At 36.9% G+C, this 144,179-nt stretch overlaps 2 protein-coding genes and 1 long non-coding RNA gene across 4 annotated transcripts; 2 read left to right on the top strand and 1 right to left on the bottom strand.

The window, feature by feature from the left end:
- Nucleotides 1-25,035: 25,035 nt before the first annotated feature.
- ATP6V0D2 (ATPase H+ transporting V0 subunit d2) lies at nucleotides 25,036-51,137 on the top strand. Its single transcript, XM_070940466.1, has 8 exons — nucleotides 25,036-25,165; nucleotides 30,891-31,062; nucleotides 37,334-37,512; nucleotides 39,233-39,312; nucleotides 41,314-41,391; nucleotides 48,370-48,546; nucleotides 49,094-49,171; nucleotides 50,976-51,137. Exons 1-8 carry the CDS (start codon nucleotides 25,036-25,038, stop codon nucleotides 51,135-51,137), a joined length of 1,056 nt encoding a protein of 351 aa, XP_070796567.1.
- Nucleotides 37,757-84,255, bottom strand: LOC139314689 (uncharacterized). Its single transcript, XR_011600206.1, has 2 exons — nucleotides 84,020-84,255; nucleotides 37,757-38,097 (listed from the first exon to the last, which is right to left on the bottom strand). It is a non-coding gene; the product is annotated as an uncharacterized lncRNA (long non-coding RNA).
- A 103-nt stretch (nucleotides 84,256-84,358) lies between these two features.
- WWP1 (WW domain containing E3 ubiquitin protein ligase 1) lies at nucleotides 84,359-142,751 on the top strand. Of its 2 annotated transcripts, none has more exons than XM_070940465.1 (24): nucleotides 84,359-84,545; nucleotides 106,628-106,718; nucleotides 111,613-111,754; nucleotides 112,374-112,498; nucleotides 117,307-117,444; nucleotides 117,532-117,598; nucleotides 119,546-119,709; nucleotides 124,037-124,385; nucleotides 124,839-124,934; nucleotides 125,759-125,933; nucleotides 126,290-126,344; nucleotides 126,422-126,506; nucleotides 126,600-126,728; nucleotides 128,975-129,047; nucleotides 129,139-129,210; nucleotides 131,285-131,373; nucleotides 133,441-133,600; nucleotides 136,202-136,335; nucleotides 136,427-136,567; nucleotides 137,360-137,480; nucleotides 137,666-137,770; nucleotides 139,575-139,671; nucleotides 139,792-139,864; nucleotides 140,780-142,751. In XM_070940465.1, exons 2-24 carry the CDS (start codon nucleotides 106,649-106,651, stop codon nucleotides 140,877-140,879), a joined length of 2,760 nt encoding a protein of 919 aa, XP_070796566.1. In that variant the 5' UTR covers nucleotides 84,359-84,545; nucleotides 106,628-106,648; the 3' UTR covers nucleotides 140,880-142,751. The 2 variants fall into 2 exon arrangements, with proteins under 2 accessions (XP_070796566.1, XP_070796565.1); XM_070940464.1 differs by having other exon boundaries at nucleotides 84,464-84,545; nucleotides 117,535-117,598.
- The last annotated feature ends 1,428 nt before the right edge of the window (nucleotides 142,752-144,179 follow it).

The following is a 144,179-nucleotide window of genomic DNA, read 5'->3' as shown; positions in this document are numbered from 1 at the left end:
AGATAAATACAATGAACAGTTTAGTAGTATTTGGATTCCATCAAGAAATAATGTTCATCTTCAAAATGAATTGACTTCATCATTCCCTTGTACTACACATCATTCTTTCAGTTATAAAACTGTGATTCAAATTTTTCTCCCAAATTGAACTTGGCTCATTCAACATCTTAAATCCAGTTTTCTTGGAACATTCCATTATTTTTGTATTTTAGTCATAGGCTTAATTTTGTTCATTTAATTACATTAATTTCCTTTTTCCATTTATATATTATTCATATCCTTCATGTTGAATCTGCATGTTTTAATTGTTTCATATCTATTTTTAATAACATTAATAAAATTTTCATATTTTTCTGATTCTGTTTCTTTATGGTGAACACATCTGACTCAAACAAGCAGGTGTCATAGAAATACAATTAATATTTATATTTACCTTGCCTTTATCTAATGTAGAACATCAGGTTAATCAGAGAGCAGGTTTCATCCAGTTTTCCCTGTGGATATTGGGGGTATTTGCTGCTCAGCGAGTAGTACATTTGTTTCCACTAAGACATTTCCAGAAACAGCTCAAAATTTGCCATAATAGGGGGAAAAAAACTACCACTCTGCATTTGTTGTCAAAATAATAAGGAACAGCATACATTAGATTTTAATTTACTAAACAACAAGTCAGGGAGCAGGGCTGTTTGTTATCAGTACCAGGTACTGCTGGTAGTTTCTTGTATGTTCACAGTTTAGTAGGTAGAAGATGTTAGAATTCAAGCATAATAGATCATTATGATTAAGCTGCTCCCTCTGTTCCCAATGGATAGGATCTACTGTAATTAATTATTCAGTTGGTAGCAGAAATCTGCTCAAGTACTGTCAAAAGTACTGTCATACTTCTAACAAGATAGAGCAGTGAAGTCTAATACTGCCATACTCTCTGAGACACACTTTCAGATGTCCAGTTCAGATAATGGAAACAAAAGTCTGACTTCCTTTTTCTAATCTTGCTGAAGCCACTTGTGAGCATTCATGAAAGAGAGTTGCACTAAATGGTATGTGGAGATGACTTTCGGACAAAGTGGGAAGGTATCCCAAGGTGATTCCCACATACCAGTCAGGGGAATGGTCAGATCACAGGCAGTTTAGCCCACAGGAGGAAATTGGGAATGACAACAATCTTAGAAAGGACATTTGCTAATTGGGGTGGAGGGAGGGGAGTGTAAAGGTGACAGAGAGAAATGTACTTTCAGATTTGCAAGATTCTATTAATATAATCTTACAATATATTGGTTCATCTGGGTATGCTTCCTGTCGGACCACCTTGCAAGGCTGACATGCACCCATACTATCACATGACTGGACAATTGCAATGCACTCTACATGGGCAAATATTTCAAAACTGCAGGTCCTGCATTTAGTGTGAAATGAGATAACCCAGCTATTGGGAGACGAGAGACACTACAGCCATGTGGCATCTGTGCTAGAAAAACCCATGAGTTTTCAAATGCAATTCAAATCTTAAGTTACGAAGCTGTCCGTGGCTTGGCTCCTAAACAAGTTTAAAGCTATTTTCTTTATATAGAACTAATCCACCCGTCAAAGAAGCCAGTTGAAGGTTACATTCAGATAATCCTGACAGTAAGGATCTATATGGGCAACATACAATTTTCTAAGTTAAAACAATGTATTATTTTTATATATCTATCCCCCTTGTTATATTTTAGTTTATTTTTATTTTCCTCTCTTTTGTCTCTTTGTATTTTTATGCTGTATTTCTTTCCTTTCTTTTCCTTTTTGCAGTTATATAAATACAATGCATGATCCCTAGGAAAAATCTGCTCACTTTTGAGAAGTTAAGGGGATAGCAGCTTATAGAGCATATCTTCTGTCTCTAGCCCCTATTCTATGAAAAAGATTCTCCTTTGCAGTCAGGTTAGCATCTGCCCTGATGACCTTCAAAAGGTAGCTGAGCTTTTCCAGAGGACAGAAAATCTAATTAGTCTACTGCTATGATACAAATTGCTTTATTGATGTGAACTCCTGGGAATTTATGTAAATTGTTGTGATATATTGGCTGTTTCAAGCTTTCAGCTATAGATGAATCTCTTTCACATAGATTTGAATTTCATTGAAACGTGAAAATTAAAGTTACTTCTGTATTTCTTTACAATGTATGCTGTATTACTTTTTCATGGGCCCCTTACATTATAATAGTTGAAAATGATGGAAGCCAATTATGACTTGTACCTTGGATTGGGAAGACCAAGCATCTCTTGAAACAAACAGCCAGCAAAACCCCATGAGGCTTATTGCAGGCAATAGTGCATTGAAAGGTCCAAAAATTCCAGACAGGATTTAAAAGGAATACTTTTCTGTAGCTTTCTTAAATACTTAAAATGTTAGAGCCACTTGTCCACCTGTGAAACTTTCCCTTGGTGTTCTACAATATGCAGAAAAGTTATGAAGATGGTTTTTGTTTTTGCCTGCTATAGAAAAACATAATAGAATCTAAAAATAGAAGAGTTGAACCTCATACTTCAATTTGTTCTGCCATCAGATGAATGAACGACAGAGCTAGAGAAAGACTGTAAATTGTTTGCTGTTCTGAAAGCTTCTGCTTGCTGTGAGCTGCTGTGAATTTTTCCAAATGTATTCTTTTTGTTTCAGAGGGAAGTTCTGAAAAAGTTAGAGAATGTGGTTGTTCTCAGTTCTTCCTTAGTTCTTTTCCCTCTTCCAAAGACAAATAACATCTTTCATGTCAGTTTTTTGACAAGCAGAGGCCAAGCTACCTCATAGAATTGATGCTATGGGGGGAAAAGGGGGAGCACTAGATATATTGCCTTGAGATCTTCCATTTAAAGTAGGAAAGTAATAAATGTAATAGGTTTGCTATACTTGAGCTGCACAAGGAATTAATTTTTTCTGCATCCCTTTCTATACTCTGCTGGTCACCTAGATTTATCCTGTTGAGAGGCTTTACCAAATGGCGAAGATAAAATCATTAGGACCTACATATGGATGCTAAAAGGTAGAAACAGGTGACGGGCAGTCATAACATGTCTTCTCTTTTCTCAGAAGGATCCTTCTTTCTTTTTCTACCTTATTCTTTGGGTGTTTTTCAATCTCCAAAATGCAGTAGCAGTGGTTCTGAGTTTATTTTATTGTTATAGGATAGCAAGATATCAATGGATGCTTGGGCTTTAATTGCAGAAATTGGCTAGAAGAATGATTACACAGTAGAAGGCGGGACACTCACACAAATACTTCATCATCACTGTGGGAAGTGCAAGGAGCTCACACAAACTCCATGAGAAGTTTACATTACATTTTCTTTTCTTTTTGGGGGTGAGGAAACAGAAATCAAGTTCTCATCTACTAATTTAAAGGAAGATAAATGGTCAAACAGGGCAAACTATATCTTATTTGCTTTAGTTATTTAATGGATGCTTATTCCATCTTTATTCCTTTATATAAGGCAGCGAACATTCCTAATACTCCTTCCTCCTATTTTCCCCACAATAAGAACCCTGTAAGGTGAGAGAGTGGTTGGGGGGGAGGGAGAGGGGTAGGGGTAGGGAGGGAGGGAGGGAGAGAGAGAGGGGGGGAGAGAGATTCAAAGTCACCCAGTTTTCATGCCATTTTTCATGACTACACTAAGCTAATCATAAAATATAGCTACACTTAAAAAAACAATTCACGGTCAAATTACATTAAGTACACAGTAATATGAGAAATGTAATTATTTAAATGTCAATTGTATGTGATGATTAATCTCATTAAACAGTTTTTCAAATTCCAAAGTGTCCAATTTCCATTCTACATTTAGCTATCATGTTTCAGTGGTGGCAGGAGGCTGCTTGCTGGAATCATATTAAAAGCTCATGTGGGTTACTTTTTCTTTAAGTTTAATTTATTCCAAATATTTAACATTAACCTGTTTATTTGGGTATTCTCTGATTATAGAGAGTGAATGTATATACGTACGTACATACATAAGTACGTACTTATGTATGTATATATGTGTATACAGTATATATGTACACACACACCCCTATCCAGTGCTATACAGCAAAAATTTCTTCACTGAATTAGAAACATGCCCAAAAGTTTTAATGACCTTTTGTTCATTATTTCACATTTTCTTCTTTTTATACCTCTTCCAAAGCATTTCTGCAACCAGTTAGCATTTTTGTTGCATTGGCAACAAATCAAGTTTCTCTTTCTTTGCTACCCCCACATATACACACAAATCTCCAGAACTGATAGATTCTTGGGTTAAAGGGTGGGATTTAAGCCAGCTGGAATACTGAACTTGATGTATAATAGCAACATAATGACTGGAGAACTTCAAGTTAGAGTCCTCCTGCTGCCTTTCTTCAAGAAATTACTAAATCCCTCAAGAGAGCTTGCCAGCCTGTTCCACTACCAGGTTGATGCAGCAATACAATTGCTGATGTTTTATAAATCTCAGCCACAAATGGGAAAAAAAGAAGTTTGGATTCTAAGGGGAAATCAGGAAGCCTATTGAGATCTTACTTTTACACACAAAAGCATCTAAGTGAGTGGATGGAATAGAACATCATGATGGAATTTTGCAACGCAGATATCAAATCTAGTTAGACTAATGAACTTCAAAGCTAATAAATGCTTCTGTTTGTTTATCTAGGTGAGGAGTGTTCAAAATTAATCTCCTAGGGAAATTATTTTATACCACGCCATTTCACACTGTTGGAATTTCAGCCTCTACTTGCATTTCTTTCTAATTAATTAGAAACTTTTATGTCTCATGCCCCTCAGTCTTAGGAATATGGTTTTCTGACTGACTACTTCAGTGCACAGAAATATTCTGTCCAGTTTGACTGATGATGATTACATCAGTTTAATCATGTCTTATTTTTGGCAATTCTATGGCCCCGTTCTCGCCACATTTTCCATTCTTGTATAGCTTCTTTCAGTTTTATGTTCTGGTTAGTGTTGGCTTTGATGGTGTCAGCTATCATGTTTTAGGGTGGCCTCATTTCCTTTCCAAGCTGACCATTCTGAGCATAATGATCTTTTCCAGTGAATTTGATCATATGAGATGGCCAAAATAATTAAGGTGAACTTTTAAGATTTTTGCCTTCCAGAGATATTGTCTGGTTTTATCAAGTTCAAGCTATTCTCCAAAGCATCTGAGGGTAGGACAAGAAGCAATGGGTGGAAACTAATCAAGGAAAGAAGCAATTTAGAACTAAGGAGAAATTTCCTGACAGTTAAAACAATCAATCAGTAGAACAACTTGCCTCCAGAAGTTGTAAATGCTCCAATGCTGGAAGTTTTTAAGAAGAGATTGGGTAACCATTTGTCTGAAATGGTATAAGGTTTCCTGTCTAAGCAGGGGGTTGGACTAGAAGACCTCCAAGGCCCCTTCCAACTCTGTTATTCTATTCTATTTATATATCCCAGTACCTGTCTGTCACCTTTACTGTCCAAGGAATGCCAGAAGTCTTCTCCAGCACCACAGCTCAAATGATGTCCATTTTCCTCTGGTCTAGTTTTTTCATGGTCCATCTTTCACAACCATAGGTAGCTATGGGATACAGGAGAGTGGGGATAATCTACAACTACTTGCATGGCTGATGACCTTATTTTTCCATACTCAATTCATGCTCATCATTGCTGTGCAAACCAGTAGAATTTGATGCTTTATTTCTGGACTGCATTCACTGCTTTGATCGAGCTACAATCCGAGAAATATTGCAAATGGACATAATCAGATTACTTCTAGAACTGTTAAGATATTAGAAAATAGAACAAAATAACTGAGAAAGGAGACAAAGCAAATTTAGAAGCTGCTATTATCTCAATTTATTTAAATGTATATGTATCATTTGTGGGAGAGTATCACAAAGTCTTTCTTTGAAAAATTATTGGGAATTTTTAAAGTCACTTTTTTAAACTAGGCAAGCTGCAGGTTGGGAGCTCCACAATGTTCTCCTTATATTAGGCAGAAGTTAGAACTCTACATCTAGGAAGCAAAGTGAACTAAAATGTGTCTGAAATATATAACAATGCTTTCAGTTGTTTTGAAGGTCTGTTTGAAATAAATTAAAGACATAATTAGCCAAACTGCACCATCTTGTGGCTGCATAGAAAATGTTTGAGACATAGAAGCATTCTAGAAACACCTTATATTATGCTGGTATATGATGTTAGTTTGCTCTGACAAATAATAATTTAGGTAAAATGTATAAATGCTAATATAAAAACCACATCTGCCTACAGTTTGAAAACACTAAAATTGTTGCATTGAAATAGAAGTCAACGACCAATGATCCTAAGCAATAACCAGAATGAATTATTTTACTTCTCAGTACAAATTTTTGAGATGTGCTGTCTAAGATGACTGTCTTTTTCCTCTAATGATAGAACCATAGTGGCTCTTCCTGGTGAGCTCCTGGAGGGGTTTTTGTGATGAATCACAGCCTTAAAGATGAAACTCCCAAGAGCAATTCTGCTTTGTTCAGACCCTAATTGCCCAGGTTCCTTAAACTCTTTGAAAAAGGCAACATATGGAAATGTGAATTCAAGTATCACATTTTTCACCCTTGGTTTAGGGAAAAAAAATCAAGCAAATAGGCTCCAGAAACTATTTGCGTCAGAAAGTATTCCTTCACAATGAAGACAATTTTTAAAGAATGGCTTCCAACTTCAGCTCAAGACAAAGAAAGGAGTGCTTCCTCTTCCCTAGCTGCCTATCTGCAGAAGTCAATCTAAAGAAGGACCAAGGCTGTAAAGAAGAAAATAGCATTCTTCAGGAACACTTCAATTTTCCTTCTTTCTGGTCTCTCTCTCTCTCCCCCCCCCATGTTATTATCTCCTTCTTTGATGGAGGTATGAGAGCTTAACTGCAAAGACAGGGATGAACACCAAATGGCAGCAAAGTCATAAGTACAATTCTTTGGCGCCATCTACTGATCACCCATATTTTTGCAACAAGTCTTGAAATCAAATCTTTTCACAAATCTCTATCTCTGTCTATAATTCTCAGGCACTTTACTTCAGTCTGCATTATTTGTATTAAAACAGATTTATATAAGTGTCCTTGTGATTCTGTTTTTCTTACTCCCCTTCCTTATGAAGTTTAGAATATTTCCCTGATTTTTATTGGAAGAAAAAATACCCAGCATTATTAATCACAACTGTAAGAAAGATAGTAAAAAGGTTCAGCTTTTAGGCATGGAGTTTACCAAAATGAGGAAGTTACTGTTCCCGAAATTGAGGAAGTTGGAGATAAATATAGGTTTCTGAAACTGTCACAGCATATTATACAGGCTATAAAATGAATGCTTTTATCAAAATAGTTATACCATCAGCTCATTTCAGCCAATAATAGCAGAAAAGGAAGAAAAATACAATAAGGAGATACAATCTAAAAAATTATGATAGGACATAAAATGGCTCCACAGAACAACTTTCCATTACCCGCGTCTCATTTATACAACTAAAATAACAGATTTTTCCATTGGCTTTCATTAACCTTGGCAACAAATGTTCATAATAATGCTTCATCCAGTAACTTAATAAGGTTAAAGCCATCCTCTGTTTCATAGGAGCTCAGTGGCTCCCATGAAACACAGCCTTTATTCAGTGGCTGTATATAGAGAAAGAATTAATTTAATGCTCTCAGTCCCTCCATGATTCCCCCCCCCCAACAGATTTAAAAACAAGCTAACAACCGTAAAGTATCATGAACAAAAGTTATTATGATGACTTGGTTCCAGATTTGCCATGAATAGAGCTCTACTTCACTTCTTGGAAGTGAAGTATGCATTGGGGGGGATTTCATTAATACTGTCTTCTATTTATGTTCCCCTATAAATCTGTTCTGGAGGGTTGGATTACCTTCTGGAACAACTTGAAAGGGGGTTGCTGGGGAACAGGTACTAGCAAAAGTCACCTGGAGCCACTAGACTGCAGTCCTTTCTGCAAATGGAAAGAGATCTTCCATTACAGAAGGGTAACCTGGAATCTGGCTCAATCTATTTTTGTCTAAAACAATCCAGCATTCTCATCTAGCAAATGAAAACTGGGGAAGATTTTTAAATAATGGCTGACAGCCTTTAACATTTATCTTATTTATTTATTTTTGCTTAATATATACTTCCCACTTTTCTTCCATGACAAAGCTTAAATTGGGAGGGTTAATCCTATCAATCAGCAGAGGGAGAAAAAGAATTCAGGTGAAAGATGTTTAAAGGGCAGATGCTCTGGCTAGATGTTCCTCCAGCTGTTCTTCATTGGCTAAAAGAACTATATATAATAATCCAGGCATCAACCTAGAAGACAAGAGCTTGTGAGTTCTAATCTCCACCTTAGGTACAAAGCCAGCTGTGTGATCTTGGGCCAGTTACTCTGTCTCAGCCCTAGGAAGTAGACAATGGCAAGCCACTTCTGAAATCTTGCCAAGAAAACTGCAGGGAGCAATCCAGGCAGTTGCCATGAGTCAATACTGGCTCAAAGGCACACACACAAAAAGTAATGCAGTACTGTCTTCTTGCCAGTGATGAGATAAGATTTAAATACCAATACCATTCCAGGGCATAGAATGAATTGTAAATGCTCCTTGTCATCTGCCATAAAAAATAAAGTGTCTTGAGCCAATTCCACAATATAGTTTACATAATATTTATTTCCATTTGTTTTGTTTTAGCGAATCTGCTTCAGCAAAGTCAATCCACCATATGCCTTTGGATATTTTTAGTACAATTCTTACCACTTCCAACCAACACAAACAACAGCAAGGGTCCATGATAGCTGTGAATTGTGGTGTTTTTTTGTTTTTTTGTTTTGGCCTGCCTTAGTTTATTTTTGGAAAGAAAAATAAGAATGGAGGCGAATATTTCTCTTTATTGGAGCCTGTAGGATGACAATAAAGGATGTAAAGATGGGTTTATACCAGTAAAGGTTCATATCTGTTTGAAAAAGAGGTGATTTCCAATAATTAAAAGTAACAAGTCAGATGATGGTAGAATCCTATCCCTAAATATGTTTCTATCTAGGAACAGAGAGTTTATGGATAAGCAAACAATCTTGGCATCTCTTCTCTATCAGTCTGAATTTTGTAGTATGGTCTTTAGAAAAAAAGTCTAAGCAAAGGAAGGAGAAAGGATAAGTAACAAGGGGAGGAGAATACCATGTCTCCCTGAAAATAAGACCCTGTCTTATTTTTTTTTGAACCCTGAAATAAGCGCTTGGCTTTATTGCCATACGCTCAAAAGCCCAATTGGGCTTATTATCAGGGGATATCTTATTTTGGGGGAAACAGGGTAATAATTATCAACTTGGCAGGGAATGGAAGGGTTGTACCATAACTCTGTTGAGCTGACTTTTAATTAGCCTACCAAATAACATTTAAATCCAAATAAGGCATAGGACATCATCATTGATGATTAGGCAACAACCAGATGGCCAATAACAATAAATATCGCATTGTATAGAGCAATTGCCTAGATACATGTGGTACCTATCCAGTTAATTGCTAGTTAAATTAACTCACTTGTGTCAGCCATCAGCTCCCTCGTTTCTTCTTGTGCCTATAGAAAGAAAATATGAACTCTTGGGACAAAATTATATTTGTGCCTTGATATCTAGTTTGTTTCATAAACTTCATTGTTACTTCAGTTAGGAAGTAAGACAAGAAGCCAAAGCTTTTGAAGGATCTTAATGAGATGTGCACAACAGTGCTTCTCTCATGTTGCTGATTTACAAAATCTAGTAGACCCAGATATTTACTATTGAAAACTCCGTCAATTCTTCAGTGATCCTTAATGTTCTTCAACCAACTTTAATTTTTCAGGCTTGGAGAAATTCTAAGTATGCAGTCCTTACACAAGTTCTAATATCTTTAAAAGGTAGTCACAAGACATTGTTGGCATTTGTTGCAATGCTTAATTTTGTTTGCAAATACAGGGTAAGTATGATAGAAGGACACAAGTTTCACAATAAGTAGTCCTGCATATAACTTGAATGTTGGTGTATAGCATATATGGACACCAGAAATTGAGTTCAGCTCAAGAAAGATTTTATACTTACTTTGATGGGCAATATGATATAGACATTTTAATGAAGTGATAAATAAACTGAAAGTTGTTCAATATCAAATTGCTTCTCATAAAAATATTGTAAAGTTTTTGTGATACAAATAAATGATGAATGGAGTTAGATATTGTTTTGGTGCCATTTATTATTCAGAGGTTACCTAGCCGACATATTTCTTGTCAAGTTCAGTTCTGGGATTTTGATTCTCTTGGGCATTGCTGATGCGTCACAATAACCTTGGCTACTGAGTAACTATTGATTCATAACACAAAGCATGTATGAGAGAATTTCTCCATACAGTTAAGTGATTTGTATACATTACATGAAGCAATGGTATAGTTCTTCGGTATAGTTTTAGATTCTTGGCAGATGCTCCTCCTATACCTGTCTTTGATATTCCTGTTCATTTGAAGAACAGCTTCCTGATTAGCAAGACTAAATCTTTTTAGCAGTGAGAGTCATCTTCTTTTAGTTTAATTAAAGTGCAATATAATCGTACATATATTTTTCCCAGGTGAAGACAAGTTAGAGAATGAAATTAGGTTGGAAAAAAAAGGACAGGTAGAGCAAACATCAGTAGGTATGCAATTATGGCAGAGCTTTTACAGAAGTTATGTCCTGTTATGATACAAGAAACAATATTGGAAGATATGGCTTCCATGCTCCTCTTCTACACAAGTCAATATATTACAGTAGACAACATACAGTATGTTGAACTAAGACCACACAATGCAAATTCAAGTGGCCTCCCAGCCATTATTACTCATTTGGCGACTATGTGCAGGGTACTATTTCTTAGGTTCCCAATGTTGTTCTAGGAATGGAATAGGTAGTACCAAGAATTCTACTAATAGATTAAGCAGAATGAATGAATGAATGAATGAACAAGTGAGTGAGTGAGTGCTTAATGAATGAATATATCAGTCCTAATTTATTGTGTGGCTGACTCCCTTCTTGCGTGGCCGTTTCCTACATCTGACTGGTCCCATTGCCAATGATAATGAAGCAGAAGATCTGGGTAAGAATAGAGGTCTAATACAAAGTTATCAGCCTGTGTGTCATATTAATACTTCTTTGACTTCTGCTTTAATTTACAATGAAAACAACAACAACCAAACAGCTGTTTCTACCTAGATATGTGCTGAATCTTCAGGAGATGATAAGCGGTACATACTGGTCTGCAGAGAGGCTTCTCTCTTGAGTTTAAACAAGAACTGCTTTAAAGCAGAGCCTTAAATATGCCCTGTTAGTAGTAACTTCATTGGAACACTTGACAATACTGCCATTTTTAGTCATCCCTGTTTTTATTTCTGCTTCATTTTTTGCCAGAATCCTAATTCTCAATGGTTTTGATTGCTGAAATCACAGTGACTGCCCTTCTCCATTTGCTTTATTTCTGTATTGCGTCTGCTCATTCCTCAAACATCTCTGCTGGTGTTTTAAAAAATAAAAATAAAAAGGTGGGAAATGGTGTAAATTTTTATTTTTCATTTCTGCAGGCCTTCCTCAACCTGAGGCTTCTCCAGATGGATAACACTTGATTTTCAGAAATCCCCCAACTTGCATGGGGGATTCTGGGAATTGGAACCTGACATCTTTAACTTCATGTTGGGGAAGACTACCCTATAGTTGTCCAAGTCTCCGGATTCTAACCACTTCTATGCAGGAGATGACAATTTGGCTACACATCAGTGGTGGGTTCCTCCCAGTTCGGTCCGGTTCGGCCGAGCCGGTAGTGGTGACGATATGACGTCACCGAACCGGTTCTCTCCCCCCCGCCCTCCCACCTCCCCACCCACCCACATTATTCTTACCTTTTATTTGGTCCCACCCCCAATCTATTGCTGCCTCCTGAGTCCCAACTGATGACTAGAGGGAAAAAAACTGTTTAAACTCTTGCCGCGGGGCTTCAAAGGGCCGTCCTACAGCTGATCAGTGTTAAAAGCAAACAAATGAGTCAGGTCGTAAGTGCGAGGACCTTCCAGAAATGACTGACCAGCTAGCAACGCCCACCTAGTCACATGACCTCCAAGCACACCCACAAAATAAGCCACGCCCACAGAACCGGTAGTAAAAAAATTTAGAACCCACCCCTGCTACACATGTAGGGAAACTCACCATCAGAACACTGGAAGTTGATTAATTTGGAACTGTACAATAAAGTGCCATAAGAAAAAATGCCATGGAAAAACATTAAGCACTGCATTTTCTACATGTATTTTGAGGGAGTAAGTGCTGCTAAATGCAATGTAATTTATTAACATGTTTAAAGAAATTTAAATACAATAGATAAAAATATGAATTTGTAACAATGTTGTGCGGTAGAGACCTTAATGTAAATTAAATGAAGTTTTCCACTATAAAGAAGATCTACTTCATGGGAAAATATAACAAACAACCTGAAATCATTTGATCTGCACAATGCTGGGAAATCTTTCCTAAAAATAGGAAGTGAGGGCATTGCCAAATTGCTCAGCTGTTTGTCTAAATCTTATTCGACAAATGAAGGTCACATCTATCATAGATTACATAAATAAACCACCCTAGAGACAATCTTTGGCATCTATTATGCTGTCTGGCTGTAGCCTTTAAAGTATGGAACATGAAATATCAAGTTAATGCACCCACATATATTTACCTATATTTAATTTTAGAGTTACCTTATGATAAGATGGGCCGCCAATAACTTTTATAAATAAATAAATATTGCTGTGTAAGGTGGTGATGCAAGTGCACCATGAAAAAAGAAACAGGAGATGGGATATCTATGTCTTTAAGAGAGTTCTGACCTTCTTATTTCAGATCACACAGTTAACAGAGATTATCTCAGAATATTACTTGTAGCAGTAGCTAAGGTGCAATGACATTACTGTATATTTTTAACACCAGAATATCAGTTCTATTTTTACATCTGCTTCTGAACCTCATTCTAAAAAGGTGTGTGTGTGTGTGTGTGTGTGTGTGTGTGTGTAAGTGTGTATGTTGGGGGTGGGGGGTGGGAGATTCTTGTGCTTATTGTTAGCACCTTCTAGCAATAATAGAAGAATACATTAAGTTTATTAAATTCTTTCTTCCCTTTTCAGGTCAAAATATCTGAAAGCATGAGAATTATAGCTGTACCATGCATAACGGTTCCACTAACTTTTATAACTTTGCAGGTTTATAAAATAGAGGTGATGTAATTAAAGGAGGGTCACATTTTTTGTCAGAAGATTAATTGACTCTGGGCAAGTATGTCCAGGGTCACCTTCTTTTCTTCAGTCTTCTGAAAAGGGAAAAAGCAGGAAGTATTCTCTGTCTAGAGCAGGGATATCCAAGCTTGGAAACTTTAGGACTGGTGGACTTCAATTCCCAGAATGACCGACTGGAGAATTTTGGGAGCTGAAGTTACCTGAAGTCCACAAGTTGCCAAGATTAGACACCTCTGATCTAAAGTCTACATGCTGCCAGACAGAATTAAGATTAAAAACTAGCACTCCTATTCACAGACAGATTGATTAGCATTGCCAAACACAGCTGTCATTTTACCCTATGATTCACAGCAAGAAATCATTCTGTTCTTCTCTGCTTGAGCTAGCATATTACAATCTGCCAAGGATACCTCACAGGAGACCTTGAGAGACAAGTAACAGCAAGTGGTAGTACCAAGGGACTGCAAATAAGAAAAAGGGATTGCTTCATTGGAAATGTTTTTCTGCAAGGATAATCTTTATACCAAGAGAAAATTGCTGCCTAAGTGACAAACATCTTCATATCATGCTGCTGGACAGGTGGTCAACAGCACAAAAGTTTTTTTAAAAAAGCTAAAAGAACATTTTTCCCTTTTGTACGCAATATACAAACTGAAGCATAATTTTATCCAGAAATAATGAAAAGAAGGCAATGAAGTAATCTGTCAAATTCAGTAATAACTGAACATCAATCTGCAGCAAGATGGATTTTTCTAGTCTTATGTTTTATAGAATGTAGGCATAGAGGAAGAAAATCACCATTATAAATAAAAACATGTGGTTCAGGTAGAACGTGTTGTTGTTGTTAGTTGTGAAGTCGTGTCCAACCCATTGTGACCCCATGGACAAGGTTCCTCTAGACCTTCCTGTCCTCTACCATCCCCCGGAGTCCATTTAAGTTCACACCGACTGCTTCAGTGACTCCATCTAGCACCTCATTCTCTGTCATCCCCTTCTTCTTTTGCCCTCAATCGTTCCCAGCATTAGGCTCTTCTCCAGTGAGTTCTTCTTTCTCATTAGGTGGCCAAAGTATTTGAGTTTCATCTTCAGAATCTGGGATTCCTCTAGGACTGACCGGTTTGATTGCCTTGCAGTCCAAAGGACTTGCAGGAGTCTTCTCCAGCACCATAGTTCAAAGGCCTCAATTCTTTGGCGCTCAGCCTACCTTAGGGTAGAAAGTACAAGGTAGAAGGTACAAATCACTAAAATGGACATTAAAGATTTATTTATGCCTGAGAGTTTGAATTGAACTGTGTGCCTTGGTTAGCCTGAGGAAGCCAATTTGAAGCCTTGGGAGCTTCACAGGACCTTCTCAACCTCAGTTTTGTAGACCACAGTGACCTTTTTGTAGAACACAATTTGACCCACAAATGCCATAAACCATGGGCCAAAATTTCCCACTATTTTATGTTAATAAACGTATAAATACATGTGCCACAATCTAAGCACAACTCAATTCCACTTGACTTCATTGGATAGGATAGTGCTTGAATGCTGATCTTCTTCCCTAGTCACTTTGACCTTCTTTATTAGGGTCTGAATTACCTGGTAAGCTGTATTGCCTTCAAACAAATGAGAATACCACTCTCCAGATTTGTTGGAGGAATGGATGGATGTTGGAGAGAATGGAAGGAAGATCATGTGTAGGGCTTCATTCTGTTAAGACCTTGGATACCTAGGCAAATCTTCAAGAAGTTTATAGTATAGACCATGGGTGTCAAACTCGCTGCATCATGTTGTCATCACGTGACATCACAACATTTTTTCCCTTCACGGAGCTGGGTTGGCATGGCCTTCACATGACACATCCGGCCCACGGGCCACCAGTTTGACACCCCTGGTATAGACTAAACTTTAAGCCCTGTTTGGCAAGCCTTGGCCCTGCAAAAAATTAACAAGTGAGCTATGGTTGCCCATCCCAGCATTAGTTTTCAAGCAGATATTCTGTAACAGAGGATGATCAATATGTGTGGTGGAGAGTTGAGATTGCATAGGTATTCATTTAGTATCCATCACTGAGACTGGCCACTCAATCATTAAATAGTAACTAAGTGAAACCCCAATTGTGCTTACGCTTACTTCAGATTTCCTATGCTTTACAGACCTACAGAAGTTGTAAAAGTGATGCTTAGTCCAAAGTTACTTTGCATCACTGTCATAACTGCAAATGGTCACTAAACAAGGCAGTCGCTAAATGAAAGACTACCTCTAGTCATAGGTCCTCTTATCCCAATCTCCTTCCAATCAAGGGTTCTTTTTCAACAGAGGTCCCCATACAAAGAAGTTGCAAACTGACTAACATTACCTGCTCAAGGGCATGGTGCATTTGGCTTCCTCTTTAACAAGTTTTTCTTTTTTTATGATAGGGAAAAAAAAGTCAAGAAGTGATAAGTAAACCTAGTATGTTATAAATGTTGTACCGTGAGACCGATTATATAGTTGAAACTGTATTGGGGATATTCCACAATTGAATGAATCATGAAAGAAAAATGTCTGAATACTTAAATTAAACTGCCTAATATTCAGTCTTTCATAGTAATGTCCAAAATATTTAAATAAGTGTTTCATTTAATATAATGTCTATCCTGAAGATAAATTCTACAAAATTTAATAACAATTTTGTAACTTCTGTTTTGAAAAATGTCGTAGAAAAACAGTGGCAAACCGACTTGTGTATCACAGTCAAGAAAACTACACTGATTTGTCTGTGAAGCCAGCAGTGCTAAATTCTAATTGGCAGTTCATAAACAGAGCAAGTAATTTCATTTTCCAGGTGCTGTTCATTCATTTGCTGATTACTTGTTTCTGTCAACAAAACAGCTCCCCAAAGACCATATCTTTTCCAACTTTGTACACAGTAAGCAAAATAGCTAGATAAACTTTGCTTCCTTTAATTGTTTTTCTATAATTTGCTTGAATTCCTGATTGCTTGCTTTGCATTTGCAGTCAACCAGAGCAATATGCTTACTTCACTTGTTTGTGTGGACAAGTGTACATGTGCATGAAAGTACACTAGGCATTTTCATGTGTGCCTTGTAAATTAACAACATTATGTCCCATTAAGTGATGCCTCTGATCAACCTTATTTCAACATGGATGTATAGCTACTTCTCTATTACTGAACCTCAGTTGTAGGCCTGGGTAAGCATTTGTACTCCCATCCAAGTCAACGGTCTGAAATATTAATTTTGCTTAGGCCCTTCCAACTTGGAAGATGGATTAACTTTGGTGGCAAAAAAATCCATGCGTGAACATCATTTATTGGTGAAAAGGCAGCTTATGAATTGAATCAGTCAATAAACCAACCAGCCAGGTATATTATGGGAGAGTTCAACTTGAATACATACATATGTGTTGTATCTTAATTGCAAAATGAAACTTTTGACTACATGGAATATTTTGAACCTACTTTAGAAAGTTCTTGGATTATAAATTAATCTGCTTGTGGATATCTGTTTGTACATGTATACATGTGCACATAAAAACATGTATGTGTTCTTTCTATAGTTGATTAGTATATATAAAACCTTTTTAATGTTATTTTCTAAGCTGGAATGTGGATGTTAATAACACGAATATGTAAACATAAAAGCTAGATGAGACTTTTTAATAGAAACATTATGTTGCTTCCTATCATTTTTTACCATTAAATATACAGCATTTGCCATTGGTATATATTTTCTATAATGTTTGCCTTGTGATTTGCTATGGCTCTATTATTAAATATACTTTCTTGCAAAAAGAATCACAGCTGAAAAAAATGCAAGTATAAATGCTTAACAGGCAATCCTTGGGTACAGTTTAACAAGAATAGTTTAAAGCTGCTAAAAATACTCTCAATTATATTCTTCTGGGAGTGTGGTGTAAAGGAGTATCCTCATGGGATATAGGTGATTTATTTGCTTGAATTACTGTGATGTGTTATATGGCTAACACTCTCAAAAGGTCTTCTTTTATACTTCTCCACCACTTTTATACATTTCCAGATGTGGGATTCTAAAGAGCAACTTGGAAAAAACTGCCAATTTTAAACTGTTCTTTTTGTGGTTACTCTTTCAGAGGGTTAGATAAATTCTGCTTTAGAAGCATCTGCAAAGGTGGAGTTGAGGGGGACAAGAAAAAACATTATGCCGATTTGTACATATACCTCATAACATATGAAAGAGGCAGAGTTTTCCTATAGAGGGAGACGTAATTAAGAAAATATTGGAATGTGCAGAAATGAATAGATTAACATTGGCAATTAAAGGAAAGGAAGAATCGGAGTATTACAGGATATGGGGCAATTTTATCAATGGATAGAGATGAGAATTAATATAAATGTAAGAAATTTGGAAAAAATGTAATAAATTAAATTAGAATGTAAAAGCAAGATAGAAATGTAGCAAGAAAATGATGGTAAAGGAGGAATACGATGGCACAAAAATTTGTACTCAGATGACACACTGAATAATTAATGATGAACTGTTTGTTTAAACATAAAAATAAAAAAACTTTTTTTTCAAAAAAGAAGAAAGAGGCAGAGCTTAAACTGAGATAGTACAAGCCTGTTTTTGTCATTTTGTGAAAAGTCTGGATTCTGTAGTATCTAAGATGACTGTTCAAGGTGCTAGACAGGTTGTTGGCTCTTTCAAGCTACCACCACATGAAAAGTTCCGTAATATTCCAGATAGTAATACAACTAGATCTTAGTGTGACAACCTGAGGCGACACTGTAACGCCAAGCTTTAATGAGTTTGAGGAAGCTCATCATTGAATCATTTCTTCTTTTCAAATATGTTTTAGAATTATCAAGCAGATGGATAGGCCTGTATATGTTTCCAGATGCTCAGTTTATTCTGTTTGTGGATATTACTCTTCTCTAAAGCAAAATGTTACTTATTCCCAAAGCAGTGGTGTTTTTTGTTTTTTTTTTACATTTGGACAAAAGAAATAAATCTTTAAAGTCCCATAGTCACAATAGTGCTGCAATTTAGAGTATGTGAAGTCAACTTTATAAATTGTCTTTTGCTTATGTAAAGCTTAAAAGGTTGGGGTGGGATGGTATGGGGTTATAGAGAGCAGATCAGTATTAACTGTTCTCCACACCACTAAAAATATCACAACGGAAGCCTCCAAATCACGATCACGCTCCTGAGAATATTAACACGGATAGTGTTTACATTTCCTAGCTCAACTAATGACTCCAGGACATAATATTTTGGAGACCCTTCAACAGCCTAGAGCTCCTCTAGATGTACTGGATTTCAATTATTATAATCCCCAACCATGCAAGAGAATGAGATTATAATTGTTCATTTGCTCACAGTTGATGGATTGGCTAAACAGGACTACATTTATTGCAAAGCATCAGCAAATAAATTGGATGAAATATTCTCTGCATACATGACAGGGAGAAGTAGGAAGACAGAGCTGTAGAAGAAGTTAGAAATGGAGAACAAACCAAGAAAGGGCTAAAAGTCAATAAGTGAATACTGGAGTTCAGAAAAGCTCACCTGGGCAGGTAAGCCTTTTCTGGTTAGCACAATCCTGGATTAATAGCGTCAGTACAGTGTTGGATGGTTCTTGATGAATGATAGAAGTGCCCTATCAAACCCTGCACCAGTTAACAGCGGTGTCCCCCAAGGCAGTGTTTTAGGACCCACTCCCTTTCTAATTTACATAAATGACTTTTGTGATCATATAAGCAACTGCATCCTCTTCGCTGATGAGGTAAAACTATTTAACACCACCGACAATACTGCTGCCCTACAAAGCGACCTTGACTGTATGTCAGAATGGTCGAACAATTGGCAATTTCAAATCTCAACCAACAAATGCTCTGTCTTACACATTGGCAACAAAAATCAGAACACCAAATACAAGCTGGGCAGATATGACCGCGTAGATGATCCTCACTCTGTCAAGGACCTAGAAGTGCTCATCTCAAACGAACTAAGCCCCAGAGCTCACTGTAACAGCATTGCCAAAAAGGCATTAAGAGTTGTTAACCTAATTTTGTGAAGCTTCTTCTCTGGTAACATTGTATTGCAAACTAGAGCATACAGAACCTTTGCCAAACCAATTCTCGAATACAGCTTGTCTTCCTGGAATCCACACTGTATATCGGACATTAATACAATTGAGCGAGTCCAGAGGTATTTCACGAGAAGAGTACTCCATTCCTCTGCTCACAATAGAATACCTTTGTCACCAGGCTTGAAATGTTGGGCTTGGACAACCTAGAACTGCGCCACCTACAGTCTGAACTAAGCGTACACAAAATTGTCTGCTACAACGTCCTACCTGTCAACGACTGTTTCAGCTTCAACCACAATAATACACGGGCAAACAATAGATACAACTCAAGGTAAACTGCGCCAAACTCGATTGCAGAAAATACGACTTCAGCAACAGAGTGGTCAATGCCTGGAATGCACTACTGACTCTGTTGTTACATCCTCAAACCCCCAAAACTTTAACCTTAAACTGTCTACCGTGGACCTCACCCCATTCCTAAGAGGTCTGTAGGGATGTGCATAAGCACACTAGCATGCCTACCATCCCTGTCCTACTGTCCCCATTTATTAGTACTCATTTCTTGTGTTCATGTCCATGTTTATATACGTTTTCTCGTACATGTTTGACAAACTAAATAAAATTTTTAAAAATGATAAAAAAATAAATGAAGGTTGTCATTTGCAGTATTATGGCATACAGGTAGTCCTCATCTTACAACCACAATTGGGACCAGAATTTCTACTGCTAAGCAAGGTGAGTGTTAAGTGAATCGTGCCCAATATTATGACCTTTTTCGCCATGGTTGCTTAGCCAGCCATGCAGTTGTTAAGTGAATCTGGCTTCCCTCCTCCATTGATTTTGCTTGATTACAGTTGGTGATCGCATAACTCCAGGATGTCACAACAGTCAAGGGCTACCTGTATGTGATGGGGCAGAAATCCAATAGTTTCTGAAAACCACCTCTGTTATATTTAATTACACTGCTTGTATTAAAAATGTTTTCTGCAAACTGGTGTCCTGCAAATTTATAGCAATAGCACTTAGACTTACATACGGCTTTACAGTGTTTTACAGCCCTCTCTAAGTGGTTTTACAGAGTCAGCATATTGCCCCCAACAATCTGGGTCCTCATTTTACCGAATTCAGAAGAATGGAAGGCTGAGTCAACCTTGGTCCATAATTTCATACAGCAAACAGCAAATACCTTTTGTGGCTGCTTTCTTTCTTTCTTTCTGGCTTTATCCTATTCTTTTTTTCACCATGTCTCATAGTTTATTGGCAGTGCTGCATGCTTTTGGAATAAGTGAAAGGGTGGACCAGTCAGCAAGTAGCGGTTTCATATTGCAGCGGCTACTTTGAAAGACTGCAGAACATCTCAACCCAACATGCTTTTTAATTATCCACTGCACATTTTAATAATATAGTTAAACTTCATTGTTATACCCACCTGCGTTCCTTCCTTAAGGTGCTGCCTGAAGCATTTTCATTATCCTGTTAGATGTCAGGGGATGAGTTTGCATATGAATGATTGCAGAGCTTAGAAAAATATTGGTGCAATCAGCAAGATCTTCCTTTAGCAAGGTCTTCTCTCCCTTATTTTGACTGAAAACATGCTAAGAAAAAAATATTAAAGCAGCCTATGCCAACACATGATGTAACCTTGTTTTTTTTTATTATTGAAAAAGTTTTACAAGTACAAATTTTCCCTTCCCCCCCTTTCCCTCCCTAACCCTCCCTAGCCCTCCCCTCCTCCCATGACTTCCACAAGGTGAAATCCAAATCCACATATTATATCATGCTTTACCACCCATCTATTCTGCCCACTGTGTACTATACATTTCTACACAACATTCAACTAAAAGCTATCTGGTACTTTCTAGTTTGATATTTGTTCTGCACATAATCTATCCATTTCTTCCACTCCCATGCATAGGTCTCTTGAGTCCGGTCTTTTAAGTATGCTGATATCTTCACCATTTCTGCAAAACTGGCCACCTTCAAAGTCCATTCTTCAATAGTAGGCATAACATCCCTTTTCCAATATTGACCAATCAGTAACCTAGCTGCTGTCACCATATACAATATCAATTTTGTTTCACCCCTTGAAAAATCCTTAACTATGCCCAATAAAAACAATTGAGGAGAAAATTGGAGTTTTTTCTTCAGAACATTTTGCATAACCCACCAAATTTTTATCCAGAATGCATGTAACCTTGTTCAATAACATCGAAGCTATTTATTTTATTGATTCCTTAAGGTAAAGGTAAAGGTTCCCCTTGCACATATGTGCTAGTCACTCCCAACTCTGGGGGGCAGTGTTCATCTCCGTTTCAAAGCTGAAGAGCCAGAGCTGTCTGAAGATGTTTCCGTGGTCATGTGGCCAGCATGACTAAACGCCAAAGGCGCACGGAATGCTGTTACCTTCACACCAAAGGTGGTCCCTATTTTTCTACTTGCATTTTTTATGTGCTTTTGAACTGCTAGGTTGGCACAAGCTGGGAGAAGTAACAGGAGCTCCCTCCATTATGCGGCACTAGGGATTCGAATGGCTGAACTGCCGACCTTTCGATCGATAAGCTCAACGTCTTAGCCACTGAGCCACCGTGTCCCCTTCATTGGATTCATTGATTCCTTAGAAGAATTCATAATCTGCTTTCTTTCAAGAAGAAATTAGCATAAGCATTTTTTCAGTTAAGATGAATAAGTAGGTCCTGTGGGCACATGCTTTTCCATTTGCTTCTCCTGATTCAAACCACATATATTTGTGTGGGAAATACCGATTACTCAGAGATCATTTTGTCACCTGCTCTTTGCCAACACCATTTTCCCCAGACAGAAAACAGTGTGATGGGGGGGGGGGGAGCAAAAAGAATACATTATAAGGAAACACAGAAATATATCGAAAATCAAAGCAAGTTGCTTCTTGACTAGAAACAACTCAGATTTTAAAATTCTTCCTCATTACTTCCACCTGAAGTGTTTTGTGGGTTTTTGTCACAGTGTTGGGGAGACCCCTACTGGTCACATGCAGAAAGTAAAATTCAGTTTATTTTACAGTAGTGATTTAACATGAGAAAAAACATTATCAGAGGATTACAGTGACAATCAAATTAGAATATATATATATATATATGTGTGTGTTTTGTGAGATATGTATATATACTGGAATAATTAGGTAAGTGGTATTTTTTTGGGGGGGGGGGGAAACAGTGTAAGAAGTACATCCAAAAAGTGAGAGTTAATACATTCTGTAAAACAGATGTTAATGTCATCGAGACTGATTTCCCTCGCCTATTTTGGACCATTTTGAATGTAATTCAATTGTCAGTGTTACAAACAAAAAATAAAATATTTTAAATAAAATAGGGCCTGGTGGCTCAGCAGACTGATAGCATTGTGATTAACAGCAGCTGTCTGTAATTACTGTAAGTTCGAATCTCACCAGGCTCAAGGTTGACTCAGCCTTCCATCCTTTCTAAGGTAGGTAAATTGAGGACCCAGTTTGTGCGGGCAATAAGCTGACTTTGTATAAATATATAAAAGTATAAAGGCTATTGCTTAACGCATTGTAAGCCGCCCTGAGTCTCCGGAGAAGGGCGGCATATAAATCAAATAAATAAATAAATAAATAAATAAGTAAATAAATAAATAAAATAAATTTAACTAAAAATCTGAAATCTGCTTATGAGTATACATTACATTAATTGTTAAAATTATGAAATCAAAGAATGCTTGTGAAGGTTCTGCTATATGTTAATTTTTTGAAACACAGTTGTAAGTGGATGGGTGTAAGACAGGAGTAGGTTCTACTTACCTTTATTACCAGTTCTCAATGGGATCGTGCTTCTGCACATGTGCAGATTGCCTATGACAACATCTGGGGCGGTGGGCGGAGCCTCCCGCCGGTTTTACTACTGGTTCTTACGAACTGGTCCAAACCGGGGGCAACCCACCACTGGTGTAAGACATGCAATCTGGTTTGAGGAGGTCATAAGAATGCTGGGAGTTTGTGAAAAATGCTGTGCAGGTCATGGATGGTGTACAAAGAGGCAGCATGTTTTGGGGAGGGGGCATGGGATGCACAAGAGGTGATGTACAGATGGGTGAAGGTGCGCAGGGGGAGCAAAGCACGTGCATGATGCAAACCAGGGGTGTTCTACTTACCTTTACTACCAGTTCGCAACAGGACCATGCACACACTCTTGCTTCGCTCCTGTGCGCATGCTTCTGTGCATGTGCAGATCACCCATGATGACATCATGGCGGGCGGGCGGAGCCTCCTGCCAGTTTTACTACTGGTTCTATAGAACCAGACTGAACTGGGAGCAACCCACCACTGATGCGAAATGGTGGTAACACCGGTTGAAACCCACCACTGGTGTATGGCGCTTCCTCCTTCCTCCTTGTTCTTTCTCTTCCTTCCCTCCTGATCAGTGGTGGGTCCCTCCCGGTTCGGCCCAGTTCAGCCGAGCTGGTAGCGGTGACGATGTGATATCACTGAACCGGTTCTCTTTGTTCAGGAGCTGGCCCGTTCCCCCCCCCCCCCGTGTTATTCTTACCTTTTATTTGGTCCTGCCCCCAATTTATTTGCTGTCTCCCGAGTCCCAGCTGATCAGCTAAAAGGAAAAAACTGTTTAAACTCTTGCTGTGGGGCTTCAAAGGGCAGCCCTACAGCTGATCAGTGTTAAAAGGCAGTGTGGTGGTAGACCAGTGCGCTCGAAAAACAAATGGGTAGACCGGTGCCTCCAAAAACAAATGGGTAGACCGGGGCCTCTAAAAACAAATGGGTAGGCCGGTGCCTCCAAAAACAAATGGGTAGACCGGTGTCTCTAAAAACAAATGGGTAGACCGGAATGCTCCAAGAACAAATGGGTAGACCGGTGCCTCCAAATACAAATGGGTAGACTGGAATGCTCCAAAAACAAATAGGTAGACCAGAATGCTCCAAGAACAAATGGGTAGACCGGTGCCTCCTAAAACAAATGGGTAGACCGGAATGCTCCAAGAACAAATGGGTAGACCGGTGCCTCCTAAAATAAATGGGTAGACCGGAATGCTCCAAGAACAAATAGGTAGACCGGTGCCTCCTAAAACAAATGGGTAGACTGGTACAGCTCTGCAAGCAGTTAAAAGCTTGGTAGACCAGTACCTCTGCTAAATCCTAAAGAATTGTCACATGACCATCAAACCACGCCCACAAAATAAGCCACCCTCACAGAACCGTTAGTAAAAAATTTTAGAACCCACCCCTGCTCCTGACATATTATAATTTAGCCCATTTGACGTACCTTTGTTGACAAGGTTTTCCCCTATGATACACCATTTCACCAATTAAAGGTTACAGACACAAAGAGTTTAAGTAGGAGAAGTAGTATACAGATTTAGTTATATTTTTAAGCACTACATTGCACACCATTTTTAGAACTCTTGTCAGATAAATCCAAACTGTACATTTGAAAAATGTACAACTTCCTTGCTTTGTTTCTACTTTTTGTTTGCCTTACACGGGTTTTCCTTATACAGGGAAGTGTCCAGTTCTTCTAGGAAAAAATTAGAGTTCTGTCTGGTAAATTCATGTTGTGTAAGCACTGAAAACCACAGCTAGTTTGTATTGGAAACAATGAAGCAGGAAGAAAGAATTCACTTTGAACCCAACCAGTTCTAACTCCTTCTGGTGATCATCTACTGAAGAGAAACACAAAACTCAGGAGTTTCTACACACGGGGAGATTTCCATTATGCCAGGCTACTCAGAATTTTATTTCAATGTGAATCATGGTTATCTAGAAGGACTGGTCCGAGGCTTTAAAGCTGGAATCTTGAGAGCTTCTGATTATGTTAACTTAGTCCAGTGCGAAACCCTGGAAGGTGAGTCAGGTTATGTTGAAGTTCAGTGTTATGGCTTTGGGAAAATCTATCTATCTATCTATCTATCTATCTATCTATCTATCTATCTATCTATCTATCTATCATCTATCTATATCTATCATCTATCTACATTGCCTTCTCACCCACAGCCATTCTGTGCGTAGTACATCTATCTATCTATCTATCTATCTATCTATCTATCTATCTATCTATCTATCCTCTATCTATCTATCTCTATCATCTATCTACATTGCCTTCTTGCTGGCAGCCATTCTGAGAGTAGTAGATCTATCTATCTATCTATCTATCTATCTATCTATCTATCCATCCATCCATCCATCCGTCATCCGTCATCCATCCATCATCCATCATCCATCATCCATCCATCCATCCATCCATCTATCTATCTATCTATCTATCTATCTATCTATCTATCTATCTATCTATCATCTATCTATCTATCTATCTATCTATCTATCTATCTATCTATCATCTATCTATCTATCTATCATCTAATTTTTGTAATGCCCACCTTTCTCAGAGAGGGATGCTGGGCTCTGTACAATAAAATGTTAAAATATGTAACAGTATATATAAAAGTTTAAAAGTAGGCAAGAGATTAAAATTAGCTAAAAGGCAAAGGAGGGCTTTTAGGGGACTAACCAGCCTGAAAGCAGCATGCTTCTTTGGGCTTCCCACAAAGGAGCCATGTCTCTTCCTTTTCGGAAGGCCAGGAGAGTGGGGGCCTGCCTCATCTCTGGGGAGAGAATATTCCATAGCGTGGGGGCAATGGCAGAGGAGGCCCTCTTCCTGGACCCCCACCAGTTGGAGTTCTTTAATTTATGGGATCTGTGACATAACTTTCCTGCCTGATTGGGTGGGATCCTGGGCTGATGTAATGGGACAAAGATGGTTCTGTAAATAACCTGACCCCATGCCATGCAAAATTATATTATCTCTCTTAAAGAGAGGAAAACATCCTTATCTTGGCATTAGATTAAACTTTGATAAAAGAATGTTGGATATATCACTGAAATTAGCAAAATTAAAACCTGGGATTATCTTTCAAAGAGATCTTTAGGTCTCAGCTAGGATGTAGGCAGACATCACCTTGAGAAAAAGGTTGGTAAACTTTTTGGGTTACATTATTTACTTATTTTATTTATTTATTTATTTTAATTTGTCAAGTACATATTAGATAATATATGTAAGTATAAGCATGAACTGAATACATAAAATGAATACAATTAAAGGGAACATTAGGACAGGGACGGTAGGCACGCTGGTGCTCGTATGCACACCCATTATTATTATTATTATTATTATTATTATTATTATTATTATTACTTCTACTAGAATTGTGCTGCTGTTATGCAGTTCTAATAATAATGAGGATATGTACTTCTATAGTCTAATATTTAATCATACTAGTAGCCAGGTCCATTAGTTACATTAAGACATTACCTGAAGCAAAAGTAGAATGTTAAGACTTTTTTTTTTTAATTCACAAGCAAAAACATTTCTCTGTTAACATTTTTGGCTACACTTTAGGATGTCTTGAAGCTGCAACAGATTTATAGAGTTAGGGTTAGATTTATAAGAGAAGCTGCAATAAATATGTACATATATCTAATATATGACTATATTGAACTATTGGTGGGCTGCATTCAATACTTCCAAAGGAAACTAGAATAGAGGTTCTGTATAATCCATAGATGAACCTAAAGTAATTCCAGAATAATTAATACAAATGTAACAACTTAAAACAAGAAGCCACAAATGCACAAATTCCTACTAATTTATTTCATGCGAACATGTGCATGACTAAAAATTACTCGAGATGCATTATGCATGTTATATTTATGGTATTTTAAATTTCCAACGCAATTAGAGTCACTTGAATACAGCAACGGGCTCATGTTTTGAGGTCATTATAGGTTATTTTTGGATCCTGATCTTTCTGAATTCTTCAGGGCAGTCTGAGAGGTGATTAACTCCAGGTCAATCATGCATTTAGAGTTTCATCTATGTACCGTTTCTATTTTAAAAAAGAAAAGAAGTAAAATAAATAACTTAGGGAGCAAATATGCAGGGCCAATGCCTCTGATTATTTCACCTCTCACCCTTTTACTGCAGGTAAGGCTATAATCTTCACAATGTTTTACCAACAGATCACTGTTTTTAATTCTGCAGCCCTTTGTTTAGCATACAATCCTGATTAGTTTATATTGGCAGGCTTTAGCCTAGTTGACATAAAGCAACTGCTAGATTTAACCTTGAAAGACTGCATGATGCTAGATATCAATAAAGACATACAGAAAATGTGTCACTGTCATTCACAGCTGTCTGGATATTTACAGCACCAATCTAGTAGCCCAATCTCTTCACACATTTCCAACACCACCTTTCTTCTGATTCATTCTGGTTCATTTTTCTGATTTATTTAGCAGACAATTATTCTCTCTCTCTTCCTCCCTATTAAAATGAACTTTGAAATGAAAAGTTTTGATTTTTCTTAGAAAAACTCAGCCACCCAAACAACCATCTTTATGAGAATGATACTACGGAACTGGAGCTTTCAACCTCATTGTAATGGAAAGAGGAAATTATTGCTTCTGGAATTGAAGAAGTTAGTTTCCAGAAATTATGTATCCTGTTTCCCCTAAAATAAGACATGCCCTGATAATAAGCCCTCCCTGAAAATATTTAAACACATGTGCAGCCGGTCCCCGCCATTTCCTCTGGTTTCCTCCATGCGCCCCAAAATAATAAGACCCTCCCAAAAATAAGGCCAAGCGCTTATTTCAGGGTTCAAAAAAAATATAAGACAGGGTCTTATTTTCGGGGAAACACAGTAGGAATTGATAGAAATAAAAGAAGGCATGTAAGATGATTATTGCCTACTGCGTTCCTGAAGCCTAAACATTTTGAAACATATTAATTAAGCTTGCATTCATAGTGTGCTCTGCAAGAAATCTTCACTTATAAACAATGGTGTGCTGCCATGATACAATAGGTTGCGTGACTCAACATGACAGCAGCTTTGCAGTACTTTGCTCTGGTCTTGTTACATCTACAGCTTGGATTGATGCATTTCTTTGAACTAGATTTCCCTACCTGGTTGGTTTTGATCTATACAGCTGCAATTTTTTTTTTAAAAAAAAAAAATCAAGATGTTCATAGTTTTCTTTTTGAAATGTTCCTATAAAAGCTGCTATAATTTTTTTACTGCTTAGGGAATAAATGAGTAGTGAAAGTGTAATAATAATAATAATAATAATAATAATAATAATAATAATAACAACAACAACAACAACAACAAGAATAAAAAGAATAAAAAGAACAAGCACTACAAACTAATGCCATGAAAGTGAAGATACAAAAATCCACTGACAATCCAAACTGCCAATTTTGCAACAACAAAGTCAAAAATGTTTCACATTTAATATGTGAATGCAGCAAAATTGCACAAAGTGATGAAAAAGCTAGAAATGACCGAGTTGCTAAATTAATCCACTGGTCATTATGTAAAAAATACGACTTACCTGTATCCAAAAAGTCATGGGAATATAAAGTGGAAAAAATTATCAAAAATGAGAAGGTGAAGATCTTGTGGGACTTTCAAATACAGATGGATCATCTTTTGGAACACAACATGCCAGATATCACAGTTGTCAAAAACCAAAACATACTATTTATTGATATCGTGGTACCAGGAGATGCCAGAGTCGAAGATAAAGAACTGGAAAAAATCATAAAATATTGCGACATGGCCATCAAAACTATGCAATTATGGATGAAACATGTAACAGTGATACCCATTGTCATCGGGGCACTTGGTACCATGTCCAAGAATTTTATAAAATACATCAAGAAATTGCAGCTTCCTGCAATAACACCAGCGGAATTGCAAAAAACTGTGCTACTTGGAACATTGTACATCTTAAGAAGGTACTTGGTTGATACCTAGGATGCTAATCAACCATTAGCACCAGTCAATGGTATTTGTGATGCATTTTTGAATGTTCAGTTGACTGAATTCATGTTTAATGAATAAAGTAAACAACAACAACAACAACAACACTGTGGGACTTCTGAATACAGTCTGATAAAGTTTTGGAACACAATACCCCGGATATCACAATTGTGGAGAAGAAAAAAGTGTGGATTGTCGACATTGCCATACCTGGTGACAGCAGAATCAACGAGAAACAACTTGAAAAATCACCAGATATCAGGACTTGAGAATCGAACTGCAGAGACTCTTGCATAAATCAGTGCAGGTGGTTCCAGTGGTACTCGGCACACTGGGTGCTGTTCCTAAAGACCTAAGCAAGCACTTAAAAAACGATTGGCGCTGACAAGATCACCATTGGTCAGTTGCAGAAGGCCACCTTACTGGGATCTGCTCGCATAACCCGCCAATACATCACTCAGTCCTAAACGCTTGGGAAGTATTCGACTAGTGATTTGTGATATGAAACCCAGCATGGTTATCTCGTTTGCTGTGTATACTGTCATAATAATAACAATAACAAAAACAACAACAACAATAATAATTTTATAAAACAAAACAATGGCTCTGTACCCAATATCTGGATTTATATTGGTTAGCATTTTAATGGCAAACGCAATCCCATATAATAATTCCAATTTGGAGTATTGAGAACAATTAAAGGATATAATCCCTGTAATCCAACCTCCAGGAGCAATCTAGAAATCTGAACTGGATCGTTTTGTGGCATGCAAGGGCTGCTATCCCAAAAGGGAGTTGAATTAAGGTAAGTAAGTGGATAGTATATAAATTGCAGTTAACTGAAATTGAAATTGAACTCAATGTCAACTATGATTAAATTCCTTAAACTCAGCCAGAATGATTGCTCCTAATACATTTAATCTGAGATACCAGATATGAGCTGCATAATTCCAGATAGCCATTAGCTGACACCTGAGTTAGACTTTATCATTGCTTCAATCTAGTGGCAGTTTAGATCTGATAGACCTATTTTGAGGAGAGATTGTGATTGCCATAGCAAGTAAATTTTGCTGTCTTATTCAAAGAATAACATTTCTATCTAGTTTTCTTCAGTTAGGATCCAGGCTTTGTAAACCAGGATTTGGGGCCAAGAGCACATTCTGCTTTCAGATTTTGGCTTCTTAGGAGAACAACATGCCTAATAAATTATTTATATATTTTGGTTTGGTTATGCATTCTCTAATTTCTTACTTACACTTTTATCTTTTGAATTCAACAGAAACTATTGTTTGCGCTGATTGTTATTTGGAAAATTGCTTCAGATATGATTTCAAATCCAGATTTATAATCTGTAAATAAATTATGATTTGTAGCCAGATTGGAGATTAAAACTAAACACAGGAACATTCACACTCTGGAATGCTCCCCTACCCCGAAATGCCTACTACAATATATGATCTTTAAAGTGTCTGTTGAAAATATATTCTTCACCAACGCCTTCCCAATATAAAATGTGAAGATATTCTTTTCCATTGTTATATTTGTTATTGAATAAGGTATTATAGTATTTTAGGGTATCATGATGATTATTGGTTTGAGATGCTTTGATCTAGGAAGTGTTTAAAAAATAAAATTAAAATTGTGTGCAACTGTATACATGTCATTGAAATGGGAAATCAGTATGATTTGTCACTTAATTTCTTTGAAAACAATAAATTTATTGTTACTATCTTTTCGATTCTGTTTTAGACCTGAAGTTACACTTACAAACCACAGATTATGGAAACTTCTTGGCCAATGAAACTGGTCCTCTTACCGTCTCTACAATTGATGACAAACTAAAGTTCAAACTGCTGACAGAATTTCAGTATTTTAGAAATCATGCCTTTGAACCACTTTCAACTTTTCTAAATTATGTTACGTAAGTGAAGTTACTTCCTGAAATGATTGTGCCAGTGAGCTATGAAGACGAGCTAAAATCTATATCTATATAATTTTGAAAATAATAACATTTTGTTAAAAACGTGATCAGATCTGGTGAATACATGGTGGGAGACAACTAGAAAATCTTGGTGTTGTAGATTAGAGTAGGACACTCAAAAAACATTGCAAAAGATCATGACAAAATCCTCCAGTCTGTTGCCAGAAACCAACACGGACAAGTTCATCTATTCATTGGAAGTTAAACTCAGCCCAAGAAAAATTATCTTAGAATTTATATATATATATATATATATATTATATATAAAACACCTAGCTATCTCATGCATACATATTCTTAAATAGGCTGTTGCTGTTTAAATATTAGTCATGAAAATCCCCATGTTATGCTTGCCAAATCGCTTCATAAACTGTGTATTCTTGGCTAGGTAGCTTCACACTGTTGGAATGCGCAAGCAAAATACAGAATGTTTCCATCCAGAAATATAAGTTTTACTCATACGCCAGTTTAATACATAGACTTACATTATCAACAAACATTTAGCAATAAAGCATTTTTATGCTGCCACACAACTGCTAGATAGTCTTCCATATCTCTTTGCCGTCATTTACTAGTCTTTGGGATATCTTGATACTAAGCTGGGTAACCTTCTTTAAAAATCAGAAACAGAAGTGCAACTTTTTTTCCCTAGAAATTTTTTTTCTGTTATTGCAGCAATATTTCACTCAGTAGGAAAGATGAGTCATAAAAATGGCAGAGAGTTTTTAACCTTGTTGACCTTTCTTTCTTTCTTTGTAAAAAACTGGTTGCAATTTCATAACATAGAAATCACAGAGGTAGAAGAAAGCTTAGCACTCATCCTGTTGTGCAGGATCTGCTAGAATATCTCTGAGACATGACCATCCAGTCTCTGTTGGAAAACTTTCAGCAAAAATAAATTTATCATTTCATGTGGCTTCATGTTCCACTGGCTGACAAATCATATAAACAGGAAGCCCTAGAATGATTCTCCCCTGCCCAGCATGAGTTAGTTTTCAGAAGTGATTAAAAATCAGTATGAAGTAGACTGAGCCCGAACCATGTCCAGAGAATGCTGAATGCAGATCATTGTAAAAATGTGGCATTGTTAAGCAGCACCCAGGCAATCCTGAATAGTGGAATGATGTCTGTTGTTATCGACAGCAGTCCTACCATCGCCCCCATCACCGTATTTATCATTATTTGCATTCTGAGTAGTATTAGGTGGTTGGGTCTCATTTTCATTTAAAGTTCTCCCAAAGCTCTTATCCAATGTTTGTGGGCAAATTCAAATGCAAGGACATCCAATACCCAATACCTCTTCGAGTTGTCACAATAACTGTCAGCGTTCCAGAAAGCCCCCCAACTCCAAGTAAAAACTCTGAAGCAAGCATTTTTCAAAATTCTATTTACTAGAATAGGTAAACTGGCACATCTGGGAAAACCCAAATCTGAGAGGTCCGGGTTTTCCCTCAGTAAATCAAAACCTCCAAAGCCATCCCCTCACTCTTCAGTCGATCACATGCTCCAATCACTATCCATCCCATCTCGAGACAGCACTCTGACCACTCCTTCTCCAGATGCAGGATCGGCCTGACTTTGACCGACAGGAAGAATTCTATTATGTCTAAAGACAATCCCTCTACTAAATCCCCCCTCCTACTTTCCCACACATGAGAAGGTGGCAGCATGGAAGCTTACGGCCAAATATGGCTTCCAAAGCTGACAATAACATTGAAGTGCTATTGTTCTCACTCTTTAGAACAGTGTTTCTCAACCTTAGCTATTTTAAGATGAGTAGGGACTTCAACTCCCAGAATTTGTCAGCCAGCATTCTGGGAGTTGGAGCCCACCCATCTTAAGTTGCTAAGGTTGAGAAACATCCTGTAGCAAGCAGGAAGCATTGTGAGCAAGTCTTACACTATGCCCTATAACCATTCACATGGTTGCCTTAGCCTTTGCCTTGGCAGTTGTAACAAGAACTCAAAAGGAGCTAAAGGCCAACAAATATCCTCTTTCATGCCAGGCATTGGCACCATGGATTGAAGTAGACATGCTAGGGATACTTGATCACTGCAATCCTGTAATTTTCTGGGTACCTGATATGGCACTTTTACATAATACAAGGTGATGATCCAATTAGGAAGTATAGCATTTAGCTAATCAAGTAGAACAGTATTCGGTATGTTTGGGCCCCAAGTAGGGATGGTGGTATTTGATTATTAATGTTTACTACTTGATGTTCCACTTTAAATTGAGTTAAATTGTTTTAACATGTCATTGTTGTTGTTGTTGTTGTGGTTATTAGTTAATCTTTAGTGAGATTCACAGCCTTTGAGGCTGGTTAATAGCTCAGCAGCTCGAGTCCTAACCAAGAACCTAGGAACTGTTAAGGTATCATCGGAGGATGTAAACTGTTCCGAGTAAGGTGGTTTTTTGGAGAGTCAAAATGTTCAAGTCCGGCAAATTTAGAATTTCTAAATAGCGGGGTAGGCCTTTGGGTATTGCTCCAAGGGCTCCAATTACAATCGGGACAACACACGATTTCTTTTTCCACAGTCGCTCAACTTCAATTTGCAAGTCCTGGTACTTTGTGATTTTTTCTTGCTGTTTATCTTCAATCCGTGCATCACCAGGTATTGCAATGTCAATGAACCATACTTTTTTCTTTTCAACTATTGTTATGTCAGGGGTGTTGTGGACCAAGTGCCTATCAGTCTGAATCCTAAAGTCCCACAAGACCTTGAGTTTCTCATTCTCTAAAACTTTCTCAACCTGATGTTGTTGTTGTTGTTGTTGTTGTTGTTGTTGTTGTTGTTGTTGTTGTTGTTATTCACATATTAATTTTTAGAACAATTAGTTACCATTGTTTTGTATTATTGTTGTAACCATTCTGAATACTTGGAGATAATGAAAGTATATTAATTAACATTTTGCATCTAAAAATTAAAGATGCAAATGTTAGGCCAAGAAACCTTGTTTATATTTCACTTGGCAAAGTTGCTTTGAGATGCTTGCATTCTGGAAACTAAGTAGAGTCAGCCTTGGTAAATTACTTGAATGGAGAACCATCTAGGAATTCCATGGCTGTTGGATAGACTGAAAGTAAATAAAAGCTATCACCCTGCTGAAGAAGGCAAAGGGAAGACATTTCCATAACATTGCCAAGAAATCTGCCTGGACGCAACCACCAAGTTCAGATTTTTATTATGAGTGATGCTTGGGATGATGCTATTCACCCACAAGAATTCTGGGAGATATGGCAATCTGGGAAGAAACTTCTGAAACCTCTGATTGTTTTCTTAGTTATTTATTTTAGTAACAGATCCAGAGGGGGATCTACAATTTCTTCTAAAGACCTTTCCTTGAAAAATAGTGTGACTGATTTAGCCTAAACACATTTCCCCTGGGCAGCTAATTTGGACTTTCATAAAAGAACAATTATGTGTTAGCTGTGTTCATTATTGCTACATCTTTACAGCACAGAAGGTTTTTTGTTCCCCTCAAATGTCAGAATAACTGACTGACTTTGAGTAACATGCACTTAGACTGGAGACTGGGAGTCATCTGTCATTATCTCTTAGACAACAACATGACTTAGTCTGTCTCCTGAATTGCCACCAACGTTTTGGGGTCTCTTTGTTGAGACTGCCTATTGAGGCAGAGTGACCTAGAACCTGTTTTAACCTCCTTCTGATTCTATCAAAGCAAAATCTGTCACAAGCCTAATATATGTATGGAAAAACAACATATTCTTGTTATTTCGTATGATAACATTTGCATATTTATTTTAAGGAAATAAATTTATAGCAAATAATTCCCATAGTTTCTGTTGCTGTTGTTATTGTGTGGTGAACAAATTCTATGAATGTTGAATAAATTTAAATAGAAATGGAGCATTTTTAAGTTCCATTGAAATAAATGACTGTTGTCCAAAAATATGTGTTTTGTGTGAAAGAGAATGATGTAATGCTCATTTAAAGAAAAACAATAGAAATTACTTGATAGGATAATTTAAGAAACTAATGTGGAGACTCAAAACATGCTGACAAGCTATTTGTTAGTAATTGATTTTTTTTCTGATTTGCAGTAAATATGTACATTTTTTTCTCCTTTGTTGACTTCTAGCAACTGTCTGGATTACTCCCTATAGTTTCCTTGGCAAAATTTTCGCAAGTGGTTTGTTATTGCTTGCTTCCTAGAGCTGAGAGAGATTGACTGGCCAAAGGTCAAACAGCTGGCTTTTGGCCTAAGGCAGGATTAGAACTGACAGGCTCGTTTCTAGCCTTAATGCCAACCTCACTCATACATTCAAATACTTACCTTTTAACTCTTTATAACACCATTGTAGGGGGTATAGTGGCTCAGCGGTTAAAGATGCTGAGCTTGTCCACTGGACAGCTGACAAGTCTGGGTTCAAGACCCAAGTGTTGTGCGATGGAGTGAGCTCCCCAGGTCCTGTCCACCTAGCAGTTCAAAAGCATGCAAATGCAAATAGATAAACAGGTACTACTTTGGTGGGAAGGTAACAGCATTCTGGTTCCCTTGGCTTATAGTCATGCTGGCCACATGACCACGGAAAAGTTTTAGTCATTATGGCTCCCTCAGCTAAGAAACAGAGATGAGCACTGCTCCCTAGAGTTAGACATGACTGGACAGAGGAAATCTTTACCTTTAACATCACCATAGTAATATTAATTTCTTTCTTTTGTTTGAAAGTTTCTTTTTTTACTCAACTATTAATTATGATTTTGTTCTTGAACCAATTGCTGTTTTATTATTCTGAATTAGAAACATAACCTATTGATTACTGAAGAGAGTTTTATAAGCAATTGCCTTGGAAGACAACCCAGAAGCCAGCTTTGGTATAACATGCAGTACAGTTCAACGATTATTTTTAATGTATAAAGCCCTTGATGGTTTGGAATATGGATAGGTAGTTATAGGTTTGCCTGGTTCAAATAGAACTGTTCCATCCAATGCATTTGCCCTGAGCTGTAATTCAGACAGACCTCTTCCCCACCTCCATCTCTCCCCCTCTGGGAAGAAATCAAGCGAAAGCAACACGGTGTTTCTTGGTACATGCTCCATTTCCGTAGAATATCCTAATCTTGGAGATTTGGGCGGTACTAACCCCAAAGGCCGATAAAGTGGAGAACCGATATTAAGATATCAGGTCAGAAAGTTGGAGGCTGTGAGTTCTAGTCCCACTTTCGCTGGGTGATAAAATTCAGCTGGGTGATCTTAGGCAAGTCATTTTCTCTCAGTCCAACCAACTCACAGGGTTGTTGTTATGAGGAAAATAGGAAGAGAAAGTTGTGTTGGATTTGTTCATCACTTTGAGTTAATATAATAAAAAGTAGGATGCATAAATTAAAATATTCTATGTGTTTTAATATTTGCTTACTGGGATGCCAATGTAACTTGGACTTGGTATTCAGCTTTAGTGGGAGTAGATTTTATGTGTATTTTTGTAACCTGCTGAGAGTCTGTTTGGGAGTCGGCAGTATATAATACTGCAATTAAATAAATGGATTTCAATTGATAATTCATTTCTTAGAATATTATATTAAGTTCCTGACATCACCAATCTTTGTCTTATGTAAAAATGGGAAAGTCTGCATACATCTCTCTATAAAATGTATTAATTAAATTTTAAGAGGAAAAAATAAATATTTAACCCAAATGACTTATCACCCAGAGAAGGGCAGAGATGTGTCTTCAAAAGCACTGCTATGTGACTTATTAATAAGAGTCAGTAGCATGTGTTTCCTATTTATCAATATAAAGTAACATTTTCTTCCCAGACCTGCTGCTTTCCAAGTACCATCAGTTCAGCTGCTATGGGCAGGATTGATAAAAGTTGTGGTCCAAAATATTTGGAGGTTGTAAGTTTCAGAATGGCTGATAGAGAGGTGAGAAAGAATGAGGATCACAAAATCCACATGCAGATAATGAAATGTAAAAAGAGTCTGACTTTCCCCACCTCTTAATGTGCTACGCTCTGCAAAATAGATTCCTTTTTGATGATATTGTCATTTTGTTTAATGTAGCGTGCGTTGTGAAGAAATTCTTATTTCCATTTTATCATATGATCCCCGCTTAGAGGAAAATTAGCGTTCTGCTACAAAGCCCAAGATATTAGATTTAACATTAACCTGATTCTTAGATTTTAAAACATTTTTCAGAGAATGCAACAAAACCTTTGACTGATGTTATCTTGTCATACTAGGTATAGCTACATGATTGATAATGTGATTCTCCTCATTACTGGTACCTTGCGCCAAAGACCCATAGATGAATTGGTTCTTAAGTGCCATCCTTTGGGCAACTTCGAGCAAATGGAAGCTGTCAGCATTGCTCCAAACCCTGCAGAGCTCTTCAATGCAATCTTGGTGGACACACCATTAGGTACGTCACTCAATCTTTTCATAGATTTCCAAGTATGTTCCCACAGAAGAGAACATTTCCTACTATAACTTCTTTCTTTAAAAAAGCATGTGGCCCATCAAAATGAACATAACTTATTATGCTCTAATTTACTTAGTGAATATTGCTCACATATCGTTGTAGTGCTGGGAAGGCATAAATATTAAACAGTTTTTATACATCCTTTAGCTAAGTAGATCACATGCTATACCCCTTAGTATGAATGTTTGCTTTTTATGCATTTCTTTTATTATAGTAAATCAGTTAACAGAAGAAATATACATACAATAGTGTTAACAATATAATATACCCTCAAAATTAATAATAATGAAAATAAAAGAAAATAAAAGAAAATTAGGGGTAAAGGGAAAAAAGGAAAAACAGTCTGGAAAAATGTTTTCAATCAAAATTTCCATGACATTATTGAGGAATGTCTTCTTTCTTGCCCCTTTGTCAAAATAATCAATTTAAAAAAATCACATGGGATTTTAAACCAGTCCATTGCTGCAAATCAGGTAGATTTTTCCTTTCCATGTTATATCATGATTCTTTTCACCAGTACCATATCTGAAAAATGAAAAAATATTAATAACAATTAATTCCAATTTTAAGAGTGACAGCCAAGAGAAATATATGTCCCTTTAATAAGACAGTAATTGATCCAGCATTAATAAAATGAATCCAAACCATATGAGTTAATAATATCTCTTGGGTTGTATTTCCAACAGGGAAGGGTACCTGCAAACAATCCTTACTGAACATTTTCTGGTACATCAAATATGTAGAAATCACTTTGGAAAATTGATTTACTGATCTTATTTTAAGATGATAAGAACCCAATTAACTTTATTTAAAGGGTGCAGATTTATTTACACAATAGAGTCAAACTCAGTATTGAGTATTTCCTATCCTCTTCTCCAGTCACGCAGGGTTTTTAGCACTTTCAGCATTTCCTACAACTGCATCATGATAATTTGGTTTACTGTGCAAAAGGGGTGGTGGTACATATTTGCAATCTAAACAGGTCTCTATGTGAGTTTGGTGACATATGAACCAAAGCTACCTTCAACTGAGTCAGATCACTACAGTCTTTTCCAATAAGGGTACCCTTCTGAAATCAGGCGCTTCTCCCAGTGTCTCAGCTCGCATGCCTATTGCTAAACATTCCCAGAATTAAAAGCCATATATCTGGATGTTGCAAATTGAGGTGCCCTAACAACAATAGTTCTCCAAGATTTCAAATCTGATATACCAATCACAGAACTTGAGAACTTTTCTATTACTTTACCTAACCCATTCTACAATAATAACCAACATTTGAGAATGGTCTAGGTTTCTTAAAGAGAACTATATTCACACCCTGTTTCTGGAATTGGCAATGTGCTGCCAACACCCTAGCCACTATAAAACTGATCACTTTCCTTATAACAATGTCATCAACAACAAGAAAAGCCAGCCATAGTGATGTGATATTTCAGATATTCAGCACCCCAGGAAGCTATGGCTATCATTTACCATTTTAATTCTGACACAATTCTTCTGGGGATTTAACATTAACATTGTTCCATAATCATGTCACTTTTCCTATTTTCTCTATTTTTTCATAATTAGAAAAACTGCATAGCATTTGAACGTGTTTTTTAAAAGTAATAAATGAACTTTTTTGAAATTTGGTCTATAGTTTAAATATTATTCTTTACAGCTGATTTTTTTCAAGATTGTATATCTGAAAACGATCTGGATGAAATGAATATTGAACTCATGCGCAACAAATTATACAAGGTAAACCCTACTTGAATTCTATTGAATTCTGTTGCATAGAGAAATCTATACAAATTAAGAGTACTAAAATAAGTGGCAGATTTGTCACTGGTATAATGTAAATATAGATAAAAGATTACAAATAAGATAGATGTATGTATAACTGGCAGTGGCAAAAAACCTGAAGGTTCTTTGTGACTTCTATTTTATGTTATTATCTGTCACACACAAAGCCATTCAGTTCAAGAATAGGATTCAACATATAGAGTTTAGGCAAGTTCAGATGCAAGAAAATGTGGAGAAAACAGAATGAGTATGTCTTCGGTCTACCCTGTAACATATTTTTCTGACTATATTTAAATGGAAACTTTCAAAACTCTCTGTTGCCAATAGACAAACAATAATTGTACATTAAAAGACATCTAACTACGTAGAAGGTATCAATAACTTTCTGGGGGCTAATCTATGCAGGTTTGCTCACTTCTAAGCCCTTCTGAGTTTAGTAAACATATTTTTGCACGATGTTGCAAAAGTCATCCCAAGAACTTTTTGCTGTGCATGACAGAGAACAAAGTAATTCTTCCTCTCTCTTCATCACTGCAACCAAGCTGATTCAACTGGCTGGATAACTGAGGAATTCTGGAGTTGAAGCCCACGCATCCTAAAGCTGCCAAGGTTCAAAAACACTGGACTACACATTCTTATTTTAAGACTAAATGATTCCTCCAGTGGACACAGCTTTAAAAATCAGAGGATAAGCTGTCTACATACAGCTTGTTTTCTAACATTTGACTGCCACTCCTATGCCCTGACATCACTGTATCTAATGGTAGGACTACCCCTTTAGGGTTGCTGTTACAAGAAGCACTGTCAGCTGATGTTGAAATCTATTCAGCAATGTTTCTACTTATTAAGTAGAAACCAAGACTTCCAAATTCAACTTTTATTTTAATATTGATCTTATGCAATATAGTTTGGAATGAAATTCAGGTGGGCTACAGGCAGTGGTGGGCTGCTACCAGTTCGGATGAACCGGTAGTTCTGACGATTAGCTGGCCCCGCCCACCCGCTCCTGCCCTATCCTGTTCTATATTTCCTTCTTTCCGGCTCAGCTGATTCATGTGGCACAGCTGATTTCCACGCCTCCATTGTTCTACTTACCAGGGCAGCCTTAGAAGGTAAGCAGCTGAGCTTCAAATTGCTGTATTTTGAACGCTGTGCGGAAGTGCATGCTATCACAACTGGTTGTTAAACCAGTTGCAGCCCACACTGGCTAGAGGAACAGGCAAAGAAAATATCTTCTAGACCCAAAGGTGCTTTTTCCAAAAGGCAACTGGACTTTCTTGGTTTTTTCGTTGGAAACATTTCATTTCTCATCCAAGAAGTGTTTCACTTCTCATCCAAGAAATATTTATCCTTTTTGGAAAAGAAGTGAAATATTTTCAAAGAAAAAAAACAAGATTGTCCAGTTATCTTTTGGGAAAAAAACACCTTTGGGATAACCATGACCTGGATGATTGAGAATCTCCATAGGCAAACATATTTCCTTAACTTACTGTAATACATTTTCTGAGAGCACATAAATATGCTCTCAAAATTTGCAGCATAGACACTGGCTTCAACAGTATTCCTAGTTTTCATATTGTTAATTCCAGTCTCCAACAGATAGGCAGAAATTTGCAAATTTGACAAATGGATGTGGAGGAAACTAACTTATTCTTATCCCTATGCCTTGCTTCTCAAAATCGTATCCAAGATTGCTAGTAGCAATCAAGTCAAATCAAATAGAAAGCAAACCAGAGAGATGGATCCAGTTCTTCTCTTGATTTACAAAAACCTACATGAGTTATAAGTTTAATGGTGGAAGTAACTTTAACCTTACTTTCATTCTGCAGTAAACAATATAATGTATTCATATTTTTCCTATTGTCCTGGACTCGCATCAAAATTAACAACTCAAGTTAAATTGTATTTGTGATCTTTCAAAGAGGGTTTTTCAAATAAATGTGTTCTATTTTTTAGTCCTATCTTGAGGCCTTTTATGCATTCTGCAAAAAAGAAGGTGGCACTACAGCAGATATAATGTGTCCTATTTTAGAGGTAAGAAATATGTAATATTTCTTCTTTAGATCTCATCTATCATAAGGTGACCAGATTTTAACATTGGTAAAGAGGGACATTGTGGGTGTGGCTTATTTTGTGGGTGTGGCTAGCTGGTCATGTGACTGGGTGGGCGTGGCTAGCTGGTCATGTGACCGGGTGGCCATGGCTATGTGTATAGGATAAGGTGAACAGATTTTAACATTGGTAAGAAGGACACCATTGTGGGCGTGACTTATTGTGTGGGCGTGGCTTGGAGGCCATGTGACTGGGTGGGCGTGGCTAGCTGGTCATGTGACCGGGTGGCCATGGCTATGTGTATAGGGACTACTCAGAGGGCTGAAAAGTCATTTCTGACAGGTCCTCACACTTTTGACTGGTCCTCACACTTATGACCATCCTCACATTTATGCCCGTGCAGTATTCTTAACAACCATGTCACTCATTTCACAACTGCTTCTCTTCACCATGATGACAAGATAGGACAAAAATGTAAAATGTGAGGACAGTCGTAAGTTCGAGGACTGGTCAAAAGTGTGAGGACCAGTCAAAAATAACTTTTTCAGCCCTCTGAGTAGTCCATATGCACAAAAGGACTAACCAGAGGGCTGAAAAAAGTCACTTCTAACAGGTCCTCGGACTTTTGACTGGTCCTCACACTTATGACCATCCTCACATTTATGCCCATGCAGCATTCTTAACAACCATGTCACTCATTTCACCACTGCTTCTCTTCACCATGATGACAAGATAGGGCAAAAATGTAAAATGTGAGGACAGTCGTAAGTTCGAGGACTGGTCAAAAGTGTGAGGACCAGTCAAAAATAACTTTTTCAGCCCTCTGAGTAGTCCATATGCACAAAAGGACTAACCAGAGGGCTGAAAAAAGTCATTTCTGACAGGTCCTCGCACTTTTGACTGGTCCTCACACTTATGACCATCCTCATATTTATGCCCATGCAGCATTCTTAACAACCATGTCACTCATTTCACAACTGCTTCTCTTCACCATGATGACAAGATAGGGCAAAAATGTAAAATGTGAGGACAGTCGTAAGTTCGAGGACTGGTCAAAAGTGCGAGGACCAGTCAAAAATAACTTTTTCAGCCCTCTGAGTAGTCCATATGCATAAAAGGATACAGCAATAGAGAAGGATGAAGGAAGGGAAGGGAAATTAGAGTAGGAGTGAAGGTAAGAGAGGGAGGAAGAGAGGAGGAGAAGGAGAAAGGAAGAGGAAGTAGGGAGGAGAAGAAGAGGGGGGGAAGAGAAAGTAAGAAGGAAAGAAAAGAGAGAGGTGGTAGGTTTGAGGAGAAAGATTGCTGTACAATAAAAAAGATGAAAGGGAAGAAAGCCAACCCCAAACAAATATAAAGATATTAAGATAAAGAATGAATGGTTAAACTTTAAAGAATAAAAGAGAACAAATATGAATAAATAGCAGTAATTAGAAACACACATACAAACATACAATTTATTTTCTTTGAACAGAGTATTGGCCGGTTCACAAATTTAAACAGTGTTTAGTCACTTCAATTAAATTTACAATTTCTATATTTCCTTTTTGCCATATTTATTCCTCATCTATTTTTTTAAGAAAAACCAATATTACCCTTCATCCTCATCTCTAATTTTAATCAAATTCAATTTTTCCCTTCTATTCTATATTATACCCCTTCCCATTGTCATCTATTTTTATATCCATCCTCACATTGTTTAATTATGTAATTATGTAATACAGTTGTTTAATACAAATTCAACATTTTAATATAAATCAATTAGTTATAAAACTATCTTTTTTGTATATTAATCAATATGAACATGAATATTCCTATTATTTCCATGCAATCCAATTTCTTACAAATCAATTAATTATATTTACCAATAATAATAAACCAAATAATTTCCCCCATATATTCCTCTGAACCACAACTTAACCATTTCTGCTTTCAACACAATATACAATTAATAGTATCTCAATTATTACAATTCCCTAGTTAAATACAGCTTTTTTTTCTTTTGTGTTTTAAAATCTTGAACTCTCCTCCTAAATTTCCCATTGTTTGCAGTTTTTCACCTACCTTTTTTGGGGAGGAAAAATAAAAATAAAAATAAATCTCTCTCTGCCTCATTTTGTCACGTTGCACCAAAGATCCTGGTTTCGGTTTCGGTTTCGTTTCTGCAGCTTAGCTAGGGGAAAAAAAGACTGCTTCAGGAACTCTTTACACTGATTGCCTGTAGGGCAGCCCTTTGAAACCCCGGGCAAGAGTTTAAACAGTTTTGTTTTCTTCTAGCCATCAGCTGGGGCTCAAGAGGCAGCGGGACTCAGGAGGCAGAATGAAAAATCGGGACTTTTTTGAAACGCCGCAGGACGCGGGACAAATTGCTAAAAATCGGGACTGTCCCGCCAAAAGTGGGACGTCTGGTCACCTTAATCTATCACCATAGCCATCCTAGAACATAGAATAATAGGGTTGGAAGCAACCTTAGAGGTCTTTTTGTCCAACTCTCTGCCCATGGCAGGAGAGCCTATACCTGTGATGGCGAACCTATGACATGTAGCCATATCGCTGGGCACATGAGCTCAGCTCAGGCGCACGCATCTGATTTTCGGGCCTTCTGGGCCCATCAGAAGTAGGGAAACAGGCTGTTTCCTGCCTCCAGAGGGCCTCGGGGGGTGGTGTGAAAGGCTTGTTTTTTCTCTCTCTCCAGGCTCCAGAGTCTTTCTAGGAGTTTGGGGAGGGCGAAAACGGCCTCCTCCCCCCTGAAGGCTCTCCGGAGGCCAGAAATGGCCCATTTGCCAACTTCGGAGTTGGCAAACAGGCCATTTTTGGCCTCTGGAGAGCCTCCAGGGGGGAGGCCGTTTTCGATCTCCCCAGACTTCTAGAAAGGCTCTGGAGGCTGGAGAGAGCAAAATACAGGCCTACCGTGCCATTGGGTGCCAGGAGCAGGGACAGCATTGGGGGGGGGGGGTCGCGCATACATGCGTGGGGGCAGGCGCATAGAATTATGGGTGTGGGCACACACACATGCAGCCCCCCTGCTCCTGGCACTTGATGATAAAAAGGTTAGCCATCACTGGCCTATACCATTCCAAACAAATAGCTGTCCAGTCTCTTTCTGAAACCTCCAGTTATGGAGCATCCACAACAGCCAGAGGAAAGCTGCTCCACTGATTAATTGTTCTCACTGTCAGGAAATTTCTCCTTAGTTTTAAGTTGAATCTCTCTTTAATGATTTTTCACCTGTAGCTTTTTGTAATGCCCTCAGACACCTTGGAGAATAAGTTGACTCTGTCTTCTTCTGTGACAATCTCTCAAGTATTGGAAGACTGTATCAGATTTCTCCTAAGCCTTCTCTTCGTTAGACTAGACATACCTACTTTCTCTCAATCATTCATGGTTTGGAGTCTAGATCCCTTATCACCTTTCTTGCTCTGCTCTACACTTTTTCTCAGCATTTTTCTTTCTTTCTTGGTGACCAGAACCATTTTTAAGCCACAGCATCCAGTACACTTTTTCATTAGTATATTCAATTATTTTAATAGCACACGTGGCAGAAATAAATTTCCTTTAAAATAGGATTGAAATACTTTAGATTTTTCTAGGTATCTTAACTAAATTAGATAAGGCAACAGATTATTGAGCACCCGGAGGCTCCAATTGGTCCAGAATGCGGCCGCGTGGGTGGTTATGGGAGTGTCATGGCGCTCCCATGTAACACCTCTCCTGCGCGAGCTGCACTGGCTTCTGGTGGTCCTTCAGGTGCGATTCAAGGTATTGGTTACCACCTTTAGAGTGCTCCATGGCTTAGGACCCGGGTATTTACAAGACCGCCTGCTGCTACCAATAGCCTCCCACTGGCCAACTCGCTCCCACAGAGAGGGGCTCCTCTGGGTGCCGTCGACCAAGCAATGTTGGCTGGTGACCCCCAGGGGGAGAGCCTTCTCTGTGGGGGCTCCTGCCCTCTGGAACGAATTGCCCCCCGAGATGCGGAGGATTCCCGACTTGCGCACCTTCTGCCGGGCCCTCAAGACGCTTTTATTTCAACAAGCTGAGCTGGCCTAATTTTTAAATTTTAATTGTTAATTCTTTTTTAAACATTTAAATTGGATTGTTTATTTTAATTATATGGGCCAAACTATTTAATATTTTTAAATTGTTTTTAAATTTTATATTTGTGGGTTTTATGCTGGCTGTAACTGCCCTGAGTCCCTTGGGAGAAGGGCAGTATATAAAATAAATAAATAAATAAATAAATAAATAAATAAATAAATAAATAAATAAATAAATAAATAAATAAATAAATAAATAAATATTACATTATTAAATACAGATATCCCAAATTTGTAATTACTCAACACACACAAACACAGCCCTGAGAAGAAATTTGAGGCTAGAAAAGTGATAAAATATATCTGTTACCTTTATTTTAATTAAAGATAAATGCATCTTCCTCCACTTTCTATCCCCCAATCTGTATTTAATTCATTTACATTAGCTGTCATCAATGGTTTCTTTGATGTTCTTTTTTGCATGTGAAAATGGATCAGGCAAAGCTATTTGTTACTTAAGTTTTTTCATGATCCTTTTAATTGCATTTTACTTAAACTGTCCTCTTGGGCTGGTAAAAATTAAAAAAAACTCACTTTGGTTGATATTTTTTATTCCACTGCATTATAGATAAAATAATAAGAACTGTCAATTATCTCACAATAGTTATGCACTAAAGTTCACTGCCATAAAAGCCAATTCTCCTTTTTTACTAGGAGTTTTTCCCCACCCTCTGCTAACCATGGCAGACATTTATTTCCTCCATCCATATTCTGAGAAAGCACCAGGTGCAATTTGGTGCAATTTCTATACTACAAAAGGACCTAAATCTGACCAGGAGAGTTCCAGATAATGTGTTTCTTCTAGGTTTCTCTGCAGTTGGGTCTCATCACTTTCTGAATAATCTTTAGGTCTCTTCAGAAGAAAGCCAACACTGTCTTTTTCAATGTGGTAACATAATCAACTTTCTCAAAGAGGCACTTATCACTTCCTAAATTGAATTGCATACATCCTATTCAACTGTCCAATGGAGCCAGAACATGGAACATAGATTTAATTAATAAATGATAGAGCTCATACTACTGTTGATCCTATAATTTAGTATCCTGTGAACATAGTCTATATGAATCCACATTAATGTATATCTATTGGACAGAAGAAGTTGGACAAAAATGTATTAACGAAATAAATGTACAAGAATGCACTGAACCAAAAGAATTGGATGAAATCCTACAAGGAGCAGATGTGAAGATGATTAGGAAATTATATAAATATTTACTGGATTACGATATGATAGACGAGCAAGTGAAAGAGACCATGCTCACCTGGAGTAAGAATTTGGGTATGGCATAGATCTAGATAGCTGACAAAAACTATGGGAGAGGAACAGAAAGCTTACCCTAGCCACTGCATATAAAGAAAATCAATACAAGATGTTTTACAGGTGGCATTTCCCACGCACAAGACTGGCCAAGATGTGCAAAAATTGCTCACCGAAATGTTGGAAATGTAAAGCAACACTAGGCATTTATTATCATATGTGGTGGGGGTGCCCGAAAGCCAAGGACTTTTGGCTCAAAATATAAAAGTGGCTAGAAGAGCTGTTAAACCAGATGATAGATATGATGCCAGAACTCTTTCTTCTGGGTATAGTAAGGGATAATTACAAAAAAGAAGAAATATATCTTATGGTACACATATTAACGGCAGCGAGGTTGATATTCGTACAAAATTGGAAAGGCAGAGAGAACCCACAGGAGGTAGAAATAATCAACAAAATATTGACCTGTGCAGAAATGGACAGGTTAACAATGGAGCTCAAAGATAAAGATGAATCGGAATTCTATGTAACCTGGAATACATTTTATAAATGGCTAGAGAAAAGGAGGAATGTAGGGATAGAGAATTAGAAACAGAGTGAAGAGAATAAATAAAATAATATAAGAAATATTAGATAGGAATAAATTGGAGTTGAATAGATACGAAGGGAATATGTATGTAACTGAAGTGTGATTGAATGTACAAAAAGTATATATGGAATATGCATGATGTTATATTGTAATATACACGAAAGAAAAAGTGTTAGAAAAATATGTACCAGACAAGTCGCACCAAGTTTTTAAATTGTATATTTAATAAAATTAACAAAAAAAAAAGAAGAAGAATGCATTACATTAAGGGGGAAGTGCTTGCAAAAAGAAATATACAAAAATGTAACATTAGGCAAAATTGCAAATAACATCTGTTTGGAACAATGTGCAAAAATGCCTACATATTGTTATGTTTTTTAAAAAGAAGTTTCAAACTCATGTAGGAATGGAATTCACAAAAACTTCTGAATGGAAAACTAAGAACTTTATCAAAAATTCAAATGAAAAAGATTTGGAAAACTGAGAAACTGAGAAAAACTGAAATCAATCAGTGATCCACTGCTGGAACTTCCTTCTCTTATAGTTCCATTGACACCTGTCCTGGGCATAAACAGCCAGAATTAAAGATTGCAAAAAAAAAAAAGAAAGAAAAAAAAGAAAGAAAGAAAAAAGAAAGAAAAAAAGTGATTCACTTCTGTAGTACACAGCCTACTGATTTCTTTATAATAAGTAAGGTTTGAAATATTTCATTGGTTAAAAATCTTGATATTTCTGCACAGAACTAATTTTATTTGTGCTCTTTCAATTCTTCCTTTGGAATATGTTACATTACTAGGAAATAATGTGAGTTCCCAGTGGGATGGAAAAGGTGTTTACTTAACTTTTATATTATTAACCAAGAGCAGAAAGGTGAAAAAAAAAACCCTTTTTAAAATCAACATTGCCAAAAGACAGAGAGAATTTCAGTGGATTACTAAAATGAAGCGTAACAGTTATGTATCTATGAATGAGTCTTTTAAAAAACATGTAAAATTGTCATATGTTTTACTTTATTCAGTTTGAAGCTGACCGGCGGGCATTTATTATCACAATTAATTCATTTGGAACAGAACTAAGTAAAGAGGACAGACAGAAGCTGTATCCAACTTGTGGCAGACTGTATCCAGAAGGCTTAGATATGCTCGCCAAGACTGATGATTATGAGCAAGTGAAGGGTGTGGCGGACTACTATGCTGTAAGTAATTTCCGAATTGTGCCTGATAAAAATGTATTCTATCTATATCACTTTAGAGTATATGTTGGCAAATTTTAAAAATCTTACATACTGGGTTTTCCAGATTCTAAACAAAGCAAACGGATAACATTGACCTGCTTCCTTAAAGGAAATGCATGGAGCTCTCTGGCCAATGATGGAGATTGCTATTTCCATTTCCATTTGCTGTTCTTGCTTTTCTGAGATACAAAATATGATTGTTCTGGAAGAATGACTGCTGATAAAAACAGTTGATGTTATAATGGTATTACTATATAATTCTATATATAATGAGGAGAGGACAGTGGGAGGGGACATCCAGGGGAGAAGAGCGGCGTAACAGTGGATGCAACTGGGTAATTTAAAGAAAGGGGAGAAAGAGAGAGTGAGGGAACGTGCTTTGCAATTTATAAAACATGTAAAGTAGAAATATGCACTGAAGAATCGATTTACCAAGATCACTTATAAACAAAAGGAAGCAATTTATGAAATGTTTTACAGAATATTTAATGGCTGCTTCTGCTTTCAGGAATACAAGGCTTGCTTTGAAATGGTTGGAGGTAGTACAGGTGACAAAACCTTGGAAGATGCCTTTTTTGAGCTTGAGGTAAGATTTGATTCACCTTTCAAACACTGTCTTCCCAAACTCTTTCTTTTCAATGTACTCCGAGACATTTTGTTTTGTGGGCCTCCCAACAGACATATCTACTGTGGATGTACCTAAGACTAGGAAAGGACTTCAAAAAAGTTTTCCTAAATTAGTAGGTTGGAAAAGGTGCATTGTAAGGTGTCTCTATAAGGGACACGGTGGCTCAGTGGCTAAGATACTGAGCTTGTCAATCGAAAGGTTGGCAGTTCAGCGATTCAAATCCCTAGTGCCGTGTAATGGGGTGAGCTCCTGTTACTTGTCCCAGCTTCTGCCAACCTACCAGTTCGAAAGCACGTAAAAAATGCAAGTAGAAAAATAGGGACCACCTTTGGTGGGAAGATAACTGTGTTCCATGCGCCTTTGGCATTTAGTCATGCTGGCCACATGACCAGCATGACGTCTTCGGACAGCGCTGGCTCTTTGGCTTTGAAATGGAGATGAGCACCACCCCCTAGAATTGGGAGCAACTAGCACATGTGCGAGGGGAATTTACCTTTTTAAGGTGGCTTTGCATGTCCCCATGTAACCAACAGAACAGATTGCTATCATCCATCAACTACCTACAGTGGTGGGCTGCAACTGGTTTAACAACCGGTTCTGTGAGCATGTATGTGTGCCTAATACACTTGCTGCAGCGTTCAAAATACAGCAATTTGAAGCTCAGCTGCTTACCTTCTAAGGCAGCCCCGGTAAATAGAACACCGGAGGTGCAGAAATCAGCTGTGCCACACGAATCAGCTGAGCCAGAAAGAAGGAAATATAGCACAGGATAAGGCGGGGGCGAGTGGGCGGGACCAGCTGATTGTCAGAACTACCGGTTCACCCGAACCAGTCTAAACCGGCAGCAGCCCATGTCTGTCTGTCTGTCTGTCTGTCTGTCTGTCTGTCTGTCTGTCTGTCTGTCTGTCTGTCTGTCTATCTATCTATCTATCTATCTATCTATCTATCTATCTATCTATTTATCTATCTATCTATCTCATGCTGCCCATCTCTCCCCTACAAGGTGACTCTGGGCTCATTTGATTTTCTTCACAGAGACCTTGATTTATTTTAAAATCTGAGAATTGACTGAGACTTGAAGGATTTGAAATCACTGTAATCATATGAAAATCCATGTTTCATAAATATAATAAAATGAATACAAAGTTATAATATTAACATTTCATGTCTTTAATTTTAATACATTAAGCCTTTAATGTAATACCCACCCTTTAAACATCTTTTGGCGCACCCATCCTGTTTTGCAGTGTGGGCCTTTCTGATATGTGACTCAAAGGTTGGTGTGGACTTTGCTCTAAGATTCACAAACTTTCTTGCTTCTAATTTTTTTAAAAATGTATTTTTAACCTTTGTGATAAGTGGCATACAACTTGACATTCTTCATCAGAAGGATGAAAGCAGCATCAGAATGTCTTGCCACGAATTACATCCCTATGGGGCAGGTATAATGTCACAATGCATATAGAAAAGGGCTGGAGCAAATAGCACAATATCACAATGCTGCTTTTGACAGCTTTGCCCTCCTTGGCCCTTCTGTGAATGATGATCCTGTGAGCTATTTGAAGCATTGCCACAAATGCTCAGATATAGTTAAACCTCAGGCCAGCTTTTATTGAGCAAAGCAAAGGGAAAATCCATTTAGATTTACTGCCATTTGTAAAGCTCTTTTGAATTCTGAAGAGGGAAAGACATGATTTAAAGGTAACCAGTTATCTTTTTTTAAAAAAATAAAATAATTAAATATATTTCTCCTTTTGTACAGGTGAAAATGAACGTGCTGGCATTTAACAGTCAATTTCATTTTGGAGTTTTTTATTCCTACGTTAAACTGAAGGAACAAGAAAGCAGAAATATTGTATGGATTGCTGAATGCATTTCTCAAAGGCACAGAACAAAGATTAACAACTACATCCCTATATTCTAAATTGTTAGTGATGCCTGTTGTCATTTATAATTACTAAATTATTCCTCAAAAAACAGTCTCTTTACATATTTGGCCATTAGGAAGAAATTGCCTTAGAATGTAGCATTTCGTTGTTCCCACATGTTAGTTCTGTTCAGATGAAACAACTCATGTACGATTTAAGCAATTTTCAGTTATTATATTACAACAAATGTAAGGTGAATACAAAAGCTTGTGATTAAGATGTTTCAAATATCCTACTTTACAAAAGGCAATCATCCATTTAAAGGGCTGTCAAAGATGATTTTCCATATAAAGGCAAGCTCCACTTGAAGAGATTTTCAAGACGCGTATGGCTTAAAGATAAATAAGAATCAATTTAGGTAGTACTTTAAACTAAAGATCCTTGTGAATAATTAGCAGCTGGAGCAAAGGTTTCTGCGGGTGTGCTCAGGAAATTGAAACTGATGGCAGAGTGGTGCAATTGAAACTCTGGGTGTTTTAATGTGTGTCCTATATGAGATGCACACAGTAAAAAGGTATACCATTAATTACACCATTATGGCTGCCATATTGACTTTTCTGATGTAAAATGGAATGGAATGGAATGGAATGGAATGGAATGGAATAGAATAGAATAGAATAGAATAGAATAGAATAGAATAGAATAGAATAGAACAGAATAGAACAGAGTTGGGAGAGATCTTGGAAGTCTATCTTCTCAGGCAGGAAACAATATACCATTTCAGACAAATGGTTGTCCAATCTCTTCTTAAACACTTCCAATGTTGGAGAATTCACAACTCCATGAATACTCCCTCAGTTGGAGAGTAAGTAAAGGCACATAAGTCACCTTATCATAGCCTTCTGTACTTTGTCAAGATGGATGTCATTTCTATTATGTCACAGTAATTATTTTAAAATCTGCCTTTATTTTATGTAACATGGTGCCAAATTTGTTCCTTTTTTGGGATTCATGTTGTCACCCAAGAGTTGTGATAACACTGTGGAAAACTTAGTACCTCCTTAATGAGCAGCACAAAAATTTATCCACTTAGTGCAACAACTGCAATATGTAATAATTTTAAATGGCCAAACTGATTTCTATTCTAATGACATTAGATTAAATGGGCCTCTTTCTGGAATGATGCAACTAGGAATCAAAGGTAATAATGAATGAAAATGCAAAGAATATTTAATAGTTCTGCTTCTTGTTGGGTTTTTTTTAATATATATATATATATATATATATATATATATATATATATATATATATATATATATATATTCATATTTCCTGTTTAATACTTAATAGTATATGGAATGTTTGGACTATAATTATTGTAGATTCTGTGACAAAGATGCTCTCAGTTTGATCCAGAGAGCCTTTTGAAAACATATAAAGAAAGCTATCCCCTAATTTTAACTCTTGTAGAAGGGAAGGGATATTTAGCCTTACTACCCTTCTATTATTACTAGTGGGTGGCTATGCTTAATTAAGCTATGAGTATCATTAAATCATCAGTTGTGGATAGGAAGCATATTCCAATAGATCAATTCAGAATTTACTGTGTGATCTCCGAGCAATATTTTCTATTTATGTGTACAAAGGTATTTTCTTCAAAAACCCCACACCTTGTCTATATATAGAAATATGAAGCAATAAGTAGCCACTGAAGGCTTTTATGTATTGGAGGTTAAACTATATGTGAGATTCGATTCACCTATTTTTTTTTAAGTAGCATAATCTGATATATCAAATAACTATCAAAATTATAATGAAGAAATTCCTTCCAATTCAAATAGCAGCTTCAGAGGAGCAATTTTCCTGTGGGTCAGAACATAGAGAAAACTGGTTATGAGTTGGATATAAATATTACAGTCTGTACTTCCAACAAGTTGCATTGCGTTTCTCAAAATGTATTTAATGTCACAGCTGGTTCTAAGAAATGTCATCACTGATGGAGGAGAGAGAGAGGAAAAGAAACATCTTTTTAAAGCTCTTGTATTTCATTAAAAGAATCAAATTATATTGCAGGCTTTGAGTTAAATGTCAAGATTCTTATAATGCCCTATTTATGAATCAGAGTCAATAAGAAACCACAAAGACAAAATCAACCCCATTCTCTGGCATTTGCTTGCCTTTCGAGGCACTGTATGTTGCAACAGCAAAAGTTTAATCTTCCTTAATACTATTTTGAATCTTATTTTTGAGTTATTTTGAGTTATAATTGCTGTTTTAAAAAGTTGCAATAAGTGTATAAAATATAGTTATAATTTTAACGAAACTGAATTATAGATATTTGTTGCTGCTTGGTTAATAGCTAATAGAGTAAATAAATTTTCCAGAAATGCAGTGTAATATCATCATGTTTCAGTTTTTCTTCTGTGTGAAGATTTGCTTGCTTTAAATTTGTGAGCATGTGTGATATCTGCATGTACACATACTGTATGCAGTAATACATTGAAACAACCTACATACATTCATCCAATCTGTAGGCTAGACTGGGAAGTTCATGAAGTTATCAGAACTCCAGTTTAACTTCAAGGAGAATCTATCATGTATACACCAGTCTATAAGAAAACTTCCTTGTTTTCTCATTCGATGAAATAAAATACTGTATTTTTCGGAGTATAAGATGCACTGGAGTATAAGACACACCTTAGTTTTTGGGGAGGAAAGTAAGAAAAAGCTGATTGGCTGGTGGATCGGTCTCCCGGAATACTCCCAATCAGCTGTTCCCAGAGGTGAATTTTAGCAAGAGATTCCTTGGTTGTGAGCTTTGTGCCTTGCTTTTTTTTTTTTTTTTTTGCTTTTTTTCCTGCCTCTGAAACTTCTGAAACTCCATTTCAGAAAAAACTTTTTTTCCTGCCTCTGAAAGCCCCCGAAACAGCTTCAGAAAAAAAGCCTCTGAAGCTCTGTTTGAGAAGCTGGGCAGGGCTATATTCGGAGTATAAGACGCACCCAGATTTTCACCCTCTTCTTTTGGGGAAAAACGTGAGTCTTATACTCCGAAAAATACGGTATGTTTCAATGGATTCAATGGATAAATTGGATTATATTGCAAATGTGAATTATGAGTTTTCTTCTGTTTTTTATATTTTATTTCTCTTCAAGAAAATGAAATATTTCATACGTCCTTCTTTTAATATGGACAAGGTGGAAACCCCTCCATTTTCCTTCCTTCTACTTCTAATGTAAAGGTTTGAAAACAGTGCGGAGAAAGCCTTATTTATTTGAGACAGAATTCAACTTTTTTTCCCAACCCCTCCTGTGGGACAAGGAGGAGACAAAGGTTAGTCAGATATGCTACTCTGATATTCTCACCATGGGGTCTAGGACAACTCGCTGTGGCCAACTCGCCACGGCTACCTCACCAAGGTTATCTCACCAAGTCAACCTGTTGTGGGACAACTCGCCACAGGACAAATCCATGCGGGATAACTCAATGTAATAAATGTTATCCAATACTGTTCAATGGATGTTATTTCCATTTTTGTCAATTGAAATAACAGTGGAAGATAATAGTGGAAGATAACACTTATCACATTGAGTTATCCCACATGGAATTGTCCTGGGGCATGTTGGCTGCGACAAGATGGCTGTGGTGAGTTGGTCGTGGTGAGTTGTTCCATTCCACCCACCATGGCTGAGATTAGGGGAGGCGGGATAGGAAGCAAAAGGAGAGTGCTTTAAAGATGGCAGGATAGCTGAGGGAAGATAGCTAGTTTGGTGTATCATAATCATAAGTTTATTTGTCAAGCATATATAAGATAACAGGTAAAAGTATAAACATAATTTGAATACATGAAAAGAGTAAGTAAATAGGAATATTAGGACAGGGACGGTAGGCACACTGGTGCACTTATGCACACCCCTTACAGACCTCTTAGGAATGGGGTGAGGTCAACAGTAGACAGTTTAAGTTTAAAGTTTTGGAGGGTTTGGGGAAGAAACTACAGAGTCAGGCAGTGCATTCCAGGCATTGACCACTCTGTTACTGAAGTCATATTTTCTGCAATCCAGTTTGGAGCAGTTTACCTTGAGTTTGTATTTAGTATTTGCTCGTGTATTGTACTGTATTTATATACCGCCCTACTCTCGAAGGACTCAGGGCGGTGAACAGCCAAGATAAAATACACATAGTACAAATGTTAAAAACCATTTAAAATACATTAAATACCATGGCCCGAAAACAAATTTAAAACACCCCAATTTATAAGACAAATTTAAAATTTAAAACGATTTAAAAAAGAGGTTGAACATTAAAATTAATGTTCTAGGCACATGAGATAGTTTGGTTGTTCATTTGCTGAAGTAATGCCCCTTTGAAAAGACAAGTGCAAATTAAACAGGAAAGACCCCCCCATGATCAGTCTTATTTGAAAGACTGAAATGTTTACATACACATATACAGTACAGGCACAATGTCTGGGAAAATACCATAATATTGACTATCATGTGGTATAGTATATGTCATTGGTAGGCAACCCATCACTGTGAGCTGCATGTAGCTTCACACCATTTCTCTGCTCATAGTCCACCCCTCCTCATATGAACTGCCAAAATTAGGTGGTAACAAGCAAATTTTCAGCAACACATTTTTCTGTTGTGTCTCTAGATGAAAATAAGGTGAAAAGATGTATAACATACTGTGAACTGGAACTTGGGAAGATTCTATTTCTCAATATATGTCTATGGATATGTGACTTTTGGCCCTTGTAATTTCCTTACCTGGCAATGGCTAAGAGAAGGAAAGTTGAAGAAAGAGACAGAAGAAGGGCTAATTCTGTCTGCACAAGACCGGGCCTTAAGAACAAATGCATATAAAGCCAGAGTTGAGAAGACAGGGACAACAAAAGTTGCCTCCGCAAAGAAGCTGAAGAAACAATGGACCACTTTGTTAGTTGCTGCAAGAAGATTGCACAAGCTGATTGCAAACAATAGCATGACATAGTAGCAACAATAATTCAATGGAATATCTTCAAGAAATGCCACTTGCCTGCAAGCAAAAACTTGTGGGACCACAAAACAGACAAAGTAACAGAAAACAAAAAAGCTAAAAAACAGACAAGCATCTGCCACACAACAATCCAGACTTAACTGTTAATAAGAAAGACCAAAACAAAGTCTGATTAGTGGACATTGCAATAGCTGGATACAGAAGAATAGAAGAGAAAGAACTGGGGTGGGTGGGTGGGTGGGTGAAATCACAAAATATAAAGATCTGCAAATAGAACAAGTGTGGCAAAAGAAAACAAGGATAGTACTAATAGTAATAATAAATGCCTTGGGTGCAATTCCAAAGCATCTGGAACACCACTTGAATAACATTGGCATTGACAAAATCACCATCGGTCAGTTACAAAAGGCAGTTTTACTTGGAACAGATTGCATCCTATGACATTACCTTTAACAACAGCATCTGCTTATCCCAGGTCCTTGGGAAGAACTCAATAGGTGGATAAAAATGACAACTTAAGTCTAAATATCTGGCTGACTGTGTGATCATCCATAATAATAATAATAATAATAATAATAATAATAATAATAATAATAATAATAATAATAATAATACAATTGCAAAAAACTGCGCTACTTGGAACATTGTACATCTTAAGAAGGTACTTGGTTGATACCTAGGACGCTGGCAGCAACCCGTATCAACCATTAGCACCAGTCAATGGTATTTGTGATGCATTTTGAATGTTCAGTTGACTGAGTTTCATGTTTAATGAATAAAGTAAATAATAATAATAATAATAGCACTTCCATGACTTATAGAATCTTGGTTAGGACTCCAAATTTCAGAATCAACATCTAGTCAATCCAATTGTGATATTCATTTGAAGGTATAATGAGCAAAATAATTCAATAATTCCATTCCAACTCTCCTTTCTGAAAGAGATCGTGACCATTCTAAGGACATTGAATGTACACAATTTGACAGCATGACTGTAGTTTGAATACTTCTCCATTTGTTCTTTCTGTAGCAAACCATGGAATTCCCCATTTGCTATTCTCCACCCCAATGTACTTTGGCAACCTAAGTTACAAATCCTCACCCAGGTGGCCTCAACCCTGGAAATAAGAGAAGTGACAGGCCTTCTGTGCTGCTGTCAAAAAGGGTTGTTTTCCTACAGCATGCCTTGTGCTATAGGAAATATGCTGAAGAGATCACTTGGCATTACATGCCGGTATGTCATGAAGTTCCAAACAACTGGCCAAGGGGGATAATGTTTTCCTAGCCTGACCATATCAATTTCTTCCTATACCGTTTTCAAAAACACTGACAACAGGAAGAATCTGAGCTGAAAAAGGGTTGTGACCCAAGTTTTTTTTATTCAGAAATCTAAGCATTGTGGAGCAAAATGTGCTCGGGAGTTCCTGACAGCAAACCTGAACATTCTTTGGAATTCTTTTTCAGACTGCCTTTGATGCAAGTCAGTGTCTTCTGGATGAATCTGAGTGAATCTAGCTTTCAGTTGGAGTGAATGTCGTTTTCAAGGATCCCTCACTCCAAAGGGAAACATGCTAAACAACAGAGGCTTTATATTCACTTCACAAATTACGTGGAATATTCACCACATAAAAACAAGATCTTATTCAAACAATGCAAAGTTGCCTTGTTTATGATTTGAGGTCCTTCTCTGAATGAACAGACCTGCAGTGCCAGAGGCCCAGAATTATTTTTTAGCAGTAGCTGTTTTCTTTCTTGTCTCAGCCTTGAGAATGAAACATATGCCAATTAATTGATACAACCCATATTTCTTTCTGATAATGCAGACTAAATTTTACACATTTTGATTGGAGAATCTGGTATGCTAGATTATATGACCGGTTTAGTCAGGATCTGGCAGGCAGGCCATTTTCTCAAGCAGGACTGAATTATTAATTACTCAGCTATATAGCCTTGAACCGTAATTTGGATGCTTTCTCTCAGACTTTTGCAACATGGAAATAACTTTTCGAATGTTTGAGTCACATTTGGGAAAAAGTACATATTTGCCCACACAGCACAATTGCATTGTCACACAGTTGCAATTTGGTTTGCTTGATTTTGGCATAGTGCACCTTGCCAAACTAATCATTTTGGCTTGTAAACGATATCTAGGGAAGTTTGGTTTATTCAACAAATTATAGTTAAACAAGTCAGGGATTTCTCGGATCTTAGCAACAAGGAGACTTTGGATGCTAAAATGCCTGCTGCATCATATAATGCCACTTAGATTCTCCCAAAATCATTATATACTTTTTTTACTTTCCTCTCTCCCTAAACATAAAACCAAAACTAGTTCCATGAAGAAGCATTCTTCAAAGAAGGATCTATTTAAAAAGAATCAGGGTAAGATCTGACTATAGCCAGAAATATGTGACGACTACAGTTAAATAAATTAAGGTGCACAAACGTATTCAATTGACATTGAAGCATATGGTGTCTCCACTATAAAGGGAGGAAAATTCTAAGCACAAGATCAAAGAAATCCTAACATTCCCTAAAACTTGCAGTGGGATTAAAGGGGCTTAACTGGGAGGAGTTGATTCTGATACAAGATAATGAGAATAATAGTCATTGCTCCACAAGGTTTGCACTCTCTCTTCTTCACTCTTCCTCTTCTGTTTCTGCTTTCTATTCAATACCTCTTTGAAGGCCATGTCCCCTTCATTCTCTTTCCCCAAGCATTGTGCTTACTCTTGACTGTGATCAATGCTGCCTCTGAGCCCTGTAGGTATTATCGCTTTCAGGAGAGGCATATGTCTTCCACATTTTCCTTTTACTCAGGCAGTTTTTTTTCTTTTCATTCAAGCAGAAACTTGGTTCTAAATTCTATTCCTGGAAACATTAAAGTGATAGCAGCATTTGGATCATTCCATACAATAGTAGGCAGTAACATGCATCCTATTGTACAGTTGGAGATAATAATTTGTTCTGGGTAGCTCACAACATAAAAAAAAAGAATAAATATACAGTCAGAGAAAAACTTGATACAAGATGGTGAAAATCATGAAGCAAGATATTTAGTGAGGAGATATCTACTGCATACAAGGGACGTGGTGGCTCAGTGGCTAAGACGCTGAGCTTGTTGATCAAAAGATTGGCAGTTCAGCTGTTTGAATTCCTAGTGCAGCGTAATGAGGTGAGCTCTTGTTACTTGTCCCAGCTTCTGCCAACCTAGCAGTTCGTAAGCACGTAAAAAATGCAAGTAGAAAAATAGGGACCACCTTTGGTGGGAAGGTAACATTCCGTGCGCCTTTAGTCATGCTGGCCACATGACCACGGAGATGTCTTTGGACAGCGCTGGCTCTTTGGCTTTGAAACAGAGATGATCACCGCCCCCTAGAATCAGGAACAACTAGCACATATGTGCAAGGGGAACCTTTACCTTTACCTTTATCTACTGCATCTAGACTCAGAGAGAACTTCATTCTAGAGAAAGCACACCTCCTGAGTCATAATTGCTTAATTGAAGGAATCAGGGGCATCCTAATATTGTCAGATCAATCCAGTTGGTCAGATATCCCAGGAGACAGCTCTTAGATATATTTTAAGCCTTGCTTAGAATTGTGCTTTCATGTTTTTGTCTTACTGCTGAAAATTAAGCTTATTTGTGAAAATGTCAATTGAGTGTTCATTCAATGTCAGTTGAATAAGGTTATTTTTCCCCCCAACCTTTATGCCCATCCCTCAATAAACCATAACTTGAAATGGAACATTGGCTCACCTGAATGTCCATTTTATGATCGTTGCGACGACATTCCTCACTTCTAGGACCTTCACTCATTCGATTAGTCACACTGAGTGCTTGTCAAATGTTTATCTCCCTCTGCAGTATGGTTCCGCCCCCTCCTTCTGCACATGCTCAGTCTTTTCACGAAGTCTACCTCCATCAGATCTGAAGTATACACTTAGCGGAACTGTAACTGCAGAGATACCCCCCACGACCACCAGGCCAATACACCAAGGGTGGGACGGAATGTTGTTGCAACGATCATAAAATGGACATTCAGGTGAGCCAAAGTTCCATTTTCATGCATCGTTGCGCCGACATTCCTCACTTCTGGGACATGCCCAAGCTTAATAAATTAGGGTGGGAATTACTCCTTGTCATTGTCCTGGTTTCGTGGGGAGATTATTGATTGTAAAACTCTTCTCCCGAACGCCGCATCAGCTGACGCAAAGGAATCTAATCTGTAATGTTTAACAAAGGATGAAATAGATGACCATGTAGCTGCCTTACATATTTCATCTACAGACACTTGGGTAGCCCAAGCAGCTGAAGTTGCAGCACTGCGCGTTGAATGCGGTAACACTCTTCCAGGTAAAATTGCCCCTTGTGAACTATATGCCACAGATATGCATGCTTTAATCCAGCGCCCCACTGTATTAGAAGACACTTTCTTACCCATTGTATAAGGTAAGTATGATACAAATAGTGCTTCAGTTTGTCAAAACGATGCAGTTCTTTTTATATAACGTCTTAATGATCTATGTACATCTAGTGTGTGCCACATTTTTTCCCTAGGATGTTTAGGATCTGGACAAAAGTTTGGTAAAATTACTTCTTGAGCTCTATGGAAATATGAATTAATTTTTGGTATAAAAGATGGATCTAATCTAAGTACTACTCTATCTGTATAAAATATACATAAATCCTTCCTAATTGAAAGAGCAGCTATTTCTGATATTCTGCGTGCGGATGTTACTGCTATTAGAAAGGCTAATTTCAAAGTTAGATATCTCATACTTATTGATGCCAGTGGTTCAAATGGTTTTTTTTTTGTTAATGCTTGTATACTAAATTCATATCCCATGAAGGATATCTGTGAACAGTAGGAGGTCTTAAATTCATAGCTCCCCTTAGAAAGGATTTAATTCTCATATCTTGTGAAAGAGATTTCTTACTTGGTCCATCTATGACTGTAGCCAATGCTGCTACTTGTCTCTTCAATGTTGAAGGAGCAAGGCCCTTGTCTAAACCAGATTGAAGAAATAATAGTACATCAAGTACTGTTGCCGATGTAGGATCTACATGACTTGTACTACACCATTCTACAAATGCCTTCCAAGACGCATTGTAAATACGCGTAGTAGATGGTCTTCTGGCTACTTGAATAGTTGCAATTACTTCTGAAGGAATATGATCTTTTGTTAGTCTGGACCTTTCAAGCGCCAGACGGTCAATTGTAAGCAGTCCGGCTTTGGATGTCTTATTTCTCCTTGGAGTAGTACTATCTGATTTGGAGGGATTTTTTTTTTTTAATTTGATTTATATGCCGCCCTTCTCCGAAGACTCAGGGCAGCTTACAATGTGCTCAGCAATAGCCTTCATCCTTTTGTATATTTATACAAAGTCAGCTTATTGCCCCCACAAACTGGGTCCTCATTTCACCTACCTTAGAAAGGATGGAAGGCTGAGTCAACCTTGAGCCTTGGCGAGATTCGAACCCTGCAGTAATTGCAGGCAGCTGGTCTTAATAAGCTTAATAACAGGGTGCCTTAAACCCCTGTACTACCAAGGCCCAAGGATTCTCCAAGGGGTTTCTATTGAAAGATCTAAAAGGTCTGCAAACCATGGTCTGTGAGGCCAATACGGTGCTATCAATATCATGTCTGCTCTTTCCTCCCTCAATTTGTGAATTACACTCTGAATTATTGGAACTGGAGGGAATGCATACAGAAGCCCTTGCAGCCAAGGAGATCTTAGAGCATCTTGGCCTTCTGCTCCTTGAGCTGGGAAACGAGAAAAAAATCTTGCTAACTGGGCGTTTTGAGCTGTAGCAAATAGGTCCACTATTGGTCGACCGAACCTGAGAGATATCTGTTTGAACAGCTTGGGATCTAACATCCACTCTGATTGGTCTATTTTGCCCCGGCTTAGCCAGTCTGCTTGTACATTTATTCCTCCAGATATATGCTCTGCTTTTATCAATAAGACATGTTTCTCCGCCCAAGACATGAGACGATCTGTTTCTTCCATTAGAGTTTTTGATTTTGTGCCTCCCTGACGATTCAAATGTGCCTTCGTTGTCATATTGTCCGTTAAAATCAGGACGTGCTTGTTGGTCACATGGTGTTGAAAATGAATTAACGCCAGGCGCACTGCTCGTAATTCCAACCAGTTGATTGGTTGGTTTTTCTCCGACGTAGACCAAATCCCCTGCGCTATTAGGGAATTGAGATGTGCACCTCAGCCATAAAGACTTGCATCCGTTGTTAACATTACTCGCTCTGGTTGAAGAAACAGAGAACCTTTCTGAATTGCCTCTGTTATCTACCAACGTAGAGACATTTTTACTCGTGTTGGTACCACCACTTTGTGAAGAGAATCCGCTCGCCTTTGCCTTTGAAAAGGTAACAGAAACCACTGTAGATGGCGAGTGTGGTAACGAGCCCATGGTACTATTGTAATTGCAGATATTAGCTTGCCTAGAAGTTGAGACAGTGTTAATAGAGCAGTTTTCTTCTGCGATATTATTTGCATAACTAGCTTCTTGATGCTGTTTTGTCTGTCTGGAGACAGGTAAACTAATCCCAATTCTGAATCTATGATTGCACCTAGGTGCAATAATCGAGTTGTTGGTGATAAGTGACTTTTGTCCACGTTGATTGTAAAACCGTGGTTTTGTAAAGATTGGATGACTAATTCTCTGTCCCGACATGCCTGATATTTTGATGTTGACAAAATCAAAATGTCGTCCAGATAACAGACTAGACGTATTGGAATTGATCTGAGATTGGCCGCCATTGCCGCTAGCAACTTCGTAAATGTTCGTGGCGCAGAAGAAAGGCCAAAAGGCACTGCCCTGTACTGAAAGTGTCTGTCCGCATATGCAAACCTGAGGTATTGTCTATGCCTTGGGTGGATGGGCACATGTAAATATGCTTCTTTGAGGTCTATGGATTGCATGAGATCTCGTTGTCTGACACATTGAAGAATCGACTTTAGTGAATGCATTTTGAATCTTCTGTATAAAACATTCACATTCAGCTGCCTCAAATTCAGAATTCCCCTCCAACCCCGAGTTTTTTGACACCAGAAAAAAGATTGAATAGAACCCGGTTTGAATTTGGTCTTGTGGAACCTCCTCGATCGCCTTGATTTGTTTCAGGTGCTTGATCTCGAGATTCATCAGATTTTGTTGAAAAGGTTGAGTTGACCACGGACATTGGATGAATCTGGTCGACGGGTTTGAGGTGAATTCCAAGGTGAGGCCGCTGGTCACAGTACGTAAGATCCATGCATCCATTGTAGATTCCTCCCATTGGTGGTAGAATAGTTGAAGTTTGCCCCCAATGGGAAGGGAAGAATTCGAGTCACTTGCCTCTACGAGATTGATGTGACATCGCTCCTCGGAAAGGTCTTCTGAAAGATGATTGGTGGCTGCCTCTTCCTCGAAAGGAATTTCTATTACTCGAGTATGAAGAAGAGTAGGGTTGAAAATTACCACGTTGTGTGTAGATATTTGAATTTCCTTGATCATAGCAAAAAAACTGTCATTGAAAAGGAGAATATCTGTGTTCTGGTCTTCTATACAAAGAGGGTAAGATTTTCTTTTTATCCCTGCCTTCTACCAGAACCTGTTGCAAGGACTCTCCGAATAGAGAATGTCCCTTATAAGGAGCTGATGTGAGCCTCCATTTTGACCTTGAGTCAGCTTTCCAGTGACGTAACCAAAGAATTCTTCTTGATGTTACAGAAGATGCTAATGCCCTGGAAGCGAATTTCGCAGCATCTAATGAAGCATCTGCAGAGTATTCTACTGCTGCAATAATTTTTGATACGTCTTGTTGAATTCTAGATTCTTCAGGTGGTAATCTATCTCTTAATTGTCTAAGCCAAATAAGAGAGGCCCGGTTAAAAAATGATGCCGAAATTGCAGCTCTAATTGCCCATGCCACAGCTTGATGAGTTTTGCGACACGTCATTTCAGCTCTTTTGTCTTCAACTTTAAGACCTTCTCCAACTTTACTGACAAACACAGAAGATGACGTAAGTGTTGCCACCGGTTCGTCTACTAATGGCAATTGTAACAATTCATCCAAGTCTGGTGGAGAGCAATATAATTTTTTATCAAAACTATTGGGGCCAGAATTTGAACTGGGATGTTCCCAAGGTTTTTTAATAACTTGTGAAAATAGATCTGGGCACGGAACAAAGTCCAAATCAGACTTGGGTACTTTAAACAAATTCTCATTTGGATTCATTTGAGTACTAGGATCAGATGACTTATCTACATTTAGTCCCATATTAGTAGCTACTTTTGCTTTATGTAGTAATGACTTAAATAAAGCTGGTTTGAAAAGACCTTGAAATGCTGGTTTTTCTAGAGTCATTTCTTCCTCATCATCCGATAAATCAAATTCTTCTACATCTGTGTCATCCCCACGGCTAAAATACTGTTGTTTAGGAATTGAATGAGAATGATATTGATTACTGGTAGCTGCACCAACATGACAAGGATAGCTGGTTTGTTGCAAACCTGCTTGGAATATTTTAGAAATCGCATGTGTAACCATTGTTTGGAAATCCACTTCCTGACCACTGCTTTGAATATCTTCCCCCCTAAGTCCAGCAGCAGTTGGGGTGAAAGTGGCTTCAGGAGAACCTTGATTTAATGGATTAACAATAGGAAAAACACCTAAAGAAATAGGGCCTTGAGGTGCAATGCCTCTAGAAATATCTATCAATTGACCTTGTGGTTCTCTAAACATAGGATCTTGTGACTGAATTTCTACAGTTTCCTCATTGACCTGATGATTGTCATCAATAGGTTGTTTGGATAAAACTTCCCTGAGATGAACTTCTGTCAGTTGATGTAACAAATTGATGAGCGAAGTACTGACAGTTAAAAAATGGCGCCGCTGTCAGTTGCTCGCCTCAGCAACCATCAGTTTAATGAAGATTCCTCAAGCCAAACGTCTCCGAACTGATTTGATTGCGTTATATTAATAATAAAACATTAAAGTGAATAATGGAAGAAAACACCACAACTTCCAAGAACTAAGTATGCCTGACGCAGGCAGGGACTTTAAACAATGCCTCAATTTTACTTAAAATTAAATAGATTATTTCATTAGGAGTCTGAAATCCAACATCAGAAACTCCTTCGCCGCTAGCATACAAAGAAACTTCAAAGGTGTTGGTGGTTATCCACCAGCTCTAACACCGCGGCGAAATTAAGCAAGGCAGCGTCCAAGTGTTTCATTGTAACTCAAATTAAAGATGTAACTTCCTCAGGAGCCTGAAAGTTACTTTAGTAACTATGTCGCCGCTAATAGACAAGAGAGAGCTGCAAGGGTGTTGGCGGTTATTCACCAGCTCTAACACCGCGGCGAAATTAAACAAACAATGTCCAAACTGAAGCGGATCGCTGCTGATTGATCGGCAAGGCGGCTAGCAGCCCCTTAGCACCGCAATTTAAAACAATGAAATTCCTCTTCAATATAGACTCCAGCAGGCTATTGAGTAAGCGGCAAGGCGGCTAGCAGACCTTTAGAGCTGCAGATAAATAGCGATCTTTTTTTTTTTTTTTTTTAGAAATTATAATGCTGTCAAATCAGCTGAAATTAACTGCAGCCCTCTAATAAATTAGGAAGTTAGTAATAAATTCGTCAATGCAGGTATTCAATAATAAATTTAGACAGATTAACTGTAGAAAAAAAGCACTCTAGATCTGTTAACTCGACTGAGTGAAAAAGACTGAGCATGCGCAGAAGGAGGGGGCGGAACCATACTGCAGAGGGAGATAAACATTTGACAAGCACTCAGTGTGACTAATCGAATGAGTGAAGGTCCTAGAAGTGAGGAATGTGGGCGCAACGATGCATGAAAATTACAATCCCTTTTCTTCTTGGCATTAAGTACCATCTTTCACTGAGCTGGCCTTAATTTTGACCAAAATCTATTTCAGTGATTTCTATATAAATTTAATAAGATACTAAAGTGACAGGTGCAAAAATGTTTATATCTGATTCCCATAATGCTTTCAACCCCTTCATGTTTATCTTGATTTCTAATAAAAACCTGTGAACTTTGAGATTCTGCCTTTTTCTCTGATAGATGATGAATTCAACCTAATTTCAAAATCAAATTCAACTTAATTTGAAAAATAATTTCATAATTGCAGTTCCTTGTAGTTTAACTGCTGGGATAGCAGTAACCTGAAAAAGCTACTTAAAAATTTCAGCTGAACTTGGTACACAATAAGATCCTCATGAGCAGGAGTTGTGCATTTTGCACAATAGTAGAATGCAAAACAGAAGATTAAGCACCTGTGGTGGGGAGAGTTTCCAGACAAAGGATTGCCTACAGAATACTAATTTCTTTTTATTTCTCCAAATGGGAAGGGATAAAACTTGGTATATTATTCAAACAGAATTCCCAAGTACCAAACTGTTAGATGATTACCATGCAAAGTTAAAGAACATTTTTAAAAGAAATCAAAAATAGCAAGAATATCATTATTCCAGCCCACCCCTGTCCAAACCTACACATAAAATGCCCAGATGGAGTTCTATTACATGCAGAAGCATAAAATGTGATATGGTCTGATTACTGAACTAACAGAAAACTCCATCAATATGCTTGCAATAGTTCAAATTTCTTTTTAAAAAATGTAACAATTCATAAAAGAAGCCAGTGTTGTTTGCTTCATTATTATTACCTATGGTGGAAGGAGTGACATGACTCTCTAAACAACACAAAAAAATATAGAAAATTGTTTTCAGCTGAAATCCACAGTAAAATAGAGTTATAGATATAAATTTCAGTATCCTTAAAGAAGATTTTTCCAATCTGACACCTTCCAGATGTTTGAGTAGAATTCCCAGAAGATCCAGTGAACATTCTGAGAATCCTAAGAATTGCATTTAAAACATCTGGAGGAAGTCAGGTTGGGAAAAACTTTTCTCTGCTTTATGAAGTTAGTAAATTTAGCTTAGCTTGTCAACAATTTATCAAACATTGTATCAGGAATTTAGGATTATTTTCCAGGAGGATTCACAACAAAACATTTGAAAAAAAAACCAATAACTGCATAGCTTTTTGTTCTTTGAAGACTAAGCTCTCTTGCTCAATGCTTTTAAAATGATTTAAAAACCCTACAGTTCTTTGCCATTTGAGGGCCTGTTGATTGGAAAGCGCACTTGGATGTAAGAATATGATGAGTGCTTTACATCACATTTTCAAATATTTGAACAAGCTCAAATCTCTTCAGCACCACCACCATTTATAGTTTTAAGCCATTCATCTCCCTGCTAACCTCAAAATTCGAACGACTCAAAAAAAGACAATGAGTTTACTTCCAACTGATAAAATAGGAGGCTGCAAAAATAAAAGGTATGCAAACACTGTCCCTTTTTCTCAATTCATGCCCTGTTTGATGTTTGGGGCTTTGTAAAAAGACTAACTGTAAAAGGAAGTAGCTATAAAATCGGCAGAGAAGCATATCACTACTAAAAAGTAATTTTCCAAAACCCTTAACATGTTTCTGGGTTGAGAGAAGGATTCAGAAGTTGGGAGGTGGGTTGAGCCAAGTCTCCTAACATGGGGAAATTCCAATAGTTCAGTAAAGTTCCACTGGAAACCTGCAAGTTCTGATTATCTATAGGTGACCAGAAGAAATGGGTTCAGGTGCTGTATAGAATGGAAAGTTTGGGGGTCTATTGGGGGTATTTTTTTTCAAAGGTCTATGTAAGGGTAATTTTGGAAACTGGAAAAGAAAAGGGAGATGTTGACAAATATGAAAGAGATGGTTTAGGATCGAATCTAGGTAGGTCACTGGGACCAGAGGCTTAGTCTTTCGAGCTTTTGGACTTGTGCTGGAGCCCATCCTCAGGGAACTTTTCTCACATCAGAATGTGCCACACTGAGGATAGGCTCCAGCATAAGCCCAAAAGCTTGGAAGACAAAACCTCTGTTCCCAGATTGGATCCTGAAACATTATCCTGGAACACACATATTTGCCTTCATTCGTGAGAGACAGTTTAGCCATATTTCTTATGTGAGCCCTCCTTCCATCAACTGGGGATTCTATAGGAAAAGAATTTAAATGACACATGGAGACTTTGCCTTAATGTACTCATTCATAAAAAAAGAGTGCAATTTTATATCTAGCTTGCAAACTTCTCAGTTCTTTGTCCTGGCATTCAATCTACTTTCCTTAGTTATATCCTACTATTAAGGGCAGAAATTGTAAAGCAGTTGTAAGGGCAAGATTGAAATAATAAGATAAATGCTTAGAGGTCTCAAACGTCTCTAAGAAACCCTGTATGCCAACACACTATAGCTCCACTTTTTGTTTTGATGTAGAAACTTGGTTGTTTGGGTGATACCAAGTATATTCAAAGGAAATAGGGCTCCTAGGACTTGTGCAACTTACTGACAACTAAAAGGAAATACGACTGAAAGGAAATTTAATGTGTTCTTTAGCACTATTTCTTTCTTTACACAAGAAGTAAATAGAACTGAATCTTTTTTAAAAAAATCAACAGAGTATGTTAGGCATTTTTCCTCAAGATTTACACCCAAAACAATCATTGGGCAAATAAACATATATAAATGCAATCACATTGCATTTTAGAAGAACCTCCAATAATAAAAAGTAAAAGATAAAGGTCTGAACAGATCTTTAGATGATGCTAATTGTCTCCTATTTAAAAGCAATGCTATATAAAGGTGCCAGTTTGCATCTTTAGAGTTTACACACAAGGACAGAATTTGTAAGATGGTAATAGCCACCAGAGACAATCCATTATCTTGAAATGAACAAAAAGAATGAAAATAAAGCCAACGTAGTTTTTAACTAGCTTTATCTTATTTTACTAAGTATGTGCCTTTGTGTCCATTTGTTACTTGGAAATACTTCTTTATGAAAGTCCACATTTAGTCAAAGATTGGAGAAGGATCTTAGCTCTTTTTTCCCCTTCTACTGGATCCCCAGCCCCTTCATGTTTCTCTCAGACCCACTGGAAAGCTTCTTGCAGTTTCCAAAAGAAACAAAGGTTTCCCACCTGGAAAGAAAGGATGTGGGGCATCCTGCATTTGGCAAAAGTAAGCACTTATCTTCAGGAAGACCCCTCCAAAAATGGGGATAAGTAGAGGGTATGTGTTTTGTACTTCCTGTCTAGGGAACAGCTGTTAATCTTGTGAATGCTGGATGGCATCATAATTAAAGTGTTACTGATCATGTAATAATCAGAACATGTGTAACTTCTGTGAGTAAGTGTCAGCCTTCCCAGGTAGATCTTTCCAGTTAGGAAACATGACTGTGATGAATAATTTAATTTTATTGTAAGGCTTGACAGACTTTTGCAAGTGTGATAGTACAAGTTATCCTGCCATCTCTTTTACAGAGAAGTTAGGGAGGATCCCTTCTAAGTATCTTGTTCCATGCATTAGCAATTGCAGGCAAAAGGGAAGGGAAGGGAAGGGAAGGGAAGGGAAAGTTAGTATTAGCTGCAAACCTGAACTATGAAATGAACAACTGAAATATCCAACCTTGGAAAATAAATGGGTCCAGAAAAATAATAACCAGAAAATAGAAATAAAGAAATTTCTCTTTCTTCTTTCTTTCTTCTTTCTTTCTTTCTTTCTTTCTTTCTTTCTTTCTTTCTTTCTTTCTTTCTTTCTTTCTTTCTTTCTTTCTCTTTCTTTCTTTCTTTCTTTCTTTCTTTCTTTCTTTCTTTCTTTCTTTCTTTCTTTCTTTTTCTTTCTTTCCTTCCTTCCTTCCTTCCTTCCTTTTCCTTCCTTTCTTTCTTTTCCTTCCTTTCTTTCTCTTTCTTTCCTTCTTTCTTTTTCCTCCCTCCCTCCCTCCCTCCCTCCCCTCTCCCTCCCTGCCTCCCACCCCCCTCTGTCTGTCCTTTTTTTAAGAAGGGGGTATTGAAAAGTAAAGGTTCTTCTAATCACAGGCAGGAAGCTGTTCCAAAAGACTGAGGCGGCCACTGAGAAGACATGTTTCTGAGATTCCATTATATGGCAACATTTAAGGACTGCACCCACACTAATAACCTAGTAAGATAGGCAAATACCCTCGGGGAGAAGCAGTCCCACAAGTACACCTGGCCCTGTGCCATGTATGGCTTTATTTAACAAGCAGCTTGAATTGTACTCAGAAAGCAACTGCAAGTGCATCTTACGCAACAAAGGTGTTACTTGGGTAACCTGTAGAACACTCAAAGTTGAGGACACCGAAGTTCAAACACCACCCACATCCCAATGTTATGCGCAAGTGCAACTAATGCTGTCTTGGTACTATAGCCTGACCTGATTCCTAAGTGAAAAAGTTCATTTCACCCAAGGCCCTCTGTAGCTCGGAGATGTAAGTCTGTTTTCCATTTTTGGAAAGTATATTCTAAAAATGAGAATATGTTTTATATGGTGTAGATTTAATGACAAGTTTAAGAACTGAAACAGAATTAATTTAATCCCATGTTGATACTAAATTGATATAAAGATTGTTTTTGTTATGTGTGGTTTTTTTCCTTTTTTACATTTATTTCCTTTAATATATGCAACGTTTATTTTATTGTAGAGCCATTTTTGGGTTTTTTTTTAATGTTTCAGCTGTTTGTATTTCAATATTTATCATTATTTTTAAAGTATTAATTATTATTGATAAAAGGGTCCTCTCGTTTGGGAATAGTCAAAAAGCAATTCAAACCTTGTAATGATAGAAAAAAAAAATCTTTAGCAGATGGTTAATATATTAGGCATATCTAATTGATCACAATCATAATTACACCTCTCAGACAAGATTGGCTGCTCAGTGGCTTAAAACTAAAACTCGCCACAACTTAAAGCTTCAGCACATAGGTGAGTGTATGGTAAAAAAAAAAAAGAGGAAGGGGAATATTTACCATTTAATGATTTGGCTTCAAATTCTTCTGTTCTCTTATGGTTTTCATTGTTCTTGGCTTAGTCTGTCTCCCTAATTTATTTCTGCCATGCATTTTCAATTGCAACCAACTGTTGAAAGTTTTAAAAGTTGAATCAATATTCTTGTGACTACAGAAAAGAAAAGATAAACAGTTTTGTTTTTTTCTCTCTTTCAGACTGTCTTTTCTCACTTGCATCTAGCTGTGGCACAAAAATGCCTTGTCGGCTTATTTTCTTCGCCACAACCCCATGCCTTCATCTGATTCATGCCTTCAGCTGAACATATATTTGAGGCGGCCTTAAACCAACGTAAGCCATGTCTGCATTAAAGCATTTCTCCTCCTCCCCTGCTTAGAACAATGGAACTTTGTCATAGATATAATCCAACACACTTCACCAACTATTCTGTCTATGATCTAGTCTGGTACTTATAAGCCTCCTTAGAATGGTGAAAGATAAATTCTACTCATCTCTATTTTATGAGCGCTGACTTCTAGGACAATTCTGCTTTGGGCAGCATAAGAGTACAGTTGTAAATCAACACTCATGATTTATGCTTCAGAAACTCTGTAAGTCTGAACAGCAACTGACCAGCAGTTGGGTTGGTGATGGGTGGTAGGGAGTTTGTGCAGTGAAGTGTGAGAGAGATATCTTCTTTGTTGCTGCATAATGCAGTCCGTATCTATCTAACTAGATAGATTGTCTATCTACTAATGTTCAGACTATTATTTGATACGTGTAATACTGGAAGAATGCTACTCATGTTGAGTGCCTTTTGAAAATAAGATTAAGACTGTTGAAGGTTAAGACTGTTGATCTGAGGCCTATAAAAGAGCCAGTTTGGTCTAATGGTTAAGGCACCAGGCTAGAAGGCAGGAGATCAAGAGTTCTAGTCTTGCCTTAGCCATGAAAGCCAACTTGGATGACTTTGGGTCAGTCACTCTCTCTCAGCTCAACCCTTCTCAGAAGGTTGCTGTTGTGGGGAAAATAGGAGGAGACAGATGTGTTGGATATGTTTGCCACCTTGAGTTATTGTAAAAATAATAAAGACAGGATATAAATAAGTAAGAAAGAAAGAACATATTCCAGCATCCTGAGCTCTTCAGTTCCCAACCTTGCCATGTTAAACAGAATATAATTTTTCCTGCAATTGAGGATTCAGACTTTCTTGGAAGAATGAGAAACCAAGAGACTTACAGAATAATGGAAAGGACTGGATAATGAAAGGACATTAACACATCCCTTGGCCATTTCTTACCTAAACAAGGGTAGGATTAATACACTTCACCCATTGACATTTATTTAAACTGTTCTTCTCCTCTGACAAGATTTTTAAAGCAAGGCCATTTTCATCAAGTGGAATGAGAACACTTTTTTTTTTTAAATAGCAGAATAATTGCTTTGTCAACACTCATTGGAGGCTCTGCAAGACACAAAATGCATGTTGTGCCTGAGCATTTCAGTCTGCTGTTTTGAGGAGGCATGTGTGCCTTCCTGACTTCCACTGATACAGACTCTATAGATAAAAGTAAAATTTATGTTATGTGAACATTCTGAAACTTTCATAAAACAGGAAGCGATTAGCCATTTCATTCAGACATCAGCATTTTCCTTTCTGTTTTTTTTTGTTAATCTGCACACTTCCTTTTCTTTTCCTGTGAACAGTATATTGCAATAAAGAACATATAATCCACAGCGAAGACTTCCTTATTTTTTTTTTTAAACAAACACCCCACCCATAGACACACAATGGATTTGTGACAGTCTTCTAGTTTCCTAAACTGGAAACAGAAGCCTTCCTTCTACTCCTATTATTGCCCTTTCTAAACTGGTATTTGAACTAGTCATACTGGTTTGATGGGAATGCCCACTTATTGTCTATGTTACAGAAGAGATCATGAAATACTGCATGATCACCAGCAATTCAGTTTGGGCCATGGTTATTCAAGCGTAAATATTGAATTCAATCTTTACTTCCAGGTAATTTGCAAGATAGCAGCCTCTCTTTCTCTCTCCTCTCACCTCACCCCCCCCACACACCCACACATTTTCTTTTACCCCATTCATTCCCCTAACATTTTAGGAGTAAGCTACAGTTATCTTTTATCATTTTAATAACAACAGATATCCACAAATAAATTGTGGTGATGCTCAGGATTTTTTACAGGTACGAACTGTGTGGATTACTTTCCAGTGTTGTTGAGTGTGGCCTGTAAATGTGGGATTGTCTGTAGGCCTTAATTTTTTTTTTAAAGAAAGCTGGGGGAGATAAAGGAAGGCAATAAAATAAATACCCTTAATCTGATGTTGGGATAATCATTAGTATCATTCCAACAGGCATGCTGGCCGAGCCCATTTTAGCCAGGGGTAGAGGACTAAGGAGGCTGATTTCACAATTCATTTATTTAAACATCACTTTTAGGGGACAAGAGGAACTGAAGCTTGAAATGTATGACATAGTTTCTACTGAAACTTTAAAATATAAAAATGTAAAAAATATCAAAATATAAGTTAATTAGCTTTTAGTTAATTAGAATATAAGTCTATTTGCAGCCCTGTAAAATATGACAATAAAATGGTGGCAAGGCTCAAATGAAGTGAAAGTCTTTCCAAGCAAATTGTTTTTCAAAGTTACTGGTCAGTCTAAAAGTGCATCCTAGGGCTGCCAAGGAAACTGATGCTGGAGATAATCAAGTGAGATTACCAGACATTGCCACGGTTAGCCTTAGGAACTGTCAAGCTTTTTATCTGGAGGGCCCTTTTAGAGAGCCAGTGCAGTGGTGTAGACATTGGACAAGGATAATAAAATTCAAGTCCACTTTCAGCCAAGGAAGCCCACTGGATGACCTTGAGCCAAGTACTCTATCTCAGATAAATGTGGGCATTAGTGTAGAGGAAAATTGAAGAAGGGATTGTTATGCCCAGGGATTGAACTCCTGGAAGAAAGTCTAAAGAAAGAACAAGATCAAGGACATTTCTATCAACTGGAGAAAATATTGGATTTTAGCATTCCATTGGAATAAAATTCTATGTTGCAAATTGGCCACTTGGAGGCTGTTTGCAAAGGTTATTGTATCCCTGCTGAAATTGTAAACACTTGGTGTGTTATCATTGAGAATCTGGCCAAGGTTTTTCTATTCCTTGGAGAAAAGGTCCAGGGACAGAATATTCATCTTTCTTTATTCTTTTTTCTCACTGCATTGTATGTCCATGATGGTTCCCTCCCCCCATTATTATCAGTATCCCAGTAGAGAGAAGTGAGGACTTGCCATGTGCAATGTGTGCATAAGATATTCCTATTAAGTTAAATTAAAATTACCCCAGGAAAATACACAAAAGATTGTAGCCTTAAAGTCATGTTAAACCACTTTCATTTCAAGCTCAACAGGATTTTTTTAATGCCCAGTTTTTAACAAGAAACAGGTTGCTTTATTTAAAAGTATATATATTTAATTTCTCTAACATACGGCGTCTGAGATACTGAAGACTATCACTATGTTTTGTGACTGATGTCATTCTCAAAACTCAAAATGATTGTTTGCTTTTATTGGCCAGCAACTAGGAATCCTTACAGTATTTACATATTTAACAATATCACCTTCATTCTGCTTGCCAGGTGTTTCTATTCAGTGCCCCAATTGTAATGACTCATTCAAAAAACCTTGGAGCTTGTTCCAAAATGTTGTTTATGTGAAAGCTGAAGTGGCACAACTCATTCCAAATTGCCTCGGTTCTCCTTCCACACCCACAACTGAATTACTCTGAAGAATCCACCTCAGACTGGCATGCCAGAAACTTAAAATGTACAAAAAAATATCATCGAACTCTTTCTAACAATCTATTTTCAGCAATTTTATGTGATATTTCAAGAAAAAAGAAAAATGAATTCTCCAGTTTGGGGAAAGATACGTGCTGACACTTGGGCTAAACACATTCTAACGCAATTATTGCCACAGTTCTTCATTCTGAGGGTCCTTTTTTTTTTCCTGGAGGACATCAAGGAGTGAATGCCTCCACCTAACAGATGGAAAAAAACCCAAATAGGAATGGAAGAATGGAAGAGGGAAGGAAGAAGTAGTAGTTTATGGACATTTCTTAGATAGCAAAATGTCTTGAGCCAGCTGCAACAAAAGCAGTGCAATGAAGACTCGTCTCAAAAAGACATGGTGAATGTTGACTGGAGATCCAGTTCTGTCATAACATAGTTTACAATTACAGATTCAGATTCTGAAGACTCAAAATACACCGGGAATAACACAAGTGGTAGGAGCTAGCAAAAATAAAGTACCATTCAATCCCACTGAATTCAGAGGACAACAAGTCAAGTTTAACTTTAATAGGCTAGCGGAGTTAAGCAATAATTTACTCATGGCACATCAAGTGACTGATCATTTTCTGTTTCCAGCTCAACATTTCAGAGTTTTTTTTAAAGTGCACTCAGGGACTCAGTCATATTAAATCAGCCTATTAAAAGCAGCAGATCATTTTGGATCATAGACAAGTGATTGTATTCTTTTAGGAAATATAGTGATTAATAATCATTTCCCTAGCTATCTGATGGTAAATATAGTAACAGCAACAATAACATGAGAAACAAAGTCTTCAAAAGAAAAAAAAACCAAGAAAGTCCAGTTGCCCCCTGAAAAAGCACCTTTGGGAGCAACAATAACAACAACACTAAAGTTGACAGATAGCATAGGGAACAAAGCTGTTACAGAATCTGGTAGCCCTGCTAGAAATACTTCGAAACCTCTTCCCAGAGGGGAGCAACAGAAACAGACCATAAAGTAGGTGTGTGGGGTCTCAACAATTCTTTGAACTCTTAAGCACATAGTGCTGCAACTGTCATAAATATGAGCCAGTTGCCAAATGTCTTAATTTCGACCTCATGGCTACGGGAATGCTGCAACAGTGTGAAAAACAGTCATAAATCATAAGTGTGAAAAACAGTCATAAATTTTTTCAGTGCCATTGTAATGGTCACTGCATGCGTGGTTGTAAGTCAAGGACTACCAGTACCACATTTTATATATGGTAATGATACAAAAGACATTTATTGAAAAAGTGACACAAATTATATCTATTTTTGGATGGCTTTAGAAATAAAGTATGCCCATTATTTGGAGGTGAAGTCTGACCAAAAATGTCTGTGGTATCTGAAGACCGCTGAGAAAGATTCTGCAAATCGACATTTTACTGAAACAAAACACTTTGGTGTAACTGTGTTGGGAGGTTAGTTTGGTTACTGTCCTGAAAACAATATTGAACTGAAAAAATAAAGGAAAATTGCAATCTATGAGGCTTTTAGCTCAGAAAAAATAGATTAAAGTATGTGAGGCAAGAGGACATTTCTGCCTTTTCTCCTTATACTCAAAAATGAGCATGACCTAATGAAGCTGAATAATGGGAGATTTGGAAAGACAAAATGAAGTTCTTTGTCACACAGCAAGTAATCAAACTATGGAATTCACTACCCACAAGCTGTGGTAATGGACACCAACCAGAATGGCTTGATAAAAGAATTATGCCACCCTTTCTTCCTGATCTCAGCATTCCTCTGGATCTTGGAGCCTCTTTGCTCACCAGATTTGGTTCTACTTGGATCATAATAAAGTACTTATGGGTAAAAAGATGTGTAATGTGGAATAAAAAGTTATTAAAATGTTGCTATTTTAATAAGACTGGAATATTTCTCTTGTTAAAATAGATATTATGAGCATAATATTTTATTTTTTCCTTATATTTACATTATGTCTTTGTCCATACTTGCTGCCATTTTGTGTTCTTCATTTGTTTGGATTTATATATTGCCTTTCTTCTAGGAGCATAATCCTTGGACATAACAATCTCCTCTCCAATTTTCCTCCACAATAATTTATTATTTATTCATTCGATTTATATGCCGCCCTTCTCCGGAGACTCAGGGCGGCTTACAATGCGTTAAGCAATAGCCTTCATACTTTTGTATGCCCACATTTATCTGAGAGAGAGTACTTGGCTCATCCATTGAACTTCCTTAGCTGACAGTAGGCTTGAACTTTCTGATCCTTGCCCAGAGTCTTCACCACTACACTGCATTGGCTTTCTAAAATGGCACTCCAGATAAAAAGCTTGAAAATTGCTAACAATGGCTATGTGCCATAATCTCATGACATTATAGGGGTGAAATCCAGCAGGTTCTAACAGGTTCTGGAAAACCAGTAGCGGAAATTTTGAGTAGTTCACCACCTCTGGCTGGCCCCAGAGTGGGGTGGGAATGGAGATTTAGCATATCCTTCCCCCAGAAGGGGAGGGAATGGGGATTTTGCAGTATCCTTCCCCTGGAGTGGGGTGACAATGGAGATTTTGCAGTATCCTTCCCCTGCCACGTCCACCAAGCCACGCCCACAGAACCGTTAGGGAAAAAATTTGGATTTCACTCCTGTGACATTATCTCCAGAATCAGAAGGTTGTTTCCCAATACCAGTTGCAAGAGTGGAGGGAATACTGCACTATTATGGTTAGTCTTAGATCTGTATCAGTTAGGAATTGCCATCTAGTGGGACTACGAAGAAGGCCCTTCTTAGTGGTGGCTCCTTCTTTATGGAATATAGTTCCCCCTGAAGTACGGTTTCATTGTTGCTTTTCTGAAAGGCCACAAAATGTGGTTTTGTCAAGAGGACCTGGGACCATGAATGTAGAAGGAGCCAATCAAGTGGCTGATTTCACTGGATGTTGCTGCCATGGGGGAAGGTTCTTTTAATGGGTTTTATTATATGGTGGATTTTTAAAAAAATTATAAGCCACCTGGAGTCATCTATATGTGAGTTGGGTGGCTATATAAATTTGTTACAAATAAATACCTTATTTGTATTATTTTCATAGGCTTTTTGCTGGCAATCGTCAGAACTAAATTCTGAACTAGACAGGCCACTAGTGTGATTTAAAATTCTTACAGATGTTCTGAAGCTATTTCATGACGCGCTTGAATGGAGTTCAGTGACCTCACAGGGATCAGAATTTGAGAGCTACATTTGTTGTGTTACTTATCTTGGGAAAAGTACTCATGTAGGTTGTGGGATATAAACAACATTTTTTTTTCTGGAGATGAGACTGTATCCACGTTGTCTGAAAGGATATATATTAGAAATATTTTTTTTTTTTGGAAATGCCTTACCAAAAGTGATTCATAATGTTTGACATTTGCAGCCCTTGTCTATTGCAAACAGGATCAAAAGCAATCCAGCAACTATATGCCAGCTTCCTTTGTATTACTTGCTTTCTTGTTTGTTTATTTAAAACACATTTATTTGTATTGTTTTATAATCATATTAACTCTACACATAAACAACCCCATCTGCCCAATTAGTAGCAGACTTCCAGCATGTGATATACCACAGTCCAGTTCGTAACTACTTGTTATGCAGTAATTACCTTATATATTAATAATTTATATCCCACTTTATATTCCCTAGTTGTTCTTCCCCTCCCATTTTATCTTCAAAAGTCTTGTTTCATGAATTCAAATGAAAGGCAAATAAAGTGCTTGCTTTCCCCCTTCAAAAAAATGTGTGACGGTTGAATTTGAGTACTTAGTTGTTTATATTTCTAAGCTGCTTAATCATTACCTATTTCTAAAACAGAGACATTCCATATTACTTTTTGTAAATGTTTAATTTAAAAAAAAACAAAGCAACAAAGAACCAATGTAGCAAAATGTTAGATTTTTGTTAATTTCTCTGAAATCACAGTTGTAATTTTAATCTAATTTCATCAGCATTATTGCTTTAGTCAATTTTTAGCTTTTGAGGAGTACTGAATTCTAATTCTAAAACTTCAAAAAAGGCAGGAACATAGCTTTTTAAAAATAAATTCAAAAAACTTTTACCAGATTATTTGGATTGCAGTGTCCTGCTGACCTGCAGTTTTTCGTTCTACTTTTCAAGTAAGGTTAGATGAAGTCCCTTTGCGAAGAAATTAAATATGGGTTGATTTATGCTTTGGAATATAACCTTTATGGCACCTCAAGGTCAATTTACAAAGAAAGAGTATTACACAGAGTAGATTATGTTTCCTTGTAGTGTAATGAAAAGATACAGCCCTGCTGAGATGATGAGTCCCAGCAACATGGTCTTCTAACCTTATCCTTCTCATATTGCATGCTGGGATAATTAGTCGCAGCAATTTACAACAGCATGAGAACTGAAAACAGTTCAAATATAACGTTGAATGAATGTACTTTTATTTTTGTCAAGTGTAACTGTCCTTTAATGCCATCATTCCCTGTTCTAGGTAGCCAGATAAATGTGAACACATAGACTGAAATTGCCCAATGAAAAGTACTAGTAAGGAGAGATACAGGATAATTAGTGATACATTAATTGTATTCTCTCTTTGTTCTCATATTTATTTTCATGACTAAATGATATTCATTTTACGAAGTTGTGTATGGAATGTGATGTTATACTATTTGTTTTGATTTGTGTGTAGTTTCCCCCATCTCTATGAAGACTTATAGGTGCTTAGTGTTATGCTGACATCAGCTATTACAGAGAAATGACTGCATATTTTACAGACAAAGTCTGCTGTTTAATTGGCTGCCATTTTTTCCCTCTGGACTGTGCATGCATGGCAATGATGCTGCATCTGTGTTTGGCATAACAGCTATTTGTGATAAATATGATCAGCCTTTCCTAGCCAAACTGAACCCATTGGATGGCGAAATAATGAAATTCTTGCAGCAGAGGAAAGGATTGTAAAAATGACAGAATTTACAAAAATGGAGAAATTAAACTTGTTTGGTGACAGGATAAACTATAAAAACTTTTTTTGAAAGATTGGAAATCTTACACAAACCTTTTGTTGAAAGAAGAAAAAAGTGAATTGATGATTTATGGCTTTGAAGATTAAGAAAGATACAGAATGAGGGGATTTGTAAAATATTTAAGGAGGAGGAGGGACAGTATTTATTTATTTATTTAATTTATTGGTTTGATTTATATGCTGCCCTTCTCCGGAGACTCAGAGTGGCTTACAGTGCGTTAAGCAATAGCCTTCATACTTTTGTATATACCTGCTTAGTAGGGCTTTCGGCCCCCCCCAAGCATTGTTCTTTTTACACAAAGTCATCTTATTGCCCCCACAATCCGGGTCCTCATTATTAGTCATAATTATCTGTTTAAAAGGCAGCCAGAAATTATTTCTATACTGTATTTCTTAATTTTAGCTTTCTTTTTCTTTCTTGCACTCTGTTGTTTTTCTTGTTCTTTTTCCTTTTGATTAATCTTTTATTATATGAAAATTCTTAATAAATGTAAATAAAATAAAGTTAAAAAATGGAATCCGCTAGGAGGATTTGTGGTTGTGGAAGAGTGATGCAAGTTTCTCATCCAAGTGCTGAAGTATCTTTTTCTTTATGTCTAGAGCATAGATGAGGCTATGAGAGATATGCAAAAGAAATTTGCATATCTCTCATAGAAATTTGAATATTATTTTGTTGTTGTTGTTCATTGAGAAGTCATGTCTGACCCATCGCGACACCAGGAACAACGTTCCTCCAGGCCTTCCTGTCCTCTACCATCCTCTGGAGTCCATTTAAGCTCACGCCTACTGCTTCAGTGACTCTATCTAGCCACCTCATTCTCTGTCATCTCTTTCTTCTTTTGCCCTCAATCTTTCCCAGCATTAGGCTCTTCTTCAGTGTGTCCTTCCTTCTCATTAGGTGGCCAAAGTATTTGAGTTTCATCTTCAGGATCTGGCCTTCTAAAGAGCAGTCAAGAGCACTCCTTTAGGACTGACCGGTTTGATCGCCTTGAACATCATAAATTGACTAAATTGAACAACCTATGTCCAGAACAAAAACGGATTAAACATTATCACTATAGAAATCATTAGCCTTACCAGTGGACCTGAACAGTTTCCATAACAGGAAACACAACCATATAAGCTAATTCTACTTTACTATAAGGCTACCTTAACAGACTCTTGCAAGTCTAAAAGTCCAGTTCCTCCTCTGTCTCCTTTATATTTCAATATATTATGGCATATGTCTTCTGAGCTTCTTGCCCTTCTATGTTGTCTCTTCGCTGACTGTTTTTTTAGGCATGTCTCTGGGCCTAGTCTCCCAAGGTCATTCCCACATCTCTTTACACAAATGCTTGTGGAAAGTGTTATTAGCATTACAATAGCAACATCAGGCCTCTAATCAGAATTGTTATGTGGCGCCATGATGGGTAGGCTGTTTGTCCTGTGGAAATAAGCAATGCCATGGCATGTGATTATTTTAAAAAAATTACATTATTCTTTGGATATATGCATGATGATATGTAGAACTTGATTCTGCCTCAATCAACTTTAATCTTTTAAAACCTCCCCTCTTTCAATACAAACATGCACAATGGGACCAACATTTATGCTTAAATACATTTTGCTACTGCTACTGTTATGGCCCACTTGCAGTGAAATTATGATCAGATATTGCACCAAACTTGGTTATACCAATTAGGCTTCATGCAGATTCTTAAATTGCGTAGTTTTCATGTGAGCATCGCTTCTTGGCATACTATTCTATACTGTTTGCTAAATGTAGTCTTACTGAACAATGCTTCACGCTTTCAATTTTGAAGATATTATAAACAAACATCAATAAATCTAGTGAGTTAATGTAATGTAAGGCCTTCACAGATGTCAATTTAATAAGAACACTGGATAAAAAAAAGTTTGGATCAGAAGCTGCAAATCTGTACTTGATAGCAAAGTGGATAGAGTTAAGTGGAGTACAATTGGATATTTATTTTATGTGGAAGGGTTATACTACTTTGGGAATGATACTTTCAGGAGGTCTATATGCTAGGAAGTAGAAAAGGGACTAGTTGAAAGAGATAGTTGCTCATTTGGCAACTTATTTTTTCTCACTTTCTTTCTCCATCGTTTTAAACATTTCAGTCTTCCTTACAAAATGTTTGATCACATACCACTGCTATCTATTACAGGTAGTCCTCAATTTATGACCACAACTGAACCCAAAATTTCTGTTGCCAAGTGAGATTTATTAAGTGAGTTTGCTGCATTTTACGATCTTTCCTCCTACAGTTGTTAAGTGAATCATTGCAGTTGTTAAGTTAGTAACATGGTTGTTAAATGAATCTGGCTTCCCCCTTGACTTTGCTTCAGGTTACAAAAGGTGATCACATAATCCCAGGACATTGCAACTGTCATAAATATGAATCAGTTGCCAAGTGTCATTTTGATCAGGAGACCCATGGGGATGCTGCAATGTTCGTAAATGTGAAAAATGGTCATAAGTTACTTTTTTTCAGAGTAGTTATAACTTTGAATGGTCACTAAATGAATTGTTGTAAGTCAAGGACTATCTGTACTCTATTTAAACATTGTCTCCTGTCCTATTCTTTAGATTTACTCAACCTGTATGAAATTAGACATATTTGCCCATTGTTGGGAACAACATATAGGTGACCTCTCTTTTTGAATTCCATCTAATCATGTTATTTACATCTTCTTAATCTATTCACGTTTTGTTTTACATATTAGGTTTGCAATTGTATCCCATTCATTCTCTGAACTGTATGACCAACCAAACTAGCATAGTTTTTGTACTGGTTAATCACTTCTTCATGACCCTTTCTATTTCTTCTAGTTTCAGCAAACATATTTCTTAATAACCTATCCCAGTGTTACTGGATACACATTAAATGTCTCACATCTATTTAACAAAGAGAACAGAAACAAACTCTTATTGTTGTTGTTAGCTGTGAAGTTGTGTCCGACTCATCGTGACCCCATGGACAACGTTCCTCCAGGCCTTTCTGTCCTCTACCATCCTCTGGAGTCCATTTAATCTCACGCCTACTGCTTCAGTGACTCCATCCACCTACCTCATTCTCTGTCGCCCCCTTCTAAAAAACTCTTATAATCATTTTTGCCTTTGCCTTTTCTTTCTTCTTTCCTTGGCTTCCATGGCCATTTTTTCTTAAGATCTACTCTTGATAAAATTATGATCTGTCCCACATTCAGACCCTCTCATCTTCTTCGTACCCTATACTAACACTTTGCCCAAAGTATGCTTATATTATTATGTGCATTTTGGGTGAGTCTCTATTCAGGACTTTGCAAGCTCCATCCCATCAACTCGGAGATATATGCAGTGTATAGGCACACACTCAGGATGTGCCTACTTTTCTCTGTGAGACAGACTGGTACCCAAATACTTTGATGATGGACTAAGTCAGGGGTGGGTTCTACTTACCTTTACTACTGGTTCTCAACGGGGTTGCACGTGCGCTCTCTTCTGCGCATGCGCAGAAGCATTTTGATGACATCGGGGTCGGTGGGCGGAGCCTCCCACCGGTTTTACTACCGGTTCTATAGAACCGGTGCGAACTGGGGGCAACCCACCACTGGACTAAGTGTCTTTGTTTCAATGGTCTATCAGTGTTTCAGTGGTCTAGATAGTATTCCTCACTCTTTCTCTATCTGTTTCTTGCTACATAGCTTAATCCTATGCATTTTTACTCAAAGTGTCACATTTATCCCAAAACTCCTGAAGATTTCCTTCTCCCCCACCGTTGTCTTAATATTAATAGATGATATTAGATATAGATACAGAAATATACTTTCTATCTACTATGTATAATATAATCTAAAGTAATTTATAGGTAAACGATTTAGACAAACATATTTAGCGTGCCTTGTAACTACGTTCAGCAGGTTCAGTAGGCTTACTCACAGGCATGTATACGAAGTGCGTAGCAATTCACTTTCTTATTCTATACACTTTGCAGGCTTAGAGACCTACATAACAGATCATCCGGTCAACTGGTTGAATAATGTAGATCTATCCAATAAATATTAATTAAATAATAAACGGGTACAAGCGATCGCTACTTCCCAGCTTTCTTGGTTACGTTGTGACACCCGTCCCTCCTCGATTTCTTCTCCATTGGTTCAGTCCGGACTGTACCGGGGACGGGCAAACATTAATGTTATCCGGCCACACAGTGTTCAACTTTCAGATGTCACCCCTTTACCTTTCACAAGTAGTGGTTTGGTCCATGACCTCTGCTCCAGCGGGGAGCAGTAAATGAAGCGCGGCCTCTCTTTGCACTGGCAACTTCCATCTCTCTCTTCAGTTCCTTGGCTAGGCGGCTGGTGTTGCGCGCCTGCGCACTCTTTCTCCCTTGCCCTGAAGTCTCGAGCTATTCCCTCCCCACCCCCGCCTCACGGCTTGGGTCGCGCTTTGGGGGTTGTCTCGCCTTCTCCTCCCCCTTCCTCGACGGTTGAGGCGCGCGCCGCCAGGGGCAGACGGGAGCCCGAGCGCGAGAGCGCGCTCTCCTGTGAGGAGAGGCTCCGATGCCGCTGCTGTGAGATGGCATCATTTTGTTGCGCTGGGGCGGCAGCGGCGCTAAAGGCGGCGGCGGCGGCGGTGCCGACGGTTGGGAGCGGTGCCGAAGGTTGAGGAGAGAACCCAGCCCCTCTCTTGTCAGAGAGAGAGAGAGAGAGAGAAAAGGGGGGCGGCGGTGGCGGCACTACCTCGCAGCTGGGCCCCGAGCCACGGTAAGACCGAGCGAGTGAGAGGAAAAGCAGCCATTCAGCCAGCTTTGACTCTTGACAAATAAACAGGCTGCGTAGCCGCCGCCGCCGTAGTCTCGCCCCGAGTATTCTATTCCTTGGTGGGGGCCTGAGAGAGAGAGACAGACAGACAGACAGGAGGCGGGGGGTGGGCAAGACACGCTATTGCTTCTTTTGGGGGTCGTGTTTGGGGAAGGAGCTCTTCGTGCCCCTCGGGGACCGCTGACGTCCCAGCTGAACAAATCGGAGAGGAGGGCGAGATCTGTCCTCTGTTTTTTTTTTCCTCCCTTGCCCGGCTTGTTCAAGGGAAACCCGGAGGGCAGAGGCTGATTGCCAGCCTTCTCTTTACAGACCCGACTCGCTCCTTGGCCTGGTGTCACCTTGTTTATTCGCATTTTAGGTCTTTAACTGCCGGGAGGGGTAGAGAGGGTAAGGCGGGCCGTGGGAGAGGAGCCAGGTTGAGGGCTGAACCTTGAACCCCGTTAGCAGCGTTGATTGGCAGAGGCGTCGGGTGCCCTGGGAAGCATTTTGGCCACACCAGGGGTGACTTATTTCTGGATCCAAAGGACAGGGGGATATATTGGGTTCTGTCTTTATGTTTGTTGGTATTTATTTCTGGGAAGGAGGAGGTGATGAGGAAAAGGAGTGTCTCACTTTAGGATGACTTGCTTTAACTCTGCAGCGTTTCTTGGTCTTGCAACCCCCCCCTCTTCCCCTCCTTTGCCCAAAATACTGCATACAGTAATACAGCTTTTCTCCCAAGTCTAGAGCGTGTTGCTGCTGGAAGGCTGAAAGTCTCGAAGGGTTGATTATATCTTACCAAAATATTCCCCATTTCCACACAGTTTTGAACAATTTTGTTGTTGTTGTTGTAGCTGGCTAGATAATGCAGATGTTGATTTGAAAACAGCTCCCTAAGTCCCTGACTTGCTTTCAATAAAAAGTGCATGTGATGTATAGCATTGATTGAAATGGTAGAAAAAAAGTGTTATGCAATAAGTTTAATAGCATTCTTCTGAAAACCGAATAATGAAGTCTTAAGACTAAAATCTTACTGTGTTTTAAAGTGAAGTTGACTTATGATGTGACGTTATGATGTGTTCTGGAATGGGTTGGTGGATATTAGTATTCAAGTCATACTTGATTCTTCTTTATGTAATTGCTTGATGTTGAAGTATTTTATTTAATAAACTTTTTTATTAAAGTTTTTAAAAGTTTATTGAATAAAATAAAAAAAATATTAAAAAGTTTATTGAGTAAACTTTTTATCTTTGTCTTTTTATCAAGCACTGTAATGCGATACAAGGCTTTCCATTAAGGCTTGCTTTGCTTAGAAATATCTACTACATTTTGGAATAATATGTCCTAGGTCTTAAACATGTTTTCAATTTTTTTTTGGCAGATTAGTGTCTTTAATCTTTTAGGTTCAGATCTAACCTACAGTATTGAACTGATGTTTAATATTTTAACTATATATAGGTCATCTTTTAAGATAATAAAATGCAAAGGTACTTGTGGAATAGGAATTTTGGGCAGTAATCTTTGCCACTCTTCATTAACAGGCTGTAATTGCCATAGTTTTGTTTTTATCACCATTAAACATAATATTATTTCCTCCAGCTTGTCACCTTTGTAGCATCCCATTTCTCACTTAAAAAAAGACAAAAAATAATATTAATTTTCAAAATATTGCTAATTTAGCTGGTAACTTACCATAATAATTTGAGATATGGACCAACTTAGCTCCTACCCACTAAGAATTCTGTGCTTTATGTGATCGATTTACTATTCTTTAGCAGAAACTAACTAAGTGAAGTTTTCCAGTTACAATAATGGGAGCAAAACCAAGTACCATTAGCAGGATTTATTTCCATTTCATTTCAACAATGTATAAAAGCTTGTGGCAATTGACATTTCAAAAAATATAGAAAAATATGTAATTTTAAAAGATACAGATGTATTCAAGTCAAGCTCAGCTAGTAGTGATTACATGACTGACTATCTGTTAGGTTTTCTTGGCAATAGTATGGAAGTGGTTTGTTTTTGCCTCCTTCTGGGATTTTTTTTTTTTTTTTTACTTACCAGTCTAAGGCTTCTCTTAAAATCAGATTTATAGCTTAATACTATCTGAGACAAAGAGAGCCTTGCCATAAGTACATATGTCTTGTTAGCATCCATGTTAATGTATTAAAGTGCAACATGGTGTATTACTTATAAACATCAACTGAAACATAATATAGTGACTAATTGCAGTTTAGTCCTTACCTTTATAACTATAGTAGTGACATAAAGATTAGTCTCACTGAGCTAAATGGAGCATACTATCAAGTTAATTGTATTATATGCTTGGAAACTAAAAAAATAGAATTTATTTTGGTAGTATTAAAATAGCATTACTGATTTTTGTTTTCTGAGCATAATTCAAAACATTAGTAGATAGAGTTAAGGTAGATTTTAATGGATATGGGAAATTAGAAAAGTTGCTACTCTTTGACTAGGTAATAGTTCTGCAGAACTCTGAAATTATTGCTAATGAGACAAAATGAAGCAAGCGGGATTTGAATGTAATTACTTGTTCTGTTCAAATGTTGGTACTTTTGATGGGCTTTTCAAATTATAGATCTAAATATCAATAAACACAAACACAAGTATTTGAATATTTAAGTAGCATCATATTTTATGCAATTCTTTGTTATTTCAACAAAGTCTCATGAACGTTAGGTTCAGGTATTGTACTAAGCTACACTAAGCTATAAATCATGTTGTTAAAGAACTATTGTAGCCTAGTTCAGATTTGAATCAAATTTGCAATATAAAAAGAATACGGTACTGCAAAAAGGATGAAGAAAGACAAGTACAGATACCAGTTCTTAAATATAAACTATGTTTTTTAAAGAATGATGAAAGTTGTTCAGGTGAGACAGAGAGAAAACAAAATGCAGCAGATTCAGTGGAATGACTATACTTATTTACTTCAAATATTTATGTCCTATTTTTCAGCTGATAAAGCTTCCAGAGCAAGTTTCATATCCTTAAAATAAGTCATTATTATGCTACAGCATTGTGGAATGTTTATTGCTACAGTATTCACAAGGAAGAATGAAAGGCCGTCCTTCATCAGAGCAGATGTAATCAGCTTTTATCCCTCTGTTGACATCAAAAAGAGTAAAGTTTTCACCACAATAACTGAGCTTTCTTGCAATAGCTTAGACCAGTTGGGGAGAGGGGCACTGATCATAATCTATAGCTAAAGCAGCATTAATGCCTACTATTCCATGCTTCTTTGAGATTTTTTTATTTATTTATTTATTTATTAAATGTATTTATATGCCGCCATTCTCCCAAAGGACTCAGGGCGGCGAACACAAGTTAAGAAACAAGTACAATAAAATCATAATTTAATCCAAATAATTAATTAGTAGTAAATAATAAAGCCCGGAATCAGTCTCAGCCTATTTGTTTGAAAAGCCAAGTCTTTAAGTCCCGACGGAAGGAGCGGAGATCAGGAGCCGTCCGGAGCTCAGTAGGCAATTCATTCCAGAGGGTGGGAGCACCCACAGAGAACGCCCTACCCCTGGGCACAGCAAGGTGACATTGGCTCGCTGTCGGAACCCTGAGGAGAGCGGCCCTATGTGAACGAACAGGACGGTGAGAGGCAGGCAGGAGAAGGTCATGCAAATATCCCGGACCTAAGTCATGAAGGGCCTTATAGGTGAGGACTAGCACCTTGAAGCAGACCCGGAGAACCACTGGTAACCAGTACAGCTCATGCAGGAGGGGTGTTATATGGGAGTAACGAGGGGCTCCCATAACAACCCGTGCAGCTGCATTCTGGATCAGCTGGAGTCTCCGGGTACATCTCAGGGGCAGGCCCATGTAGAGGGAATTGCAGTAATCCAAGCGGGAAGTAACCAGGGCATGAGTGACTGTGCGAAGGTCATCTCGGTCCAGGAAAGGGCGCAACTGGTGCACCAGGCGAACCTGTGCGAAGGCCCCCCTGGTCACGGCCGTTAGATGGTCTTCTAGGGATAGCCGAGCATCCAGGAGGACACCCAGGTTGCGAGCCCTATCAACGGGTGCAAGTTTTTCCCCATCTATCAAAAGTGATGGAGCCTCTGAAACCTGAGATGCCGGCATCCACAGCCACTCAGTCTTAGAGGGATTGAGTTTGAGTCTGTTTCTGCCCATCTATGCCCGTACCTTCTCCAGGCAACGGGACATCACGGAAAGGGCATCTCTGGGGTGGTCTGGGGTGGAGATGTATAATTGGGTATCATCAGCATATTGATGATATCTCACCCCAAAGCCACGAATGATCTCACCCAGTGGCTTCATATAGATGTTAAAGAGCAGGGGGGAGAGAACCGACCCCTGAGGCACCCCACAATTAAGAGGCCTTGGGGTGGATCTCTGCCCTCCCGCCCATACAAACTGAAAGCGACCCGAGAGGTAGGAGGAAAACCACCGTAAGACAGTGCCTCCCACCCCTAACCCCACAAGTCGCTGCAGTAGGATACCATGGTCGATGGTATCAAAAGCTGCTGAGAGGTCAAGTAGGACCAGGATGGAGGAACAGCCCCCATCCCGAGCCCGCCAGAGATCATTCACCAGAGCGACCAATGCCGTTTCCGTGCTGTGACCGTGTCGGAAGCCTGATTGGTATGGGTCAAGGTATTCCGTTTCCTCCAGGAATTGTGGGAGCTGTTGAGCCACCCCAGTCTCAACAACCTTTGCGATGAAGCGAAGATTGGAGCCGGGACGATAGTTATTAAGTGAATCTGGATCCAGGGAAGGCTTCTTGAGGAGAGGTCGAACCACCGCCTCCTTAAGAGAGGTGGGGAAGTTCCCCTCTCTCAACGAAGCGTTGACAATTGCCTGGATCCAGTCTCTAGTCACCTCTCTGGCAGCCGAAACCAACCAGGAGGGACAAGGGTCCAATAAGCAAGTGGAGGAACTAAGTTTGCCCACAATCCTGTCCACTTCCTTGACAGAAACAGGGTCAAACTCAATCCAGATATTATTCTCAAGACCCACCCTAGTCTCCCGATTGGATTCTGCCCAGTCAGAGTCCAATCCGATCCGGATCTGAGCGATTTTATCATGCAGAAACTGTACAAAATCCTCAGCTCTGCCCTGCAAAGGGTCTTCCCTCTCTCCCTGATTGACAAGGCCGCTGGGCAGTTTTCTGCAGATGCAATGAGGGTGGCGAAGTAGTGACGTTTCGCCGCTTCCATCGCCACTAGATAAGACCTAATATGGGTTCTTAACTGTGTTCGGTCAGATTCAGATTTAGGTCATTCTCTTCAAATAGAAATCCAAAGAAAGAGTAGAATTTTATTTAGTCCATTAATTTAACTTCTTTTAAAAGCCATCAGAAGCCAAGACATATATTGGAGCTCGAAGAGGAAAAAAAGGATAGTGGAGATGGAGATGACTTTGTACGGAGATGAATAAACTTAAACATGGTAAACAGAATGAATTAAAAATGGGTAGGGATAGGGATTAGGTGGGTTGAATGGTAGTTTTAATTATTTTTGTTGGTGGAATTGATTGGTGGGAGAAAAATATAGGGAAAAGTGAAACTTTTAAGAGCTCAAAGTAGGGTTTGATCAAAATAATTGGTTGATCAAAATAATTTGTTTTTAATTAAATTCTTTAATTTTTAATTAAAAGAGTTTATTATTTCTTAACTATTCATCTTTACAAGTCTTTTCTCCATTCTTTTTTCAAAAACTATAAATTTATGTTAAGCAATTCAGCTAACTTTCTGGTCAGTTGCTCAAATATTTTCTGAGCAAATCTGATGTAATTCCTCTCTCTATAGTTTGCTCTAGTAGTCCTCTCCTCCATTTTTGTTACTTTTCTGGTGGTTGGGTTGCTATTACATTATCCAAAAATGAAAGTGTATCAAACAAGGAAAAGAGAAAAGACAAGCTATCCCCCTTTTAATTTTTGTCTTCCAGTGTCCTTAATACTTTAGTCTCAAGTGGCATTCCGTAGTTCCAGGCAGCATCACAGTCAACATAGTTGCATAGTTATAATTAACTTCAAAGTGTTTGAAGTTATCTGTATCTTTTGTCCTTTAAATCCCCCAATTGTCTGCCCTTTTTAATAGAAAATAAAAACCAGTCCTGTGATTGGTTTTTGATTTGTTTTTTTAAATCCAATTAGTTTAAAAGCATTTTCACCCTAAAATAATTTTTTGAGATAACTGTTTCTTTACCTGTTTTAAAGTTTCTTACATCAACCCCTTGTTACGTTTTTTTGGCAAAAATGTTTAAATCTTTAAAACCTTTTTTCTTTATTCCTTTGTAATCCAGAAAGCATAATAACTCACCAAATGAAATTTTTATTCTGCCAGTCAGAACATCTCTCTTTAGCTGTAAATTATTTATATCCAAAAATGGTTAAATAATGAGGCTTATGTGAGCTTTTATATTCATATAAAATGCATTGTGGTTGTGAGTTTGATTGAAATCCTTTGACTCCCAACTCATGATGCAACCACAAAAGCCTCAGTTCCTCCAGTTTACTTACAAGGAGCAGTTGTCCAGAGTGCAAGCAGGCAATCTCATAATCTTTCCTCTTCATTGTCTGCTACTGATCTGATTGCAATGCCATCCCATTCCTTCAACATCTAGTTTGCCATGAATCCTCACCAGAAACTTGATGGATAGTAATTGATTAAGAAGATCAAACAAAGATGGAGCTTATGAAATTTTGTGCAATAAAGATGTCAGTGTTCAAGTTAATTTAGAAGGTGGTCATTACTTATAAGAATTGCTAATACTAGAAGATGAAGTGTCAGACCCAAACCCAGAGATGAGATAGCAAGAGCCAATTAAATTCAATCCACTATTAGTTTACACCTAATGGATAGAATACTCAGCATACTTAACCCACTAGTATTAATTCAGAAGTAAAACACACTGCTAGAATAATCTAAAAAGAAACATGAAGTAATTTATCTCTTCCTTAATTTTCAGAGTCAACTAGTCAACAAGATAGTCCACAAGGCAAGAAACGTCCCTAGTATATCTATTTTATCTTGGACACTTAAGCCAAAGCATAATCTATAGTTTCTTTCAACTTGAGCTTGACTCTTAAAGACATCATAAACATCTCCATGTATTGTTATCAGATAAAGCCAGTTTTTTTCAAGCAAAAAAGAACTTAAAATTATTTTTTAAAAGTTCTTAATTATTTTTGTCTTTCATAAAAAATGAAGAAAGGTCTACTGATATTGGATAGCCAGTTTAATCAGTAAATTAGTGGTTTAACTTTCAGAAACCTACCAGGACTATTTGACCTGGTCATTTTAAAAACTATACATTTTAATCAAATGTATATGTAAAATGAAACTTTTAAGTATTCTCCAAAGATATGCATGTCACATATTCTTCTTTCTGGAAACATTGTTGCACAGAACAAAAACAAAGTATTAAATACAAATCCTGACTAAAAATGCTACTAAACTAAAAAAAATCTGGTTTGACTAGCAAATATATGATTAAATATTTTTCATCAGTACAAAACAATTATCTAGATACACCAACACCTTGATAGTTATTTGTTCTAGAAATTCTAATTGGAAGAACAAAGTAACATATCAAGTCATGAAAGCATACTGAAACAGTCAAATCTTTATTTCTTCATGAAAACTCAGTAGCGTGAGAACTGAACCAATCTCTGAAGGAAAGCTTTTCTTGATATGTTAGGCCATATAAATTCGATTAAATACATTATGAAGCATAGATCCTGCAGATGACATTCCATAAGACAAGGAATGCAAAAATCAGAACAATCCTGATCGACATGCAGATAGAGTTAGCAGCCCTGAACATGCCCAGGTCCTAAACTATGAAGGGCTTTAAAGATAACAACTAGCCAGTAATCGGTGCAGTTCTGGGACCAATCGTGTTAAATGCTGGTGAATCAATTATATTTATTCAGTCAGTCAGTCAATCAATCATTTTCTATAGCCACCTATCTCAATCAATAACTCTGGGTAGCCTACAAAAAAAAAAAATACAACTAAAAATGCTAGAAACATTAAAAAAAAAAAACAATAGAATCAAGATAGCTTTATTACAAACTGATCTAGTCTTCACCACCACCAGCAGACAGCCCAGAACCTTGAAAGTCTACCATCTGGGGCTTACAGTTGAGTCTAAGAAACTGGAACATGCACAGGAATTACTGTACTTTTCACACTATAAGACGCACTTCCCTCCCTAAAAAGTGGGTGGAAATGTCTGTGTGTCTTATAGAGTAAATACTACGGTGGGGGGAGGGGGGTTGGTGTGCAGGGGTGAACCGTTCACTGCTGCTGGGGAATTCTGGAGCCTTCGCTGCTGAGCAGCTGATTGGTGGTTGGATTGGCTTCCCGGAATATTGCCGATCGGCTGTTCCAGGTGACGGGGATCGCCACCACCGCTGCCTATCACTGGTGGTTGGCGACAGCAATCCCCATTGCCTAGAACAGCTGATTGGTGGTATTCTGGGAGGCTGTTTCAACCGCCAATCAGCTGCTCAGCAGCAAAGGCTCCAGCGTTCCTTGCCGGTGGCAGCAGCTCAGGTCAGTTGATGGATGGTGGGCACAACGGAGTGGAGCCCTGATGAGCCACATGCTGGGGCAGCGATAACATGCTGAAGCTGACCAGGCTGTTTGCTGTTTGCTGCAAGAATGCTAGCCAGATGAATACCAGATGGATGCTGGGAGGCAGAAGGAGATTTTTTTTTCTACTTTTCCTCCTCTAAAGCTACTGTGTGTCTTATGGTCCGGTGTGTTTTATAGTGCAAAAAATATAGTAGTACCTGTGGCTCAGTCCTCATGAACAACACATTTCTCAACTCTTGCCATATTTTCCTTTATTCATCACTATTGGGATCTTATAGCCAGCTCCCATTTCTTCTGAGCTATCCCCTCTTCCCTGTTGATAACCGTACTCTTTCCTAACTGTGGCTCCCAACGAAATTACTCAGTGAGGAGAATGTGAAGAGAAAAGGTTCGTGAGGCCCTCCAGTGTTAGATCTCAGCACCAGAAGGAACTCTCCCTCAACTCCAGCTCCATTCACATTCAATCTACCCCACTCCAGGACTGGTCTCTTTCATTGGCCAGTTTGGGGGCAAGGCTGCCAACACATACACACACACACACACACACACACACACACACACACACACACCCTGTATCCCTGACTCTCACACAGACAGAAGGGTGCCGAACACTGACTTCTAAATTCTCAGCAACAAGTCCTGCATTAATATCCCAGTATACTCGGCAACTACATCTACCTCAGGGGTTGTTAATGAATTATGATTCAGAAACTGAACAACTCAAATATTACATAATTTGACAACAATATGCAACAATAGAAATATCAATGAAAGATAAATATTAAATTTACCATGACTATACAACTTAACAACAGCTTATATATTTAGTATATTATTCCAACTTTTGATTGTTAAAATGGATAACGCATATTCAAAAACTGTTGGGATATTTAATAACCAGATTGCATCAAATGGCATCACTCAGTCAGTGATTTTGAAATATGATTTGTCACAGAATGAAACAAATTTTAAACACTGTCTTTATGTTCTTATTAGCTGTTCTTCCATTAAGAATCACTAAGCTTTATGTTCCTACAAACTAAACTTTAGTTACTTTATATATGATACCTGTTGCCAGGAAATTTATGATTCCCCCTGGAAATTACACTGAATCTCTTCATTACAGGGCCTGCAAATTAAGCTGTTAAAAATGGTATCAGCTATGATCTGAAGTAGTATTTTGTTAGTGTGTAAAATTAAGACTTATTCAATATAGATAGTCCTGTCAACTTTCCTATGGCTCTTCTGTGCTCCCCCCAATCCATCTGTGCTCTGTAGTGCCTGTCCACAGCAACGCCTGCACTCCTTGCGTGAAACTCCCATCCTTTTCTGTTTAATGAACTATGCAACCTAATTATTGTTACAACAACAATTAGGATTGCTATTGCTAAGTGATGCAAATATGTGCCCTAATATGTGATATGTGATGGCAATGCCAGCCTAAATAAAGTCCTACATGTACTGTAGTTAACATACTCTGTTTTTTATCTTTGATATTGGTGCATAGACTGAATTCTTACAATCTTTTAGCCATCGTATCCAGATTTGCTGGGAAAGTTGATTAGAATCTCTACAGATTCTTCTGTTGTTTGTCTTATTTCTACAGCTATTCTATCACTTCCTAAATATTCTAATACTGTAACTACCAGACTGCTGATCTAACTTCATGTGATGAAATGTGCTCCTGCAAAAGCAATGGGAGAAACTTTTGCCAACAGAGCTTTCCCAGAAAGTGGTTCAGATTAAGAGACTGTGCAGTCCCAAAATGGGTGAGGGAGAAGGGAAAAGGTTCAGGGTAGCCACATCCTAGAAGCTCTCAGGATATAGCGAATAAGTAAGAAGGCTATACCTTTAGTTTAAATCTTACTATTTGACCCTAAAATCTTTATCTCTCATCTAAGAGCTGTGATGCCTTCTTGTTTTTAGTAAATGATATTCTTTCATTTTGCTTCATATATTACTTATATGAACCATGAAACTAAGACCAAATTCTAATACAATCCTGATGAATTATATCTAAGATGACCGGCCTTTTCCTGCCTGCCTGTTCTTTGGAACATTGCTGTTGCAACTAAAATAGAAACCCTAGGAATAAAAGGATCATAACTTTGGCCAGTGGGAGAAATGGAATAATTGACTAAATTATTGGACTAAATAACTGTTGATCTGACAAACAAGTTGCCTCTTAGATGATCACTTGCTAAAATATCTTTTTGGTATTGGAAGATTTAAGATAAATTATTATGCAAAGCAGTTTAGGGATATTTGAGTCTTTGAGGCAGAGCACAGGGTAGCAAAGGCATTTATTTTCAATCTCAATAACTACTTTACCATTGCTGTTTCTTTGTCACTGGTTGTATATATACAGTCTTTGTAGTACATAATTTTCCAAGGACTATTTTTAAAAAACAAACAACAGAATTACTTCTATGATACCCAATTTTACCTAAAACTGCACAGTCCAATTGGTCTGCCCAATTGGTCCACTGATTTAACATTCTTAACTACATTATTTGGTATATACCGTGTTTTCCCGAAAATAAGACCTATCCCAAAAATAAATCCTAGCTTGATTTTTATAATATAAGCCTTAACCCCAAAATAAGCCCTAATTAAGACTCTGCCCACTCTGTTGCACCTGGTTGCATGAGGTGGGGCAAAGTGCATGGGTAAAATGAAGCTAGGGTGCGGATGGGGGAGGGTGGAACTGCCCTGCACCTGCTTTAGGATAGTTGCAGTGAGGTATCCCAAGCCCCAACACATGCCTCGCCTTGCTAACCCACTTCTTCTGCGGCCGCTTGCGTGCGTTGCCGTCGGCCTCCATTTCACCATCAGCAGTCTCCAGGAAAGGCCTCTGCAGCCGAAAAATGAGCTCCAGATTGATGCACATGTCACTCCCACCTCTGTTTTGCTATCAGAGGCCTTTGGAAAGGCCTCTGCAGCTGAGAAATATGCTATGTTTCTTGTTTTAACAGAAATTACACCTTTTGCAAATGAAAGTTTGCATTTTGCTGAAGTACAAAATGAAAGGCTTTATATTGAGGCCAGCCATCTTTGAGACTCATAAAGAAAAGGGAAGAAAACACAAGCATTACACAGAAGGCTCTCCATGAAGGTCAGCAGAATGGGACCTCTAGGTGTCAGGCTCACTGGGTAGATCACAGCAGAATGATCCTACTATAATACTTAGAAACACACTTTATTTATGAGAAAACATTTCCACCGTTTAGTGCATAGTTTTGAAACATTTTGGCTTCAAACCTTTAGTTGAAGAGGAATTGTCTTGGATTGCATATAACATATACAGTATAATTAATATATATAAAATCATATAATGTGTATAGTTTACAATCTTGTGGGGCTGCATTACTAGCTGTCCAGGATTGTGATCTTAGGGTTGCAGATTAGGCATATTTGATTTTGTGGATTCATAAATTTATGAAAAAAGGGCAACATTGTAGATAGATGAACACTGAGATCTGTGACTTGAGATCTGCTCTTTGTTAATTGTGTATATGAGAAAGCATGTATAAAAAGTCTGTGGATAGCAAAGGCCATCTGTATTAATAGTATAGGCATAAAAGAACTCAGTGAGAAGAAAAAAAATGGAAAAAAAAAGATTGAGTCTATATTGGATGAAGAATAATCATAGTGGGACAAGCTGGGAAGCAATTATAAGACCAAGCGGAGGAGCCACAACTGAGACAAGAAATTGGTACCTCAAGCTTGTTAAGGATGTGTGTCAGAAAGACAAAACTCAGAAGACGATAAGGCTGGCAAGGAATTTAAAATGTAGCATGAGTTTGGATATAGTTGTGACTGTTCTAATATGTCTGATGTACAGTAAAAGGGGCTATTGTTGCATTGTGTAGTGGAAGTGGAGGAATAATGACAGAATATGGAGAAAGCAGAACTGATTGGCATTTTCTATGTAATTGAGGAATGAAGTGGGAGAACCTAGTCAAGGATTAATTTTAAAAAATCCTTCAGGGAACTCTTCTATCTAGGAGAAATTATTAGTGGTTCTCCATTTTTTTAAGAATGTGAGGGAAGCTGAAACCTAGAAACATGCTTTTCTTAATGACTTTTGTAATACCTATATCTCCCTAATATTAAATACCTGGAAAATTGTAGAAGTTTGAAATTTCTAAAGCTATTTTGAAAGATGATGGTGATATGCTGTTGTTGGTTATTGCTTTTACAATTAATATTTTTCTGCAATTTTATATGTTTTTATGTTTTTTTTAAATAAGTTAATCATCAGGAATCTTTGTTACTTGCAATGGCATGCAAAACAGAAAAAATTCCTAGAGAGCTGTTGAGATGCTGGAAGACTGGAAAAAGCTAACATTTAAAAAAGTGGAAGACTTATAAAGTGACACTGCATATGAGAAAGAATTAGGGCTTCTGGGAGCTATCAACTGAATATGAGCAAACAGTGTGATGTAACAAAGTGACCAATATAATTTTAACAAAATCAATCACTGAAGTAACAGTGCTAGTATAGTCAACAGTGGTCAGACTACACATGGACATCTATGTCAGTTGCTGAGTACCTCACATTAAAATGGACATAGAGATCCAGTAAATATAGACCAGAACTACTTGGATGTAAGGAGTAGAAAGCATTATGAAGAATGGTTATATCAGCTGGGCATATTTAACTTGTGAAAAGTAAGATGGAGAGAGAATGCTGTAGTGATTTGCAAATATCAGAAAGTTGTCATGTGGAAGAGAGGATGGGTGGACTTGTTCTTTTTTAAAAAAGAGCAGGATGATGAACATGTTGAAATAGAACATGTTGAAATAGAATCATTCAACATTAGGAGGAATTTTCTGATGGTAAGAATAATTGAACAATAAAACAATTTATCTAGAATGGTAGTGAACAACTTCCTTTGTTGGAGATTTTCTATAAACGTTGGATAGTCAGTCACCTGTTGTGAATGGCTTAGTGGATACGTGCACTGATCAGGATTTAGGTTGGTTTAAATAAATAACATCTTTTCCAACTTGTATACAAGTTGCAGGAGGTTTGTTTTCCTCTGAGACTTCCAAATTCTTGTGGGAGGTGGTGATTGTGTGCTTTTGTCTGGCAAGGTACATTATATCTGTATTGACATTCTGCTATCTAGAAAAATGATAAAGAGAATGTTCTTTCTTTGTCTTAATGTGGTATAATGAGCTTAATGGTTAATTATCTGTGAATAGGGTTTTGATAGTTCATTGGCTTTCCCTTCCTGTGTTAAACTTGTGTTTTCAGCTGAAATTTATAACACTGTAGACATTTCTATAATATCAACTACAAAACCTTAGTTTGAAATTAAATCAGTTTATACATTCTTCAATACTTACAGTTTCCAAAATGTATCATTCCAGAATGGAATATTAGGATCAGTTTGGTTTGAAATGGTGTGATTTTTGTTGTTTTGATACTTGAACTATGGTTTGAGATCTAGAATGAAAAAAAAAAAGGAAAATAAGTAATCAAGCTGCTGTTACTATGGATCTGCACTATGCTCTGATATTTCAGTATGAAAAATAGTATTAAGTGAAAGAGATGAATGGTAGAGGGGACAAACCACCCAGACCAGGATATTGAAGGTGAGCTAACATCCACACTTTTAAACTATTTTGATAGTTTGGGTTATAGTTTATATGTAACATTTATTAACATTTACTTTTTCACTAATACGGATTATTAATCTAAATATGGAATATCATTTTACTTCTTATACCTTTTACATTATAAGACCCTAAGGGCAGGAACTGTTGTTTCTAATTATAAAAGCTGCTCTGAAAGCTTTTCAGCTGAAGAATTGAGTATAAATACTTTAAAAATAAATCAATAGTTTATTTTTATCTTAGCTAATATTAACAATAAATAACTGCTTGCATTCCAGAATGTCAGCTGTTTTTCAATTGATTATTATTCAGTAACATATTTAAATTATTACCTTAGCACCAAATTATTTTTAGTTCTAACTTATACAATTTTTTACCATTACAGTTTTTCTAAATATTTAGCAACATTTTTCTATATTTTAACTAATAGTTACATACCACTATCATATATGATTCTAATTCAGTTTAAGAGAGCAAAAAGTAAAATGTTTTATTTGCTTTTAATTTGAGAATAAGAGGACATGATTGTAGAAATATAGTACAGGTATTCCTTGACATGTCTACAATGATGCCTGCCTATTAGGATCTTACTTTGTGACAATTGTAAAATGACTTGGGTCATGTGACTGACTCAATTTTATGTTTTTTTGCAATGGTCATTAAGTCAATGTGGCAGACTGTAAGTGAGCCAATGGTTTGGTAAGTGTTTTGTTGAAAGCTGGAACGAAGCGCTGTCTTTTGACAAAAACAGCATAAAATGAAGTCATGTGACTGTGGGATATTGCAAATGGCTGTAAATGAGGCTGTTGCCGAGTGCCCCAAATGCAATCATTTGACTGCAGAGGGGACCTGATTGTTGGAACTTTGGATCCGGGTTGCAAGTCCCTTTTTCAAGTCATCAGGACTTTGAATGATTGTAAGTCAAGGACTTACAACCTCTCTGTTTTTGTTTGAGATAAATTGGTTAGCATACATTTCATACAGATTTTTTGTTGTTGTTAATGATAAAGCAAAATCAGAGAAGGCCAAGTTCTCGTACCAGTCTAGTCAACAGTTACAGGAAATCTACTAGGTGAACATTGGAAAGACAAACATAAAAATATCTTTTCAGGAACCCTGGTAACAGTGATCAAATATTATTCTTTATGTATAACTTTATTGCTGTCAGTGACCAGTTACATGACAACAAGACACAAAACACTAAAAAGCATATTTTTATTTATATACCTAACCCCTTTCTATATAAAGCAGTGGTGGCAGTAAAAAAAAAAATCAGTTGTTCAAGTCTGTTTTCAACTGGTTTCTTAAATATTACATATGCACAATCTGATAATGTAAAGCAAACAAAAGTCATTCTCAGAGGACATATTAACAGATAAAGTTATGAAGGCAGAGAACAAGTTATTATTGAAAGGGCATTGATGGAACATGTTGGCTAGAATCTCAGGTTCCTCTAAAACACAGCCAAATTCACAGTGCAAAAGTAGTCTTGTCTACCTTCCCTGCAGCATTGCAAAGGACAAAGTAGGCATAAGAGAGAGTTCTGTAGTATGTTGGACTATTAACATTGAATAAGTGACTTACTGGTTTGCTATTTATATTCCACCTGCCTAAATTTCCTAGATCACATCAATCTGTCTGAAAGGCTGTTTATAATACCCCTGCCTGATTGTGGTATGTTCTTAACAGAAAGCAAACGTTTTCTGATATGATAGGGTAGAGGACCTGAAATGATTAGCTGGAATCAGATATTAATTGTATTGAAGATGTGTAGGAAAGAAGACTTTCAGATTGTGATTCATTTTACTTAGTACAAGAAAATCACTTTAAGAGCTATTAGAGTTGATTCTGCTGTGTAAAAGAATTGTGCTGATAGATTATCTCCAATTTAGTTTTATGTTTTCCACAGGTTTATGATTATATCTAATGTCTTCATAAGCACATGATCTCTATAACTTTTTCATTAATTGGAAGCAATAGGTAAATGACAGATGTCAACATTATAAGAATAAGTTCTCTTTATTTAGTTTTTCAATGGGTGGAAAATAGACATCTTTTAGGTCATATTACGCAGAAATATTGAAAATTCAAAAGAGTTCACAAATTTTAACAACTTGTATATTTGAGAGATGTTAAGGTGCTGATTTGTGTAAACTGTGTGTTCTAATTCAGCCTGAGGCATGAAAGCCAGCTGGTGAGCTTGGGCCAGTTTCAACCCAATTTACCTCACAGGATTCTTGTTGTGGGGAAAATAGGAAGAGTAAAGAGTATTGGGCATGTTTATCATGTTGAATTATTTATAAAAATAATAAAGACAGGATATAAATAAATAAATTTTGAAATAGTACTATCTATGTAATAGTGCTTATTTATTAATTAAATTTACAGTTTAATCAGTTAAATTAAAGTTACAATTTTCTTTCAAGAACTAAAGGTGGTTTTCATGGGAATCATTTTAATTTCTTATCCCCACAACAACAAACTTATGAGATGAGTTGGGTTGAAAGAGAATGGTTGACAAAAGTCATCCAATGAGTTTCTGTGGTTAAGGATAGACTTAAAACTGAGTCTCCCTATTGATAAATCAATTTCCTAACCATGACATCTTACATGCTCTTTAAGCAGTGGTGAAATCCAAATATTTTTACTACTGGTTCTGTGGGCGTGGCTTGGTTGGCATGGCATCACATGGTGGACGTGGCAGGGGAAGGATACTGCAAAATCTCCATTCCCACCCCACTCTGGGGTCAGCCAGAGGTGGTATTTGCCGGTTCTCCCAACTACTCAAAATTTCCGCTACCGGTTCTTTGAACTGCTCAAAATTTCTGCTACCAATTCTCCAGAACCTGTCAGAACCGGCTGGATTTCACCCCTGTTTTTAAGTGTTTTGTTACAGACATGAATTTATTGGGCCTACTAACAACTAAAAATATGAAAGCAGTAGTAACTATTTTGCAGACGTGATTAAAAGTATTGATACCTTCATTTTTTCACAATTTACCATGAAATAAATTGAAACAAACAGATAAATGGCCTCCACCATTCTTTGTTCTATAGTGCAGACACTTTGCTTTTGAGGCATGAGTTAACATATTCTTGTAAATAAAACAAATTAAAATGAAATGGACATAATTATTTTCATCCTTAGATATTAAACTGTTATTGTATTTTAATGATCTCTGAAGCAGACTATTCACTTTAATTATTGTCATATTCAGTCTCATAATTAATCACTCAGCCAATTTGGGGAAAAGTACTCAGATATTTGTATCATTGTGTGCAGCACAGTAAGCATGACAAAAGAAAGAAAAGCAGAGATTTGACTGAGGAGGAAAGGAAAAAGGTAACAGCCAAGCATGGTAAAGATTACAAAAGGTCTTCAAAGAACTTCATGTTCTTGTGACCATGAATGTCAATGTTATCAAGAAGCTTAAGATCCCTGGAACCATAGACAACCTCCCTGGATATGGCCACAAGATAAAAATTGACTATGGATTGAACAGGAGGAAAGTTTGAATGGTAGAGAAAGAATCAAGGAAAATTGCAAAACACATCCTGGCTGATCTGCAAGATCAAGTTACAACAATATCATGTTACACTGTCAAACACTGTCTGACTGAAAGTGGTGTCCACTGTACAAGATCCTACTTCTTAAAGATTGGCACGAAACAGCCAAATTGCAGTTTGCCAAAATGCATGTTTACAAGGCATAGATTTTTATGACAATGTCTTTTGGACAATTTAAACAAAATTAGAGGTTTCTTGTAAGTTACAGCAGCTGTATGTTCACAAAAAAAAAAATGCTTTTTAAATAACACCAACTCTACCGTGAAACATGAACCTTCATAAAGTTATGGGATTAATGAATAAATGAAATCAGAAAATTATCAAGACATCATGGTGTTAAACTATAATGCCCAGTGTTAGAACGCTCTGCCTTAGCTCATGGGTCTCTAACAGAATAATGGCCCAAAACATTTCAGAGAGAACCAGAGAATGGTTGGAAAGCAAACATTGGGCTGTTCAGAAGGAGCCTGCTTTAACTTCTCACCTGAATCCAATTGAACATTTATGAAAGGAGTTGAAAGTCACAGTTGAGAAGAGCCTATGAAACCTAAAACAATTGGAGTAATATTTCAAGAAGAGTGGCACAGATTGCCAATTGAGAAATATAAAATCTTATTCAGAAGTACACTCATTGCAGTTATTGCCTCAAAATGATATGCTATGAAATCTTAGCTTAAGGATACCAATAATTATGCCCATACTATTTAAATTTGTTTTATTATTTACAAGGATATGTTAAGTCATACAACAAAATCAACGTGTCTTCTCTGTAACACTTCTGTATTGAATAAAGATTAATGGATGCCATTTGCTTTTGTAAGTTTCAATTTACTTCATGACATTGCAATAATTTTTTGGAAAACATGGAGGTGTACCAATAGTTTTGGCCACATCTCAGAGGTGAAATCCAATTTTTTTTTTACTACTAGTTCTGTGGGCGTGGCTTGGTGGGCGTGACTTAGTGGGCGTGGCAGGGGAAGGATACTGCAAAATCCCCATTCCCTCCCCACTCCTGGGGGAAAGATACTGCAAAATCTCCATTCCCCCCTAACTCCAGAGGTAGGATACTGCAAAATCCCCATTCCCTCCGCACTCCTGGGGGAAGGATATTGCAAAATCTCCATTCCCACCCCACTCTGGGACCAGCCAGAAGTTGCTTTTGCCGGTTCTCCGAACTACTCAAAATTTCCGCTACCGGTTCTCCAGAACCTGTCAGAATCTGCTGGATTTCACCCAGTGGTGGGATTCAATTTTTTTAACAACCGGTTCTATGGGCATGGCTTAGTTGGGGGTGTGGCTTGGTGGTCATGGGACCAGGTGGGCGTGGCTAGCTGGTCAAGTGACCGGTGGGCGTGGCTATCTGCATAGGGACTACAGAGGGCTGAAAAAAGTCAAAAATAATTTTTTCAGCCCTCTGAGTAGTCCATATGCATAAAAGGATACAGCAATAGAGAGGGATGAAGGAAGGGAAGGGAAATTAGAGCAGGAGTGAGGGTAAGAGAGGGAGGAAGAGAGGAGGAGAAGGAGAAAGGAAGAGGAAGTAGGGAGAAGAAGAAGAGGGGGGGAAGAGAAAGTAAGAAGGAAAGAAAAGACAGAGGTGGTAGGTTTGAGGAGAAAGATTGCTGTACAATAAAAAAGATGAAAGGGAAGAAAGCCAACCCCAAACAAATATAAAGATATTAAGATAAAGAATGAATTGTTAAACTTTAAAGAATAAAAGAGAACAAATATGAATAAATAACAATAATTAGAAACACACATACAAACATACAATGTATTTTCTTTGAACAGAGTATTTGGCCGGTTCACAAATTTAAACTGTGTTTAGTCATTTCAATTAAATTTACAATTTCTATATTTCCTTTTTGCCATATTCATTCCTCATCTATTTTTGTAAAAAACCAATATTACCCTTCATCCTCATCTCTAATCTTAATCAAATTCAATTTTTCCCTTCTATTCTATATTATACCCCTTCCGATTGTCATCTATTTTTATATCCATCCTTACATTGGTTAATTATGTAATATTACAGTTGTTTAATATAAATTCAACATTTTAATATAAATCAATTAGTTATATAACTACCTTTTTTGTATATTAATCAATATGAACATGAATATTCCAATTATTTCCATGCAATCCAATTTCTTACAAATCAATTATATTTACCAATAATAATAAATAATTTCCCCCATATATTCCTCCAAACCACAACTTAACCATTTCTGCTTTCAACACAATATACAATTAATAGTATCTCAATTATTACAATTCCCTAGTTAAATAGAGCATTTTTTCTTTTGTGTTTTAAAATCTTGAAATCTCCTCTTTTTCCCTAAATTTCCCTGTCAACCCCCCCGTACGTTGTTTCACCCAAAAGGAAAAGATAACGCAAATGCCAGTTCCTGTGTGCATGAAGTCTTTAATCCAATCAGGTCACAACGGTAGCGGTAGGTGACATCAGTGCGCTGTGCACAAAGTCGGCGTTGGGAGCGGCTGCCTCCCAGCGCCTTTTAAACATTCGCGCCGTCAAAGTACACGCCCTTCCGGGTCGGGTGGCCACAGCGCATGCGCCATGGCACCGCAGGAGCGGAGGGCGTTAGAGTATCAGCCCTATCCCGGCCGCAGGGGTGACCAACCGCCTGAGTGCCTGAAGCCAACACCCCCCTTCACCACCGTGATTGTGCATCGCTGCCCAAGCCCCCCCCACTCATGCCGCTGATTAGCTAGCGAGCCCGGCTGCGAGTCCAGGAGAGGAGGTCAGGATCGCTGCTACCCGACGAGGTGTCGAGGGCTCTCGACATTCCCATTGTTTGCACCTACCTTTTTTGGTGAGGAAAAAGAAAAGAAATCTGCCTGCCTAATTTTCCGGGAGCCGATCTAATCAAGGGCTAATTAGCCTATGCTGAAGCTCTGCGGGCCAATAAAATTACAAAAAAACACTGAACCGTTCGTTAAATTGCTGGCTCTCCTGCCCCTCGCCTGCCACTATTTATTGGCAATAAATAGTGATGCGGAGGGACGGGGCAAGGGGCGGGGCGAGCCAGCAATTTAACAAATGGTTCGGCCGAACCCCCTAGAACTGGCAGAATCCCACCACTGATTTCACCCCTGCCACAGCTGTATAGGTAATTCCTGATTTAGGACTAATTAACCCTGGAATTATGGTCATACAGCATTGTAGCATTGTAGCATGTATTTTTTGCCAAAAACTAGAAGTGAAGTGAAAAATTCAAAAATTGGGGTCATGTGATTGTGGGACCTGTAAATGGCCGTAAATGTCAGTCAGTTGCCAAGTGTCCAAAATGCAATCATGTGAATGCACGTGGGCATTTGAACTTTAAAAACAGGTCATGAGTAGCTCTGGGGAGGTCCAGTGGTGGGATTCAGCCGGTTCTGTCTGGTTCAGGTGAACCGGTAGTGCTAACTGTGGTAGGCCCCGCCCACCCAACTGGAAGTAATGGCGTCCTATTTAGCCACATTTTGGAGGCTGTGCTTGCGAGCAAAGAGCACGTGCGGCAGGCTGAGCATGTGCGGAAGATTGCACGTGTGCTCACATTTGTGAATCAGTAGGGAAGGTAAGTGAATCCTATCTCTGGGGAGGTCCATTGTAACTTTGAATGGTTGCTTAAGTGATAAAGACGTGAAGTATCAGATTAGAATTACTATTTATTTTCTTAAAAATAAAACATAAACACAAATAAAAATAAACATTTTTGACAATAATTTCAAAAAACTCGATTTCATTGAGGGCCACATCAGGGTTGTGTTTGACCTTGAGGGACCAGGGTGGGCATGGCCAGCTTGACATCACTTGTAACGGGGGCCACTGTGGTGGCCCAAGCGCTCTGCCAGCGAAAATGGGCTCCCAGGCTCTGTTTTTGGCTGCAACGGCCTCCTGCTGCTCTCTGCCAGTGAAAACAGATCGGAAGGTTGCGCACAGCCCTTGCAAGCTCCGTTTTCAGGTGCGATGACCTCCTGCAACCATCTGCCAGTGAAAACTGAGCTCGGGAGGGCTGCCTGAGCTCCATTTTCACTGGCAGAGGGACCGTGGGCTGGTCGTTCATTGTTTCCAGGGCAGCCCTGGCGGCCAGATCTAAGTACCTCATGGGCTGGATCTGACCTCTGGGCCTTGAATTTGACACCCCTGGTTTATAGAAACTAAACTTGATTCATTCAATTATTATCAGCTGATTGTAATTTTAGTAGAAAAATGGGAACATATAGTCAAATATTTTGTCTTCTTCAATAGGCTGAAAGTGCATTCTCTGATATGGCTGCAGCCTCCCCAACATCTGGAAGCAGTAATAACTACAATGGAAGACTACAGATGCAAGTAACAAGTAAGTTAAAATCAACAAATGATGCGTTTTATTATTTGCCTGCCATTGATAAATAAAAATAGATTCTACTTTATCTCTTGTTCTGTTTATCTGTGTTTGATTATATCTCTCCCTGAAGTGACTAGTACAGATTTAATCCTTTGCAGATTTACAGTTATATTTTATATGTCTATGTTATCCTTTTAAAATAGAAATACCACATTATAGCCTATTAGTTTGAGCAAAGAGAAATGCCTGGTGGTGCCCTAACATTTGAATAGAATAGGAATAGAATAGAAGGGAATGGGAATGGGAATGGGAACGGGAACAGAACAGAACAGTTGGAAGGGATTTTGGAGGTCTTCTAGTCCAACCCCCTGCTTAGGCAGAAAACCCTATGCCATATTATTTTGGTTGTTTTTAATTTATATTTGATAACTATGTTTATTTTAAAAATAGATAATCATACACTAGAATGAAATAACATTATTGTTATTGTTATTGTTATTGTTATTATTTAATTAAATTTATATACCACCCTACTCCCGAAGGACTCAGGGCAGTGAACAGCCAGAAAATAAAATACATATAATACAAACGTTAAAAACCATTTAAAATACATTAAATCCTTTGGCCCAGAAAACAAATTTAAAACACCCCAATTTATAAGACAAATTTAAAATTTAAAAAAGCAATTTAAAAGAGAGGCTAGGCCAGGCCAGCCTGCTGGAATAGGAATATTTTGAGGGCACGGCGGAAAGCGCGCAGATCCAGAATCCTCCGTATCTCCGGGAGGAGCTCGTTCCAGATGGCAGGTGCCCTCACAGAGAAGGTTCTCCCCCTGGGGGCCGTCAGTCGACAGTGTTTGGCTGAAGGCACCCTGAGAAGCCCCTCTCTATGGGAGCGTACTGGTCGGTAAGAGGTTACTGGTGGCAAAAGGCGTTCTTGTAGATACCCCGGTCCTAAGCCATGGAGCGCTCTAAAGGTGGTAACCAAAACCTTGAAGCGCACCCGGAAGACCACCGGGAGCCAATGCAGCTTGCGCAGGAGGGGAGTCACATGGGAGCACCACATCGCTCCCAGAACCCGCGCGGCCACATTCTGGACCAACTGGAGCCTCCGGGTGCTCCTCAAGGGGAGCCCCATGTAGAGAGCATTGCAGTAATCCAGGCGGGAAGTGACGAGGGCATGAGTGACCGTGCTTAACGAGTCCCGATCCAGAAAGGGACGCAACTGGTGAATCAGGCGGACCTGATAAAAAGCCCTCCCTGCCACAGCAGTCAAGTGCTCTTCTAAAGACAGCTGTGAGTCCAGAGGACACCCAAATTGCGAGCCCTCTCCGTGGGGGCCAACGACTTGCCCCCAATATTCAGTGATAGCACCAACTGACTATATCGGGACGTCGGAAACCACAGCCACTTGGTCTTGGATGGGTTGAGCTTGAGTCTGTTTCTCCCCATCCAGATCCGTACAGCCTTCAGGCACCAGGACATCACTTCAAGGGCATCATTGGGGTGATCCGGGGTGGAGATGTACAGCTGAGTGTCATCAGCGTACTGATGGTACTTCACCCCGAAACCACGGATGATCTCACCCAGCAGCTTCACATAAATGTTGAAAAGAAGGGCGAGAGGACCGACCCCTGTGGCACCCCACATACAAGGGACCTTGGGGTCGAGCTTTGCCCTCCTGCCAACACAGACTGTGACCGGTCGGAGAGAAAGGAGGAGAACCACCGCAACACGGTGCCCCTCACCCCTAACTCTTCCAACTGGTGCAGCATGATACCATGGTCCTTCAAGTTTTATTGAACTTCCATGTGCCTTGGCTTTAATCATATGGTTACCTGTAGTTGATAAGAAAGAGAAGAATTGCTTTTTCTTCCTTGAATTTTGTACCAGTCAAATAGTTTTTAATCACCTTGGCCTTTTCTGAGCTTTCTCTCAGTATCTTTCTATTAATTTACATTGCTACAGTTGATGATCGAAGTTTGGGATATATGATGGGAGTAAATTCAGTGAAAGGTCTGCTTTGGGAGTTTAATTAGATATCAAATTTAGCCTATAAAAAGTTTTATAGTTATAGGTATTGTTCTGATAGTCCTATGGCCACTCATGGGCCTGGAATCTCAGTGATTGAGCAAAGTGGCCATTAAACAATGTGTTGTTTTGCTCAACAACCACAATCTCAACTCTCCCAGTTGCAGTTGGTAAGTGAATATATGAGTCATTAAGTGGAGGGCTGGAGAGGGGGCCTGTGTCTCTAAGACATGGTAGAGTAGGTAGAGGAATTGGGCCTCCACCATACCTGGGAGATCTGGGTCTTCTCCTAGTCCCATTGGGGGACAGTCGTGTATAATGGCGTTTACTAGCATTTACGCCAGATCTGATTTCCCTTCCAGCATGCTAAGGGACCAGACCTTTTCCAACCTCCCCTTGATTTGCAGCCTTCTCTGCTGGCTTCCCCCATTGACTTTCAAATGATTGCAAGATATTTGGCAACCGGTCATAAATGCAAACTGTTGTCAAGTAAATATGATCATGTGAACAAGGGGATCCATACAAAGCTTTATTAAAGTCGGGATATTTTATGGACTGTAAAGCACCTGTTCCAAGGCAATACAGGCACTAAAACAACTATAATGATCTTTGTGAAACAAGAACATAGCATTGACCTGTTTTAGGATCCTTGAAATCTAAAGAAGCTCAAAATACTTAATCCCAGGGAAGACAGTAAATCTCAAAGAACTAAGTAAGCTTTAGGTATATTCAAATGATAAATGACTTCTGGTTGTTGTCAAATGTCATGGTGGCCACATGATTGTGAGGTGAGTGCTTGGCAACCGATTTGCACTTATGACTAGTTGCCAGGCACCCATGATTATTTGATCGCCATTTTTAATCTTCTCTGTTAGCTTCTCCTGAAAATCAGTCGGGAAGCTGGCAGGGAAGCAATTCCTCTTCCCTCCACATACATTCCACACACATGTATGTGTGTGGAAATCCTTTGTGGGACTGCATCATGACTTATTGCATCATATCATTTATTTTACAGAAAGAAAGCCAAAATGGAGAAGCCGTGATGACATGGTGTAATATATCATGTGTTGTTCATCTGAGATTGTATTTACCTACTTTTAAGCACTGCTAAGGATGAGATAATTTTTACTATGTCCTGATATGAAAAGTGTAGAACTCAAAAGAGGGTGTGCTTTCTTTTTCACATGACTGTACAGTATCTCCTAAAATCATGAACATTAAAAATCTGGCACCAAAGTTAAGATATCAAAACCAGACGTCATTAAATCCTCTCATTTATGTTACCCCAATCCCAGTGCTTGGAAGAAAGCCAGATCTTAAATGTCAGGGAAGGGTATTCCATAGGGCAGGGTCTGCCACGGAATAGGCATGCTTCCTAAATCCTGAATTGAATGCAATTGTGGCAGGGAAGGAGAAGGATGTGATCCTTCTCATCTAATGACAGCATTGTCCTACCTAACAAACATAATTGGTTTTTTAGGCCTAACTCACATAATTGGTTTAAGCAGAGGTTTGTCCTCTGAGCTTGCTGCTTGACTGCGGATGTTTTGTTACCAGACTAGGTAACATGACAGTCACAAGACTAACCAACCACCAGGACTTACCCTGTTTCCCCAAAAATAAGACATCCCCTGATAATAAGCCCAATTAGGCTTTTGAGCGCATGCGCTAAAGTAAGCCTCCTCCCGAAAATAAACCCTCCCTAAAAATATTTAAACACAGAGCTGGAAATCAGTTAGGCGGCAAGAGGAGCCCCATCTTGCTTCATGTGCCCCAAAATAATAAGACCTCCCCAAAAATAAGGCCAAGTGCTTATTTCGGAGTTCAAAAAAAATATAAGATAGGGTCTAAACGAATAAACGAACAAGATACTTCACCCAAAATCCTCGTTGAAGATGTTACCTAGTTTGGTAACAAAATGTCCAGGATCCAACCAGCAAGTTCGGAGGACAGACCTCTACCTAAATCTACAACCCAAGCTATGAATATTCTCTACAATTTCTAATCTCATTTGGGACCACTGGAAGTGCTGTCACTAAGCAGGACGGTTATGTAACAACTACGTTGCTTTGTGACACAGGTTCAGTCCCAGTTGAGGAATACCTGTACTTTTACTTCTTTAGTAAGCAAAATAATAGTTTTTGCTTTTGTGATACTATATGAAACTAGATTTAAGTCCTTTCAAAATGTCGATTAAGAAGGAGTAGGGATTGTTAGAAGTTCTTGATGATATTGATGATAGGGTTAGTGAAAACTATATCTGTAGATTTTAAAGTTTGCTGTTTGATTACATAATACCTCTGTCGGCATGTTGCTATAGTAACTTATAAAACATTCTATGTCAGAAGGTGATTTAAGGAGCTGGAACCATTTTCAATGAAAATATAACTCAGGCGATAAACAGTTAATATTAGTGTACTGGTTTGTTACTAGTGAAGTGTGAAGAACAACTTCAAATAGATCTGTTTAACTCTTGTTATCACACCCTTCCAGTAGTACTCACCCATCAGGTTTTGTTTTTTTGTGTTTTTTTTTTTTAATATGGGTCCTTTTAGCTAGATGAAAAAGGAAGTGTGAAGTGTGATATTGTTTCTGGATCCCAACTGTCATGCTGGAATATATACAAGGGATTTTTTTGCAACAAAGCAGAAGCCTTTTGATTGTCAATATCTTCTAAATTACTGGAGTACTTCTAGGCAATTTTAATATACAGTAAAATACCGTTTGTAATCACAAAATGTGCACCTGGTCTGGATTTTTTAGATGATGGTAAAAATAAGCTCCCCCATTCATTAGTTTTGAATAGAGACATTGTAATTAATTGTCATTTCCTAAAAAGATCTATTTCCAGTAGTTTTAAGTATTTTTTTTTTTAGTTTCTAGTGCCAAATTGAAAAGAAAAAAGAACTTTTTTGGTTTAGCTGCCATTTATACAGAACTAGTAGCAGACAATGAAGTGAAGAAAACATCTAAGTCTGGCAGTTCCTCAAATCCAAAATGGGAAGAACAATTGACAGTGTAAGTAGAATATTTTTGTAATTAACTATTTCTATCCCAAATATCCAGAATAAATATGCAGGTACCAGATCCCTTAATCAGACTAGTTTTTTTAATGGACAAGACGAGGGAAAAACTGTTGGTGATATGGAGTTAGTCATTGTGTTATGATGGAATAGGAAAGTAGAGTCTCCTCTGTTAGATTCCACTAGATAGATTCCACTGTTTTGGATTGCATCCAAGATTGTCTCACCTACTATTGGAATGAAGAAACAAACACAAATTAATCCCCATTTTTGAAAATAAAATTTTCATCAATAATCTGGCCTTGTTTCTATCCATAACGGAAATTCAGGTAAGTGGAAACATAAATAAACAGAAGACGGAGATTACTTTGAAAAGTATATTATGACAGTTTGAATATTGTGTATTAGGTTATACATTATATGACCTAATTTTAATCATTTTAATTATTGAACTCAGGCTGTATTATAATTGTGTTGATATATTATCTAAACTTGCTGCTTTCTAATCAAAAGACAATATTTAAATAAAGTAATAATTGCTTTTCATTTTGGGGATTATTAAATATGTGCAATAATGTATTTCCAATTTTAAAAAGGAATTTGTTTTTGTCTAGGAATGTGACTCCACAGACCACTTTGGAATTTAGAGTTTGGAGCCATCATACTTTAAAAGCTGATGCTTTATTAGGAAAAGCCACTGTAGATCTTAGACAAGCTTTGGAAGTTCACAATAGAAGATGTAAGTTAAAGTTTGCATAGAATCCACTTATTTTTATTTTTAATATTCTTTATTTTATGCTCCCATTATGCCTTAAATATAGGTATGCTAAATGTTATGTGATAATAATTCCCTCTGAACTACCCCAGGCAGATCCAGTGAGCAACTTGGGAGTTCTGCTAGACTTGTGACTCCTGCTCGAAGAGGAGGTAGCAGGCTAGGAGATCTTTTGTACAACCATGGGTTGTGTGCTAATTGCATCCTTTTTTTTATTATGAGGTTCTGCACTCAGTCACTCATGCCATGGTTATCCCCTATTTCGATTATTACAACACACTCTATATAGGGCTACCTTTGGAGTATTTTTTGGAAACTTAAGTTGGTTCAGAATGCAATCACGCATATAGTTTTAGTGGCTCTTAGGGTGGCACATGTAACCCCAATGTTACGCAGGCTGCACTGGCTGCTGATTTGCTTCTGGGTACAATTAAAGGTGTTGGTCATTACCTTTAAAGCCCTTTATGGCGTAGCTCCAAGATATTTTAGGAGCCATTTTGCCCCTCTATATTCATGCTGGCTGAAGAAGTCTACTGCAGATCCCATCAACCAAGGAATTATGGCTGGCGAGATCCAGGAGTAGAGCCTTTTTTGCCACGGCCCCGCTCTCTGGAACATCTTTTTGCAGGAGGTGAGGTCCACCCCAGTCTGGCCTTCAGGAAATGCCTTAAAACTGGCTATGCCAGTTGGCATGGGGTCCAGGTAAGGAGAAGTTGTAGGCTGGAGATGGCTTGTGTAGTACCATAGCAGCCACAACCACCTTTCCTCTCTAAGCCTGTGGTTTTTTTTTTTTTTACTTTGTTTTAATCTTTTGTAATTTTGATTTGTTTTTATATTTAAAATTGTTTTTACTTTCTTTTGTTTTACTGTATTGTATGCCTTACACTGTGAGATGAATAGTAAGATAGATAAGATAGATAGACAGACAGGAATCATTAAAAAGTGTAATCTGAACTAAATAACATTTAAGGATCAATGAAAAAAGAGAGTCCACAGGAGTTTGCCAGTGGAGCTCAATAAGAAATTTGGAAGAAAAGATGCACATTTGGAAGGGCTATGTGCTTGCTAGCTGTGAACATTGAAAAGGGGATCTCCTGAATAACTACTCATTGTGAGGAGTGTTTCCTGAAAATATTGTTTGGCCATTCTGATTAATTGCTTATTAGTTCAAGAGGGGGATTAACAAGCATAGGAAAGGACCATGATGGAAGAATTAATGGGATGAGCCCCTAAAAAGTAGGGATGTATACTATCTGTGAAGGGAACAAGAAACAAACCCAAATGAAGTTGAATGAAGGAATAGTCAGCAGTTAGAATGTGTACTGCTTGTCCTTATTTTGGTCGTCTTTTTTTGTCCTTTTTTTCTAGTTTTAATAATAATTTTTATTGATGTTTAGAGATAAAAAGATAAAACACTAATACAAACTTTAAAAAATGTAAAAGTAAAAACAAAAAAGTACAAAGAAAAAAATTAAAAAGACAGAAAAAATATAGTAAAGAAAAAATAAGTTACATAAAGAAATGACTTGTTCTTCATCACAATAAATAGAAACATTTTCAGAAACTTATCACCTTCCCTGATACTTCAACAAAAAAATCTCTTCTTCCTATATGTCATTTTTTACCTGTGAACAAACATATTTAGCTCTCATCAATAGAAGTCCATTAAGAGCTTCCAGAAATAACAGCATATATATTTTAACCTTAATTAGATAAACCAACTTTAAATTCCTTTACTTTCATGAGTAACGTCACTTTCTCTGACAATACAATAAAATATTTCTTCTTTCTATATATAATCTCTTGTCCTCCAGCAAAGCTTACATTTGTTTTGATTAAAATTAAAATTTAATTGTCATTCAGTCCTAGTGAGCAAAATCCATTAAGAGTTACCAGAAACAACAACCTATATATTTTAACCTTGATCAAATACATGTACTCCTTCCCTTTGATTTTAACAATCTTGATCTTTAAACCCTTTAAATAGAATCCCAGAACTTAATTTCTTTTCATTTTTTCTTTGTCCCTTGAAAACTTTAATATGTCTCTTAATATGTAAATCCAAAAGAAAAAAAAATATTGAAGTCAGGTATCTTCAGGTTTGTTTTTGTGTATACCTTTTAATTAACGCATTGTAAGCCACCCTGAGTCTCTGGAGAAGGACGGCATATAAATCAAATTAAAAAAAAAATTATTAAGACATCACCTGGTTTCATTTGTAAATTCTATGTAACATCTTTTTCTATATCATTTTTAAGCTGTCATTTTTAAACAATCTCTCTCTTGTCCAGTAAAACTAATTTTTCTATAACCTCTTTTCAATCCATTTTATAATAGCAGATAATCTCAAGAGTAATTTCTGAGTGCATTGTTTTCAAATAACCTTGAATTGTTTCAAAGGTAGAGTATTTGACCTATTTTGTATTAGTGGTCTCTTCTTTAATTATAATCTTTAGTTCAGTTTGGTTCCCTCTAGTGTCCAGACTTCAAAAGTCCCATCTTATTTTTTTTTCCTAATCAACATTTCTCATGGAAATTTTTGTTATGCTTAATTTCATACTCTTCATGTTTAGTAGAATTCTAAAGAATTCACAGGAAGGATTCCTGCTTTTAATTTCAAAATCTATTTAATTTCAAACCCATCTGGCTCCTTAGTCCATTTATAACTTTCAGAATACCAGTGTTCTAATCACCCTTTTGCTATTTATTCCAAAAAAAGGTTTTTTTTAAAAAAAGCCCTTGAATTTGCATAAAACTTCTGTTGTCAAGGATTAAAGGAAACTCATCTAGTGTAATGAAACTTGCTGTTCTGTAGGTGATATGAATATGTGTCTGTGGGTGGGTGTGTTTGTGTGCGCACATGTGCGTGCACACACAGATATATGCATATATACAGATATATGCACATACTGTTACAAGCAATTTCCATAGGTGTTAAGAAAAAAAGTATGTGAATCAGTGTCAGCTTTGGATTGCTTAGTAGGCTCAATGTAACATGCTGGCGTTGATCTTTAGAACTCTTTCATGACTTATGGCCTAACTATCTGTGAACCATTTTTCCCACCATGAACCTGGCTAGTTACTTAGATCAGTAGACACAATTCTGAAAATTCTCCTGCTGCTAAAAACATGACTCTCAATTATTTAGTAAAGGACATTCTTCTGTATGGCTCCCAGGTATTGAATGGTTCCCTAAGGAGATGCAGTTGGCTCCCATTCACCCATTATTTAGGAAAATGGTAAATTCTTACATATTTTCTAAACTTTTGTTATTTATTTTAATGAGTTTAACTTTTCTTTATCTTTTAATTGTATTCATCTTGTTCTGTTTGTACTATATATTTTATTGTTGCAACCCATGCTGAATGTAAAGAAATGCAGTAACTAAGGTATCAGATTAGAAACTAGGAAACCATGAGTTTTAGTCCTGCATTAGGCACATAGCGAGCTGGGTGACTTTGGGTCAGTCATTCTCTCTCAGCCCTATAAAGGAGGCAGTGGTAAACCACTTCTGAAAAAATCATACCAAGGTTTGTCTAGGTAGTCTCCAAGAATCAGACACAATTGAACGGAATAAAAAAATGCTGAATATTAGAATAAAAAAGATGGAATATAAATCCAATAATAAATAAATGTTGCCTTGGGAAGGAAGGAATTTAAAAAAAACTCCATTTCATGAATAGCTTTCAATCTGTGTGAGTTGTGCTTTAAATACATAAAGATCCTTATATCTTATAGCGGGGGTATTAAACTTGATTTCATTGAGGGCCGTATCAGGGTTGTGTTTGACCTCGGGGCTGGGGGCAAGGGTGAAATGCTACTGGTTCACACCGGTTCGGGTGAACCAGGAGTAATAAAAGCTACAGTTTCAGGCGAACCGGTACTAAAAAAAAAGCTACCGGTTCAGGTGAACTGGTAGTTAAAAAACTACCGGTTCGTGCAAACTGGTAGTTAAAAAAAAGTTACCGGTTTGTTAGAATGGGTATTTCCAATGATCAGCTGTGCCGCGTGGTTTACATTCACTAGAAAGCAGGTAATCCTGCTTTCTAGTGAATCTAAATCACGCGGCACAGCTGTTCCCCCCCTCGCTGTTTTACTTACCTTGTCAAGCCTCCTTTTTCCGCACGCAGCATATGTTTGGTGTGCACTGTGCATGCACGGGCAGCAAACCGGTGGCAAACTGCAAAGGATTTCAACACTGACTGGGAGGCATGGCCAGGGCGCATGGCCAGCTCAACATCACTCATGTCAGGGTTGCCTGTGGTGGCCCAAGTGCTCTGCCAGCGAAAACTGGCTCCTGAGCTTTGTTTCCGGCTGTGACGGCCTCTTGCAACCCTCTGCCAGCAAAAACGGAGGTCAGGAGGGCCATGCATGGCCCTCCTGAGCTCCGTTTCACTGGCAGAGGCACTGCGGACTGTCTGCTGTTTCCAGGGTGGCCCCATGGGCTGCAGCCGGCCCACGGGCCTTGAGTTTGACACCTCTGTGTTATAGGTTCATTTTGATGTTTTTAAGACTTTATATCTTGCATTACACATATGCAATTAGACAATTATTACCGACTATGCTTCATAAATAGTGTGATACACTGTTCAGATTTCTGTATAATTTGATAACCATGAGGTAGAAATGTAATCTTGATATTTGAAATGATTAGACATACAGAGGGATTTTTTTCTCCTACATATTTAGGTAGTAGAGTTAGATCTGAAAAAATGTATTTGCTGTTTTAATAAGTGGCTTATTTTTTTTACAAAACGCTTTTTTTCTGATAGTAGAACATGTCAAAGAACATTTGAAGCTTTCACTGGAAAATAAGAGTGGCTTGATTCAAACGGGAGAACTGATAATAGTGCTTGATGGTTTGGTGCTTGAAACAGAATCTCTTTCAAATCGCAGTTCACTAGTAACCAGTAAGTTAAATTCAGGGGGATTAAAATTATTATCCCTTAGTTTAAAAAGAGAAATGGAAAAATCTAATTTTCTGTTTTATTGTTTAGTAGAAGTCCAGCAAAATGGTGATGCCTTACATGAAAATAGAGAAACACCAGCTAGGACAACTTCCAGGTTAGATTTCTTTTGAAGAATGCTATTTGAATACTAAATGTCATTGAATTGAATATGCAGAATATCAGATTACATTGTAGCCTCCGCTAGGAGACAGTGGAATAAGTTGTAGCGCATTATCATGTATGTTATTAATTTGACTAAATGTTTACTTTGAGAAGGCATTTCAGTTGTGTATATTTTTGCATGCACATAATAAAAATATTTTGTGAAAATTTCTGCAGTAATTAATATATTGGATGAAACATTTTAATAGGGAAGATGTGTGATTGCAATTTGCAGGAAAACAGTTAAGAAAAGAATGGCAGTGAATTTACATTATGTTACATCAGTGTAACAAAAAAAAAAATCTTTTTAACCTCTCCCTCCTGCTGTTCAGATAGTTGAAAAAACAGTCAAATTGGTTCAGCACCTTGTATTGTTGCTTTCTTAAATGCAGTATGGCATTACTTTAGTCAATTCTTTTGTGGAAGAAGCTTATCTAGATGAATTGTACAAAAATTAGTTCAAAGTCAATCCTTATTGCCACTCATTCTTGCTGTAAATCAGCTGGGATTCTCTTGTAAACATTAAGTTAGTCAGTCAGTCAGTCAGTCAGTCAGTCAGTCAGTCGGTCAATAAGTACGTAAGTAAATAAGGCTGTAGTTTAGCAACAAAACACCTGATCCAGCTAAACATCATTCTACCTCCTGCTATTTTTTTTTTGTTTGTTTCTTTAGGTCTAATGTGTCCCTTGTTTTCTTACAGAGATAAAGCAGCATAATCTTTATTTACATGAGTATATCTATTTATTTGTCCTCTTCATTTTTCTCTGTCCACTGGTTGTTTTGAAACTACTGTGAAGTACAAAATGTGTTACACTAAATTGTTTTACTAAGCTATTTTGACAGGATGTTTCCATTCAGTTTTATCAAGTATCATTTAGCAACTTTAGTGGCCAAAAATGTTATTTTGTGTAATGAAATTTGAAATTTATTATACTGAAAAATAATTGGGGTTCTACATAATAAGAAATCTTATATGCTTATTAAAATAATATGCACATTCAAAAAACAAAGTAATTATAACTAGTTTGTGAAGGGGCAAAATGTTATAGAACATATTAAATAAATATCCAAATACACATTGAAATAAAGTTAATATGAATAATTGATATTTTACACATCATTTGTTTATATTGTTCTATAGATATATGGCTCTCTTACAAAGACAGAATTAATGTAGAGGTATTTTTTTTAATGTTTGTAAGCCTCCCAGAGTTACCTTATGGTAAGATGGGCGGCCAATAAATTTTATTTATAAACAAACAAACTACAGATAGTGCTCTCTTAGTGATGATAATTGGAACTGCAACTGTTATTAAGTGATGTGGTTGTAAAGTGCAAAGGCATGTGATTTACAATGGCAGTTGTGACTTAACAATGGCAGTTGTGACAATCCCAGTTGCTGTCATGAGGCAAATCCTGCATAGCTGTAGTATCCTGCAGTCCCATTAGCACTATTTGATGATAGCTTCCCTATTGACATTTCTTGTCAGAAGCTAGCAGTGGAGGTCACAATGGTGATCATGGCATGCTGCAACATCATAATTTTGAACCAGTTGCCAAGTGTCCAAATTGCGATCACGTGACCCCAGGGATGCTTTGATGGTTGCAACTATGAGGACCCTTTGTAAGTCCCCCTTGTTCAGCACCATCATGACTTCAAGTGATTGCTGAATGAGTGGTCATTTGACAAGAACTGCCTATATTCCTTGCTCTAATGGCTGAAAACATGACAGATACACAAATTAAATATGGTGCTGAGAAATGAAAACAGGTGAAGGAAGAAGAATATGAAAATTATTTAAAATACATTTACTTTTGATTGGTATGTAGTGGGTTATTGGAGTGGAGAATATATAGATGTAATACATATTTTTTATCACCTGTGTGATATTTCCTACAGATTAGATAATCAGACACCATCAAGTTCCATAGTAGAGATCTCATTCCCTATACATGCTGTTAATGGAGACAATGGAGACAACTCATCATCTCCTCATATTGTGACCAGATCCAAAAATTCACCAATACCAAAACCACTGTCAAGTGAACAAGATAACAACATTGGTAAGAATAATGTTGGCTAAGGTGTTTTACTAGACTTATTTTTTTAAAAGGAAACATCAAATTAATACTAAGAAGTGATTTATTAAGTTAGATTATTGAGAATCTGATACATAGGAGGAGAATACTTCAGTATGTGTATGTAACAAAATGTCACTTTCTCTGTTGTGCTACACTTACTGTTGCATCTAATAATCTGACCTTTTGCAGCAGCTTTTAAAGGACAATATGGAAAAACGTTGGGTAAAAAATTGGATTTAAAAAGGCTCGTATGTCACCTTGAGATAAGATGTTTTATCAATGCTATTTATTTGTTCCTTGAAATAGAAGGAAAATGCAAATTGTAAACATTTATTCAGAATATGTATACAACTTAACTTATAAATACAAGGTCAACAGCTATTTGAGAGAAAATAGAATAAAAATTTAATAAGTTATCTTGAACTCAGATTTCTTGGGGGGGTGGAATTATTTATCTGATTTAAAAGGCTCAGGCCAATGAAATGACTTAAGCTAGCATTCAATAGGTTAAAACATAATTTAAATATAAGATGAAATACCACAATAATAGCAACCTGTTAAGGAATGTACAAACATTCAAATAGCAACCATTCAAATAATTTACAAATTACCTAAGACCTGCAGGAAAAATAAACTTTTTAATTCTTTCCTGAAGGTCAACAGGGTTGGGGCCCAATGCTATTCCTGTAAAAATGTAAGGAAGAGGACCTTGATGCAAGATGTCAGCTTTACCAGGTAGACCAGACAGGAAACATGACCGGATAAGCTAATTCTAGTTTCTTGTACAGTTAACAGAATCTTGCAAGTTTGAATGTACAATTTTCCTGCTGTCAATTTTACAGCCTGATAACTTGGGGAAGGTCCTTCCTGAGCCTCTTGCTCACTCACTAGGCAGCTGGGGACTATGCTGTCTCTCATCTGACTATTCCCTAGGCAGCATCTTTTTGCCCCATCTTCCAAGGTCTTTCTCCCTTACCATTACACATATTTCCTAACAGCCTTGACTAACCAGGAGGAACATAGGTTCATCATGCGGGTGGCTGTGCTCAGAGCATTGAGAACCCCGTCTGCTTCCTTGAGACTCACAGGATTAACTCTTCTCAGATACCAGTCATTTCATAGGACTTGCTTAGGCAGTGTTCAAATTAGAGCTGATCTAAGTGATCTTTTTTGTGACGTTTCCAGTAGTAATGGCATATTATCCTGTGAGATATTTCTCTGTTTGTATTTTCCTAAGAGATTATGAGTCACACTAAACAGGACTGCTGAGTGGCATTCCGGATGTAGTAATCACTAATCAAGGAACCACCAGGAATTCTGTCACCGACACTGACAGGGCAAGGCACTAGTGATGAGTATATAATCAGAGAGCTAATCCCACTCCCTTCTAACACTGATATTCTTACCTAGTTGGATAATGAAATGTTTGCAAGGAAACATTCAAGCTCAGAGAGCCCCAAGGACCCCAAGGACCCTACAGTTCCACCCTGAGCTATTCTCTTCTATTATTATTATTATTATTATTATTATTATTATTATTATTATTATTATTATTATTATTATTATTAATCTATTCTATTCTATTATTTCTAATATGTATTTAAAATGTAGCAGTTTCTTACCTGAAAACTCAAACTAATTAGAAGTAAAGAATCATAAATGTAATAAAATATACTGCTGTAATAATGTAATTTATTTCTTAGATATTATGTCTTCCTTATAACAGTCTCAAGGAAATTAATATTGAAGCATGTAGACAAAGCTACATATCTACCATATCTACTGTTTTTAATTGATTTTGCTTATCAAACAAAAAAAGTTGCCAGATTCATATTCTGTTCTGGCTGGCTAGAAGCAAACATCTTTTTTTAAAAAATAGAGAGTGCCCCTTTCAGTTTGGAAAAGTGGATAAAACGTTTTAATTTCAGTCAATTTCAGTTACTGCTGGAGTCTCCCTACTGGATATTGGCTGTTCCTTGCTGTGGATAAGATTGATAGTTTGTTTTTCTGCCTAAGACAAAAGGGCACCCTGTCCTGTTCTTATTCATGTACAGAGTCGGACTAAAATGGTGGTTGAATCTTTAATACTGACAAGAGGGCATAATCTGCACTTATAGACAATAAAATACTTAAGACTTTAAGTCAGACCATGTAACGCAGCTCAGATTCCCACCCCAGTATTTAATTTTTATCTTTCACTTCCCAGCATCTGCTGCCAGAAATTGTTGTCTGTCTTGGCCTTATGGTAAGACAGTCTCTTGGCTTGAGAAGATAAGAAGATAAGGCTGAAGCTTATTCTAAAGTAGAGTATAGAATTTTAGCTGCAGATTTTTTTCATTACTTTTCAAAAGTAATGAAAGGAGGAAGATGTGTTTGCATTAAAATTGTTAGTATGTTTACAGCTGACCTTTTCAGCTTCAGCTTTGGAAATAAAGCTTATTGTTTGTCAGAAGTTGCAATTTCAAGGTGTTTCAAGGAGAGACAAGGAGACGCTTCAAGAAGAACATTGGAATCGCTTTCCTAAACTTTAATAATGGAGAACCAGAGGAATTATGTAATGAACTTAAAGTCTTTAAAGATGATTGTGAAAAGAGACTGTTAAAACTGAAATAAGAAAGAAAGCAAACTGGATGTCAGGACAAACTCTGGAAATTGCCAAGAAGAGAGGAGAAGAGAAGCTAAAGCCAAGAAAGACAAAATCTCAGAAAGAGACTTCTTGAGAACAGTTTTTGAGAACTGTTAGAAGAGGCAAGAAACAGTATGCAATGTGTACAACATCTGCAAAAATGTAGACATGGAAACAGACATGGAAAGTCTTTCAAAAGATCCCTGAATTCAGAAGGAAGTTCAAATGCGTATGCTAAAGGACACCAATGGATAAATAGTAACTAATTATAAGGAGAGCCAAAGAAGAGGGAAGGAGTATACTGAAACACTGTGCAATACAAAACTCAACATCCAAGATACCTTAGAGGATGTTCCTTATTTACAAGAAGCTCTAGTATCAAAAAATGAAATTATATCAGCATTCTGGTCATTACCAAGTCAGAAGGTTACAAGAATTGATGGAGTACTCACTGAAATAACCACAGAAAAAGAATCAGTCAAGTTTCTAATCTAATGAAGCTATGAAAAATTGAATGGAAGTGGAGATATTTAGTTTAGATTAACTGATTGATGATGAAGATTAACATTTAACATATGCTGTGTTAAGTATTAAATATTATCTATCCGATATAATCCAATGGAAATACTTACAGCAACATTTGTTAGCAATATTTTATTGGCCAGCACCATTCTTAGCTTCTGAAACACCTGAGATACTAGAACTTGTTAAAACTGTTAAAACTAAAAAGCTTATTATTAATTGTTATAGATATTTGTTATCAGCAAATCAACTTGATATGCAAATAATAAGAAAAAAATGGAACAAAGAATTAGAGATCCCTATATTACATAGACAATAGGAGAATGTTTTAATGTCTATTACAAGAGTGTCAGTGGACCTCAAATTATGACTTATACAACAAATAATAATATCTAGAATTTATTGGACTGTTACATTTGTATGGAACAAGACTATGCAAAAGCTGCATTGCATAGTAGAGCAGCCATGAAGGCCTTAGAAAAAATAAATGCTGTAATGTGTTTATATCTACGAAAATCAGAAGAGTGCAAGCCATAGTATTCCTTGTGACACTGTATGGAAGTGAAAGTTGGACTTTAAAAAGCAGAAGAGAAAGATTATTGATGCCTTTGAACTTTCATTTTGAAAAAGACTCCTGAGTATACCATGGATAGCAAGAAAACAAACCAGCGAATCACTGAAAGAATAAATCCAGAGTTCAAGACACAAATTACCAAACTCAAATTATCCTACTTTGAGCTTGTCATGTGAAAACACGGCTCTTTGGAAAAGGCTATTTTACTAGGACAGGTGGGAAAAAAAGAAAAGGAGGGGATGATCAGCAGCAAGATGGATGTATTCAATTACAGTGTGCATCATTGGGAGACTTGAAAGAACAAGTTGGAGATAATCTATGTGGTTACTAAAAGTTGAAAAAGACTTGAGTCAAAAATGAAAGAACCTATTAAGTTGATCATAACACAATCAAATCATGTTGCAGTTGCCATTTTCTTTGCATATCACTTTAGCTTTTTAATAATCTATAATACTTAAAAAATCAATAATGTTTGCAGGTTACCATTGCTGGCTAAGCAGTCTGATTTCATGTTTGATTTCAGATATAATATTCAAAAGATAACAGTAATGCTTATTCACATTTTATTCTTTTTTTGTGTATTACAGTTAGTTGTGAATCATCCATAATGGAAGCTGATAATCTTTCAATCTCCGAAATACCTATGGATTCTACAGAAGCACCATCCACATCTGCAGATTGTACTGCTACTACTTCAGAAACTCCTATAGAAACTGAGGCTACTACTAGTAACGCTGAAAGCAGTACATCTACAACTGCCTTTAATGAATTTTCAGGATTTCAGCCCGTTACTCCTTCAGATTCAGTATCCTCTAGTACAGAGAACAATACAGCACCAATGACAGAAGTAGCAAAACCAAGGGAGTCTGCTAATGTATCTGGCGAAGCTATAAGGCAGCAACCTGGTAACACCAGCATAGAACCTTTGCCCCCTGGGTATGTGAGATTAAATGCGTTGCACTTGTTAAATTCACATGCTAGTGATTTTTAACCTAATATATATAATATATATTTAGGTTATTGAAATGTATTTGTCAATGTGTTGGATTATACTAAAGTAACTGAATTTAATCTCTTTTGAAATCATTTATGTCTAATACATCCTTAGGTTATGCCTAGTATTTTCTATTGATTTTATCTATCCAGTGGAACCAAATTAAAGATATTTCACCTAATTTGCTATATATGCATGCAAAAATAAATTTAATTGGGCATCTTTGTTGTGATGATGACTAACTTGTTTTTAATGCTAGATTAACAGTATATTAAGAATGTAACCATATAACTATAATTGATCTGAAATTTGTTGCAGTTTTTGTAAATTTCAGCTTTTCAGGAGAAAACTTTTGTTTTCTATTAATTAAGTTCTACTTTTTATATTTTTCAAAGATGGGAACAAAGGAAGGATCCACATGGTAGAACCTATTATGTTGATCATAACACAAGAACTACAACTTGGGAAAGGCCTCAACCTTTGCCACCAGGGTAATAGTTATACTCTTCCATATATTAATAAAGGCTACTAAATTGTAAATGTAGAGATGAGAATTTGCTACAGTATTTGTTTCTTTGTATGTAAATTATATAATGGAATTTAAGTTTCTTTATAATAAGCTTGCTAAAATAAGCTTATTATAAATAATGTTTTTTTAAAAACTAGCCTTTAGTAAGGCTTTAAAAGTAAATCCATGTGCTTGAATTATAATTAGGATAGTATGAAGATGCTTCTTCCATCATACGTTCTTCAGTTATTTATGTCCTTTGAGTTTGAGGTGAGCTTCCTGGACAATTGGAAGAGGAATAGGGAGATATTAGTAGTCAGAAGTCTGTCCCATTTTGCACAGCATCTATTTCACAGAAGCTTTACTGCCCTTCCCTCCCAATTCACATTATTTAAGAGGGAAGAGGGAACTGATAACGTTCCTTTTATTAACTGTTCCACAAAAAGTATGTCAATATGCTAATTAATAAAATTCAAAATAAAAATCTTCAAATTTGTAATACATAAAAATAGTTTTAAAATTCACAGAATTATGATTGCTTTGGAGTGTCTACCACTAGTTTATTCTGTATTCAGACTAGTTTATTATGGATTTTATTTTGTCTCATTGATTGATTTCTTTTTTATAATAGCAATTCCCTTGGTGATAACTTTCATAGATTAAATTATAGATTAAATTATATTGTTATAGATTAAATCTTCATAACTACTAATATAATAATAATAATATATTATAATATAATAATAGTGCTTATAACAAGTTATATATTGCTATAACATGAATCCCAATATTGTAATTTCTTCCTAGCTGGGAAAGAAGGGTTGATGATCGTGGAAGAGTTTATTATGTGGACCATAACACACGAACAACAACATGGCAGAGACCAACAATGGAATCAGTCAGAAATTTTGAACAATGGCAGTCACAACGAAATCAATTGCAAGGAGCTATGCAACAATTTAACCAACGATACCTCTATTCGGTAAAGCTAAAAAAAGTGTTTAGATTCTTCTCTTGTCCATTTTAAAATATTTAATGCATATTATTTTACGGATATGATTTTACATTGCCCTGACAATGGCTGAACTGAATATAATGTGAAGCCGTGATTTAGCCAAAACCTTGACCTGTTTAATTATATTTTGATACCAGTCCATGGCTGATAAAATACTTGGTCTCGGACTAAATATCTTAAGAACATTGCCATAAAAAATTAGCAAATTTATATAGATTGCAAAGGAACTGATATTGACTAGATGTTTATATGGAAGGATTTATTTTCATCAAGTCCAGATAAATAGTAATAAAAATTAATTCCAATTTATTTTTTTTCATTAGGCTTCAATGCTTTCTGCTGAAAATGATCCACTAGGTCCTTTACCACCAGGCTGGGGTGAGAAATATAAATATGTAAAATAATATTCATGCATTAATGTTTATATTATTTACATAGCTCATTTTTTATTACAGAAAGGAGAGTTGATTCAAATGACAGAGTATATTTTGTAAATCACAATACAAAGACAACACAGTGGGAAGATCCACGGACTCAAGGGTATGCTGATAATCTGTTTTTACTCATTAAACAAAACTAAAAAAAAATAAAAATTACTGCACATTTAAAAAAGCGGTTGACTAACTTTTTCAGCTTACAAAATGAAGATCCCCTTCCAGAAGGCTGGGAAATCAGATACACAAGAGAAGGTGTAAGATACTTTGTTGACCATAACACACGAACAACTACCTTCAATGATCCTCGTACTGGTAAATCGTCTGTGTAAGTAAAGTATTAATGGATATTCTGAAAACGCTTAGAGTGTGTTAAATATATATAATAGAGCTAGCATAATTGATAGTGTTTGGCCTCTAGTAATTAGATAAATTATTTCATATGTACTCCACAATATTCTTGTCTTATATTTTGTTTTCGCTTACTATACTTACTATGAGACATCTATAGAAGGCTCATCTGGCAGCAGGTTGGAATTAATCCTTTTGTAAAACCATCCCTGGTTTCTTGAATTAATTATTTTCATTGTTTGTATTTAAAAATCCTTATTTATATAATTTTAATTGTATTAATATTTTTGATGCTGCTTTATGGTTCTGCTTTAAATCATTGTGAATGTGTAATGTTACAAAATATAATGGAAATTAAGAAATACATACAGTGAAATAATTCGTCCGTCTTTCCCAGTATACATAGTTTGTTCTCTTAAGCTAACTTGTAAGTACATGAGCAGTTTGACTTTAAAAACATCAGGGATGGTAATTCAAATTTCTCTAACTCTGGTTATCAATAAAGGAGTGACGTTACTTTAGATAGAGTGAAAGATTTTAAAGAGAGGTTGTTGTTAAAGTGCAAAGTGATGAAGAAAATAGGAAGAACTCATGTTCACCATCTTGAGTTATTTGTAAAATAAATAAATAAATAAATAAATAAATAAATAAATAAATAAATAAATAAATAAATAAATAAATAAATAAATAAATAATAAAGGCAGGATACAAATAAGCAAAGAAAATTATATGTACAAAGTATACAGAGTGAGGAAGAGGCATTGGCTCTGTGTCATGAAAAAAAGGAGCACAAACCCAATTTCATATATACTAGGAGCACCCCAAAAAGTGGCATTTTGGTATGCTATTGCCCCTTTAAGCAGCTCTGTACTTCCCCCACCACCACCCTTTTCACTATGCGAAGCCAGCCCCATACAGCAACCAGGCCAGACACATCTTATCAGCAGCGGGAGTAAGAACATGGTTGTGAAGATCAGCTGGAGTGTTGAGTAGAGGGCAGCAGGTGGAAAAAAGGGCAAAGATGGTGGGTGGAGTTCTAGTGCTCCTATAGTCATAAGGGTGAGTGAGCTGCCAAGGGCCTGAAGTTTTATCACATGACCCTGGGGTTCTGTAATGGCCATAACTTCAGGCACAAGTCATAAGTCCCTTTGTTCCCAGACGTCATAATTTCAAACGATCACTGAACAAATGTTTCTAAGCTGATACTACCAGTACCTGCAGATATCTGAGTTTGGATGTTGTATAAAAGAAGGATATGCAGGAGTTACATGTTATACAGCGTGATCTCTGAAGCATTAGGTGATAAGATTACATACTGTTAAATATTATTTGGAAGATAATGCTTTGCAGAAATAATTAAAGGAACCCACCTATTTCCAGGCTTCTCTATAAGTTTGGGAAAAACATCTCTACTGCATTAAGAAGTTGATTCATGAAAGTTAATGTGATTCTTAAAGCACAGACATAGTTTTTCAGGCTTTTTTTGAAGCCTGAGAAGTTTATAGATGTTTATAATGAGGAATCATTTCAAGTAGTCTGAAATGTATAAATTGTGCAGAAGGTTTTAGGCTGAAGACAGCAGGAAAAGGCAAACCATCAGCAACAGCACTTGAATAGAAGTAGGGTAAGGAGGGCACCTGGAAGACTGGGAAGGGGCAGGCAGGCTAGTTGGATATGCTGTAATAATTCAAGAGTGGCAGTAGTGGCAGCTAAACAGAGATAGTGAAAAGAGGTTGCTGGGAAGATTTGAAAGAAAGAGGAAGTCATCAAGTTAATTATTAAGGATAATAGCAACCTAGGAAGGCCACTGGAAAAATCAGTGGGCAGAGAAATGCACAGGTTATATTGGGGAAATGAGGAAAGATGTATAGACTTGTCCTACTTGCTTCATAAGATTTGTTTCCAGAATTTGGCTTAGCAAAACCCAGAATAACAAAGAAGTTCTGAGTTTAGGTTAGCCGTACTTTGACCTTTCTGGAACAGTTTGACTAAACTTCTGAGCCACATAGTGTTTCTTTGGGATTCAAAGCAAAACACGTTCCCTTTTGTTGACACCTGCACTGGTGATGGAATTTCACCATCTTGTTAGAAGATAAGATCATAAAATTAATCTAGAATGAAAGTATACATACATTAGCTGTTACATCATTGTTAGACCAAATGAAATTGCTGAGAAATTTTAATCGTGTTGTGTTTAATAAATTTAAATATGTTTCTTTATAGAAATAAAGGACCACAAATTGCTTATGAACGCAGTTTTAGGTGGAAACTAGCTCATTTCCGCTACTTATGTCAGGTACAATAATACTGTCTAAATTTAAACTTTAAATTTTCCTTTATAACTTTTGTGTTTATGGTTGTATTAATCATTTACTTTCTCTCTATAGTCAAATGCTCTACCAAGCCATGTGAAGATCAATGTATCTAGACAAACTTTGTTTGAAGATTCCTTCCAACAGGTAAAATACTATAATAACCTAAAGTATGGAAACTAACACACAACACTGCAAAAATTAATATCTTTAAAATAACTTAGATTTATATGTAGGAAGAAAATCTTATTCTAATTAAAAACATTTGAAGGTATTTATTTATTCAGAAGTTCCAGAACAAAGAATCAAGTCTATGAAATCTTTATACCAGGGGTAAAATGTAAAATTTGTTACTACCGGTTCTGTGGGCGTGGCTTGGTGGAGGGGTAATGTGACTGGGTGGGCGTGGCCAACTTTTTTTAAAAAAAACTTTTCAAAGCATTTTTTCTAATGCTTTGAAAAGTCTCTGCCGATCAGGCAACTCAGCTGGGATCGTCAGAGGCTTTTCAAAGCATTATTTTACCAGGTTGCAGAAAAAAATGCTTTGAAAAGCTTCTGACGATCCCAGCTGAGCCGCATGATCATCAGAGCCTTGGTAGCGCAGCAGACTAAAGCACTGTTAAATAACACCAGCTGCCTGCAATTACTGCAAGTTCAAATCTCACCAGGCTCAAGGTTGACTCAGCCTTCCATCCTTTCGAGGTAGGTGAAATGAGGACCTGGTTTGTGGGGGCAATAAGCTGACTTTGTATAAAAAAGAACACCACTTAGGGGTGGGCCGAAAGCCCTACTAAGCAGGTAGGGGTATGAAGGCTATTGCTTAACGCATTATAAGCCACCCTGAATCTCCGGAAAAGGGTGGCATATAAATCGAACCAATAAATAAATCAGAGGCTTTTTTTTTTTTACTTTTAAAAGCATTTTTTCGTCGGAAGAGGTTGTAGAAAAAATGCTTTTAAAAGTAAAAAAAAAAAAGCCTCTAATGATTGTGCGGCTTAGCTGGGCATGGGGGGGGACGCACAGGGATTTTTGCTACCAGTTCTCCGAACCACCCGTCGCCATCGTTACCAGATTAGGCGATCTGGCCCGAACCAGGAGCATTTCACCCCTGCTTTATACATTAATAAACAAACATTTGTTGTTTGTACTTTTGTTTATTTTTTTTAAGACTGTCTAAGTCCGAATATTTATGGGTAGTTTGCACTTTAAAATCAAGAACACTTAAACAAATAAAGAAATTATCATCCCAAAGGAAAAAACAACAACAAATATAACAGCAACAGCTTGCAGAACTGTGGTACAGTGTCATGTTGGCATTACACAGTATGCCCATGCCACTTTTTATCTTTTTATTTTATATTTTTATTCATTATTTTATTTATAAAATTTATTGGCCACACATCTTGCCATACGGTAACTCTGAGTTGTTTACTGTCTGTCTGTCTGTCTATCATTTCTCTCTCGCTCTCGCTCTCGCTCTCGCTCTCTCTCAACATAAATACATTAAAACAAAACATTAAAATCTAAAGACGTGGAAGTTGGGGCGGAGTGGGGGGAGGTGATATCTGTTGTTACTCGATTAACCACTTCCACTGTGCTGTTTCCCCATTGGAACAATAGGCCAACTTTTATAGAATTTCTAGTCATTCATGTATGAAAAAAGGAAGAAGTACTTGACCATAATGTTAAGACAGAAGATTATTTCTGTTTTTTTCCTTTATATGCTTTAGGAGTAGGTTATTGTTTCTTCACAGAGCAGGAAGGATCTGACAGTGGAGATACTTTTTTTTTTGCAGAAAACAAAGAGACTAGTACACAGTAAAGTGTTCTAAGTCTGGGAATGTTACCTATTCCTTCAGTAAAGACTCTGCGTTTATTCCTTGATAAATGCTGTGGCCTATTTGCTCTTGATGGCAGTGCTGTATGCTGAATGTAGCTTTATGTTTACATCTTTTCAATAATCACTTGATGGATAACTAAATACTATAGAAAAGTAGTAGGTGGTCGCTACATGAATTAAAAACAAACAAAAGTACAAACTGTCTTTGAAGCATTAAAACATATTTACATTTTAATTTCTAGAAATAGAATGTAGTTCTATTTGAAGAAGAGCAGTTGGATGAAATGCTTAATATATTGCAATATGTGTTTTATATTTTTCTATATTTTACCTTCTAATATCCAGTGGTACTTTTTGTTTGATTTATTATTTTATTTACAGATCATGGCTTTAAAGCCTTATGACTTAAGGAGAAGATTGTATGTCATATTCAGAGGAGAGGAAGGGTTGGATTATGGAGGTTTAGCCAGGTAACAGTGCTTGTTGAAATCTCATGACCTTTGTCAAGCTATTTAAAAACAATAATAATAATTTGTCAACCATAATAGTTTATTAAATGTATATGCTGATTAATTCCCAGTGTCACTGATTGGTTTACGAATTATTTAAAACATTAGAAGGAAACAACAAAAAACAAAACTAAGAGTAATAGCAAGAATTGCAACTGGATGAGAAGAGCTGTGGTGGCGCAGTGATTAGAATGCAGTACTTCAGGCTACTTTTGCTGACTGCCGGCTGCCTGCAATTTGGCAGTTCAAATCTCACTAGGCCCAAGGTTGACTCAGCCTTCCATCCTTCTGAGGTGGGTAAAATGAGGACCCAAATTGTTGGGGGCAATATGCTGACTCTGTAAATCGCTTAGAGAGGGCTGTAAAGCACTGTAAAGCGGTATATAAGTCTAAGTGCTATTGCTATATTCAAATTTCAGGGGTCATTTTTTATTTGGATTCTAACTGACAGTACATTTTGGATCTTCCAATTAAAAATTGTAGCATATTTTGATCAATTAAGAGAACAAAATATTACTAATATTTTTCACCCAATGCTTATTAATTGGCTTTCCTGTGCCTAGATTCTACCATTGATAAAAATTATAAATAAACATTAGTCAATTTACCAGATAAAGGACAAATTAAACCTGTGTCTGATCTTTGAACCTGGCGCTCAGCAAAGAGGTAGCAATAGCATTTAGTTTTATATACCACCCAAAGCACTTTACAGCACTCTCTGGGCGGTTTACAATGTAAGCATTATTTGCATATTACCCCCAACAGTCTGGGTCCTCAATTTACCAATCTCAGAAGGATGGAAGACTGAGTCAGCCTTGAGCACCGTCAGGATCCAAGTGTTGGCTGTGGGCAGAGTTTACCTACAATACTGCATTTTAATCAACGTGCCACCAGGACGTAATATTTTCTTATGGTAAGGAGTGGATTAAGATATGTGGTTGTTACCAATTTTGAAAAGCCTTTACATTCCAAGAACAAGAAGGAGCAAAATCTAGATTTAATTATGCAGATTTAATTATAAGAAGATTAAACCCATATTATCAAATTATTACTATATGGATTGTGCATATGTATATATTCCTTTTTATGTTTCATCCATGAATATGATTTTGTTGAAATAAATTATGTATAAATTACGGGTAGTCCTCGACTTACACAACACTGAAAAAAGTGACTTGTGACCGTTTTCCATACTTACATGTTGCAGCATCCCAACAGTCATATAATCAACATTCAGATGCTTGGCAACTGGTTCATATTTATGATAGTTGCACAGTCCTAGGGTCATGTAACCACCTTTTGCAACCTTATAAGCAAAATGGGGAAAAGTCAGATTCGTTTAACAACCATGTTACTAGCTTAACAGCTGCGGTGATTCACTTAACAACTGTGACAAGCAAGGTTGTAAAATGGGGCAAAATTCACAAAGTCTCGCTTAGCAAAAGACATTTTTGGTTCAATTTGGTCGTAAGTTGAGGACTACCTGTAATTTATAATTTTAGTATATAATTTTATATTATACAAATTTATTATATACATATGTAAATTCTATATATCTCACCATTTAACATTTAATTTAATTTAATTTAATTAAACATTTAATGTTTAAACATTAAACATTTAACATTTAATTTAAAAAGAAAGCATTATGAGATGACATGTATTGTTTTTCAAAGATAACGCATTGTAAGCCGCCCTGAGTCTCCGGAGAAGGGCGGCATATAAATCAAATTAAAAAAAAAAAAAAAAAAAAAAAAAAGATAACTTAGCAATGCCAGTATTAATTTTCAAACTAATTAGTTACGTGAACTCATATAATTGTTCATAACATTATTAAAGCATTAAATTAATTCAGAGTTCATTTGAACCAAACTTTGTTATACTATAATTCCCTGTTCCTTTTTCACAACATCATAAAATAAACAGGTTATCGTATCTGCTTAAAATGTTCCTTGAATTTTTAGGCCAATATTTGTAACATTTGGAGATAGCCATGTTTGATTATCTATTCATTATATTTTTAAATAGAGAATGGTTCTTCTTGCTATCACATGAAGTGCTGAATCCTATGTATTGTCTCTTTGAATACGCTGGCAAGAGTAACTACTGTTTACAGATAAATCCAGCATCAACAATAAATCCAGATCATCTTTCATACTTCTGTTTCATTGGGCGATTTATTGCTATGGTAAGGGTGATTTCTTTTTATTTTCTGAAATATTTAGCATGTAAATGTGTAGGGCTATCATATTGAGAATTAATTCTGTTTGCCACCAACATTGTTCAATAGAATAATTACAAGTAAGTACATGAAAAAGAACTGGGGTATTTTTCCTCATTGGAATACTTAGTTGATTTTTTTAAGTAATGGCATATATTGTTTAATATCAAGAGAGAACCATTTACTGATTGACTAACAAAATGGCAGATAACATGAAATAGAAATAAAAAGAATGCATCTACACATTAGTGTAAACTATTGTAATCATCTAGGCAAAGTATATAGCAAAAACCTTTCTGAAAATAGCAGCATGATGTGCTAAGCAGGCACAGAAATTTTATTCAGCTAATTCTCAATAAGTTGGTTGCATTGTCATCTACACATAGAAGAATGAATATCTGCAACAGATATTTAGAATTCTGCATGATTACAATTCTTAAATCATGTTAAATCAACTCTACAAGTAGATCTGGCCTTCCATTTTAGGAATTTGTTTGTCGTGTGTAAGATGTCAGAATTAAGTGTCAGTGGACTAAAGAGATTATGACTGATGAGATGCTTGTAATATGCTACAACATGTTTGAAACGTGTCTTGGACTTGTTAAAATGATCATATCTTTTTCTAGGTTTATATTGTTTCTTTGGTAGCTATTTCTAGTCAACTCTGAATTCTGTGCGTGTAGAGACAATTAGAAATAACTGTTAAAGCACTACATAAATCTAAAGAGATTTAGCTGCTTTAATATTTCTTTTTTTAAAAAAATGGGTTAATAGTCTTCCCACATGTACCAAAGTACTCTTTTCAAAGGATTTGCACAACCCTACTTCTGAATGTGGTTGCCTTTCTTCACAAATGGTTGTAATTACATGGGGTGAATGTAATTGCAGTCTTGAACCTATCTGGTCAGAACTACTGTAAATTCTACGAGTTCAGTGATATTTATTCTAACGTAAAAATTTAGGATTGCCACCTTAACATAAAGATATATTGGCAAAGAGAAAGAGGATAAAATTCATACATGTTCAGAGTTAAAAACCCCATCTTTAAAATTCCTTTATCATAAGCAGGAGAGTTAATATAGCCTTGCATATAATAATGATTGGGAACACATGGGCTGGTAAAAATGGCAAGTCCAATCATGCCCAGGTCACTGAAAAGGCATCCCATCAGTATCACTAGAAAGGGGACAGTAAATACATCCAGTTATCAAAGAAGATGTGATTTTTTTTCCTCTGGATGTACTTGATCCTTAGGATTATCAATCATGTTTGTGTATTCATAACTACATATTAATACGGTTTGTATTTGAAGAAATTCATGATTTTATGTAGTTTTATGTATATATTATTATTATTACCAATGCCAATATAAATGTAAACATGTATTTTAATATAAATATGAGTTTTAACAATGTAACATGATAGATGTTTTAACACTTTATTCTGCCTTAAATTAATAGAAAGATCCAGGCAAAGTATCTGATCATGGAAATATATGTGCTTTGCTTTTATTTGCAACATACTGGGAATTATATTCTAATCTGCACGGTTCCACATGTATTTAGTACAGAAAATAAGTTAACTTTTTTTAATAATTTATAACTGAGATGACATCATTCACACTAATTGGACTACTATGTCTGATATAAAGACAGTTCTTCATATTCTTCAGTGTCTTCAGTGTACTTCCAATTTAAAATGGGCATACAATGGATGTATTAGGGAAAAATGTTAAAGTGAAGATATGCAGATTTTAGTGTGCGCTCATTCATGGAAGCTCTCTAAGTGAATCTAAGTCCTTCTCTTTCAGGTTGGTCTACCTCAGAGGGTGGTTATTGTAAGAGGAAAAAGGAGGAGGGAGGCACTAGATAGGCTGCCTTGAGCTGCTGAAGGATAGAGATGATATAAGTCTAACAAATAAGTTTACCAAAGATGCCCTATCCCCCACCCCAAGAGATAAAAATCACTTATTTGTTGGAATAGGACCAAGATTTATTAATACAGACTGGAACAATTGGAGGTCCTCTGGGTAAACAAAGATAAGTATATATTTTCTAAAGTTAGAATAGAGTTTGGGTAGATCCCTTAACTACATTTAAGTGTACCTTATTTAAAATGACTTCTTTAGTTCCTCGTACCTGCTATAGGTTATTTTCTTTTGGTTAGATTTCTTTCTCTTTTAACATTATTGGTATTTAACCAGATGTATGTTTAGAGCATTATTATGTAGAGTGTTGACTTGGAACATGAAGTTCATGGTCATTATTCTGTTGCATTCATGACAACTGGCTATATGGCTATATTCTGAAGCTACATCTGAAATATCACTTGCTAGGGTAATTGTTGTCAAGGCTTCCTTTAGTATGGAATGTTCTTGTTTCCTATTCTGCTTAAGCATTCTTCCACACACAATCCATATATGTCATTCTACTTACAACTAGAAACAATCCATTTTGAGTTATCAGTACACTGTTTTTATCAGATGTACTATTTTCTTTAAAAGTTTTCTAGTTAATAGTTAAAAATGTTTATATCAAATACTACATTGACTTTTTAAATCTTCAACAGGCATTGTTTCATGGCAAATTCATTGATACTGGGTTTTCCCTGCCATTCTACAAGCGCATGCTAAATAAGAAACTCACAATAAAAGATTTGGAATCTATTGACACTGAGTTTTATAATTCTCTAATTTGGATAAGGTTTGTAAATCTTTTCGGATGTTCACAGTTTTTTGTGCCAAAATAAAGTGAACATATTTGGTTAATCTTTTTTTTAACCTTTCTCTCTTAGGGACAACAATATCGAAGAATGTAATTTAGAAATGTACTTCTGTGTTGACATGGAACTCCTAGGAAAGGTTACTTCACATGAGCTGAAATCAGGAGGATCAAATTTACTTGTCACTGAAGAAAACAAAGAAGAATATATTGGGTAGGGGGATAGAGTAAAATAAAGGACAAGAATAGATTTGTTTTTATACATAGTATTCTATATTAAAAAAATCTACCATTTTGTATAATTTTTGGCATTTTCTCAATGTCAAAGCGCGATAGACTTTAAGAACTGTATGTGAGATGACAAAAAGGATTTTCTTTATCCCAAGACACTGTGAAAAAGGAATTGCCCAAAATATAGAATAGCCCCAAATATATGAATGCAGCTCTTCTATATAGCAATTCTATACAGAATATATATATAATATATACAAATTAGGTAGCCCATTTTCAAATGGCCCTGAATTCTGTTTTTATAGTCGAGCTCAGGCTGCAAATTTTTATAGTTAATGCTCACATTATGTTGAGCAAAGAACTAATATTAATATGGAATTTGTTGGAACAATAGCACACTATTGGCAGACCTGAAGGTTCAGGTTAGGGACAAACTGCAATGGAGAAAATCCCTCTTCTATGCTTGCTAAGAATCAACTCCCTCTTGATGGCACATAATCAGTAATGCTATGAATGCAGTTTTTTAAAAATAATAATTCTGGAGTCTTTTGGGTATATTCAAATAGTTATATATTATATCACAGGTGTCAAACTCGATCACATCACGTGATGTCACGTGAAGCACCCTGACATTTTTTGCCTTTGTGGAGTCAGGATAGGTGTGGCCTACATGTGATGCATCTAGCTTGTGGGCCGCCAGTTTTGACACCCCTGCATTATATACTTTAAAATAAAGAATGTTATTTTCAGAGTTATAATATTTCTTCTGTTTTAGTTTAATGGCAGAGTGGCGGTTTTCACGAGGAGTACAAGAACAAACCAAAGCTTTCTTGGATGGATTCAATGAAGTAGTTCCTCTTCAATGGCTACAGTATTTTGATGAAAAAGAACTGGAGGTGAGTTTTTTCAGCTGTAGTGGATAAAATTCTTCTACAATGAGGATTAATACAAGTAAATAGCTATAACTGTATTCAGTAAACAAAGCAGATAGATCTTGAAGTGCTATAAAATGGTATATTGAAAAATAATTTATATTTCAAAAAACTCAAGCTAATATCTTAAATTTTGTGAACTTTTCTAGGTTATGCTTTGTGGAATGCAAGAGGTTGATATGGCGGACTGGCAAAGAAACACTGTATATCGCCATTATACAAGAAATAGCAAACAAATAATGTGGTTCTGGCAGGTATAATACTTTATTTGTTCAGAGAACCAGCAAATATAAAGTGGGTGACCATGTGAATTTTAAAAAAGCAATTCTGAAATAAAGCAACATTTTTAAATTCCTGATATTTGCAGGAATTTTTCATATATGCATCATGTATGCATCATGTATGATTACCATAATAATTTGCAGAAGTCCCAAAGATTTAGATAAGTTTATTCAATGTAATTGATATTTCCCATTTTCCTCTACACTGAAATAATCTTGTATTCTCAATTTACTGTCTCCTGGGAGTCATAGTGAAAAGTTTTTACTGATGGAATTGAATGTTAATTTCTTTTCAAAGTGAAGACATCAAACATGGAAGCATTTGGACAGAGCAATAATTTTATATATACTTAAAGAACATATGAATGTTTGCTAATCTATTCCAAAAATGTTGAAAACGTTCACTTGGGCTGTGAATACAATGTCCCAATTAAAGCTTTTTCTAGGCTCATTTTGACATCTTTTAAAAATACCTTGGCTATACCTTTCAACTATAAAAAGAGATTTTTTTGAAATAAAGATTAATATTTTACCTCAGAAACATTCAGAATTAGAGTGTATATTTAAAGCACTTGTAAGAAATTAGGGGAATGCATGAATACATGCATACATGTATTTTGTTTCAAACTTGAAATGTTTTCCTAAGCCATGTTATACTAATCTCAAATTCTAAACCAAAACAGTATTAAGATATTTGGCTTTATGAAACACTATATAAAGGAGAGGTTTTTAGTGCTGCAAGTATCTGGACAAAGGCTGAAAACTAAGCCTTTGTTGCTCATCTATTGATCCTCCAGGTTTTTGCAGCCAAATTTGGAAGTCTTCCTTTAACTGACAGCAGGTATTTGCTATAAGGGTATATCTAAAAGTAGGATGGGCCCACTTTTTTTTATCTTTCACACAACACTTTTAATAAGTTACCTGTTTGCGTATTAAGAATAAAAAATAATTCCAGTCAGCCCATTAAAGACTTACTTTTTAAAAATGTTTTAAAATAAATATTCTCTTGTAAATCTCTATCATGTGTGTCTGAACCTAGGCTTGCAGGCAGACAAGAAATTGGACTGCATCCTTCGACTAATTAAAATTTTACTTTCAGATTTACCTTTTTCTCCTTGGCTGACTGTCAAAAACAAAAAATAGAATTGCAGTTTCCAGCTGCTGAAATGATCATTAATATCAAAGGGGGAACAAACAAACAAAGAAAAGTTGAACTTAAGAAAGCACAAATAGGGAAACAGAAAGAGTTTTCCCTATCTGACTGCCATCATCTATACCTTAAATGTAAATAATATAGTATCAGTACTTGCTAGCAAGAGGAAACCAGTAATGAGTCATGCACACACTACTGCTTAGCAAGACAGCATATTTGACATCTGAAATGCTAAAAAAAAAACCCAACAATTCAGAAAACAGATCAAATAAATAAAGATCAATATAAAATTTTATAATGTAATAAGATAATCTGGGTTCTGCAAATATTTATCAGGGAGCTTTTTTTATTTTTGTGAGATGTGTTGTAATTGCATTATTATGTACTGTGTTCCTAGGTTGTTTTTATGTGTGGTTTATTTTGTACAGGTATGCTGTTGATGGTATTTAGTTCTTTGATAGGGTATATGTTTTGTTTTTGTGTTACACAACTCTCCTGCATTTTGCATCTTATTTTAATAGAAAAAGTTGAGGCAAGTGTAATAACAGTAAAATTATATTAAAAATAATTAATTTTTAATTAGCTGGAATTTCAGAATAATGCTTCTTTTACATCTGTTTATAGTTCATAAAGGAAGCTGACAATGAAGTCCGTATGAGACTGATGCAATTTGTCACTGGTACTTGCCGGTTACCACTGGGAGGATTTGCAGAGCTCATGGGTAACTAATCAGTGTAAATAATTCTTAACTGGTATCTTATAAAGCTACACTTTCTGAAATATTAAAATAATACTAAGTTCTTCATGGTTGCTAAAAAAGGGTTTGGTTTTTCCCCTCCAGGAAGTAATGGTCCTCAGAAATTCTGTGTTGAAAAGGTTGGGAAGGAAACCTGGTTACCAAGAAGTCACACGTGGTGAGTTAAAACAGAAAAGTGATGTGGAGGAAGACCTTAATGCAGATTTAGTCATGTGCTGCATAGATCCATTGAACTAAATACATTTATAGGATTCATGGGCCACTTATTTTAGCAGGAAATAAGCGAAGAATCTATTATGTAGTTTTGCTATACTGGGTATCCCTGACTGCAGATATGACACCAGTATATAGACAAGTGCGTGTTATATTTATTTAGCATACTAGTAAGATATGCTGAGGTGTAATTAAATTCTTACAGAGAGAAATCCATAGTTTATTTAGCAATAACATGGAAATAGTTTCTATTGCCAATTTTTTTAAAAACGTTTTTTAGGAGCTTAAAGTCCTAGATTTTTTTTTACTACCTAGCCACCCTTTCAATTACAACTCAGCTTAGCTTTGAGGTGATTTCTAAGGACATAATAACACATCTGCTTTTTTGTTGCATGTATTCTATTGAGCTCTTTCAAGTGCCAGGCATTGTCATATTAAGAGATATACATTAATTTGCACCAAAGTTGTTCTTTTATGCAGGTACTGATAGATTTAAAATAATTCTTTTCTGTAGCAGAGATGGGTTTTTAAGGCCAACCAGACAAAATGTTTCTCAGTGCATGCTATGTGAAAAATACAAGAACAAATAAGTGGAGGAAGATCTGTCAATAACACTATGATTGTCTGGCCAAGAAATGTATACATCTGAGCTATAAAAACTGTGGAAATTGCTAATCTGTAATGCATATTTCAAAATTTTCTTGATTGTTTGGATCAGTGGAGAGAAATGTTAAAATGTGAGCGCTGATAGTACTTAAGATGTAAAATGATAAGTTATTGCATCTTTAAACTAATGGTGTGATCTTATCAGATAGAATAAAATAGAAAATAAATGGGTTTTTTTCTTTTTTCTCTGCAGTTTTAATCGTTTAGATTTACCGCCTTATAAAAGCTATGAACAGCTGAAAGAAAAGTTGCTTTTTGCAATTGAAGAAACAGAAGGATTTGGACAAGAGTAAGACTCATTGAAGTGAAGCTTTCATTTTTTTTCCAGATAGGCTGGAGCAACTAAATTGCACAGTTAGTTGTACATAAGCCATCTCTTCTGTACAGCAGTTTTTCTGGAAATCTTTTTAAAAAGCAGTTCTGTTCTTCCACAAAGATATGCAAAAACTTTTACTTTCTCTACTTATTTATTTTGCCCTCAGAGATCGGCCAGAATGAAATTGAAGCAGAAAAAGACTTTATTTTAAAATGTGTGCATATATATCTATATATCTATATAGATATATATGTACACGCACACACAAACAATAGTCAGCTCTAGTTTTATAGAGCTTTAAACTTAAAAAACATCACAGCCATTCAGAGAGTCAGGAGTTTCTTCTTGACTTCAGAAATGTACAGACTGCTCTGTATTCTTCTAATTTATGCAACATCTCTAAGGTTCTTTCTATTGCATGGCTGTTATAAAAGGTGTTAAAAGGCTTCTGCCAAATACATCTTCATTATGTAGAAAAATGCTGCTGGATCTTTGAAGTGATAGAATATAATTCTATCAGCTTAATTTCTTTAAAAAGTAATAGTTGTTAACCCTCTTTGCTACGTCTATGTAGCTGTGGTAATAGGTAAAGCCTTTATTACTTGCACAAGAGTAATGTACAGTAAAATGAATGTGATTATTAAGATATTGGTGCCACTGTTCTGACTCACAAACAGAAGCTGAACAGATTATTTTAACTCACTGATCAGCATTAAAAATTGTTTACATACTATCTTGGGTTATTTCCAAGAGAACAGTAGGTAATCTTGAAGAAAAAAACAAAAGTTGCTTACGTATTATGCCCTAGTCTGGTATTTTACCGACTTTCCCACAATATTGGTTATATTCCTCAATTTCATAAAATGAACTAATTTGAAATTTAATAGGATATGAAAAGTAATGTGAAATCTTCTGCTCATGGATTTTTATTTTTTTGCTATGGATTTAGAGACCTCTATTGAAACTAGTCATAAAAGCTTGCACAATTGAATTGATTTTATTAGTGTTCAGTATTCTCATCCATTTTTAACTTCAATAAATCCAGATGTTCCTAAACATCTTTAAAATTTGTTTTTATAAAGGCTAGTCTTATTTGTCATTAAATGTACAATATTATATATATATAAAACATTAAATTATTTTAGCAGTATTGAGGGCATTTGCTATTTGCAAATGTATGATAAATTCTACAACGTTGATGTGAATTATATCAAATGCTACTTTTAGCAAACTGTGCTTCCTTACTAGAGTAACATTTTAAATTACCATTGTATCATGCATTCATTATTCATTGTAAATTCCATTAAACGTAGAGTTTTGTACACACACAAAATAAATTTCCTAGAATTAACATTTCTGTAACATATCAAACTGCAAAAAATCTGTAAATGCAGTATGAATCTGCTGTTATTCATTTTCTCAATATAGCAGTTGAATTCTACCAAAACCTTATTTTTCTACATATTGTTACACTTTATTATTCATGATATTAACCTGAGAATGCTTTGATAAAAGCACTGAATTAATGGGCCTTCAGTCTATCTTGTTAGATAACTTCCCCCTATCAATATGTTTTTAATGTCATAAAGCCCTCTCACAATATACATAGGCGCCTTAAAATAAAAATACCCTAATATTTGGAGGAAAATGTATTTGGAGTCACCTGAATTATGTTAATTTATAAAGAAAAAAACTTCAAAAAATATCCAAAGAAAGAAATGGTTTACCTAAATTCTACATTCAGAACAACAGAAACACTATTATTTGCACTATTGAATGACTGAACCATTGCAAAGTTAATCTTGTAAATCAGTAATTAACAATAAAGAACACAGTGCATCACAAAGTATACTCTGCTTATTTTTATTTGGTCTATTATTCAGTGGATATTTTGCAAAAAGAGAAAAAATACAAATGAAATACTTTATAAGTTTATTTAGGAAAAGAGACAAAGAGGAAAACAAAACTCCAAAGCCAGTTTTATTGGAATTTAGGAGAGCTAAACAAGGGCAGCCCTAGGTAAGTAAAGGTAAATGTATAGTTTCTCTTCCATTTTATATTTTCCCATTTTTTTCTGGTAAATTAAAAAGAGATTTTTGGCTTGGATCAGTTCATTCTTTTTAAATTATGCATCCTTCAGCTAATTGCTGCTAATAGCAGTGATATTTTCTATGTCAGAAGAACCATTGCCTAAGGGACACCCAGTTGGGGGCTTGTGTCCCTATAAAGTTGCCCACTGAAGTGGTACTCATGAATCTATTCGCTGTCACCCTCTTTTGAACTGCTAGTTAAGCAGGAGCTGAAGCATATGATGGGAGCTCACTCCGCCCCATAGCAGCAAAAGGTCTCAAATGCAAGCACTGCTGATTGTCAGCCCAGTGTTCTAACTTTGTGAGCCACTGTGCTCCTTATATGTGCAGTCATGAAAGGAATACTTAATCCAGTTCCAACCATGAGAAGGGAAACTACTGAAGTTAAGAATTACAGCATACAATATTAAAATACTTAGGTTCATAACATTGATTGATGGACTACGAAGAAAAAAGGTATTTATTTAGCAATACCTTTCTATTGTCTGGAAGATCAGAGGAAATAAGTAACATTTCAAATATTCCTCCCCTCTCCCCCACCCACCTCCAAAAAAAGTGCATGTCAAAGAGAGTCGGACAAATGTGCTATGGCCATTTTCCCATGCAGGCAAAACTGTAGGCAAGGTGCATGTATTCTAAATTTATCAATGAGTGATTTCCATGAACAGTAGCCCCAGCTGGAGTTTAGGTTTCAATGACTGCAATGAAATTTACTTAAGTGCAAGTCATGGGTGCAGGGTGTTACATAACATACTTTTTTTTTTATTTACAGAATATCTTATTTACTTTGCCCATTTTTGCCCAATTCAGCAGGCCTTGATTCATTGGCTGATTTCCCTATAGCAAAGAAACAGTATTTTGTCTGCCAAGGAAGATAGACAAATTGCATCTTACAATGTTTCATCACAGTGAGCTATTAAAACCGATCAAGTTCAATTAGGAAATCCAAGTAGATAGGTATTCAACTGCTTAAAGAAGCGATCTTCTCAAAAACATCTTTGAGCTGCACAAGATTGGCTAGTTTATTTATATTTTTGTAAAACAATGATATACTTAAAATTTCAGTATTTAAGAAAGGAGGTGTAAATGCACTCTTCTGAAAATCAACAGTGCTCATTAGAATTTATGTGGAAAATTGAGAATAAACGCAGATTCCTATGTATTGGATCTGGTTTTTGTACATCTCT

The sequence above is a fragment of the Pituophis catenifer genome, unplaced genomic scaffold (assembly GCF_029215685.1).
Source record: "Pituophis catenifer annectens isolate HBS135680 unplaced genomic scaffold, rPitCat1.0.hap2 SCAF_3, whole genome shotgun sequence".
NCBI classification, from domain to species: domain Eukaryota; kingdom Metazoa; phylum Chordata; class Lepidosauria; order Squamata; family Colubridae; genus Pituophis; species Pituophis catenifer.
This window is presented reverse-complemented; position numbering and strand designations above follow the sequence as displayed.

Bases quoted from the DNA above. Each gene is read 5' to 3' on its own strand.
- ATP6V0D2 (XM_070940466.1), top strand. From the start codon at position 25,036: ATGCCAGGCTACTCAGAATTTTATTTCAATGTGAATCATGGTTATCTA. The intron at 25,166-30,890 runs GTGAGTCAGGTT...ATTCTGTTTTAG, and splicing joins CCAGTGCGAAACCCTGGAAG to ACCTGAAGTTACACTTACAA. The intron at 39,313-41,313 runs GTAAACCCTACT...TCTATTTTTTAG, and splicing joins TGCGCAACAAATTATACAAG to TCCTATCTTGAGGCCTTTTA.
- WWP1 (XM_070940465.1), top strand. From the start codon at position 106,649: ATGGCTGCAGCCTCCCCAACATCTGGAAGCAGTAATAACTACAATGGA. The intron at 133,601-136,201 runs GTAAGGGTGATT...AATCTTCAACAG, and splicing joins TTGGGCGATTTATTGCTATG to GCATTGTTTCATGGCAAATT. The intron at 136,568-137,359 runs GTAGGGGGATAG...CTTCTGTTTTAG, and splicing joins AACAAAGAAGAATATATTGG to TTTAATGGCAGAGTGGCGGT.